A 113,714-nucleotide genomic window follows, 5' to 3' on the forward strand; every position below is an offset into this window, starting at 1 on the left:
CCCGGCTAGTTTTTTGTGTTTTTAGTAGAGACGAGGTTTCACCGTGTTAGCCAGGATGGTCTCGATCTCCTGACCTCGTGATCCGCCCGTCTCGGCCTCCCAAAGTGCTGGGATTACAGGCTTGAGCCACCGCGCCCGGCATAACATGATTTTTCTAAGTAGGGAGCAAGAGAAACTGCCATTAAAATTAAATTTCAATTTGTTCTTTCCAATAAGCAATAGTGATTTTCTAAAAATATGTTCACATCATTAAAAAAGTACATATTAAAATCAAATTTACCTGTTAACGTCTTTTCATTAGGCCCAATCCATAAGTAGGTGGGGTCCACTATTTCTTTTTTAGAAAGCTTAAAATCCATACAGATAAGGACTGGGCTATTTTGATGTAACTTTACATATATTTTGCCTGTGATGAAATAAAATAATGTATAACTACATTATATAGCAAAATTAAATTAAGAAATATACTCCTACCATTTTGTCCTGAAGACATGAATTAGTTCTTGCTGGATTTCACTATTTTAAAAATCAATATATAACATTTAGAACGCTAGTCTGAAGTCCTTTTTGCTTCTCATAGTAAGCTTTTTAAAACTCTACACTATTAGTCATGAGTCATGACATTTTTCCATATTACAGTTTTGTTTATAAAAATATGCATTATACATTTAAAGTTCATTTTAATGTACAGATTTAGAACTCACTCAAATCATAATTTTTTGGAGGGTTGGTGGAAGCAATTCAAAGTTCAGAAAAGGCCTGGGCACGATGGCTCATGGCTGTAATCCCAGCATTTTGGAAGGCCAAGGCAGCGGATTGCTTGAGTCCAGGAGTTTGAGACCAGCCTGAGGAAAATGGCAAAACCCCATATCTACTAAAAATACAAAATTTAGCTTGGCGTGGTGATGCAGGCCTATAATCCCAGCTACCCGGGAGGCTGATGGAGGAGACTCGCTTGAACCCGGGAGGCAGAGGCTGCAGTGAGCCGAGACTGCACCACTGCTCCCGCCTGGGCAACAGAGCGAGACTCCCTCTCAAAAAAAGTTCAGAAAAAGACTTCAGCAACACTATTTTAAAGATGATCAGCCGGGAGTGGTGGCTCACGCCTGTAATCCCAGCACTTTGGGAGGATCAACTAGGTCAGGAGTTCAAGACCAGCTTGGCCAACATGGTGAAACCCCGTCTCTACTAAAAATACACAAAAATTTGCCAGGCATGGTGGTGGGCGCCTGTAATCCCAGCTACTTGGGAGGCTGAGGCAGAAGAATTGCTTGAATCCAGGAGGCGGAGGTTGCAGTGAGCCGAGATTACACCACTGCACTCCAGCCTGGGTGATGGAGAGAGACCCTGTCTTAAAAATACACACACACACACACACACACACACACACACACACACACACACACATATATATGCTGGGTGCTGTGGCTCATGCCTGTAATCCCAGCATTTCGGGAGGCTGAGGCGTGTGGATCACCTGAGGTCAGAAGTTCAATACCAGCCTGACCAACATGGTGAAACCCCATCTCTAACTGCAGATTTTCTCCATTAGGAACAATAATTAAGCCTATCTGGGGCATATAGGAAGATGTGCGATTACTCCTTGTTTCTGGTTGGGTGGACAGAACGATGGTATGCTTGGAATCACTGCAACCCGGAAAGACATTAATTTTAAAGCCTACTGAATGCCAGCCAGGCTCTGAGCACATAAAGACAACGTCCTACAATTTGGTTGGGGTTCAGGGAGAGAACCCAAACATACAAGGAGTCTAAACATGACACGTGCTATCAACTGGCTCAATTTATCTAAAATTAGCTATGTAACTAATTTTCCTCGGGAAAGTTTCACTGCAGAGATAAAGGACATTTGAGCTGAGCCCTGAGGGATGCGTGTGAGTTTTCCAGTTAATAAGGAGAGGATTAAAGATATTCCAAACAGAAGGCCTTGGAAATCACTCCTCTGCGTGGCTTTCCCGCGTTGCAAAGCAGCAGAGACACCTGGAAGTGAGATGGCATCAGAGAAAGAGATCTGGAATAAATCCCAGCCCCTTGTGAGCTGCAAGGCTTTAGAGCAAGGCTACACAATAGGGGTCGCTGTAAGGATGAAAAGATGCGACCGTTGTGAACTGCCAAGCAGATGCTTGGTATAATAGATGCTCAATAAAGGCAGGTTCGTTCCCCTTCCCTCCAGGTAAGGGAAGCTCTTCCGGGAAGAGCTTCGCAGTTCCGGCCCCTCCAATGGGCCCGCGTGTGTAGAGGTCCTTATTACCTGGCTGTCCTGTCTTGCCATAAATGAAGCCCTTCGTATTGAATAACGTAGAACGCGGGCATCGGACTGCGGAGGAAAGAAACCACTGACTTTTACTTAGAAGAGGAGAGAGGTTCAGAGTCGGGCAGGGCAGGGCAGGGCAAGGCGAAGGAGGCAGGACCGGGAAGCTCGGGCAGAGGGAGAGGACTGGGCACCGGGCGGAGGGAGCCCCACCTCCTGTGAGGCACCAGAGCACCGCGGAGAGTAGGACCCACGTTCGCATCACAGTTCAGCGGCTGGCGTTGCAGGAGGCTTCGAGGGACAGACCCCTTCCTACCTCAGCCCCGGCCCAACACCTCCGCACCTCCCCACCTCCTACACAGTGCGGAGCAGAACGCTGGGGTCGCCTCCCCTACCCGTCCGTCGCCACCGCGGGAGCGGACGCGCAGGAGAGCGCGTGCGTGCTTCGATTCTCGCGCGCTGGGACTGGGCGACGGCGAGGGAGGCGAGGCGAACGCCGGTTCCCCTCGCGCCCACAGGGCAGCAGGCATGCGAATCTTCGCGCCTCGCTTCCGGCGCCATTTTCTCGCGCTCCTGGCCCCTTGTTCTCTGAGTGGAGCGGAAGGGAGGAAGAGAGTAAAGGAAAAGAAGCCACAGCGTCGCGTTCCGGAGATTCCCCAGACTAGGGGCTGAAGGGATCAAGGAGAGAACACCGCGAGTCACAAGGACCGTGGTGGGGTAGGGCGGCTAGGGGATGCGATGAGGAATCCCCTAGGAAGGGGACCTGAGGAAGGCAGAGACTTGTGACAATTTCCCCCTCACGTGAAGCAGAGAGGCCCGTGTGGGGATTTCCTGCGCCTCTCTTCTCATGAACACTGAAACTGTGTGTCCAATCTCTTTCAAACTGACACGCGATTTTTACCTAATTGCATTCTTTACCCGCAAGACCAAGACCCAGAAGAGCCACTACTGAGCCAAGAAGGCGCCTCTGGGCCGTCCCACTCGAGAGGAACGTTGAATCTTCATTTTCACTTCAAGTATGAGGCGATGTGAGAGACCTCCCCCAGTGCAAAGGTATCTAGGTTGATGAAGTGACCTTGCTTTAAAAATGGGCCCAGTTGTAAGGCAAGAGCCAGATTGGCTTTTTGTGTAGGGATGAATGATTAGTCAAGATCAGGGAGCTCCAAAGGGGATCATGCCCTCGTCTTTGATGGTTCCTTCTTGGCTACTAGTTTGGTGACCCGAAAGGCCCTGTGCGTTGTCTGTTTCTTAGCAGCGGGACACCACCCTCAGTAGTGGTTTTGAGTAGGCTGGTTAGTAGAGAGAGCCCAAGGTTCAGACAGGGTGCAGAATGGTTATTTTGGGTGAGATCAAGAGTTTTCGGTTTTATTTCCTCTGAGCCGAGTCAGTACTTGGACTATCTCATATGGTCCAGGAGCAACCTGTGTCAGTAATTTCATTTTTAGTCACTGTTAATTTTACCTATATAGCATAAGCCATGAAATGTGACTCAGTGAGTCAGATCCACCCATTGTCAGTTACCATGTCTGGATTCATGGTCTGGTCTCAACTGCTCTCTTCTTAAGGTGATGATAATGAAGACAGATTTAGGCATTATCTTGATTCCCTACAAGTTCGTCATTCCAGTTTTTGTCAAAGTACATTATAAATCCACAGTGTGTTTTATTGGCTTCTCAGTTTTTGGTAAGTAATTGATCCTTGTAAATCCTATGTGATAAACTAAATCCTATGAGAGGAGACTTAACCAAATGAGTAATAGTTGTCTGTCAGAAATACGCATCCACTCTTTTTATATAAACTTTTTATTTTAGAAGAGTTTTATATTTACAGAAAAATTGCAAAAACAGTACAGGGAGTTTTTACATACTCCCTCCCGATTTTCCCTATTACTGACATCTTACATTGGTATGGTACATTTCTTACAATTAATGAACCAATATTGATACATTACTATCAACTGAAGTCCAAACTTTATTCAGATTTCCTTACTTTTTTATTCAATGTCCTCTCCACCCCGTTTCTTTTTGTTTGTTTGTTTGTTTTTGCTCCAGGATCTCATGCGGGATCCCACATTACCTATAGTCATTGTATCTCCTTAGATTCCCCTTGGCTGGGTCAGACTTCTCTTGTTTTTGAAGGTCTTGACCTGGCTTTAACTGGTGAGGTATTTTGTAGAATGCCTCTCTACTGGAATTTTGTCTTTCTCCATATTAGACTGGAACTATGGGTTCTTAGGATGAAGATTACAGAGATAAAATGACATTCTCATCACATCATATCAAGGAGACATACTATCAACATGCCTTATCACTTGATGTTAACCTTGGTCTGCTGGCTGAGGTACTGTTTGTTAGGTTTCTCCACTGTCAGCTTATTCCCCCGCTTTCATACTATACTCTTCGGAATGAAGTCACTTTGTGCACCCACACTTAAACAGTGGGGATTTATGCTACATCTCCTTGAAGATGGAGTAGCTACATAAATTATTTTACCAATCCACTTTCAATCCACTTAGGTATCACTCTCAGGAGTCTGAAGTACTCAGTATTGAACTATTTACAGAGTACTAACACATCCTACTGTCAAATATACAGAGAACATTGTAATGGAAAATCATAAAGTTTCCTTACAACTTTTTTTTTTTTTTTTTGAGATGAAGTCTCACTCTGTTGCCCAGGCTGGGGTGCAGTGGCATGATCTTGGCTCCCTTCAACCTTCGCTTGCAGGGTTCAAGCGATTCTCCTGCCTCAGCCTCCTGAGTAGCTGGGATTACAGGCGTGCGCCACCACAGTCAGCTAATTTTTGTGTTTTTAGTAGAGACAGTATTTCGCCATGTTGGCCGGGCTGGTCTCGAACTCCTGACCTCGTGATCCACCTGCCTTGGCCTCCCAAAGTGCTGGGATTATAGGTGTGAGCCACTGCGCCTGGCCCACAGCTTTTTAATAACCAAATAAGTTTTCATCCTCATACCATCCTTGTGAAATTTTACAGTTCCTCTTCTGCTACTTTTGATGTGCTATTTTTGCTTCTAGAAACTAACAAACAACAAATTTCCCCTTTCAGTACTAAAATTAGACCTAGTGTTTAGAGTATTTCTCCAAAATTGATATCCTGCAGAACTCCCAACTCATGCAGTTATAGAGATGCTACTGTGGTGCTTAAAGCCAGTGTAGTTTTTCACCTGCTTGAATATATTTATATATACAGACATCACATAGACTGCCTATACCAACGACGTACTCTTGTTTAAAACTACAATTCATAAAATTACAGCATGTATACTTTAACTTGTAAGTGTGGGTTTCTTCTGATATGGTCAGCTGATGCACAAACCCTCAACCTTAAGTTTCAAATATATTTGTATACACTCATATAATTTTCTAATAGCGGAGACGGTGGCCTTTTGAGACTCATTCGTATATTGTCCAACACTCTGGGCATCTTTAGAAGGGCTCACCTGAACAATGTCACTTAAACCTCAATGTGAAGAAAAGTTCTGCTTTGAAAAACAGTTTTGTGGTCACTTCCCCTTTCCTCTCTCTGCAGTCAAATGTGTGCTTTACCTCTGGACAGTAGGGAGGATGTTGGGAGAAGATGTTGACTGATACGTATCTGTATACTAACGTCTTTAAGTTAATTTTACTATCTTACTGCCCCCACCTTCAACCCTTAGCTCTACTTTCTTTGATTAATTTTCTGGTACATCCTGTACGTATTTTTGTAAGGTGTCTATTTGGAAGAAGGCAGGCTGGGAGAAAATCAACACACTCTATAAAACACTCACTCTATTTATATAGAGTGGGTAGTATTGTGTGAGTGGTGGCAAATAAACCAAGCAGTTCCCAGAGGGAAAATGAAAGTGAGATAATTGCTTCCAAAAATTAAAAAGTTGAATTGATAAAAGTGCCAAAATCCAACTGTCTTTCTGAAAACTTGGATCAAAAACTTTTACCATGTGAAATGAAAAAGTGAGGAAGGAAAAAAAAATAGTTTGAAAGAAGGGAGTTCTCATTGATACTTTCCACGGCTGTTATCACTGAATCTAGACAAAAAGTTCCAGATCTCCCTCAATTTAAGATAAACGTCTTTGAACTTGAGCTTGCCAAGAAAGCAAGGCTGACCCCCCACCCTCCGTGTGATATTACTTTTCTCATCCATTATCCTTCTAAAACAGACATTTTGAGACAATTTAGTGATGCGCCATTTCCATCCTGTCGGGGTTCCTTGGGTTTGACATTCAAAAGGGGGCTGGAGGTGCGGAACCCGCCGCACTCCACGGCCAGCGTCCTTTAAAGCCGCCGCCAGCCAGCGCCGCTGTAACCCCGCGCACCGGCAGGTCGCCGGCTCCTGCCCCTTTCAGTCTGCGCCGACGCGGCGGCCGGATCCCGGGGACTCCCCGTGCCGGGAATCTCCCGCCAGCTGCGCGCTGAGTCCAGGCGACGGCAGGAGCACGTGGAGAGGCCGGGTAGCCACAGCGGCAGTTCCAGCCGGGCCCGGCAGCGACATGGAAGGTGAGCCTCCAGCGCGCTTCTTTTCTCCGGGGTCTTTGAGAAGCTTGGCCTGTGCAAGCAGCAGAAAGAGTTTCTTATGAATCTCGGTTTTGCTTCTATTTATTTCTTTTGTCAAAAGTAAATATGAGGTATTTCAAAGGACAAAGCGCGTCGGTTCTCTTACGTCTCTCACTTGTCCTTCCCCCGCCCTTTGGAAAGTGATAACTTCTTTGCAATTTTATTTCTAAAGGGTTGTCAGACATGGGGGGTCTACCCTACATCTGCAGAGGAAGAGCACTTAAGGGTTGTCCCTGAAACGGCTGCAAATCTGGGGGTGGAATAACCAACACTTTTGGATATTTTTTCCTTCGTGGCCTCAGTGTTCATTGGAATTAGGCTAATCTAAGTAACTTGTTTTCTTACAAGGGTAAATGGTGTCATATGGGAAAGGTACATTTTAAAGCGGTTGGCACTTGCAGTTCCCTTGGGATTCGATCTTCTAATGAGTCTTCTTTACCCAACGCAAAAATCAGGTTTACTTTAGGAGTTTCATGTTAATTAATTTTGAAAGTCGTAACGCTATCCTCGCTTCTCAAACATTTTTCATTCTATACTTCCTTGGGATACCTAAAATTTCACACTGCTACTGTAAACTCTTCAGTGGTCTTTTCAACAAGTGTTTCTAAAACCTTGAAAATGGCAAATGCATCTCAACTGGGGGGATGCTGGGATTATGAAATTCAGAATTTCATTCTATTAAAAATGAGATATTGACACCTAACTAAAATGTTACTTTGATAAATATGAAGATTGTGAATATATTCTTCATAATAATGGGAAGATCTCTAACAATGAACTGATCTTTGGCAGCTTTATTTCTAGAGTATATTAAGTTATTAAAATATCAAAAACTTTATGCTTTTAATTTTTTAAATTAGGGGTTGAAAACTTTAAAAATTTTGCATTTTTAACATTTAAATAATGGTCTATTGAAGTGTAATTTTTAACAAAGGTTTTATTGGCTAATAACAAGGAAAAAAAGTCGGGCTATTGTATACTATGGGAAAAATAATTTTTAAAAAGCTCTTATGCTTTAATTATTACAAATGATTAATTTGTTTTTATGAAATTATAAATCAGTACTCTGACACTATTTTTCCTAGCCTTAACCATACCACATATCAAGGATAATGTACAGAATCATGTAAATCTATAGAAACTGGAGTATTTCTCTATAAATGTTAATACTTCCAAATTCATTTATTTAATGTGAAATAAAGAAACTAATCTTATTATATAGAATAAATAAAGAAACATATCTTAGGTTATTGGTGTACTAACACAGATATTTAATAAGCCTGGATGAAGACTCGCTTAAGAAGAAAAGAATGAAAACTTGTGTAGAATTTAATTTAGAATGTGTAGACTATAAATGGAAAGAGAATATAGATCAATAATTTTTAAAAGTTGTGTTTACATGATTAGATTAAATTTATAGGTCCATGGAGATAGTGTAGATTATGCTTAATGCAAAAACTTTAACATTTAAATTTTAAAAAGAGGTTAATTATGTGAATTTGGCTATATTAATGTCAGGTCCTTGAGGATAGAGTGTTTGATGTGGTAAAATACCTAGTTCATTATGGCTACCCAAAATTGACTAATCTGGCCCATGTTTTTGATATTTAAAATATTTTTATATCATCTTGTGGTTTTGATTTAAGTCTAGAATAGAGATTTGGTCTGTAGTGTATACCTCTCTTGGCAATGTAAGAAAGTAGAATACTTCATGGAATACTTTTATTTTCTGCCCAATTTGGGGGTCACATTGATTCATAACAGTTTATTTTACAATGCAATACTGAATATAATTCATTCAACATATAAAGTCATTTAGCAAATTCATTTATCTTTTAATTAATGTATTGAGACTTTCTGTGTATGAAGATGTCAGATGAATAAACTTTTGAAATAGAAATCTTGTAGAAATGAAGATTTAACGCATATACTAAATCAGAAGCTCTAGCTTTTTAATTTTCTCACAATCTGTGACCTTAAATATTTTCTACCCAAAGACTCTTTATGAATCACTAAATTTTATTATTTGTACTATAACATCTCTTCTGTCTGTTATGGTCAGGAAATGAGGTGGTTCACAAACATGAATTTCACAGGTAATGGCAGACTTCTTATTTAATGTAAAACATTTTTATTTTTAACAATATTGAGTAAAAATTTTGCTAAGTATATTTATTACACAGCCCCCTGCTTTATAAGCAAGGTACACAAGAGATAAGTTTATCTCCGCAACTCTGAGTTACTGTTCTGACCATCAGATCATGTATTATTCCATAATATATTCTCACAGGGGTTTTGAGTGATGTAAAGCTGAATGCCCCTACACCAAATATACCCAGGATATTGTACAATTTTTGTCTCCTTCTTGATGTTAGCTTATATTTCTTACCACATAGATTGTTTGGTAGTAGTTTTTTGTTTCAGGTCCCTTTCCATGTTCTGGATGGCTGAGATTAACGGACATAAAGCTTGTAGTTGATGGAATCTGTTTGTCCTCAGTTGTGAGCCTATGGAGGATGAAATACAAAGGTTTTAAGAAACAAAAGCCAGAGAAAGGCCATGGCATCCTGGTAGAACATATTTTTTCAAAATTCCTGTTTGTGCTTCCTATAATCCAGTATGCTATTTCACACTTCCATGTCTTTACTATTATGTTCACCCATTCTCTACTTGGTTATGCCTGCTCATCTTTCAAGACTCTGTTCAGGCATCATCACCATGAAGGCTCTACGATGTCCTTCTTCTGATGACCTCCTCCTAGTGCCTTCTGGTGATCACCCCTACCCACTCTCTCATGTTCCTTCACCTTGGCCAAGGGCCTCTCCTTTCTGTGTATACTTCTACCACATTGTGTTGAAATTATTTATTGATTTGGGTGTTTATTGCGCCTCTGGTCTTTAAGCTTCTGGAGAGCAGAGAATGTGTCTTGTTTTTGTACACTGAGTGCCAAGGACAATTTCCGGTTCATAGAAGGCCCTCAGAATTTGTTGCATTCAATTAAAATAGTGCTGAAAAAGTACTTTTTATTATGTTTATTGTGATGCATTTTATTTAAATAAATTTTTAAAGTAGGAGATTGGGGCTAGTAATTATTTGATAAAACTCTAATTTTAACACTTAAGCTGTATAATTGAAAAAGAAAGCTTGGAAAACAAAAATGTTTTTGGATATTTTTTGCTATACTGTCACTTAAAGCCAATTTTAACAAAATTAGATTTGGGGGTACATGTGCAGATTTCTTACATAAGTATGTTATGTGATGCTGAGGTTTGGGCTTCTATTGATCCTGTCACCCAAATAACAGCCATGATATCCTATTTCATGATATCCTTTTCAACCCTTGCCCTCCTCCCACCCTTCCCCCTTTTAGGGTTCCCAGTGTCTAATTTGGGGGTCACATTAACTCATAACAGTCCATGTGTACCCAGTATTTAGCCCCCACTCGTAAGTGAGGATGTGCGGTATTTGGTTTTCTGTTTCTGTGTTAATTCACTAATAATAATGGCCTCCAGCTGCATCCATGTTGTTGCAAAGGATATGATTTCATTCTTTTTTGTGTAAAGTCAAATTTTAACTGTTAAATTTACATAAGCAGATTTCAGGATCACAATTAGTCTATTAAAATATCCATTGAATATGAGCAGAAATTTGTTTTCTCAGTCAGTAAGATATAGATGATGCCATAAAATTAGCATACATTTTCAAATGATACTTTTAAAATATATTGTTATAAACTTTTCATTCATATAAATGTATATACTTACACTTTTTTAGGACTAAAAGATTGTTGGTAGATCTTTTATCAGACATCCAGTTTTTTGTTTTTTGTTTTTTGTTTTTTTTTCAGAGACAGGCCTCGCTCTGTTGCCCAGGCTACTACAAACTCCTAGGCTCAGATGATCCTCCTGCCTCAGCCTTCTGAGTAGCTAGGACTACAGGCATGCACCACCATAACCTGCTGATTTATTGTACAAACCACTATGACCTGCTAATTTAGTATCTTTTATTTTTTGTAGAAATGGGGGTCTCGTTATGTTGCTCAGGTTGGTCTTGAACTCCTAGCCACAAGTGATCCTTCTGCCTCAACCTTCCCAAGTGCTGGGATTACAGGAGTGAGCCACTGCACCTGGCCTAGATAGATGTCCGACGATAACTGGCTCATATGTCAAGCTATAGTTCCGGAACATGTATGAGAAGAACTGAGTGATTAACGCAGAAACTTGCCTGTAGTAGGTGCTCAATAAATGTTTTTTGTCCTAAGGATTCATTAATTAATTTGAAAAGAGACCCTACACATCACAAGGCCATAGAATGTACTCTGCTATTTAGCCTTTATTAAATTTAGCTCCATATTAACTGGTACATTTATGATAATTAGAAATCATAAGGATGAGGCCAGGAGTGGTGGCTCACGCCTGTAATCCTAGCACTTTGGGAGGCTGAGGCGGGTAGATTGCTTGAGCCTGGGACTTCAAGACCATCCTGGGAAATGTGATAAAAGCCTGACTCTACAAAAACTACAAAAATTAGCCAGGAGTGGTAGCACATGCCTATAGTAACAGCTACTTGGGAGGCTGAGGTAGGAAGATGGCTTGAGCCTGGGAGGTTGAGGCTACCGTGAGCCATGAGCGTGCCCCTGCACTCCAGCCTGGGCAACAGAGCAAGACCCTGTTTCAAAAAAAAAAAAAAATCATAAGGATGACACCAAGGCCTTTTGGATCACTAAAAAAAGATTCAATAATGAAACAATACTTAAAATTTATTTATAATATATGTAGATTGAAAAGTAATCTGTGGCCGGGCGCGGTGGCTCAAGCCTGTAATCCCAGCACTTTGGGAGGCCGAGACGGGCGGATCACGAGGTCAGGAGATCGAGACCATCCTGGCTAACATGGTGAAACGCCGTCTCTACTAAAAATACAAAAAACTAGCCGGGCGAGGTGGCGGGTGCCTGTAGTCCCAGCTACTCGGGAGGCTGAGGCAGGAGAATGGCGTGAACCTGGGAGGCGGAGCTTGCAGTGAGCTGAGATCCCGCCACTGCACTCCAGCCTGGGCGACAGAGCGAGACTCCGTCTCAAAAAAAAAAAAAAAAAAAAAACAAAAGAAAAGTAATCTGTGTATAACTTTATTAATTAATATTACTATATAACTCATCAAAATACTTTTATCCCTAGTGATTCTGAATGGGATTATTTTTTCAGCCTAATTGAAATCTGGTTTTTGCATCCAAAATTAAAGGTGTTTTTTTTTTTTTTTTTTTTTTTTTTTTTTTTTTTTTTTTTGTTAAAAAGTTATTTTAAAAATGTAAGGAATGGGCACAGTGGCTCACACCTGTAATCCCAGAACTTTGGGAGGCAAAGGTGGGAGGATTTCTTGAGGCCAGGAATTTGAGACCAGCCTGGGCAACATGGTGAGGCCCTATTTCATAAAAAATAATAATAAAATAAAAATAAATTGGCCTTGTGTGGTGGTGTGCACCTGTAGTCCCAGCTACTTGGGAGGCTGAGGTGGGAGGATGGCTTGACCTGGGAGTTTGAGGCTTCAGTTAGCTGTAATGACGCCACTGCACTCCAGCATGGGCAACAGAGTGAGAACGTGTCTCAACAACAACAAAAAATTTAAGTCCAAAGTGGTATAGAGTAAATGAAAATAATATGGAATTACCATATTATATTAGATACCAATACCATATGACAATATTCTGTTAGATATTTGTCCAATCCAGGAGATAGTTAATAGCTAGGTACTTGATGTTTGCAGGCACCTGTAGTCCAGTTACTCGGGTGGCTGAGACAGGATAATTGGTTGAACCCAGGAGGCGGAGATTTTGGTGAGCCAAGATCGCGCCACTGCACTCCAGCCTGGGCGACAGAGCGAGACTCCATCTCAAAAACAAACAAACAAACAAAAAAAACAAAAAAAGCAAACAAACAAACAAACTAGGTGCTTGATAATGGATATGAAACAAAGTACATTACTCTTTGCTTATTGTCAGTACTTAAAATCAGCTTACTGCGTGATTTTTTGTAACAGTGGAATTGGCAATATGTCACAAATTGTACTTAGTAGTATTCTTACAGATGAAATTTTCGGCACATTAGGTTATTGTGGGTTTACAAAGGAAAGTTTTCTTTCTTTCTTTTTTCTTTAAATAGAGACAAGGTCTTGCTGTGTTACCCAGGCTGGTCTTGAACTCCTGAGCACAAAAGATTCTCCTGCCTTGGCCTCCCAAAGTGCTAGGATTACAGGTGTGAGCCACCAATGCCCAGCCAATGAAGGAAACTTTTAAAATAAGAAATGGAAAACATTTCAATACTGTCACTCGTGAAACAGTACAAAGCTATTATTTTTCTACTCTGAATTATCTAAGGATTATTCAACTAGGTTTCTTGTTTATTTTGTTGATTAATACACCTATAGCCCCTTCTAGACTATTAATTTCCAAAGTTTAGGGGTCTCTCTTTTTTTTTTTAAATTTTTGAGATGGGATCTCTCTACATTGTAAGCTGGTCTCAAACTCCTGGGCTCAAGCAATCCTCCCACCTCATCCTCTTGAGTAGCTGGGACTAGAGGCATGTGCCACCATGCATAACTAGGGATCTTTTCATAACTGATGGTAACTAGTACCCAACCCAGTCCCCAGCACATAGTAGGCCTGTAGTCATATTTGTTTAATAAATTAATGAATGAGTTGCCTGTGTGTTTGGTCACTTGACTCTTTACTTGCCCAGCTTTTACAGTAAAAGGGAGGAAGGAAAATAGAGACATTCAAACTGGTAAATTTTGCTGGCTAATTTTTAAAGGTACTGTTAAAGGTTTAGTAGAAGAGATTGAAGTATTGGCTAAATCCAATGTGCGAATATTGCCATTTTTCTAATCCACACCCCCCACAAAATACAATGCCTTCTAACTTTTGGCTTTATTTAATAATTTTGGTACATTTTTTATTTCAGTGAAGCACTGCAGTTTCCACAAAAACCATTTCTTCACAATAGATGTTTTGATTCTTAAAATTGTTGAACATAACTTCACTTAATTTGAATACTCTATCACAGCAACATCAGTTCATTTAAGAAGTACTGTCTATTAGAGAGACTATTAATTTGCCAGAATGTTTGGCACATCAGAACAATTTCCTGTTTCCTAGAGGAGTCTGTGGATATGAGAAAAAGATCACTCTCACAAACCTATAACATTTTTATGGATATAGAATTACATCATAACTGATGGAAAATATTGTCCAGTATGAAAACTGGAAGTAACTAATTTTATTTATTTAACAACTAATCATTTTTGCTGTCATCTACCTCTATTTCTTAGTTAAGAAATCCCTTAACCTAGACTGCTAAGAATCACTAATAGTTTATTTATATGCTTGCATACTGTGTAGGCAGTTCCACACATGTCCTTCACGGGCCAACTTGATTTAAATTTCATTTGAATTTCACATAAAATTCCAGACTTTAAAGTATTGAAGATGATCAGTGTATAAATTTATCCTCTGACCTCAGAATGAGACTTTTTTTTTCCAAATATTAAAATTTTATAAATGTGATGAGTAAAATCATGGTGCTGCTGGTCTTTTTTCTCCTGTGCATATTTTCACATGTAAAATTATTATTATTATTATTATTATTTTGAGACAGAGTCTGGCTCTTGTTGCCCAGGCTGGATGCAGTGGTATGATCTCGGCTCACTGCAACCTCCGCCTCCCAGGTTCAAGCAATTCTCCTGCCTCAGTCTCCCGAGTAGCTGGGATTACAGGTGCCCGCTACCATGCCCGGCTAATTTTTGTACTTTTAGTAGAGACAGTATGTCACCTTGATGGCCAGGCTGGTCTTGAACTCCTGATCTCAGATGATCCGCCCTTCTTGGCATCCCAAAGTGTTGGGATTACAGGCGTGAGCCACCGTGCTGTAAGTTATTTAAGTAAGAATATTATTAAGAGTTTGTGACCAGCCTGGCCAACGTGGTGAAACCACAGTGAAATCTACTAAAAATACAAAAATTAGCTGGGCGTGGTGGCACGTGCCTGTAATCCCAGCTACTCGGGAGGCTGAGTCAGGAGAATTGCTTGAACCCATGAGGCCTAGGTTGCAGTGAGTGGAGATTGCACCACTGCACTCCAGCCTGGGTGACAGAGCCAGACTCCGTCTCAAAAAATAAATAAATAAGTAAATAAATAAATAAGAATATTACTAACTGTCTTATTCCCTGTACTTCATTAAGTGCTTGTAAAGGCTAAGGCTCAGGTGCTTGGGGCATGTTTCTGTCACAGTATAGTAATCAACTACTCACTAACAAGGACATGTGACATGTAACCTTACAAGCATTTAAAAGATTTATAATATACATGTTATATTGTACATATACAATATATATTGTATATTAGAATACATGTTACATCATCATTGTATACTATAAATCTTAAATGCTTATAATAAGGTTAGGGCAATTCTTGTTTGATTTTTATGTTCAGAATTAAATAAAATGAATGTTAAATATTTTTGCGATTCAACTTTGAAGCAAAGCTTACTTACATCCTTTCTCAAGTTTCTGGGAATAGTTTAATTAAAAACTGTTCTGAAATAATAAGGTGAAGCACTCCTGCCTCAGCCTCCTGAGTAGCTAGGATTACAAGCGTGTGCCAATACTGCCAGACTAATTTTTCAGATTTGAATTAGTAGGGCTAGGAGACCAGAATGCACAAGCAAGTACATAGATTCTAAGTGTGCAATAGCACACTTCTCAATAGCTTCTCAATAGCACAATTCTCAATAAAAGGAATTTGGAGATTCTCAAAGGACTCTACAGATATCCATTACAAACATCAATGACCTGGCATGGACTTAGTTGCCCCAGACCTAAACAACTAGAACATGTTTACACATAATCCAATTTGGGGAGGGAGATCCAATCTATATAATAGGACAGATAATGATTGAACAAGTCGATATTAGGAATTCATGTAGTGCTTATAGATTTTATAACTACTGTAACTCTACACGGTGATACTTGATGATTATATGATGACCTTGAGGTGTTTCACCATTAGTCTCACATTTCAACAAGAATTAGGATTAGACACAAAAACAAGACAAAAACTTGTTTTTTTGCAACAGAACACGGTTTATACCAAAATCTTATGTGGGATCAGATGCAAGTGTAATGTTCCAAATGAGAGACTGGAGAAGGAGCAGGAGACCACTGTTAAGCCCATCTTCCTCTTGCCATAGATCAGCACCTGTGGCAGCCCTCTGCAACCCTGGATTCCATAAAACACATTTTGAAAATGACTGATTTAGACCGTCACATGTTTTTCCTACTAGTAACCCTGTATCTATACTTGCCTCTTTTAATCTGTTTTGAGGATTGCTGCCAGAATGATCTTCCAAAATATAAAGTTATCCTCCTACTCAAACACCATTTAAAATATTTTTTAGTTGGACATTTAAGATACTTCACAACGTAGCTTCAGTACCTTTCCAGCGGTATCTTCTGTCCTCTAATGTGACTCTGGACTGCTTAGTATTCCCTGTTCAGGCATTGCTTTCCCTCACTCCCAATTTTTCTAATGCTGTTCTTCCAACTCAACAAGTCCAAAAATGAACTAATTTTCTCTCCATTACAAACCAACTTCTTCTGACTTCCCAGCACTGTGAATAGCACCACAATCATGCCAACTGAAATCCTCACTTATCCATTATGGTCTATTCCAAATGCCGTCTCCTTTAGGAAGCCATCCCTCATTCTAAGAGGAATCCTCCCTTTTCTGAAACATAGTGACATTTTGTACTATCTAATGACTTCAAGGCTCTAACTCTGTTTTATGTTCAAACATGACGCATTTTTGCATGGTTTTAGTACACTGTAATTTGTCTAGGATTGCAATTACCATGTACATTGAGGGAGGATTTTTTTGTTTAGTTTAGAGCTTAGCCTCTTTTACCTTTTTATTATTGTTTTTTATTTAATCCATGGTTTTATTTCCTTGTTTTTAAAATTTTATTTCCTTGTTTTTTTTTTTTTGAAATTGATGCAGCATGCATCCTTCTGCATTTAGCTATGGCATTCATGGTGATTCTATAAATATGTCTATCTGCCTTATTCTGTCTTCTGGAATAATTGTGCTGGTGCATTTGCATTTTGAATATAGAGTATTATTTACTCTCACTTATTTCACCTTTATATTACAATTGGGACTTTGTTTTTTTGGTTTTTGTTTTTTTTGTTTGAGACGGAGTCTTGCTGTGTCACCCAGGCTGGAATGCTATGAGGTGATCTAGGCTCGCTGCAACCTCCGCCTCTCGGGTTCAAGCGATTCTCCTGCCTCAGCCTTTTGAGTAGCTGGGGTTACAGGCATGCGCCACCACGCCCAGCTAATTTTGTATTTTTAGTAGAGACAGGGTTTCACCATATTGGCCAGGCTGGTCTCGAACTCCAGACCTCGTGATCCACCTGCCTCGGCCTCCCCAAAATTCTGGGATTACAGGCGTGAGCCACCATGCTCGGCCTACTTTTTTTTTTAGACGGAGTTTCGCTCTTGTTGCCCAGGATGGAGGGGAATGGCGCGATCTCAGCTCACTGCAACCTTCACCTCCCAGGTTCAAGCAGTTCTTCTGCCCCAGCCTCCCGAGTAGCTGGGATTACAGGCATGTGCCACCACACCCCGCTAATTTGTATTTTTAGTAGAGACAGGGTTTCTCCATGTTGGTCAGGCTAGCCTCGAACTCCTGACCTCAGGTGATCCACCTGCCTTGGCTTCCCAAAGTGCTGGAATTACAGGTGTGAGCCACCGCTCCTGGCCTGTTATTTTTTTTAAATAAAAAAAATTTTGACCAGCATTGCTTACAGTTTAAACAGTATCAGCAAAACCTATCATCACTCTGATAGCATACATTGCATCAGTGGTGGGTCGTCTTCACATATGTACTTAACATATGTTTTTTATTGTTTAAAAGATTTTAAAAGATAGTTGAAGAATGACAGTTTTATAACATTTAATTTTGAGGAATCTTGTAATACAACATTTATTATACAATATAATTCAAAAGTCAGAAATCTTCATTCTTCATTCTAAAACTATTTATTGAATACCTGTTTTGTGCCACATATGCAAAATACTGGCAATACAGTGGTGAACAAGGCAGGCAAAGCTTTGGCCCTTACAGACCAAAGAACAAGTAATAACAATTGAAATAATTAAATTTATGCTAAGTGCTATGAAGGAAATAAAAAGAATGCTAATATGGAGAGTAATGGTAGGAGGCAGGCTCAGGAACCTCTCCTCTAAAGAAGAGGTCTGGCTAGTGATAGGAATTTGGCTTTGGCTGTCTTCTTCAGCAAATAGATGATTTTTTTTTTTTTTTTTTTTTGTGAGATGGGATCTCACTCTTGTCACCCAGGCTGGAGTGCAGTGGCACAATCTTGGCTCACTGCAACCTCCGCCTCCGGGGTTCAAGCAATTCTCCTACCTCAGCCTCCTGAGTAGCTAGGATTACAGGTGCACACCACCACGCCTGGCTAGTTTTTGTATTTTTAGTAGAGAACAGGGTTTCACCTTGATGGTCAGGTTGGTCTCGAACTCCTGACCTCTTGATCCGCCCGCCCCGGCCTCCCAAAGTGCTGGGGATTATGGGCATGAGTCACCGCGCCCAGTCAATGATATTTAAAACCAAGGGAATGAATGGGATCACCTAAACAGAGAATATATTGAGAGAAGTGCTCTTAGGATAGTGCCTGGAGACATACCTCATTTGGTCAGGTAGAGGAGAAGCCAGCAAAAGAGAAAGAGCAGCCAGTGAGACAGGAAGAAAACCATCAGAGTGTGGTGTAACGGAATTCAAGAAAGGAGAGTATTTCATGAAGGAGTGGGTGGTCAGCTATGTTGAATGTGGCTGAGAAATCAAGCAAGATAAGGACAAAGAGTGTGGTTGGTTTTGGCAACATAACACTTGCTAGTGACCTTGACAAAAGTGGTTTCTGTGGAGTGGTGGGGATGGAAACCAAATCGAAGTGGTTAAAGCGGGAATGGGAATAGAGGAAGTAGAGACGTTGATTACAAACCATTTTTTCCAGAAGTTTAGCTATGAGGGTGAAGAAGAGAAATCAGTGGGATATTGCTGGAGGGAAATGTGGATTAAGAGAGGTTTTTTGTTTGTTTTTGTTTTTCAAAGATAAGTGACATTTACACTATCTGTAGCTTAAGTTTATTGAAATAAAAATACCGATATTGAAACATTTGAAATCCCAATTTGCAGGGAAGTTTGGGGAATTAGTGATCACTGAAAACATCTTCATATTTAGTTTATGCATGACATGTAAATCAATTTGATTTTTAAGCTATATATGGAACCCATTCAGTGAGTGGTTGGTGTAGATGCAACTTATAAAAATTCTGTAGCAGAATCATGAGAAACTCTTGAAATTCAAAGTTTTTTTCAAAAGCAAGAAGATATTGTTATAATTGCATTTCTTAGCTTTAGGATTTAGGTATTTGGAGATGTGTCGGTGTTCAATGGATTTTCTTTAAATCAAGGAATAACATACAATTAAAGTGCACATATCTTTTATATGTAGTTTGATTATTTTTCATCTATATACAACCTTGCAGATCAACATATGGAACATTTGCATCATCTCAGAAGGTTTCCTTGTGTCCATTTATTGTTAATTTCTCCCTTTGCCCGAAATTAATCACTATTCAGACTTCTATCCTCATAGGTAGTTTTCCTGTTGTTGAATTTCATATAAATTAATTATACAGTATATGCTTTTCTGGAGTCTAGCTTCTTTTCCTCAATAGATTTTTGAGATCCATCCAAGTCATTATATTTATTAGTAGTTCACTGTCTTTTATTATTGAGTAGTATGGATATATCACAATTTATACCTTCTGCTATTGATGGACAATTGATTGTTTCCAGTGTTTGGCTGTATTACAAACATTCTTTTGCATGTCTTTTGGTGGACATATATATATTCATGTCTCTTGAGTATATACCTAGGTGGCCAGGCACTGTGGCTCACGCCTGTAATTCCCCCACTTTGGGAGACCGAGGTGGGCAGATCACTTGAGCCCAGGAATTCAACACCACCCTGAGCAACATGGTGAAATCCTGTCTCTACAAGAAAAAGTACAAAAATTAGCCAGGCCTAGTGGTGTGCGCCTGTAGTCCCAATACTGGGAGGTCAAGGCTGCAATGAGCCATGATCACACTACTCCAGCCTGAGTGACAGAGCAAGACTCTCTCTATATATAAATATATATATATAAAAAACATATATATATATAATATATATAAAATACACACACACACACACACACACACCAGGACTACCATTTCTGGGTTCTAATGTAGGTGTATGTTTAGCTTTGATACATATTGCCAAAGAGTTTCCAAAGTGGTTGGATCAGTTTACCCTCCCACTAGCAATGTCTGAGAGTTACACTTGTTCCACATCTTTTTGTTAACACTTGCTATTATCAGTCTTTTTAATTTTTGCCATTCTTATGGGTGTGTAGGGAGTGGTATTTCATTGTGGTTTTAATTTGCATTTTCCTGATGAGTAATTACATTGAATGTCTTTTCTTACATTTATCGGCCATTTGGATCCTCTTTCCTGAAGTGTCTAAGGTCTTCTGGTCATTTAGGTTTTTTTTTTTTTCTTTTTTTTTTCTCTTGAGACAGAGTCTCCCTCTGTCGCCCAGGCTGGAGTTCAGTGGCGCAATCTTGATTTACGGCAGCCTTCACCTCCCAGCGATTTTCCTGCCTCAGCCTCCTGAGTAGCTGGGATTACAGGTGCCCACCACCATGCCTGGCTAATTTTTGTATTTTTAGTAGAGATGGGGTTTCACCATATTGGCCAGGCTGGTCTCAAACTCCTGACCTCAGGTGATCCGCCTGCCTTGGCCTCCCAAAGTGCTGGGGTTACAGGCATGAGCCACTGCACCCAGCCAGGAATGTGTACTTTGTCAGCTGTGTAATATAAAGACTTTCTCCCAGTCTTTAACTTGTTTATTTTTCTTAATCTATTTGATGAACAGAATTCATAATTTTAATGAAGACTAGTTGATCAGTTTCTTTTTTGTGACTAAGTGCTGCTTATATCTTGCTAAAGAATTCTTTGTGGGGCACATTGGCTCCCGCCTGTAATCCTAGCACTTTGGGAGGGTGAGGTGGGAGGATCATTCAAGGCCAAGAGTTTAAGACCAGCCTGGGCAACATAACGAGACCCCATCTCTCCAAACATTTTTTAAAACATTAGCTGAGGATGGTGATGCACACCTGTAGTCCCAGCTACTCAGGAAGCTGAGGTGGGCAGATTGCTTAAGCCCAGGAGTTCGGGGCTGCAGTGAGCTATGTCATGTCCCTGCATTCCAGCCTGTGCAACAGAGTGAGACCCTGTCTCTGAGAAAAAAAGAAAAATCTTTATCTACTCCAGGGTCATGAAAATATTCTGTTTTCCTCTAGAAGTTTGATTGTTTCGACTTTCATATTTGGCTCTGTTACCCACTTCAAATTAATGATTTTATTTTTGGCTCCAGCTATTTTACAGTTATAAAACTAGGCTTCATTTCAATATGTTGGATTCAATCATTTTACCAGAAACATCTTTTTAAAGTAGTAATGACTGGCCGGGTGCGGTGGCTCACGCCTGTAATCCCAGCACTTTGGGAGGCCGAGGCGGGCGGATCACGAGGTCAGGAGATGGAGACCATCCTGGCTAACACGGTGAAACCCCATCTCTACTAAAAATACAAAAAATTAGCCGGGCGTGGTGGCGGGCGCCTGTAGTCCCAGCTACTCGGGAGGCTGAGGCAGGAGAATGGCGTGAACCCAGGAGGCAGAGCTTGCAGTGAGCCAAGATCGCGCCACTGCACTCCAGTCTGGGCCACACAGCGAGACTCTGTCTCAAAAATAAATAAATAAATAAAGTAGCAATGACATGAAATGCCCATTTTTCCTTTTCTCTCTGCATGTTCATTTGGTAGCATGTGATATACAAGGTAAAATTGGAATATACGTTTTTGTCTACAACTTCAGGGTAACTGACCTTTTCAGGAAAATAACACTAGACACTGACTTTGTTGTTTTAACTACAGTTGTCAGCAATTCCCCTGCGCCCCACGGTCTACGATTTCCTTATTAAACACATAATCTAGTAGAAAAAATGGAATGCATTATTTTTTTAAAGGGGGAGGGTAGGAAGAACTGAAATAGTAACATGGTTATATTTGATCTGGTGTTTTTAAACAAGCAGTCTTGATGTTTCTTAACATTTACCTTAGCTCAAGGAAATAGGGAAGGAAGTATTTCATGACTGGAGGAATTACTCTCACTTTAACGCATGTCTTTGTTTTTGTTATCTTCCTTTCCCCCCAGTCAGCAATAGTGCACAGTCAGTTGAGGTGTTTGAAATTAACTGGATCCAAAATCTCTTCTAGTTCTGGCCTTCTAAAATCTATAATCTGTATAGGAAGGCATTTAAAACACGATTTAAATTCTCTGAAGCAACAGTAAAACTCGAGACAAATCCTGCTTCTCTTCTTAATGTGTCACTGATTTTGTGCCCTTGGGCAATTACTGGCCTTTATGTTTTTTGGCATTATTTGTTTCTTGGATTTTGTCTGTAAAATGGGGAAAATAATAAATGCCATTGCCCCTATTTATCTTCCAGAAATGTTACGAGAAAAAAAGAAATCTCATTGCACTATTAAGCTGAGTGCTTGATGCCACGTTTTTGGAGAGCCACAGGCAAACAAAAACGGGTTCAGAAGACAGCTCTCACCATGGTCAAGAAACTGAGTGGTAGCATCTGAGCTATCCTGTTATACTTATCCTGTATGTTATAGTTATCCTGTATGTTCCCAGAAAGCTGAACTAGGACCTGAAATAGACATTTTGGAAATTTGAGTTCAGCTACATTTAAGAAAGAATACTTTTAACTACTAGAGTTTTTCTGAAATGGAAAGGAATAACTTCTGTATTATTCTAAGGATTCAAGCAGAGGCTGTATAACCCAAGTAGGGGGATATTAGGGGACATTCAAACATCAGATGGCAGAGGAAGGAGAGGTAAGCTAGTTACGATAATAATTTCAATTCTAATATGCTAATTTCATCAGTGATAGGGATCATTTTTCATCCTACAGAACTGTTCTTGTACTGATGGAATTTGAGGAATGATTATATATGACGGTGATAGGGAAAACTGGTAAAGGATTTTGCAGAAATGACAACTAACACTTCTCTGCCACATTTATGGACCCAGGTGTTAATGTTGCAATTGTGAAAACTTTCTAGTAATCAGTGCCTCAATTTCTAAAACTTTTACTTAAAAAGTAAAAGTGAACATTTTAGATAAGATAAACTTTTTCTTTTTTAAAAAGAGGTATGGGTATAAAGGACTCCACTTACTATTATAAAGAAGGAATGGAATATCAACATTCAGAGACAGCTTTCTGGCAGCTGTCAGGCACCAGAGGTGGCTGGCAGCTGGCAAACTCAATACAGGCTTCTTTCTGAGATTTGACATTTTGCTTTCCTTTAGTGCTTATACTTCCTACTGGGAAAACAGACCATGGAGTAGAAATATGATCTCTGAAATTAAGAGGAAAATTTTGTTAGCTAATATTCTTAATTGAATGGTAATTATTTAATAGTACAGTATTAGAAATAAAGGCAAGTTTATAACCATTAGAATCAAAAACATGATTGCACATTTTGTTGCAAAGGTAATTATTTGGTTTTGTTCATAGATAATTTATATTTGAACTAATAGGTAACGCATTCATATGTGAACTTCCATGAAATCTCAGTTAACTAGACTCCTGCCATTTCCAAGTTTAAGTTTTATTTATAATCTGCCCCTTTTCATTTTATAGCACATGAAATGTTAGAAACTCTGGAAAAAAAAAAAAGAACCTTGGTATCTTAAAAAAACTAACTGGTGAAAAGATTTATATAGTATCATTGTCAATGAAAAGAGAATCTAAAAGACTAAAAACAAATTTGAAATTGTCATCCCTCAGTAAGCATGTGATGAAGTCTCATTTTCTATACTGGCAGAAAACAATTCGAGATTGCTAGAATGGCTATGAAGAGCTATGAATGGGAGAGTGCTGTGGAACACTGCAAAAGAAATAAGCTTTGGCCGGGCGCGGTGGCTCACGCCTGTAATCCCAGCACTTTGGGAGGCCGAGGTGGGCGGATCACAAGGTCAGGAGATCGAGACCATGGTGAAACCCCGTCTCTACTAAAAAATAGAAAAAAATTAGCCGGGCGCAGTGGCGGGCGCCTGTAGTCCCAGCTACTCGGGAGACTTAGGTAGGAGAATGGCGTGAACCCGGGAGGCGGAGCTTGCAGTGAGCCGAGATTGCGCCACTGCACTCCAGCCTGGGCGACAGAGTGAGACTCCGTCTCAAAAAAAAAAAAAAAATAAGCTTTAACTTTTACAGTCTAATATTAATATGTCAGTATCTCAGTAATAGAATAGTTGTGTCCGTTAGAAGATGTGTTATTTAAGAGATAAGGTGTTAATGGAAAACACTTATGTTTTAATTAAACCTTAAAACATATCAGGAGATTGGTTATTTAGTTGTGGAAAGAGCAAAAAGACAAATGAAATAGGTATTAACTAGAGTTTTCTGCTAGATTACAACTCTGGCTTTTAAGTGAGATAAGAAAATGGTTTTATCTAATGATACCAAAAAATCCTGATGAAAACATGATGCTAAGTGTATATTTGTATACATACATGTATGTTCATTTTAAAATATTTTATCTGGATATTTGGCATCCTGAGGTGGATATTTTTACCCTCTGAAAAGTCACATTAATTTTTCAATCACTGACATTTGTAAAGTGCTTTGTATGAAAGGTGCTGTCTAAATGTTTTATTTCTTTGATTACTGCATCAATGAAAACCACAACTTTCTCTTCAAATTCCAATTGCAGGGTTTTGAAAGTAACCATAGAAGTATTAGTAATAGACCTAGAACAGGGCTCCATACACTGTTTCTGTAAAGGACCAGATAGCAAATGTTTTAGGCTTTGCGGGTCATATGGTCTCTGTCACAACTACTTAGTTGGACTGGTGGAGTACAAAAGCAGCCACAGACAATATACAAATGAATGGGTTTAGCTGTGTTCCAATAAAACCTTTTTTTTTTTTTTTTTTGGAGACAGAGTCTCGGCCTGTTGCCCAAGGCTGGAATGCAATGTGGCAATCTCGGCTCATTGAAACTTCTGCCTGTCAGGTTCAAGCGATTCTCCTGCCTCCCCTTCCTGAGTAGTTGGGATTATAGGCACCTGCCACCAAGCCTGGCTAATTTTTTTTTGTATTTTTAGTAAAGACGGGGTTTCACCATGTTGGCCAGGCTGGTCTCAAACTCCTGACCTCAAGTGATCACCTGCCTTGGCCTCCCAAAGTGCTGGGATTACAGGTGTGAGCCACTGCACCTGGCCTCCGATAAAACTTTATTGATGAACACTGCAATTTGAACTTTATAAAATGTTCAAGTGTATTCTTCTGATTTTTAAAAACCACTTAAAAATGTAAAAACCATTCTTAGCTCACAGGCAGTACACTAACTGGCAGTGAGCCATAGTTTGCAAAACCTTGATCTAGTGTGTTCGTAGGGATCAACAATAGAGATATAAAACTTCACTTGTTCATTCAACAAATATTTATTCAGTGTCCATCATGACCTGACACTAGTGTGGGGGCTGAAGATACAGCAATACAAAACAGACAACATCCCTGTTCTCATGGAGCTTACATTCTTGTGGGGAAAGACAGATTTTAAAAAATGAGTGATGATGATCTGGGAGGCCGAGGCGGGTGGATCACCTGAGGTCAGGAGTTCGAGACCAGCCTGACCAACATGGAGAAACCCCGTCTCTACTAAAAATACAAAATTAGCTGAGCGTGGTGGCACATGCCTGTAATCCCAGCTACTCAGGAGGCTGAGGCAGGAGAATCTCTTGAACTGGGGAGGTGGAGGTTGCGGTGAGCTGAGATCATGCCATTGCACTGTAGCCTGGACAACAAGAGAAAAAAAAAAAAAAAAAACAAAAAAAACCACTCCGTCTCAAAAAAAAAAGAATGATGGTGATTAGGAAGAAATTTTATAAAGAAAAATAAAGCAAGGTAAGAGGAAAGAAAATGATAATGGAGGATGACATTTTACGTAGGGTAATAGGTAAACCTTGTTTGAAAAGGTGACTTAAGCAGATACCTGAACGAAAAGAGAAATTGAGCCAAGTGGCTTCTAGGAGGAAAGCATTATAGTCAGGGGGAAGGGTAAATGTGAAGGCCTTGCGGCAGGAGCATGCTTTCCCTGTTCAAATAACAGGAGAAATGTAGACAATTGATGAGATTTATATTTCAACAAAATTAACCCACTCCAAGATTCTTCCATCATTTGCACCAGCTATGTATAAACATCAGTACAGGAAACTATATTTCTATCAAAAGCAACATAGGGACTCTTCCTACTTAACTTTGTAGAGCATTCTTTTGGAAAATATTTCAAAGCTATGTTGACTGCCTACACATTAAAAAGACCACAGTAGACCCCATCAAATGGAAACTTTTTGTGGGTTTGTTAGGGGGGACTGAAGTGTAAAGAAGTTACAAAATGATTGATTAAAAACTAAGATGTTTTTGCTGCATTTAGAAATATTTAACAAGTTTCTGGTCTTCAACTGGGAGTTCCTTCACCATCTGTCCACTCCTGTCTTTGAATGGGCTTCCTGCCCCTATAAATAGCTTGAAGTTTAGGAAGGGAAATGTACTTCAATCTATCTTGTTGTTGTGTTTTAATTTAGTAGTTAAGAAGAACATTCATGTGGCCCGATCATAGACCGTTTTCGTATCTCTTTTAAGTTATGAATGCTAAGGTAGTTAGAATCTCATTTTTTCTCTTAGAAACTACACTCAGTTACTTCTGGTGTTATTTACAGTACACAAAGGACACTTTAAAAACATTGAGAGCTATTTAAATGTCAGAGGGTTTAAAATGTTCAGGGGACCAAGACCTTTTGCCTTTAGTTCACCAAATCAAAAGCCATCTTTCTGTGTAGTGACTAAAAGATGTTCCCACACGAAGGTTGCTCATGCAAAAGCTTTGAGCTAGTTTTCAGTCTTTCTTTTTTTCCCCTCCGTTAAGAATCCTTTCAGCATGCAGTTGAAAGTTTCATAGTTAGCGTTTTTAAAAAACACTATCAAACTTACAGAAAAGTTGCAATACAGCACAAAAAAGCTTTTTTTCCCTGCAAGTTTTGAAAGTAATGTTGCTGACACGGTGTTCTATCCCTCCCCTATGATTTAGTGTATGTGCCCTGCCCTCACAATAAAATAATCAAAACCAGGAAATCAACACTGATACATTACTACCATTCAATCTTCAGACCCCATTCAGGTTTCTCCAATTGCTTCTATGATGTTCTTTACCACAAGAGATTTCGGTTCAGAATCACACATTGCTTGTCGTGTCATGTCTCTTTCCTCTCCTTCAGTCTGGAACAGTTCCTCAATCTTTCATGACCTTGAAACTTTTGAGGATTATAAGCCAGCTGCTTTGTAAACTATCCCTGCAAATTTGAGTTTGGTTGTTTCTTTATGATTTGATTCGTGTTTTGCATATTTGGCAGGAATATCACAGAAGTGATGCTGTGTTCTACTCACTATCCCAAGGCACATAATTTTTGTTTGTCCCATTACTGATGATGATCACATGTAACTTTGCTCAGTTACAGTGATATCAAACAGGCTTTTCCGTTATATAGGTGCTCTTTTCTTTCAACCTTGTAATTAATAAGTATTTTTGGAGAGAAGCACTTTGAAACTATATAAATATCCCATTTGTCATCAGACTTTTAATTTTTTCATTTATTAATATCAGAATGTACTCATGAATTTCTGGTTTTTTTAATGGGTTATAATCTAATACTATTATTATCTTTATGCTCCCTTGTCCCAGATTTGGCCAATGGAAACCCCTTCAAGATGACTGCTCTGTCCTTTTAAGATATCCTCTTCATTCTGTGAGCACTTCCTTGCTTTCTGGCACAGCAAAATGTTCCGGACTCATGTTTTCAATTCTCATGTCTTAGCCACCCCAGTAGCTGGTACTACAGGTATGCGCCACCATACCTGGCTAATCTTTGTATTTCTAGTAGAGATGGGGTTTCGCCACGTTGGCCAGTCTTTTCTCAAACACTTGAGGCTGAGGCGGGCCTCAAATGATCCACCTGCCTCAGCCTCCCAAAATGCTGGGATTATAGGAGTGAGCCACTATGCCCAGCTTGGAGTAAACCATTTCTTCAGGGAGCCTCATTCCTTTAAATGAAGAATAATATTTAGAAGTTAATATCTTGAAGCTATTGTAGTTTCACTGTTCCTAGATGCTCTCAGTGAACAGGGAAAGGGACTGTATTTATGTATACCCATGTACACACATTTACATCTATATTTTATATCTTTTTTTTTTTTTTTTTTGCTTTGTTGTCATCCAGGCTGGAGTGCAGTGGCACCATCATAGCTCACTGAAGCCTTGAACTTGTGAGTTCAAGTGATTCTCCTGCTTCAGCCTCCTGAGTAGCTAGGACTACAGGTGCACTTCACCACACCCTTCTAACTTTAATATTTTTTTGTAGAGACAGGGTCTCACTATGTTGCCTAGGCTAGTCTTAAACTCCTGGTGTCAAGCAATCCTCCTGCCTTGGCCTCCCAAAGTGCTGGGATTACAGGCATGAGCCACCTCGCCTGGCCTATCTTTTTATATATAGTAGAAGCCATGAGTTCATGCCGGTACATCCACTTCCAATACAGTACCACAGGCTTCCATATTTGTAACTCCCTTCTCTGACAGAAAAACCTGACTCTCATTATCCTTATTATGTTGACTTATTTGACTAGTCCTCCATTATGTAATACAACCAGAACTATTGTTCTTGTATAAGACCTTTCATTTCAAAAAATACGAAAAAAAAAAAAAAAAGAAAGAAAGAAAATTAAAACAAAAAGGGCTGGGCATGGTGGCTCGTGTGTATAATCCCAGCCCTTTGGGAAGCTAAGGCAAGAGGATCCCTTGAGGCCAGGAGTTCAAGACAAGCCTGGGCAACATAGTGAGACTCTGTCACTACAAAAAACTTTAAGAGCCAGATGTGGTGGCACACACCTGTAGTCCTAGGTACTCAGTAGACTCAGGCAGGAGGACTGCTTGAGCCCAGGAGTTTAAGGTTACAGTGAGCTGTGATCATGCCACTGCTCTCAAACCTGGGCAACAGAGCAAAATCCTATCTCTTAAAAAAAAAAAGTAAAACAAGCAAAGAAAAATTCCTACATGCTTCAGAGGAACACATAGAATTCAGAATTTATGTAATATATCATTCACAATGTCCAGCATACAATCCAAAATTATGTGGTCATATGAAGAAGCAGGAAAATGTGACCCATACTCAAGAGAAAAGGAAATCAATGGTAACTGACCTCAAAATGGCATACATAATGGAACTGGCAGATAAGAATTTTTATAAACCATAATAATTACACTTCTATAATTGAAGTTATAGAAGGAAAAGGGTGGGAGAATGGAACAGAAAAAATATTTGAAAGCATTTAGAGAAAAATGAAAAGGATGTAAAGGAAAATATGCTTTTAATTAACAAATAGAAAACCTCAGCAGATGAATTAAAATGAACTAAATGGAAATTCTAGAACTAAAAGTTACAATATCTGAAAAAGAAAACTCATTAGATAGGCTTAACAGCAAATTAAGATGACAGAAGAAAGAGTAAATGAACTTGAAAATATGAAAATAGAAATTATTCATTCTGAATATCAGAGGAAAAATGGCGTTTTTGGGAGATAAAGCAACAATGTCTCAGGGAACTGTGGGAAAATGTGAAAAGATCTAACACATATAATTGAAGTTATAGAAGGAAAAGTGGGGGGAAAGGAACAGAAAAAATATTTGAAGAAATAATGGCTGAAAATTTCTTAAGTTTGGTGAAAAACATAACTTTACAGATTTAAGAAGTTCCATGAACCCAAGTGGGATATATGCAAATAAAATTACAGCTAGGAATATTATGGTCAAACTGCTGAAAGCCAAAAGTAAAGAAAAAAATCTTGAAAGCACTTAGAGAAAAGGAACACATTACCTATAGGAAAGCAACAACGCAAGATATCACTGATTTCTCATCAGAAACAATAGAAGACAGAAGACAGTGGAATGCCATCTTCAAAGAGCTGGAAGCAAAAAAAAAACTGGGCCAGGTGTGGTGGTTCATGCCTCTAATACCATTTTGGGAGGCTGAGGTGAGAGGATGGCTTGAGGCCAGGAGTTCAAGATCAGCCTTGTCATCAAAGCAAGTACCTGTCTCTAGAAAAAAAAAAAAAAAATTAAGAAAAAAACCCTGTAAACCCAGAATTCTATATCTAGTAAAAATATCCTGTAAGATTGAAGATAAAGTAAAGACATTTTCAAATAAATGAAAACTAGGAAAAGTCCCTCAGATAATTGCACTACTAAAAATGCTAAAGTTCTTTAGACTGTAGGGATATGATACCAGATCAGAACTCAAATGTTTATGAAAAAATGAAAAGGACCAGGCCAGGCACAGTGGCTCACACCTGTAATCCTAACACTTTGGGAGGCCAGGGTAGGAGGACCACTTCAGCCCAGGAGTTTGAGACCAACTTGGGCAACATAGTGAGACCCCATCCCTACAAAAAAAAATTTTTTTTTAATTAGCCAGGCATGGTGGTGCTTCTATAGTCCCAGCTACTTGGGAGGCTGAGGTAGGAGGATTGCTTGAGCCCAGGAGGTTGAGGCTGCGGTGAACCATGATTGTGCCACTGCACTCCAGCCTGGGCAACACAGTGAGATCCTATCTCAAAAAAAGAAAAAAGGCACCAGAAATGTTAAATATATGGGTAAATAGAAAGTACTATTTTTTCATCTTAATCTTTAAAATACAATATGACTATTCAAAGCAAGAATTAGCATTATATTGTAAGGTTTAAAGTATATGCAGATGTGATACATATGACAACTATAGTATAAAGCTTGGAGGGTAGGAAATGGGCCTAAATAGTTGCAAGCTTTCTACATTTTATGTGAAATGTATGATTTTAACTCTAAGAAGACTGGAAAATTAAAGATGTATTTTATAGTCCCTAGAACAGGGAGAAATAGACAAATCAACAGTCATATTTGGAGATTTTAATATTCCTTTTTCAGTAACTAAACAACTAGTCAAAAATTAGTAGATCCATAGATCTGAATGACATTGTCAACTACCTTGATTTAATTAACATTTATTAAACAGTACACTTGAGAACTGCAGAATACCTAGAAGCAGCTTCTCCACTCCTTATTGAATCTCCCCCTGGTTCTGCTCACCTGCCTTCCCTCCTGCCTCCACCATGTCCATCAGGGTGACCCAGAAGTTCTACAGGGTGTCCACCTCTGGCCCCAGGACCTTCAGCAGCCACTCCTATGTGAGTAGGCCCAGTGTCTGCATCAGTTCCTCAAGCTTGTGAGCTTCTCCCAAGTAGGCAGTAGCATCAGTGTCCAGGGTGTCCTGGGTGCCAACGTGGGTCTGGGTGGAGGCTATGGCCGAGATGGTGGTTGTAGGAGGCATCACAGCCATCATGGTCAACCAGAGCCTGCTGAGCCCCCTTAAGCTGGAGTTGGACCCCAACATCCAGGCTGTGTGCACTCAGGAGAAGGAGCAGATCAAGACCCTCAACAAGTTTGCCTCCTTCATCGCGGTTCCTGAAGCAGCAGAACAAGATGCTGGGGACCAGATAGAGCCTCCTGCAGCAGCAGAAGATGACTTGGAGCAGCAAGGACAACATGTCCAAGAGCTACATCAACAACCTTTCGTGGCAGCCAGACACTCTGGGCCAGGAGAAGCTGAAGCTGGAGGCAGATCTTGGCAACATGCAGGGACTGGTAGAGGATTTCAAGAACAAGTACGAGGATGAGTTCAGTAAGCGTACAGAGATGGAGAATAAAATTGTCCTTATCAAGAAGGATGTGGATGAGGCATACATGAACAGGGTAGAGCTGGAGTCTCACCTGGATGGCAAGCTGGTAAGATCAGCTTCCTCAGGCAGCTGTATGAAGAGGAGATCCGGGAGCTGCAGTCCCAGATCTCGGACACATCTGTGGGACTGTCCATGGACAACACCCACTCCCTGGACACGGATGGCATCATTGCTGAGGTCGAGGCCCGGTATGAGGAGATCACCAACCGCAGCTGGGCCCAGGCTGACAGCATGCACCAGATCAAATATGAGGAGCTGCAGACCCTGGCTGGGAAGCACCAGGATGACCTGCGTTGTACAAAGACAGAGATCTCCAAGATAAACTGGAACATCAGCTGGCTCCAATCTGAGACTGAGGGCCTCAAAGGCCACAGGGCTTCGCTGGAGGCCGCCATTGTGGATGTGTGGGGAGCGGTCCGTTAAGGATGCCAATGTCAAGGGATCCAAGCTGGAGGCTGCCCTACAGCGGGCCAAACAGGACGTGGCGCGTCAACTGCGCAAGTACCAGGACATTGACCCTGGACATTGAGATCACCGCCTACAGGAAGCTGCTGGAGGGTGAGAAGAGCCAGCTGAAGTCTGGGATGCAGAGCATGAGTATCCATATGAAGACCACCAGGGTGGTCTGAGCTCAGCCTACAGGGGCCTTACAAGCCCTGGCCTCAGCTACAGCTTGGGATCCAGCTTTGGCTATGGCAGGGGCTCCAGCTCCTTCAGCTGCGCCCACTTCTCCAGGGCCGTGGTTGTGAAGAAGATCGAGATCGCGATGGGAAGCTGGTGTCCCAGTCCTCTGAAGTCCTGCCCAAGTGAACGGCCACAGCAGCCCCACCCAGCCTACCCCCTCCTGTGGCTGCCCCAGAGCCTGTGGAGGAGGCCGCTGTGCAGGGGAATATAGGGAACAGGAGACCCACCTGAGGCTCAGTCCTAACCCTCAGCGCATGGGGAGTTTACTGCCTGGCAAGTAACTCCCTTGCCCATGACTCCAGTTACAAAACAATTAATCACTTTTTCTTCCTCCTAAATAAAGCCTGAGCTAGATCTGCAAAACAAAACAAAACAAACAAAACCAACAAAAAACAACACACATACATCTCAACTACACATGGCACATTCACCGAGGACACAAGTCTTAATCCTTTTAAAGGGATTACAGTCATACAAACTGTGTTCTCTGACTGACTGAAGTGCAATGGAATTTGACTTCAATAACAAGTTAGCTAAAGAATTCCCGAATTCCCCCAAATATCTGGAAATTGAACACTTATAAATCACCAGTGGATCAAAGAAGTCACAAGGGAAATTATAACTGAATTATAATTAAAATAAAACATCAGCATTTATGAGATGCAGCTAAAGCAATGCTTGCAGGAAAACTTATAGCTTTAAATGTTTATAATTAGAAAAGAAGAAAGGAATAAAGTCAGTCACTAAAATTTCACCTTAAGAGGGCAGAAACAGAGCAAGTTAAGCCCAAAGTAGAAGGAAGAAGCACTTTTGAACAAGTTCTAGTTTCACTGTGTTGAAACTAGATGTATGCCTCCTACCCTATAACCCAGTAATTCCACACCTAGGTATGGATTCAAGAGACATGAAAGCGCATGACCACAGAAATACTTGTGCAAGGATGATCATACTGCAGTCTAATCATGAGAAAAACAAACACATCCCAGTTGAGGGACATTCTACAAAATACCTGACCAGTACTTAAAACTGTCAAGATCATCAAAACAAGGAAAGCCTGAGAAACTGTCCCAACCAAGAGGAGCCTAAGGAGACAAGATGACTAAATGTAATATGGGATCCTGGAAGGGATCTTGCAACAGAAAAAGGACATTAGATGAAAACTAAGGAAATCTGAATACTTAGATAGTAATAATGTATGAATATATGTTCATTAATTATAACAGATGTACCATACTAATATAAGATGTTAATAATAGGGGAAATTGGGTGTGGGGTATATGGGAACTCTCTGTGCTATCTTTGCAATTTTTCCATAAATTTAAAACTACTCTAAAATTTAAAAGTTTTTTATTTTAAAAAAGAATATCATAGTAGTTTGACTTATAAATAGCCCAAACTGGAAACAGTCTAGGTGTCCATCAACAGGAGAATGGATAAACAAACTGGGATATTCATATGGAATACTACTCAGTAATAAAAAAGAATGAACTACTGATAAACACCACAGAATGGATGTATCTCAAAACATTATGTTGAGTGAAAGAAGAGCCTCAGGCAAAATAATGTATACCATATGTCTGTGTGATTCTGTTTTTATGAAGTTCTAAAATAGGCTAAACTAATCTATGGTGGAAAAAGTCAAAACAGTAGTTGTCTCTGGAGTATGTGGGTGGGAATTGACTAGTAAGAGATGTGAGGGAGCTTTTCTGGGATGATGGTAATGTTCTGTATCTTGATGCATGAGGAAAACGCATGAGGATGCATGAGGATATGCATGAGGATATGCATTTTTAAAAACTTATAGAATGTTACACCTAAGATCTGTGCTTATCACTGTATGTAAAATTTACCTTTTAAAATCTTGTAAACAGATATTGAATTTTAGTTAATAATAATCATGCTGAAATGTTAGGACTGAGGTAGACTGATATCTGCAAGTTATTTTGAAATGCATCAAAAAAGCTGGATCGATGAATGGATTGAGTGGTGAATGGGTGGAAAGATATGTGACATTGCTGCAAATGACATGATTTTATTCTTTTTAATGACTGATTATTATTTCATTTTATATATATTTACCACTTCTTTTTTTTTTTTTTTTTTTTTTTTTGAGAGGGAGTCTGAGTCTGGCTCTGTGGCCCAGGCTGGGGTGCAGTGGCCGGATCTCAGCTCACTGCAAGCTCCGCCTCCCGGGTTTACGCCATTCTCCTGCCTCAGCCTCCCGAGTAGCTGGGACTACAGGCGCCTGCCACCTCGCCTGGCTAGTTTTTTTGTATTTTTTAGTAGAGACGGGGTTTCACCATGTTAGCCAGGCTGGTCTCGATCTCCTGACCTCGTGATCCGCCCGTCTCGACCTCCCAAAGTGCTGGGATTACAGGCTTGAGCCACCGCGCCCGGCCTATTTACCACTTCTAACTGTTTTTTTTCTATGTGTTCAACAGTGTTCATAATAAAATATTGGGGGAAGAATAAAGAATATATGAAATTATTTCTAATGAGACCCACTTTTTGCGTATTGTTCTTGGTGTAAGTAGATCTCTGGCAGAAGGTTTTTAGAGTAACGTTGCTGCATCAATATTTTTTTTTCATTCTCCTTGAAAGGCTTTTAGGCAGAGTATAGAGAAAGAGCAGTCTTGCTTTGAAAGAGGGATTCTGCTGCTAAGTTTTCTGAAATGGTATCCCTTATTAAATTTGAAATGCTCAAACCTGTAGAAATGTGCCCTAAGTAGCTAATATTTATAACCTCTTTCTTTTCAGATATACAAACAAATGTGGAACTCAAAAGCACTCAGGAGCAGTCTGTGCCCACAGGTAACATCAGGTCTTTTCTCTCTGGAAATATGCCTTTACTAAAAATACCAAAGTAAGAAGATCGTGCTTATTCTGGTTGCAGTAAAAATGCTATGGAAATGTGTGTGTGTGTGTGTTTTTAATATGGTTGTCTCTTGCTGATGAAAAAATAACTCATCCGTTTAGATCATGTAAGTTCTTTAGCATCTTAAGGCCAAACATACGCTACCTAATGTTGATCACTGTTCGTTTGTTTGTTTTTAATTTTTCAGCTGATTGCTCTGAAGACAGTTTTTGTTGAATAACATAGTAGCTTGTATTTGAACGACTTGCGATTTTTACTCTAGAAGAGTGGTCTGCAAACTTTTTTGTAAAGGGCCAGATAGTAAATATTTAGACTTTTCAGGCCATATATGGTCTCTGTCACATATTATTTTTTGTATGTCTTACAACTCTTAAAAAATGGAACAACCATTCCTACCTCCTGGGCTCACTACTGATCCCTGCTCTAGAATAAATTGTAAACATTTATAATAATTTATTTCCTGAAAATAACTTCTGCGTTCCCTCATTGAACTCACTGTGTGAATCAAAGCTTACATTATATTACAAAATTTAATTTGTCACTGAAATGCCTTTTTGTGTTACTGTAAGTTGTAATCACATTTTTTTTTTTTTTTTGAGATGGAATTTCACTCTTGTTGCCTAGGCTGGAGTGCAATGGCGTGATCGTGGCTCACCACAACCTCCGCCTTCCGGGTTCAAGCGATTCCTGCCTCAACCTCCCAAGTAGCTGAGATTACAGGCATGCGCCACCATGCCTGGCTACTTTTGTATTTTTAGTAGAGACTGGGTTTCACTGTGTTGGTCAGGCTGGTCTCGAACTCCCAACCTCAGGTGATCCACCCGCCTTGGCCTCCCAAAGTGCTGGGATTATAGGCATGAGCCATTGTGCCCGGCCAATCACATCTTTTAATTGAACCTAAACCTCATATTAATTGTTTAGGTGTCCACTATATTTTAGTCATTTCAGGCTCGAGAAAAGTAAACCATTGTTTAGAATGGTGTCTTAGAGTTCACAGAGTATACATTATAATATGCAGAAATTAGAAACTTTAGATATTCATAAATCAAACACTGAGTCCATGGTGATCACATTTTCAGGGGCTCTTAGTGATGGGTTTTGTGAAACGTGTTTCTCTTTCGCTCCCGCCTGTTTGGTCATGGCTCTGCAGAAAGGAGTATCACTGCAGAGCTTCTAGTTACCTCCTTATTTCAACCCAGCCTCAGTGCCACGGGAGTCAGTGTCTTTGACTACTTTTTGTATTAATGGGAACTCAGCAAATATTTTGTTGAAGATTGGGAAGGAGTTAGATAAAAAGAGGGTAACTTTTTAGTTCATTTCTTCTGCTATCCTCTTTGTTAAGCTACTATGCTTGTATGTGAAACTAATTCCAGTTACATCGTTCCTTTTTCTTCTAGTATTATCAATATTTATTATACATTTCTGTTAAACTTATTTTGTAACAAATTTGCTATTTATTTAAGCATGCTTTTATTATGTCTGCTCCCTTTCACTTATGAACTTTCATAACACTTTGTATTTCCTTTATTTAATCCCTTGTCTGAGCCTACCGTGCATTAGAGTTATGGACTTCTCTTATCTGTATCTCAAAGTATGAGCTCCTTGAAGACATAATGACTTATTCATATCTGTAGCCTTGTCAACATTTAGTAAATGTTCAAACAAATAAAGAAACTTGGGGTCCAATATGTTTTCCACAGAATCACATTTATAATGTGAACAGAAGGGAAAAACAGAATTTGGCATACAGAAAGCTTACAGATCTTCCTCCTAGGAAAGCATCTTTCCCAAATTAGGTTATACCAGTGTTTGCAGGCTTAGTATTTCTGGTCACTGCTTTGTCATAAATAGCAGTGGCATCCTACTGAATATCGTGAGATATATGAGTGGAGAGAGAATTTTTCTCCAGAAGGAACCTGAGTGCCCTTTAACTCAGATGAAAGAAATATTCAAGAAAGTTGTGTGTATTCAGAGGGTACATGAACCCTGGGCATATTTCCTTTTCTTTTCTTTTTTTTCTTTTTTTTTTTTTTTTTTGAGACGAAGTCTTACTCTGTCATCCAGGCTGGAGTGCAGTGGCGCTATCTTGGCTCTCTGCAACCTCCACCTCCCAAGTTCAAGTGATTCTCCTGCCTCAGCCTCCCGAGTAGCTGGGATTACAGGCACACACCTCCATGCCCAACTAATTTTTGTATTTTTAGTAGAGATGGGGTTTCACCATGTTGGCCAGGCTGGTCTCGAACTCCTGACCTCAGGTGATCTGCCCACCTCGGCCTCCCAAAGTGCTGGGATTACAGGTGTGAGCCACTGTGAACCCTGGGCATATTTCTAAACCTCAAGAGTTTTCATGTATATATCCCTTTTGGGTATGTGTGAGGGGGTACTGTCACTAAAGGATTGTGTGAAGCTGAAAGTTAATTGGAGGTCTACTTAATACATATTTATAAAAATCCTTTAACATTGAACCACATACTTAAAACTCCTTTTATCTTTTAGAAAGTCCAGCGGTTTTGAATGACTACAGTTTAACCAAATCTCATGAAATGGAAAATGTGGACAGTGGAGAAGGCCCAGCCAATGAAGATGAAGACATAGGAGGTGAGCCGTAGTGTGCAGACTAAACACTGATGGCTGTAGATATTGCTAAGGCTTAGTGTGGAGAGGAAATCAGCTCTCCAGGGAAAACTTGCATTTGTGGGTTTGGTTAGGAGTGATTCTGTTTTGCTAATTTCACAAATATTTGCATTTCATAGTTGTACGTTATCAGCAAATTTTGAGAATTTAAGGTGCTTATCCAGAGTTCCAATTATATTAACTTTACTTAAAATATCATGTTTATTTTAATATTTTCCATTATAAAAGTAATACATGTTTATTGTAGAAAGTTTGGGGTGTTTTCTGACACCAACAAACCAATTTTCCAGTTCTCCAGCAATGACTTGGTGTCCAACAATTCAATTCAATTTTTTTTTTTTTTTTTTTTTGAGACGGAGTCTCGCTTTGTCGCCCAGGCTGGAGTGCAGTGGCGCAATCTCGGCTCACTGCAAGCTCCGCCTCCTGGGTTCACGCCATTCTCCTGCCTCAGCCTCCCGAGTAGCTGGGACTACAGGCGCCCGCCACTGCGCCCGGCTAATTTTTTTTTCTATTTTTAGTAGAGACGGGGTTTCACCATGGTCTCGATCTCCTGACCTTGTGATCTGCCCGCCTCGGCCTCCCAAAGTGCTGGGATTACAGGCGTGAGCCACCGCGCCCGGCCTCAATTTTTTTTTTTCTTTTTTGAGATGGAGTCTCACTGTCACCCAGGCCAGACTGCGGTGGCACAATCTCTGCTCACTGCAACCTCCGCCTCCCACGTTTTAGTGAGTCTCCTGCCTCAGCCTCCCAAATAGCTGAGATTACAGGCGCCCACCACCACGCCCAGCTAATTTTTGAATTTTTTTAATAGAGACAGGGTTTTACCATGTTGGCCAGGCTGGCCAGGAGCTCCTGACCTCTAGTGATCACCAAACTTAGCCTTCCAAAGTACTGGGATTATAGGCATGAACCACCATGCCCAGCCCAATTCAGTTCAATTCTGATTCTAATTCCTGATGTTTGCGTAGACCCCACAGGTTACAGGCTCAGTTCCACAATACTGCACAGTACTCTCTCCACTTCAGACACCAGTCTCAAGTACCAGGTTCCCAGATTACCTGCACTTCTGTCTGGCTTAGCTACAAAATCGGGGACTCCCCTCCACATGTTTAATAATTTGCTAGGATGACTCACAGGACTTGTTACATAACTCATTTATTCATTCCTTTACTCTCAGCTACTCTTCCTCCTTCTTACTGTCTATGCCCAAACTTTCCCACCTTTGGGAGGAACATTAGGTTTAGCCACTGCACTGGTCTAGATCATAGGCAGCAATACTAGTCTAGCAAGTACCTCTCCCTCAGTCAACTCCCATACATACAGGGTAGGGTTACAAAGGTACAGAACTAGTGGGCTATTTCTACCACTGGCCAATATATCTGCATTCAATATTAACCCCAATTTTGCCAGATGGGGTAAAGGCACAGCCTGCCTCATCAGGCCCTTAGGAATTCTGACATAAAGGTTTAAAGCTATGGTTACAGTTTCTTGCTTTGGGAATCATCTCTGTTTCTGGCACTTGTAGGTTGCAGTGCTGGTCTTGCAACCACTGCCTCTGATAGGAAAGAGAAAGCTGATGTGATGACGTAGGGAAGGAAAAAAAGAATAGTCATCACACCAATATCCTCCTCTTTGGCAAGAATTGTATAGTCATATCAGCATCCTCCCCCACCTCCTCTTCCCAATCCACCAGAAAAACAGAGGAATCTACCTAGTGGGAACATTCCCTTAGCTCATGTGAGAGTGACCTCACACTTGCGCAAATGCATAAACCAACCCTTCATGCCTATGCCTCACCCTATTTTAGACAGTGTTTCAATTGGTCCAATTCTCTATCAAACTATTACTCTGAGGAGGATAGCTCTTTGCCCATTGTTTGACATTATGGGCTGTAAGTAGAGTGCTGCTAAGTATGAAGAAATGTGGCCCAGCCGTTCAAATTGGTGCAATATCTGTTCCGGTTCTTTGATGGTACTGACCATTTGTGTCTACCACCAGATAAGCAAAGCCCCATCCAGAGTCAGTGTTTATCCCTGTCAAAACCAATCTGTAGGATGGGTGCAGTGGCTCACACCTGTAATCCCAGCACTTTGAGAGACTGAAGCAGGAGGATCTCTTGAGCTCAGGAATTCGGCCCACCCTGGGCAACGTGGTGAAGCCCCATCTCTATTTAAAAAAAAAATTATAATAATAATACAAATAAATTAGCCAGGGGTGGTGGTGTGTACCTGTAGTCCCAGCTACTTGGGAGACTAAGGCTGGAGGATCACTTGAGCCTGGGAGGTTGAGGCTGCAGTGATCTGTGATCCCGCCACTGCACTCCAGCCTGGGCAATAGAATGAGATCCTGTCTCAAAAGAACAACAACAGGCAGGCCATAGTGACACACCTGTAATCCCAGCACTTTGGGAGGCTGAGGCGAGTGGATCGTTTGAGGTTGGGAGTTCGAAACCAGTCTGACCAACTGGTGAAACCCCGTCTCTGCTAAAAATACAAAAATTAGCCAGGTGTGGTGGTACTCACCTGTAATCCCAGCTACTGGGGAGGCTGAGGCAGGAGAATTGCTTGAACCTGGGAGGTGGAAGTTGCAGTGAGCTGAGATTGCACCAGTGTGCTCCAGCTTGGGCGACACAGTGAGACTCCATTTCAGAAAAAGAACAAAAACAAAAATGATTTGTAGCCTTTGGGACTACCAGCATTGGCTCTTCGATGTAATCCACTTGCCAACTATGTGTGGGGTCTTTCCTCTGGGGAATCTTCCCCATAGTCATCTATAGTAACTGTCTCTCTTATTGGCAGACAGAATAGTTTGTTGCTATTTTGTGCCTCAGGGGGTCCTAGAGAAATATGTCCAGATTCAACCCATCTTCTGCAGTGGCTGTAGCACCCTGCAACCTGTCTACTCATTTCATGGACCCACATGCTTACCTCAAACAAGCACACTATGATACTTACTAATTGGTTCTGATCAGCTTCCAAATCTGGAAGGGGGGTCTTTTGCTGAGCATTGATATGTCCTACTTTAATGCACCCCTCAAATTCCTATAGTGATTTCCATAGGGCTTTGTCCCATATGAGAGTCCCTTTAATATGCCAAGTTTCCGTTGCACTCTTGCCTTACGACATGGACAGGCTGTTGGCCATTGCCCATGAATCAGAAACTGAAACATATGGGCATGTATCACTGCTCAGTTCTTCCATCACTTCTAGGAAAACAACAGATTATTCAGCTCACCGAGCTGATTTGTTTTTACCTTCTTTAATTACAGTTGTGGTGTTCCAAACAGGATGTTGTCCATTTACCTTAAAACTACCATCTACAGCCAGGCATGGTGGCTCATGCCTGTAATCCTAACACTTTGGGAGGCCAAGGCAGGAGGATTGCTTGAGTTCAGGAGTTCAAGACCAGCCTGGGCAATATAGTGAGACCTCGTCTCTACAAAACACTTAAAAATTAGCTAGGCATGGTGGCACATGCCTGTGGTCCCAGCTACTTGGGGTACTGGGGTGGGAGGATCTTTTGAGCCTGGGAGGTTGAGGCTGCAGTGAGCCCTGATCATGTCACTGCACTCTAGGCTAGATGATAGAATAAGACCCTGTCTCAAAAAGCAAACAAAAAAACCTCCATCCACAAATCAAGCGTCTCTCTGTTGGTCAAAGACTACTTTATAGGGCACTGTTTAAGTGATGATAGAATCCAGTAGCTCCTTATATAGTTCCAAAGTCAGTTATAGAAGAAAAGAGGATCCCTACTCCCGAGTATATCATCTTTTTCATTCCCCAGGTAGCATGATTCTCTATAAACTATTTCTATGTTACTATAGAACTCTTCTGGGCACTGCCCTCCCCATTAGAACACTTCTCTGACATCACCCAAGACTTCATTCATATTTTAGGTTTTAAAATTATTTTTTGTCCTTTAATCATAAGGACAATTTCAATTAATATCCAAGAGCAGGCTAATAATTGCCCCTCAAATGGAAATTCTCTGGTCCAAAATCCAATTGTTGTCATCGCTGGGAAGCACTCACAAGTTTTTGCCATAAGTCATTATCCAACTCTCACACACCAAACCTAAATTTCCCCTACCCCAAGTCATCCCAGGGCCAGATACTAGTCAACTAGAGACCATCCCTATGCCCTAAAGCCCACCAGAATTATTCAGACTAGCCAATCCTAAACTGTTTACCCAGCCCTGCCTTGCCTTTTCCACAGAAACCCCAATTAAGGCTCTGACCTAAGCTTTTTCCTCATTCCTCTTTTCTGTCTCCTGACCAACACTGGTGCTTTCTCCTGTGACCTTGTATAGCACATAATAACCATCTCTCTGGGACCTGTAAATGTGACAAACTTCTTTCCAGGCCTTGTTCTTATTTTCTTTGTGTCCACACTGACTTTACCGTATCATATCTGACATGTACATTCTTAGACATCACTTAACCGAGGCATTTACCATGACCTGGTGTATTAATCTGTTCTCATGCTGCTATGAAGAAATACCCAAGACTGGGCAATTTATAAAGAAAAGAGGTTTAATTGACTCACAGTTCCACATAGATGGGGAGGCCTCAGAAAACTTACAACCATAGCAGAAGGCATCTCTTCACAGGGCAGCAGGAGAGAATGAGTGCCAGCAGGGGAAATGCCAGACACTTATAAAACCATCAGATCTTGGTCGGGCACAGTGGCTCATGCCTGTAATCCTAGCACTTTGGGAGGCTGAGGCGGGAGGATCACAAAATCAGGAGATTGAGACCATCCTGACTAACATGGTGAAATCCCATCTCTACTAAAAATACAAAAAATTAGCTGGGGGTGGTGGCAGGTGCCTGTAGTCCCAGCTACTTGGGAGGCTGAGGCAGGAGAATGGCTTGAACCCTGGAGGTGGAGCTTTCAGTGAGCCGAGATCACGCCACTGCACTCCAACCTGGGCGACAGAGCAAGACTCCGTCTCAAAAGGAAAAACAAAACAAAACAAAACAAAACCATCAGATCTTGTGAGAACTCACTATCGTGAGACCAACATGGTGGAAACCACCTCCATAATTCAATTACCCCATGATTCAATCCCACCGGGTCCCTCTCACAGCATATAGAGATAATGGGGGTTACAATTCAAGATGAGATTTGGGTAGGGACATAGTTAAACCATATCATTCTGCCCTAGCTCCCACCCAAATTGCATTTCCTCACATTTCAAAACACAATCATGCCTTCCCAACAGTCCTCCAAGTCTTAACTCACTTCAACATTAACGCAAACATTAACCCAAAAGTCCAAGCCTGAGACAAGGCAAACCCCTTCTGCTTATAAGTCTGTAAAATCAAAAGCAAGGTAGTTACTTCCCAGATACAATGGGGGTACAGGCACTGGGTAAATATACTGGTTCCAAATGGGAGATATTAGCCAAAGCAAAGGGGATATGGACCCCATGTAAGTCCGAAATCCAATAGGGCAGTCATTAAACCTTGAAGTTCCAAAATGATCCCCTTTGACTCTATGTCTCATATCCACATCATGCTGATGCAAGAGGTGGGCTCCCATGGCCTTAGGCAGCTCCGCCCCTGTGGCTTTGCAGGGTATAGCCCCCTTCCCAGCTGCTTTCACAGGCTGACGTCAAGTGTCTGTGGCTTTTCCAGGTGCACGACACAAGCCATCAATGGATCTACCATTCTGGGGTCTGGAGTACGGTGGCCCTCTTCTCACAGCTCCACTAGAGAGTGCCCCAGTGGAGACTCTGTGTGGGGGCTCTGACCCCACATTTCCCTTTTGCATGAAGTTCTGCACGAGGGCTCCACCCCTGTAGCAAACTTCTGCCTGGACATCCAGATGTTTTCATACATCCTCTGAAATCTAGGCAGAGGTTCCCAAACCTCAATTCTTGAATTCTATGAACCCATAGGCTCAACATCACATGGAAGATGCCAAGGCTTGGGGCTTGTATTCTCTGAAGCAACAGCCTGAGCTGTACCTTTGCCCCTTTTAGCCACAGCTGGAGCAGCTGGGACACAGGACACCATGTCCTGAGCCTGCACAGAACAGGGGGACCCTGGACCCAGCCCAGGAAACCATTTTTTCCTCCTAGACCTCTGGGCCTGTGATGGGAGGGGCTGCTGTGAAGGTCTCTGATATGCCCTGGAGACATTTTCCCCATTGTCTTTGTAATTAACATTAGGCACCTCGTTACTTATGCAAATTTCTGCAGCTGGTTTGAATTTCTCCTCAAAATGGGTTTTTCTTTTCTATCACATTTTCAGGCTGCAAATTTTCCAAACTTTTATGCTCTGCTTCCTCTTGAACGCTTTGCTGCTTAGAAATTTCTTCCACCAGATACCTTAAATCATCTCTCTCAAGTTCAAAGTTCCACAGATCTCTAGGGCAGGGGCAAAATACTGCCAGTCTCTTTACTGAAGCATAGCAAACGTTACCTTTGCTCCAGTTCCCAAGAAGTTCCTCATCTCCATCTGAGACCACCTCAGCCTGGACTTCATTGTCCATATCACTGTCAGCATTTTGGTCAAAACCATTCAATAAGTCTCTAGGAAGTTCCAAGCTTTCCCACATCTTCCTGTCTTCTGAGCCCTCCAAGTCTCTAGGAAGTTCCAAACTTTCCCACATTTTTCTGTCTTCTTCTGAGCCCTCCAAGCTGTTCCAGCCTCTGTCTTTTACCCAGATCCAAAGTTGCTTCCACATTTTTTGGTACCTTTGTAGCAGTACCCTACTCTCTGTGGTACCAATTTACTGTATTAGTCCACTCTCACACTGCTATGAAGACATACCCAAGACTGGGTAATTTATAAAGAAAAGATGTTTAATTGACTCACAGTTCTGCATGGCTGGGGAGGCCTCAGAAAACTTACAATCATGGCAGAAGCTACCTCTTCACAGGATGGCAGAAGAGAGAGTGAGTGCCAGCAGGGGAAATATCGGATGCTTATAAAACCATCAGATCTTGTGAGAACTCACTCACTATCACGAGAACAGCATGGGGGAAACCACTCCCATGATTCAGTTACCTCCCACTGGTTCCCTCCCATGACATGGGATTATGGGGCTTACAATTCAAGATGAGATTTGGGTGGGGACACAGCCAAGCCATATCACCTGGGTAATGGGCATATTTAGTGTGTGAATCCTGATTATCACAAAGCCAGTTCCACATGGCTTGCATATGAAGCATATCAGCTGCTTCATCTGGGGTGTTCCAGTTGGCATTGAAAGGGGAAGTCAGATAGTTCCCCTTCTCAAGGTAAATAGACCTTATAATGGCTCTTATCTGGTCCACCAGGTCAGTTGTTCCCTTAGGAATGACCTGCTGTGTGTCTGGATCATGTGTAGCCATCTGTGATTGTTCCATAGTGAGCTGTGGATCCTGTATCAACCCAAACATGCTCTTCCGCTCTGAAGCATTTAAATGCCAATATACTGCCCCTAAATTATTTATTCTTGCAATTCATTTTAGTCAAAATTCTTTAGGAAGCTGATAGTACTGACCTACAAAATAAAGAAACTCTTTTACACTATACCCCCTGGTTTCAGTAGTTTCTTGGTTTTTCCCTCCCCTACCTGGACTCTCTGTTTGGTGACCAGAGATCTTAGAGATATTTTCTGCTTTTCTTACATATTTTTTCCCATTAGAGGCAGCTTTGAGTCTAGCATCCAAAGTTCAGGCCCACCGGAATCTGAGCGTGGTTCAACATCTTTTTAACTTTCATTTCACCAACCCAACACTCTTTTTAACTTTCATTTTAGCTGTTACAGATAACAATAACCATTGGATTGTGTATTTCACTTTTTTCTTATTAGTTTGCATTTCCTTAAGTATTCAGTGAACCAACTCCCCAGGAGTTGGGTTCGTCTTTAAATTTCACTGGTAACTTTTACCTTTAGTAACTGATCACAGCCCAGTTGCTGCTCCATAGGTGACTATATGGCCACTCAGGAATCAAAATTTCCTTGTTCCCTACCCTTTTATTTTTATCCTTCCAAACCACATGTTTCTGTGAGCCAGAAACATCTAGCAAATCCTACTCCTGACACCAATTCTGGGGTGTTTTCCATCCACAACCAAGTCTCTAGGCAATTCATTTGTTGGGTGTCCAACAATTCAATTCAATTCTGATACTAACTCTGAGAATTAGTACAGACCACACAGGTTAAGGGCTCAGTCCCACAGCCCCTACTTCAGACACCAGTCTCAAATACCAGGCCCTCAGGTGACCCACACTTCTTCCAACTTGGGCAAATTTGAGTGTTCCCACACATCCTTCCTCAGGTTTGATAATTTTCTGGAATGACCCACAGAGCTCAAAAAATGTCTTTACTTATCATTACCAGTTTATTATAAAAGATACAACTCAGGAACAGCCAAATGGTAGGGAGGCACAGAGCAAGGAAGGGGTGACATGAAGCTTCCACACTTTCTCTGGGCATGCCGTACCCCCAGCTCCTCTCTGTATTCACCAACCTGGAAGCTGTCTGAATCTTGTTCAAGGACATTTATAGGACTCAATCTCCAGCCCCCTTTCCTCCTTCTTCTTCCCTGAGGTCACTGGGTGGGGCTGAAAGGTCCAGCTCTCTAATTACCAGGTCCTTCTGGTGAATAGCTCTATCCTGAGGCTGTCTAGTGGCCCGTGCCTCAGCTACCTCATTAGCATAATCTAAGGTGCTATTGAAAGGGGCTCTTTATGAATACATAAGACACTCCTGTCCCTGCTACTTGGAAGCTGAGGCAGGAGGATCTAGTGAGAAAAACAAAGCAAAACAAAGCAAAAAACACAAAAAAACACTTCTATCACTTAGGAAATTCCAAGGGCTTTAAAAGTTCTGTGCCTGATCCTGGGAGCAGGAACAAAGACCAAATATGTTTTTGTATTATACCACAGTTTGGAAAGTTCATTGAAATAGAAAGAGAAAAGAAAACCCCACCTCTATCCTACCACCCAAAGATAGTCTCTAATAGCATTACAGAGTACTTACTTCCAGGCTTTTTTGTGAGTTTTGAGCATTATATTTATATTAATATTGCTCACATTTTATGGTAACATTTATGTTGATAAATCTAATCACTTTTACTTTATGAATGTTACTCCGTTACTCAGATCTCATCTTAAATGTCATTTCTTCAGAAAAGCTTTTCCTGACAATTCAGTCACTATTTTAACACGGTCCTATTTTAATTCATCACACGACACTGAACACAGATAACTTTGGAGTTTTGTTTAGTGTCTACTCTCCTTCCAGCCTTCATTAACCTGGATCTTGGGCTATTTTTTTTCCTTGCTAGATATTTGCAGCACCTAGAACAGTACCTGGACCTACTGTGGTAGGTGTGCAATAAATTTTGTTGAGTAAGTAACTAAATGAAAGCCCTAGGTCAGTTATATGTGTGTGTATATGAGTTTCTTAAAGGAAGAAAAGAAAATAGGCCGGGTGCAGTGGCTTGGCTCATGCTTGTAATCCTAATACTTTGGGAGGCCAAGGTGGGTGGATTACTTGAGGTCAGGAGTTCGAGACCAGCCTGGGCAATATGGCAAAACCCCATCTCTACAAAAAAAAAATTTTTTTAATTAGTCATGTGTGTGCCTGTAGTCCCAGCTACTTAGGAGGTTGAAGTGGGAGGATCACTTGAGCCCAGGAGGCAGAGGTTGCAGTGAGCCAAGATCACGCTGTGCACTCCAGCCTGGACAGTAGAGTGAGACCCCTTCTCAAGAAAATAAAATCATTGCTCAGAGTCTTCTTCTTTTGCCTTGAATGTCTTAAGAGATCAAGAAATGGAGTTGTCTAAAACTTCTGAGATTCAAATCACAGCTTCAACTAACATTCCAGCTGTGCCGAACTATACATTAATTTGTACCAGTTTTTAACCACAGAGACAGAAAAATGCTGCCTGGCACAGGATGTGGTCATTTGTGCTGAGGAAAGGCATATGATGTATCAGCTTCATGCAACTTCTTGAAGGTGACATCCATGGAGTCTCACTCAGAATGAGGCAAATGATAGCTGTGCTTGTGGCTTGTTTTTTTTCTGAGTTATGGTTTCTGAGTTCTGGTAGGTAATACCATTAAGTCTGTAGTTGAAATAGTGATCCCTATGCCACTGTTGGTTTGGGAATTTATAATTTATGTTACAAATTTACTTTGGGTTCAGGAGTAGCCTATGAGTTTTATATTTTCAGGTAGTTTGGGATAAAAAAAACAGATTAAATACTGAAACATAAACAAGAAACCAATAATTTCCATTCAATAATAGGAATTTTAAACAAGTATTGTAAAAACCCAAGTGGTGAAGCACCTTGTTAGGAACCCATACAATAGTATCACCTTACCTCCAACTACATGTCAATGGGTTAATAGGATGTCTGTGTAGATAAATTATTTTTCTCAGTTGCTCAGGGTCTAGGAGTATCATGCAGTTCTTGATAGAGAATAGAAGATATGATCAATCCCTCTAAATAATTTGGGCAAGAGAAAAGAAACAGTTATTTACTTTAAGCTTCATTCAGAAAGAAATGAATAAGCTAATTTTGTTATTGTTGTTGTTTTAGTTGTTGCTTTGTTGCCCAGGCTGGAGTGCAGTAGTACGATCTCAGCTCACTGCAACCTCTGCCTCCTAATTTCAAGTGACCTCTCGTGCCTCAGCCTCCTGAGTAGCTGGGACTACAGGCATGTGCCATCATGCCTGGCTAATTTTTATATTTTTAGGAGAGACGGGGTTTTACCATCTCTACCGGATGGCCAGACCGGTCTCGAACTCGTGACCTCAAGTGATCCGCCCACCTTGGCCTCCCAAAGTTCTAGGATTACACCACTCCTGCCTGAATAGGTTAATTATAATGTTGAAAGATCATTACATTATTTTGTGATTAATCTGCAAACAGATTATAGTAGTCCCCCTTCTCTGCGGTTTCACTTTCTGCAGTTTCAGTTCCATGGTCAACCATGATCCCAAAATAGGTGAGTTCAGTACAATAAAATATTTTGAGAGACAGTCAACAATCACATACCTTTTATTATAGTATAGTGTTACCATTGTTCTATTTTATTATTATTACTAATCTCTTACTGTGCCAGGTTTATAAATTAAAACTTTATTATAGGTGTGTATGTATAGGAAAAAACACAGTATTCAGTCATATACCACATAACGTTTTGGTCAATGATGGACTGCAAAAACAGTGGTGGTCTCATAAGTTAAGACCTATTTTTACTGTATCTTTTCTATGTTTAGATATATGAATACTTACCATTGTGTTACAGTTGCCTACAGTATTCAGTACAGTAACATGCTGTACAGTCTAAGAGCAGTAGGCTGTACCATATACCTGAGGTTTGTAGTAGGCCATACTGTTTAGGTTTCTATAAATATAGTGTGCTCTATAATGTTTGCATAATGATGAAATCACCTAATGATCCATTTCTTAGAATGCATCCCATCGTTAAGGAGCATGTGAATGTATATAGAGTTTGGTACTATCTGCAATTTCAGACATCCACTGGGGGTCTTGGAAAGTATCCTCTGTGAATAAGGGGGGACTACTCTACTGTACTATTAACACTGGCACTTAATCTGGGTCATATATGTTTGGAAAAGGTGGTTACCAGGACCCTGCTTTTATAAAATATATAATATGATCAGTATGTATAAATTATACATACTAAATTATAAAAGTAATAGAATGTAAAAACAGCATTGCCCAATAGAAGTTATACCTATTGCATAATAAGGTACCACTGCCATATGCAGCACAGGAAAACATTAAGACTAGAGTTAGGCCCGGTGCTGTGACACAAGCCTGTAGTCCCAGCTACTCAGGAGGCTGAGGCAAGAGGAGCACTTGATCCCAGGAGGTTGAGGCTGGAGTGCGTCATGATCGCACCTATGAATAGCCACTGCACTCCAGCCTGGGCAATATAGCAAGACTCCATCTATAAAAAAAGAAAAGACTAGAATTAGAATTATACTTTTAAAGGTAATTAGGGGAACTTAGCTATAATGTAATAACTATTTAAAAACGTGCTTTAGAGAATTCTGTTATGTTTAAGTTTAATGGAAGCATTTATTTTTTTAATGTCATTTGAAAGATTTTAGGAACCAAAGACTTGTCTGGAGTGTTTAAAATTCAGAATAATTGCAGTCATGTTTAATTTATATGTTAAAAAATGAAATATCATGTGCATCTTTATAAGTTTCCAGCTCTTAGAAAATTGTTTTATAGAAAATTTCACACCCTGACAGAAACACTCACTTTATTTTTTCTCTTGTGGAAAGACAGACTAATTTCTAGGGGAAAAGTTTTTACCCAACTAGAGTTGTTTGGAAAACAAAACAAAAATACTTGGAAAAAACTTTTAAAAAATGTTAACAGTGGCCGGGCACGGTGGCGCACGCCTGTAATCCCAGCACTTTGGGAGGCCCAGGCAGGCAGATCGCCTGAGGTCAGGAGTTCAAGACCAGCCTGGCCAACATGGTGAAACCCCATCTCTACTAAAAACACAAAAATTAGCTGGGCATGGTGGCGCATGTCTGTAATCCTAACTACTCGGGAGGCTGAGGCGGGAGAATCTTCTGAGCCTGGGAGGCCAAGGTTCCAGCAATGAGCTGAGATCCAAAGTGCTGGGATTACAGGCGTGAACCACCGCGCCCGGCCTATATTTACATCTTTCTAAGCATACTTACCTATGAAGTGGTATAATCCAACCAGACTGGAAAGCACAAGAAATGAAGAAATTCAGAGTTCTTTTTCTAACTGGCTCATTCACTCTTATGAACAATTATAATTTCTCTTCCTCTTAGTGACCAACCGTAACTATCTTCAGACTAATCTTGAGCCATAGGAAATAACCCAGAGATCCCCAAGTCTTTATTTTTGTTTAGCATCCAATGAGTGCTGGGATATCACAGGTACTTTACTAAATACAAAAGATTTGGGACCTTCTACTTGGATCTAAAATGTCAGCGAGATACTGTGATGTCAAAAGCAAGAGTTAAAACAATTTTCTAACGTATCATGAGAAAGAATATTCTTGTTGTTTATATCTTGGCCTGTGATCACAAGCAACTAACAATAAAATAAAAACCTCTGAGTATCAAGGCTAGAGGGAAGGTGTGTTTCATGCAAGTGTACTGAGGGATATTAACTAGGTAGAGAGAAAACTCGAGATGGTGGAATGTCATCCCAGCAAGGCAACTGTCATGCACAAACAATTTCAGATAGAATGTAATTAGGTGCTTCAATTAGTGGAAAAGACACGGCCTTAAGGCCTGAATGACTGAAATAGAACTCTTGCGGCTTTTTGTTTCAGTCCTTCCTCTGAGATTGGATTCCTGTCTTTGCCATTTCCCACTTAGAAAATGGAAGTAGCCGGGCGCGGTGGCTCACGCCTGTAATCCCAGCACTTTGGGAGGCCGAGGCGGGCGGATCACTAGGTCAGGAGATCGAGACCATCCTGGCAAACACGGTGAAACCCCGTCTCTACTAAAAATACAAAAAAATTAGCCGGGCGTGGTGGTGGGCGCCTGTAGTCCCAGCTACTCGGGAGGCTGAGGCAGAATGGCGTGAACCCAGTGGGGCGGAGCTTGCAGTGAGCGGACATCATGCCACTGCACTCCAGCCTGGGCGACAAAGTAAGACTCTGTCTCAAAAAAAAAAAGAAAATGAAAGGAAAGATTCTGTCATGAGCATGTATGTTATGAGGGTATGATGCATTTGCCGATAGTATTTTTTCCTCTTTGAATAGTTGAGGAATAAAAGTTGGGCTACTGAGCCCCTGTATTTAACACTCCACTGTCCCCCCAGTTTTCAGCAGCTCCCGTCAGCCACTATCTCTATTTACACAAGCCATTTGTTCTGGAGCTGCTGTAGGGGTAAAAAGTACACAATATACCTCGATACCCATCAACTCTGGCTGTTTCCCTGCCTGAGCTGCACATGGACCCCTTGTCTTAGTTTTCCAGGGCTCCCATAATAAATTACCACAAACTGGGTGACAAAACACCAGTTTGTCACAAAACAACAGAAATTTTTTATCTCACTGTTCTTGAGGGAAGAAGTTCAAAATTAAGGTGTCAGCAGGACCATGGGAAGGGCCTAGGGAAGAATTCTTTTTTGCCTCTTTCTGGCTTCTGGTGGCTTCCAACAATGCCTGATGTTCCCTGGTCATGGCAGCATAACTAATCTCTGCCTCCGTTGTCAGGTGGGCTTCTCTGTGAGCATCTTGTTTCTCTCCTCCTTTAGGTAGACTAGTCATTGGATTTAGGGCCTACCCTAATCCAGTGTGACCTCATCTTAACTAATTACATCTACTTTGACAATATTTCCAAATAAAGTCACATTCTGAGGTTCCAGGAGGACATGAATTTAGGAGGGACACTATTCAACACAGTACACCCTTCATCTCCTGGCTCTACAACTAAATATCAAATAGACCAGATACCCATCATGAAATCGATTTCTTTTTTAATTAATTGTACAGTGGTGGTCAATCGGTGTATGTATTTAATTACTTCTGTCCTGTACGAGCTATGGGTCTTGCCTGATTCCATGTGAAAAGTTGAATTTGATCATTTTTGAAAGGCCTTACATTTTCTCTATTGTGACATCTTGTGCAGTGTAGATGCTTAGATCAAAGATAAGAACTTTAATTAGAAAGTTTGCTGAAAAAAATAATTCTTCTCCCCCTTAGGAGACATAGCTCCCATCTTCAGTAGCTTTCCATGGCATAGTCTCAGTCCCTTTTGAGGTGTACAACTCTTTGGTACTTGTAAGAAGTACAAACTACTTCGATGCTTCTGAAAGGTGAAAAAAAAAAAAAAACTAAGCCACATGTGTGGTTTATGGATGTTAATTACCGCCACATTTAGATGTGTGAAGAAAGGTGGCTGGAGCGAGCTGGGAGAGACCGCATCAGCCTCGCTTAGGCACTTGCTGAGGCTCCCGCGGTACTGCTCAGCACACGCAAATATATGCTTCAAAAGGAAGTGCCATTTTTTATCAAAATATTACATCTCTCAAGCCCAGATCAAGACCTGTCACTCATGGGATGCAGGGGTTATCTTACAAAATCAGCAGTGCTCTGCTGCAGAAGTTCACTCACAGGGGATTTCTGTAAGTGCTTACCATGGGCCGAGCTTTACAGCTTGTACTGTGTCAAACGGGTAAGTTCTGTTGGTGATAAAACCAAGACATCTCTCCCTGAATCTTTTTTTTTTTTTTAATCACGCTGTCACCCAGGCTGGAGTGCAGTGGCATGATCTCAGCTCACTGCACCCCCAACCTCCCAGGCTCAAGTGATCTTCTCACCCCAGCCTCCAGAGTAGCTGTGACTACAGCTGCATGCCACCATGCATGGCTAATTTTTTTTTTCTGTAGATACAGGGTCTCGCTATGTTGCCCAGGCTGGTCTCAAACTTTTGGATTCAATCCATCCTCCTGCCTTGGTTTCCCAAAGTGCTGGGATTACAGGCATGAGCCACTGTGCCTGGCCCTTGAAACTTTTTAACAGAAAACATCTCTGGATTTTATATATATATATATAAAACTAAGCTGCGTATCACAGCAAACTAAAAGGAATGTGTAGGAAGACATTTGACATCTGCAAAAGAGCCATAGACAATTGCAGTGGTTCACAGAAAAATGGGGCTGCCCACTGTCCTTAGTGGATCCTCTGGAGAGTTTTCTCCCTTCTTTTTGCTTTTTTTTTTTTTTTTTTTTTTTTTTGAGACGGGGTCTCACTCTGTCACCCAGGCTGGAGTGCAGTGGTGCGAACTCGGCTCACTGCGAGCTCCACTCCCCGGGCTCACGCCATTCTCCCACCTCAGCCTCCAGAGTAGCTGGGACTACAGGCGCCCTCCACCACGCCCGGCTAATTCTGTTTTTGTAATTTTAGTAGACACGGGGTTTCACCGTGTTAGCCAAGATGGTCTTGATCTCCTGACCTCGTGTTTCACCCTCCTTAGCCTCCCAAAGTGCTGGGATTACAGGCGTGAAGCCACTGCACCCGGCCTCTTTTTGCATTCTTTGTCCATCAAGCAGTAGTGTTGGTGCTTCCTTCCAGCTGGGTTAAGAGAACGCATGAAACACCCTTATGTGCCTGCTGACTTTCGTAGCAGATTTTCTTGCCAAGTGAGTTCTGCTTCTCAAATAAACTTTGGCACCAGGCACGGTGACCCAAGCCATTGTGTACCTTGGTGCCGTTTGATAGCTACAGGAAGGTACCCTGCTGAGGGATAAATGAGGAGTCCCAGTGGTGTGCCAAAATCAGCTCATAGCTGCTTGTTAAATTTTCAGGAATTTTGTATGCTGGCTGACTCCATGTCGGTAGCTTGAAATTGGCCATGGTGGAGTATTTATACCCCTGAAATCAGCAAATGCCACAAATAAGCCCTTCCCCCGTCCTGAGCTGGCTGTTAAGCAATTACCAGCACACCACTGGACTGAAGACAACAAAATCCTGTCCTGGCTCATGAGAACTATCAATTTTTTTGTAATTTGTCAGCCCAAAGGGATTTTGGGTTTTGGGTGTTCTGTTTTGTTATTGTGTTGTAGTTTGCATGAAAGAGAATAGTGTTAGAGACAGAAGAGTACATGAGCTCTCCCCACTTCATGTTCACAAAAATAACTATATTAAAAATTCAGCTCTGAGAGCACACTGTGGGAGGTGGGATAGTATAAAAAGGTCTCCTGGAGGAAATAAACTTGAGTTGATGTAAATATTTGCCAGTGCATTAGCTTGTTAGATTTAAATTTTCAGGAATAAAGGAGAAAAGGCAGGGAGAGAAAGAAAAAGAGGGAGAGAGGGAGGAAGGGAAAGAAAGAGAAAGAGAGAAAGAGAAAAGGAGGGAGAGAAAGAAAAAGAGGGAGAGAGGGAGGAAGGGAAAGAAAGAGAAAGAGAGAGAGAGACCTGGAAATTGATTCTTTTAAAATTATCTACTCCCATTCAATCCTTGGAAAGTCTTCACAGCATTTGAAGAACACTGCTAAAGTAAAAGACCCCAATGCCAAAATGTACTCACATGCTGTTCTTCACTTTAGTTAATGAACCAATAATTTTATTTAGTGAGCACTTGTGAACACTGCAGAGGATAAATGGATGAATGGATGGTTGGATGGAAAGGCAGAAAGAAAAATGGATAAACACTAAGCATTTACTATATTCCCAGAACTTTGGCATAAAAGAATACAACTATAAAAGACTGTCCTTGCCATGTCTTTGGGACACAATCAAGTACAATAACACCCTGCCACAATACAATATGTACAATTGGATGTAACAGGATTGCTGATTGCCTCCAGTTGTCTACCCTTGCCCACTTCTTAGACAAGAGCAAGCCAAAGTTCTTACCGTAATGGATAGGAAGTAACTGCCTCATGATCATTTGGGTCTTTTAAGGTTTAATGTATGGTCAACTGTGTACAGTTTAAGCTTCACTGTCATTGCTTTGTGCTTTTTGTAACAGTATATTAAAAAAAAAAACCCACCTACTATATTTCATTTTCTTGCAATAATGTGACCCCCATATTTTACAAGATAAAATTTCAGGATCCCATCTACTATGTTGTGGAGGGAGCTCATGTACTCTTCTGTCTCTTTCTCTTTCTCTCTCTCTCTCTCTCTTTCTCTCCCTTTCTTCCTTTCTTCCTCTCTTCCTCTCTTTCTTTCTCTCTTTCTCTCTCTCTCTCTCTTTCTCTCTTTCTTTCTTTCTTTCCTTTCTTTCTTTCTGGGTCTTGCTCTGTTGTCCAGGCTGGAGTGCAGTGGTGTCATCATGGTTCACTGTAGCCTTGACCTCTTGGGCTCAAGCAATACTTCCACCTCAGCCTCCTGAGTAACTAGGACTACAGGCATGCACCATCATGCCTTGCTAATTTTTTAACTTTTTGTAGAGTGTCTCACTGTGTTTCCCAGGCTGGTCTTGAACTCCTGGGCTCAAGTGATCTTCTCGCCTTGGTCTCCCAAATTGCTGAGATTACAGGCATGAGCCGCCATGCCTGAGCTTCCTTCTTCACTTTATAAAAGAAAAGAACATTTCTCACCCACCTCTAAGGTGTAAGTACTTCCAAGATGCCAAAGAATCAATTAGATAATTTCTTCTATCAAATTTTCATAAATTATTTCCTCTCTATCCTTCTCATTAGGAGATACATTCCCAATAAATTTTACTTTTTGTATTTGGTAATTATTGATCAAAAATCATAATATACCTATATTGTTTTACTCAATTGTGTGTTAATAATTGTAATGCTAATTCAATCCAGAAGAAAACACATTTTGACACATAACACTTCATGTTCACAAAAATAACTATATTTTATTGGGTTTTTTTTTTTTTGGTGCAGATACATATAATGGGATGAACAATAGATGACTCAAGCATACAAGAGTACTACATTAGGATAAAATTCCATGGGGGGAGTGAAATGGAAATAGAAGTTCAAAGAGAAATTTCCTGATTTTCTTGAAAAGCTTATTTATATATTTTTAAATTTATGATGGAGTAAATTAAATCACAAATATGTATATATTCCTAAGTAGATACATTTGAAAGGGTGTAGTAACAGCTTAAACTATCATTATTTATAATATACAAACTGTATTCTTTTGTTTAAAAATAGTTAAACTCATGATGAAAAGTTGTAGATATCAACTTAGTGTGTACTTAACGTCCACTATGTATAAGAGAGATATATAATTTTTCAAAATTCTTTTGAGGGTGCTTGAGCAAAAAATTTGAAAAATGCCAACCACTATTATATGAAGTCTACAAAATACAGCACAGAGGTGTCTTTTTTTTTTTTTTTTTTTTGAGACGGAGTCTCGCTCTGTCGCCCAGGCTGGAGTGCTGTGGCGCAATCTCGGCTCACTGCAAGCTCCGCCTCCCGGGTTCACGCCGTTCTCCTGCCTCAGCCTCCCGAGTAGCTGGGACTACAGGCGCCCGCCACTGCGCCCGGCTAATTTTTTCTATTTTTAGTAGAGACGGGGTTTCACCATGGTCTCGATCTCCTGACCTTGTGATCCGCCCGCCTCGGCCTCCCAAAGTGCTGGGATTACAGGCGTGAGCCACCGCGCCCGGCGCACAGAGGTGTCTTTAAGCCTGAGCCTGTTTAAAGGCCTACAGCAGAGATTTTCAACCTGAGATCTCAGGGTTTGAGAAATCAATCAATAGTATGTGAAATTTTGTGTTTATGGGCATGTGTACCTTTTTCTGGGCAAAGAGTACAGTTCTCAAAGATGCTCACAACCTAGAAAAGATTAAAAAGATCTGACCAAAGCATGTAAAGTCCTAAGACACTTGACTTTGCTGTTTTCATAATAGTTTCATATGCACTGGCATGTGGAATTGCTTCCAAAATAAACAATTTTGGTTCAGTTGTTTGTATATAAAATAATACTAATTATGAAAAATAATGAAATAGATTAAATCCTGCTTCCTTCATCATCATCCTGAAATCTATCCTATGTCAATCTGTTAATTTTATTCTTTGCTTATTCAGAGGCCTTTTCTTTTTCTTAATTTTGATGGAGAAAATTACAGGTGCTTCATCCATAGAAAAATGCTAAATGGAAATGTGGAAAACAGTTTTTAAAAGAATAGACATCATCTGCCCTGACAGTTCTGTTCTGTGGTTTCTTCCAGGATCTAATCAGCAGTCTAGCAATAGGTTGACATAGTATTCAGGCTTAGAATTAGGAAAACTACATTTGGAAGTGACTAATAACACAGTACTTTCAAAGCTTTGGATTTTAAAGTGTCACACACACACCAGCAGGTGAATGAAGATGTCAGAGCCAGGCCTAAAGGAGGACCCTGGTAATCCAGCCCTTGGTGTATAACCTTCAAACACCAATAAACAAGATTATCTGGATTTAACATGTGACCTTTCTCATTTTGACTGGTAGGTCCAGATGTTTTCTATTTAGCTGCCTGGTTGAAATCTGCTTTAACTGACTGCATTTGGATCTAGATTTGAGGTTGCAGGAATGACAGTCTTGAAAACTACATTCTGCACTGGGTGATGCTGTCTAAACAGTAACATATGGAGACTTATGGTTTAATAATTAAAAATAATTTGTGACCTTACCCTTAATAGATTTGCTAATTATGTCAACTGAATAAGTAAAAATGGGATCACGATAGATATTTCACTATATTCATCAGTCTGGTGGCATTAAAGACATTGACAAGATGTGTTAGAACCAGCCTTTTCTGCACCTGCGTCTACAGAAGCAGAAATCTCAGCCAGGGCCTTTGTTATCCTTTCTTAGTCCTCAAGTAATTTCATAGCAGCCCTTGAGAAAATAGGAAAGGCTCTTTGTTAACTTCTGTTAAGTCAGCCTAGGCTGTGGTCATACCTCCCATCCACCAACATTTGAACAAACACTGCTTAATGGTCCATTATTATTCTCTTCAGTACTTGGAGCCCAGAATGCTCTCTGGCATTTTTATATGACCTATTTTTACTTACAATCAGCTTGATTTTCTGGTTCTAGTCCTTCAGGTTGTACTAGTTCTCTCTCTCTCTGAGACTGTATAGAAAAGATAATTCTTTATTTTCTTATTTTGTCTCATGAGAGAACTCACATTCCTGAATGAACCCTCAGTGAACTTCCCCAAGTGCATTTATACCACTGCTGCTTTGCAGTCCAAAGATAGTGCTGATTAACTGATCAATAACCATAGCCTAGTAAAACACACTAAATTGTTAACAATAGAAAGTCAGACAGTATGGTCCATAAAAGCACAAAATATGACAAAGAAGTAATATATCCTCATGTATCTGGATCCTTATGGATTTTAGCCCGATTTAGAAAGAGCAAAAATCAGTAGTTAGGTATTTGTCTTAAACTGATAATAAAATAACTAAGTGTGGGAAATGTCCAATCAGGCCAACTCTTTTATACTTGATTTTTTAACCCTCCTTTCCTACTGTCAAGTAGCAGGTGCCCTTGTGTTTTTCAACAAGCTAATTCTTGTTAATTTTGTTGAAAGGGAATGAAATCAGTTGCACAGGCACAAAAGGAGTTAAAAATAGTTAAATAGTTTAAAAAATAGTCTTCTGAGCATTTGTCATATGGAAGTAATCATAGCTCAGAAACTACACTTATCACGATGCTTCTTGTAATCGTTGGTGAATGGGTAGCTAAAGATTCCCATTTTGAGACAGAGTCAGTATCAGAGTCAGTATCAGAGCCAGTATCAGAGCTATCAATTTGATTTTGTTTTGTTTATCTGTATAGACTTATTTTTAAAATAGCTTTAATGTGGTTATAATGTACATACTTTAAGTGTTCAATTCAATGACTTTTCCAGTAAATTTACAGAGCTGTACAGCTACCACCATGTTTTAGAACATTTCCATCACCCTAAAAAACCCTTTATACTTGTTTGTAGTTGATCTCCATTCCTGCCTGCAGCCTCAGGCAGCCACTAATATTATTTCTGTCTCTAAAGATTTACTGTTTCTGGGTATTTCATATAAATGGAATAATACAATATGTAATATTTTGTTTCTGGCTTCTTTTACTTAACACAATGTTTTTGAAGTTCATCTGTGTTGCTGCATGTATCAGTAGTTTGTTTATTTCTTTTTTCTTAAAATTTTTGATATGGGATCTCACTACGTTGCCTAGGCTGGTCTCCAACTCCTGAGCTCAAGTGATCCTCCCACCTCAGCCTCCTGAGTAGCTGGAAACATAGAGAGGCCCCATCTCTACAAAAAAAAAAAAAAAAAAAAAAAGAGTTTTAGTCCCAGCTACTCAGGAGGCTGAGGTGGGAGGATTGCTTGAGCCCAGGAGGTCAAAGCTGCCTAGTGAGCCATGATCATGCCACTGCACTCCAGCCTGGGCAACAGTGAGACTCTGTCAAGAAAAGAAAAAAAAAGAATACCATTGTATTCATGTAGTACATTTTGATTATCAATTCACTGTTTGATGGACACTCAACTGTTTGCATTTTTTACCTTCTGTGAACATTTATGTACAAGTCTTTATGTGGACATAGGTTTTCACTGCTTTTGAGCAGATACCTAGAATTGTTGGCTTGTATGGTAAATTTAAGTTTAATTTTATAAGAAACTTGCCCCTATATTAGTTACTGATTGCTGTGTGACAAATGACCCCAAACCATAGCAACTTAAAACATATTATCTCAGGAATACAGGCACAGCATATCCAGGTTCTCTGCTTCAGTCTCTCCCAAGGCTGCTAACAAGATATTGACCTGAACTGTGGTCTCATCTGAAGACTTGACTAGGGAAAGATCAGCTTCCAAGCTCACTCATGTGGTTGTTGTCAGGATTCAGTTCCTGAAGGCTGTTAGACTGAAGGCCTCATTTCTTCACTGGAGGTTGGCCAGACGCTACCTTCAGTTCCTTGCTCTCCAGCTTACTTCATCTGAGAAGCTTGCAAGAAGCACCAGAGAGAGAAAGAGAGAGAACGATGGAAGTCACAGTCTTTTATAACCTAAACCCAAAAGGGACACCTTCCATCACTTTTCCATGTTTTTTTCATTAGAAGCAGTCACCTAGGTCCAAACCACACTGGAGGGGAATATTACACAAGGGTGTGAATGCTAGGAGCTGTTTTAGAAGGCTGCCCACCATACTGCGAAACTGTTTTCCAAATGACTGTATCATTTTACACTCCCACCAGCAACAGATGAGGGTTCCATTTTCTTCACATCCTTGCCAACGCTCTTTATCATGTCTTTCTTATAGTAGCCATTCTGGCAGGTGTGAAGTGGCATCTCATCATAGGTTTAGTTCACAGTTCTCTAATGACTGATGATGGTGAGCATCTTTTCATTGGTCTGTCGTCCATTCATATAATTTCCTTGGTGAAATGTTAATTCACATCTTTTGTGCATTTAAAAAATTGTATTTATTACCTTAGAAAAGCTAAAGACTACTGTTGTGCATTTTAAAATTGGATTGTCTTATTATTGAGTTGTAGGATATTTTCATTTATGAATCATGTTTTCAGTGTTATATCTAAGAAATCTTTGCCTGTCTCAAGGTCATGAACATGTTATGTGCCAGCTACTATGCTACGCCTGTATATACATTATTTTGCTTGATTTCATTCCTGTAATAGCCCTATTAGATATAGATATTATCATTACTGCAACACAAATGAGAGAATTCACAGAAGTCAGATTACTTGCTGCGGTCACACAGCTAGTTAGTACAACTTGAACCTGGGTTCTGTCTTAAACCAAAGCCCATGCTCTTTTATCAGAAACTTAAAAAAAAAAAAAAAAAAAAGGCCAGGCGCAGTGGCTCATGCCCGTAATCCCAGCACTTTGGGAGGCTGAGGTGGGTGGATTGCCTGAGCACAGGAGTTTGAGACCAGCCTGGCCAACATGGTGAAACCCTGTCTCTACTAAAAAAAAATACAAAAAAGTTAGCTGGGTATGGTGGCGTGCGCCTGTAATCCCAGCTACTCAGGAGGCTGAGGCAGGGGAATTGCTTGAAGCAGGGAGGTGGAGGTTGCAGTGAGCCAAGATTGAGGCACTGCACTCCAGCCTGGGTAACAAAGCGAGACTCCATCTCAAAAAAAAAAAAAAGGCATTCAACTCTATGTTCAGTGGAAAAAGTAAGTTACATACTATATTGTTCCTTCCCTGTAATTACCAATACCCATCCAATATTACTTGAATATTGTTAGTAGAAACCTCTCTGTGATCATTAGAAGTTGCTGTTTGAAATAGAAAGGACATAGATTCCAGTTTGTTGGCCAGATTCCATTCTAGTTTTGTTCTGCCAGACAATATTCCCTCTGCAGTTTCCGGCAGAGCTAGGATGCATCTTTGCTTGCAGCCTTGAAGTGTGTTACTGGGCAGCTGTTAAGCAGTTGTTACCCTTCACCCCCAGGGATAAACATGTTCCAGTGACAAGATAGCTTATTCCCTTGTGTGCTTTTAATGTTGCACATTCACCCAAGAGAAGTCAGTGCTGAGTTTCTTCTATTATTTCTCAGTGCTCTAATTCCATTATTTGAGAACCAGGGAAGAAGGAAGGGAAGAACCAGAGAAGGGTAAAAGTCTAAATAATATGTTACAGATGGGAAATGTTAATTTTTTTAATGTTTTGTATTTTAATGTAATGCTAAAAAGCACAAGAATCTTCTAATTCTTAATCCTTATACTCATTTCCTTCTCCTCCAAGAATCCTTTATACCCTTTGGGTCTGATTGTTATATCTTAAGTTAGAAATACAATTTATTGTTTCCCTCTATCCTGGGCCAATATGCTAGCTTTAGGCAAAATTGCAATCTGTACAATTTTTAAAAACACTGTCAACCCTAATTTTGTACTTGAATGAAACAATAGTATAGTTGTTCACGCTTTCCTTTCTTCCTCCTTATATTCTTTCCTTCCTTACTTCCTTGTTTGTTTGGTAAGTAGTCACTGAGCTCTGTATCAGGCACGTGCTAAATGTTGATAGAAGCAGCATAATATACAGACATTGACATCAAACAGTCACTATGGAGAGAGGACAATGGGGAATATAGGAAGAGCAGATTTGGAAAGAGAGAAGAAATGGGAGAGATAATGAGCTTGTTTGCAACTTGTTGAGTGTGAGATAAGTGTTGTATATGTCAGGAAGTATATGTCTGCGGCTTTCCAGGTCTACAGGAAATACAAATTTGAGAGTCAACAGCAATGAAAACTTGGATCAGAAGACAGAGTATGTAAAGTGAAAAGGCAAAAGTTTCAAGAAATAGGCCCCAGGAAATCATTCACATCTAGGAGACAGAGAAAGAGGAATAAACAGGATATAAATAAATAAGTGAGGTAGGAGTGGAACCAGCAAAGAATAAGCTAAGGAAAGAGGTTTAAAAAGCAGGGACTGGCCAGTGGCAACCTATTGCAAAATGGTGGAGTAGGCTGGGCAGAAGCCGGACCACAGTGGGCAAAGAAGTCAACTAGAGGACTGGCTAGCACTGTGGGGCATCGGCCTTATTCTGATGCATCAAGAGAAACTGCATACTGCATGACAGCATCAGAACCTTGTAGACAAGTTAGGGGTATGCTGTGATTTACTACTTCTTCTCTGCCTGGCCTGGTTATTATCACTAAATTGGTTCAGGCTGCCCAAGGAGTTCATGCATTCATTCATTCAATTTCCTTTTTTTTTTTTTTTTTTTTTTTTTTTTGAGACGGAATCTCATCACCCAGGCTGGAGTGCAGTGGAGCTATCTCGGCTCGTTGCAACCTCTGCCTCTCGGGTTCAAGCAATTTTCCTGCCTTAGCCTCCTGAGTAGCTGGGACTACAGGTGCATGCCACCATGCCCAGCTATTGTTTGGATATTTTTAATAGAGACGGGGATTCACCATGTCAGCCAGGCTGGTATCGAACTCCTGGCCTCAAGTGATCTACCCGCCTTGGCCTCCCAAAGTGCTGGAGTGCTGGGATTACAGGCATGAGCCACCGCACCTGGCCCATTCATTCAATTTCTAAAGTAACTAGGCCCTTGTTAGGTTCTGGGGACATGAATATTATTTAAACCTGGTCCCCACCTTGAAAATACTCCTAGTCTATATGGGAAATAGATACACTAATTGTGATATAACACAAAACATGCTGTATACACCAAGAACTACTTATGCTCTGGACATAGAAGACTTTTTCATTCCTTCCTTTACCTGTGACCCTGAGTTTGGTATTGTAACAGTCTTTTTAGCCAATTTAATTGTATTTGGATGACAGTTTTTGAATTTTACTAAGAATTGTATTTTAATATGCTTTAAACTTTTTCATTCCTGTTTTAAAAAAAGATAGAGTGAATATTCTATGCAAGGGAATTTTGAATGAAAAAGGAAGCTTTTTTTTCTTTTGGATTTATAAATAAAGTTTCTACCAGGTGCCTGCTTTCGTCTATGCTTGTTAGGCACCATCTAAAACTTCAACCTCTTTAAATGTATTTTCATCCATTATTTTTTGATGGGTAGCAGTTATTTCTCAAAAATATAAATACAAAAGAGTTTAATATGTAGATGAAAATAATCAATAGAAACAATATACTTGTAGACTCTTTGTAGTTTAGAAAGACATTTCATACATCATGGCCTTCAGTCCTCACAATTCTAAAGAATTATACCTGGCCCCATGACATTTGAAGAGCTTAGCCCAGCTGAGCAGCTGGAACCTTACCTACTGCTGATGTGTAGTGTATTTCTGTTGTAAAAGTAGTAAATCTCCTCTCGTTCTAATGGGGAAGCAAAGGATTGCAATGAAATTATTAAACAAAATTATTTTTATTATTATGCCCATGAATGAGCTATTTGATAGTCAGATAAGGCAAAGATTAATGTTATTAGTAAAACTGAGGGTGGTTCCTTTGCAAATGAAGCTTTTTATATGCTAATGCTCTTGCATTTGAAGTTATGTGATTTACTGATGGCCAGTTTAGATTCTTTTTTTTTTTTTTTTTTTTTTTTTTTGAGACTGGTCTTACTCTGTTGCCCAGGCTGGCTGGATTTCCCCAGGCTCAGATGATCCTCCCTTCTCAGCCTCTTGAGTAGCTGCAACTACAGGCATGCTGTATTCCCAGCTATTCCCAGGTATTCTACCATACCTGGCTATTTTCTGATGACTTTAATTTTTTCTTTTCTTTTTTTTTTGAGATGATCTCGCTCTGTCTCCCAGGCTAGAGTACAGTGGCATGAACACAGCTCACTGCACACTTGACCTTCTGAGTTCAAGAGAATCTCCTGCCTTAGCCTCCTATGTAGCTGGGACAACAGGCACACACTACCACACCAGGCTAAGTTTTTGATTTTTTGTAGAGACAGAGTCTTACTTTGTTGCCTAGGCTGGTCTCAAACTACTGGGCTCAAGCGATCCTCCCACCTCTGCCTCCTGAAGTGCTGGAGTTACAGATGTGAGCTACTGCACCTGGCCAAGACTGTATTTCAATGAGAACTTAAACCTATAGAATTTTATCCAAACCTGTACTGAGATATCAGTATTTCATCTCTTGTTAGCCTGATTCACCTTTTCCAGTTTTTTCCTAATTTAAGAATAGGCATTTTCAAGAATAACAGACGTTCATTATTTTAAATTTTAAGAGGAAAAAAGAAAACATAAATTGTATGAATGTCAAAAGTTTAGTTTGCATTGAAGCTTTATAATTTTACTGGTTAGCAAATATTAAAACTTTCCTTACTCTTTAGTTCTAAAAATATCATCGGTTTCTCTGTCTCATTACTTTACATACAAAAATGTAAATTAGAAAACGAAGATGACCCGTCGTTTCAGTGTTCTTCTTCCTAATACAAAGAGGTCACTGTGGGAGAGAAGTATAGACATTAATTTTATAAGGAAAACTGTTCTAGTTCATCTGTTTGCGCTAGATTGGGTGACAGTAACAAACTTTGTAGACTGAATACCTACAATACATGTATTTCCCATTTTGCTCTTTAGTGCTTCAAGCTTCTAAATCCTATTAACAGCTGTCAAAACCTGGTAAACTATTTAGATGCTTTCACAATTTGTTTAATTGGATAGTTAGAAAATGGCATGCTAGAAAAGCCCACCCCCCCATTCTTTTAGCCTGGCTGAACATCTGTAGCATTAGGGCCTCATTATCTCTGAATTGGCATAGCAAATCAGTGGCATCATTAAAATGCCACATTAAGATGATTAAGCTTCTTTGTTATCCAGTTGACTTTTGCATGTGCTGAAGATTTCATGGTTATGACCCCCGATCCTTGTAAAACACTTAAATAGCATCACCCTTTTGTGCCTTCCCTAACAGCCTCTACCACATTTTGTCCCTTCTCACAATATCTCTGGCAAACCTGAGGATATTACTTCCAACTTTGTCCTTCTTAGAGTTGGATTCTGAGATCTTATAGTTTAAGGTGGAAATTCAGAATCTCTTTTTTGCACTGGGAAATTCCTAGTACCAACATGCTCTCCAAGATACCCAAGTTGCCTGTTCTGTTTGCCATCTTTGACAGGTTCTTCTCTCCAACTGAGCATTTTATGTGTCTGTAAAAACAAACTGAGACACAGTTGGCTGAGACTGCTATTGCCCCTGAAGGATTCAGATGTTGGATCCTTTCCAGGACCTATTGTTTTTGCAGTGTCTCAGGTGAAACCAAAAATGTCTACTCTGGAGTACAAGCCTTTCATGTGATAACCATCACCCCAGGAAATGAAACCATGTGCATCAGCTCCAGTGAGCCAAACCTTTGTTCTCTTCAGCCTACAAAATTCTCTCTGGGGTGTGTGTGTGTTCGTGTGTGTCATCTTCCTAAGAGGCCTCCAAAACATAGACAAAGATGGGAACAATTGTGCCCTAGAGTAGCTCCTTTAGAAGGAAGTTTAGTTTAATCTAATCCTATGGGTTAGATTCAATTTAGACATCTTTTCCCCACCTCTGGGAATGTATAGCAATTGCCTTTATCAGCAATTTGTGCTTTGGTATATTCTTTTCTCCACAAGTTCAGTTATTTAAAAATGTATTCAGGAAGCCTTTAACTTTTTTATTATAAAATAGATCATATATACAAAAAGGCAAGTATAATTACATGTGTAGATTAAAGACTAATAAGAAACCATCCATACACCCACCACCTGACTTAAGAAATAAACTTCCACCAGTGTCTATGAGGCTTCTTCATAGTTTTCTAAGTGTCAACTTACGATGTATGTCTAAGAAACCTGATATATATTATAAGAAGATTAGAATTTACAAAACCAAAACATGAGATTATTCATACTGTAAAAGGTTTATTCACTTTACAAAAGAGTTCAGGATACTATCAGGCAGTTCCCCAAATATATTCAAGTATTTGTTGCCAGGTCTTTAAGATTTTCTGCCTTTATTAAATGAATGGGTGTTGCCAGTCACTGACAACTGAAGTCAGGGAAAAATCAACATTTCTGAGTGTAGAATGTTAATCAGCGGGACAGTGTTATTGGTTTTACATGAAACATTTTATGAACACATCAACTACATAAAAGCAGATCTGTAGCAGTGTAATTATATCATACTGAATATAAAGCAGAATAAGATGGGTGTATGAGAACAAAGAAACATAGTTTTTTTTCTAGTTAAGGGTATCAAGGAAGACTGCATGAAAGAAGTGTCATTTAAACTGCATGTGGAAGTTTGAATACACTGTTGAAATGGTAGAAGGATATTTTAGGTGTGGGAAAGGCTGGAGAAGAGGCTTGGAGAACTGTGATTAGTCAGGGTGCTGCTGTGCTTCTCAGACTTTAATGTGCATAAGAATCTTTGAGGATCTTGTTAAAATGCAAATTCTGGTCCAGTAGGTCTAGGTTGAGGCCTGAGCACCTATATGTCTAACAAGCTCCCAGGGGGTTGCAGAACCACTTGTCCAAGGACCTCACTTTGAATAGTAAAGTTCTAATACAGAGAGAAAGGTGATTCAAGAAGACTGAAAAATGAGATGATTAAGTAGTCCTGGGGTAAGTTCTGGACAGGTGCTTGAATGCCTCATTAAGGAGTTTGAACTGTATTCTATAAGCAAATTAAATCATTGAAAGTTTTAAACAAGAGTTTCATTCTACAGCATGATTATTCTGGCAATAGGATGCAGTATAACAGAGGTCACATGTACCATGGGCCAGTTAGGAGGCTAATGCAATGATATATTCGTATACCAGAAATTTATTGGGTGTCTACTTTATGTAGGGCACTGTGTCTAACTCCAAGCAGTGGCTGTCAAACTGCATTGTACATAAGGTTTATGTGGAGAGCGTGTTTTTAAACGCACATTTCCCGTCTCCACCCCCAGATTAGTAGATCTATGGTAGGAGCCCAAAAATTTCTATTTTAAAACCACATAACCTCTGGTCTTACAGACACAGGTTAAGCAGTGTCATAGGGAATACTGAGTTACACACACACACAATCTGTATAGCTTCTGCCCTCAGCTAGCTTACATATTTATGGAGGAGACTAGGGGAGGTGAGTTTATAAGTAACTCAGGAAGAAGAAGCAGGCTATTTTCCAGCTGGGGGGATCAGGGAAGGCTTAGTAGCTGGGAGATAGCATATTAGTTTGACCTTAAAAGATGTGTAGGACAGTGGCCAGGCGCCGTGGCTTACACCTCTAATCCCAGCACTTCGGGAGGCTGAGGCGGGAGGATCACGAGGTCAGGAGATCGAGACCATCCTGGCTAACATGGTGGAACCCCATCTCTACTAAAAATACAAAAAATTAGCTGGGCATGGTGGCGGGCGCCTGTAGTCCCAGCTACTTGGGAGGCTGAGTCAGGAGAATAGCATGAACCCGGGAGGCAGAGGTTGCAATGAGCTGAGATCGCGCCACTGTACTGCAGCCCAGGCGACAGAGCAAGACTCCATCTCAAAAAAAAAAAAAAAAAAAAAAAAGATATGTAGGACTTGGACCTGTGGCCATGTTGGGGAAAGATCTTTTAGGCAGTGGAAATGAATTTGGACAAAACCAAGACCACTTAGAAGTTCTTTAGTTAAAGATCTAAGTAGTCGAAATTAATATGCCAAAGATAGGTTGAGGCCAGATCCCAAAAGTCCTTTTAAATTCTTTGTTTCTGAGTTTGGAATTTATTTTGTTGGCAGTGGAAAATATTGAAGAATTGTGACAGGGCTATAATATGACCAGAGCTAGAATTTAGGAAGAACAATCTTGTAGCAATGAACAAGATGAGCTGGAAAGGAGAAAGAAGGGAGGCAAGGAGAACAGTGCGGGTGCTATAGCAGTAAGTAGATCATGGGAAAGTCATAGGGTCTGAGAATTAGGTAATGGGAATGCAAAATACTAGAGTGGAGAAACAGATTAGAGATTGGACAGACAGACAGAACCACTGAATGATTGAATGTGGGGCCCAATCAGGAGAAAGGAAAGATGACCATAAGGATTCTAGCCTGAGTAACTGGAAAGATACCTAGGAAGCCTTCAGAAACAGAGGACTAAAGAAAGGGAGAGACATTACACCTAGAGTTATATATATAGGAATTAATCATATAAGATGTTAGTTGAAGCCTTAAGAATGAATGAAATTGCCATGCAAGAGGGGTATAGAGGGAAGAAAAAAGAAGGTTAAGGACAGTATTTAGGATGCAGAGGGAAGAAAAGGGTCAAGAAGGAAGCAATCAGAAAGGCAAGGAAAGAAGGTACAGTTTCACTGAAGAAATAGGAGTGCAGGGGCCGGGCACAGTGGTTCACACCTGTAATTCCAACACTATGGGAGGCCAAGACAGGTGGATCACCTGAAGTCAGGAGTTCGAGACCAGCCTGGCCAACATGGTGAAACCCTCTCTACTAAAAATACAAAAATTAGCCAGGTGTGGTGGCACCTGCCTGTAATCCCAGCTACTCAGGAGGCTGAGGCAGGAGAATTGCTTGGACCTAGGAGGCAGAGGTTGCAGTGAGCCAAGATCACACCACTGTACTCCAGCCTGGGCAACAGAGTGAGACTCCGTCTCAAAAAAAAAAAAAAAAAAAAAAAAAAAAAAAAAAAAGGAGAGAAAAGAAAAGAAAAGAAATAGGAATGCAGAAGAACAAGGAATGGTAAGAGGTCAGTAGTGTTGAGGACTACAAAGAAGTTGGGGAGAGTGGCATACAAAAAGGCATTGAATCTAGGAATCAGAAGATTATGGTTGGTGATATTCAACGGAGCAGATTCAGTGAATTGTGGAGGCAGAAGCCATATTATGGAGAATTCTGAGGCCTTTTTGAGGCTGTAGAGGCAGTAAGCATAGCTTACCTGTGTCTTTTTTTTTTTTTTTTTTTTTGAGACCGAGTCTTGCTCTGTCGCCCAGGCTGGAGTGCAGCAGTGCGATCTCGGCTCACTGCAACCTCCGTCTCCCAGGTTCAAGCGATTCTCCTGCCTCAGCCTCCCAAGTAGCTGGGACTATAGGCATGCACCACCATGCCCAGCTAATTTTTTGTATTTTCAGTAGAGATGGAGTTTCACCGTGTTTGCCAGGATAGTCTCCACCTCCCGACCTCGTGATCTGCCCACCTGGGCCTCCCAGAGTGCTGGGATTACAGGTGTGAGCCACCACGCCTAGCCCACCTGTGTCTTAAATCTGTCTAGAAAGGATTGTTGAGGCCAGGTGCGGTGGCTCACGCCTGTAATCCCAGCACTTTGGGAGGCCAAGGTGGGTGGATCACGAGGTTAGGAGTTCGAGACCAGCCTGGTCAAGATGGTGAAATCTCGTCTCTACTAAAAAAAAAAAAAAAATAGCCAGGCATGGTGGTGGGCACCTGTAATCCCAGCTACTCAGGAGCCTGAGGCAGGAGAATCGCTTGAACCCGGGAGGCAGAGCTTGCAGTGAGCCGAGATCGTACCACTGCACTCCAGCCTGGGTGACAGAGTGAGACTCTGTCTCAAAAAAAAAAAGAAAGGAATGTTGAGAGAGGATGAATTTAGGTATGATGTGATGAAAGGTGAAACCAAATTGCAAAAGGAAAGGAAAAGAGGAGTTGGCACCTAGAGAGCCTGAAGACATGCAGTTGATAGATCTTGGAGATCGATTTGATGTGGAGATTGAAAGAGAAAAGGTTCCACAGTTTCACGACTTGGAGACTGGAAGAAGGGTGATGCCATTTGTCAACAAAAATAAGTCATAAATTAGAAGCAAGTTTGGGTTCAATGATGACAAGTTTGACTTTAGACACATTCATTAGTATTTTCTAATAGAATTTTCTAAGTAGAACACCCCTTTTCTCTGCTCCAATAAGTCTTTCGGAATGGGATGAATCCCTTCATTAGAGCAGGCTTGTGCCTTTCCTGGTTTTGGTGGACTGTATTTGGAGGCTAAGTACTGAGCCTAATATCTCTCAGGAATCTCATTCATACCTTAGATTCTAATTTATTTTATTTTATCTTTTTTAGCTGGCATCTCTCTCTGTCGCCCAGGCTGGAGTGCAGTGGTGCAGTATTGGGTCACTGCAACCTCCACCTCCCAGGTTGAAGCGATTCTCCTGCCTCAGCCTCCCCAGTAGCTAGGAGCCACCATGCCCAGCTAATTTTTTGTTTTAGTGGAGATGGGGTTTCGCCCTGTTGACCAGGCTGGTCTCAAACTCCTGAACTCAGGTGATCCACCTGCCTTGGCTTCCCAAAGTGCTAGGATTACAGGCGTGAGCCACCACACCACCTGGCCAACAATTTATTATGACTTACCTTGAGAAGGTAACAGAGTTGAATATTAGAATAAATTAGAATCTGGTTGGGCGCGGTGGCTCAGGCCTGTAATCCCAGCACTTCGGGAGGCTGAGGCGGGTGGATCAGTTGAGGTCAGGAGTTCGAGACCAGCCTGGCCAACATGGTGAAACCCGGTCTCCACTAAAAATGAAAAAATCAGCTGGGCATGGTGGCACGCGCCTGTAATCCCAGCTACTTGGGTGGCTGAGGCAGGAGAATCACTTGAACCTGGGAAGCAGAGGTTGCAGTGAGCCGATCGTGCCACTGCACTCCAGCCTGGGCAATGGAGCAAGACTATGTCTCAAAAAATAAAATAGAATAAAATAAAAATAAATTGCTAATCTCCAGTAACCAAGCAGAGAGGTCATTGAAGTCATTCATCTAAAACTGGTAAGACTCCAAAGGCAAACCAGCAACTATGTAAGCCCAGAGGACTTCTCTAATACCCTGTCCCTGTGTCCTTATGTCCCTGGGTCTCAAATACTGTCTTCCTTGCTCTACAGCTGGCTCCTAAAGGACTAAAGCTAAGATCTGCCCTTGAGCCAGGATGGTGTAGTATTGAGTTCCAGGTCAGACCAACTAAAGCCAAAATCCTGAGGGAAAGGAGCAGCTCTCTTATGTCCTCTGTTTTCAGAAAGACCCAACACATTGATCTTACTACATTTTAAAGTTCAGTGACCATGGAGTGTGGCCTGAGTCTGGTCATGTTCACATTTTCTAACCAAAATGGAAAGAATCCTTTTCTGCTGGCCTTTTCTCTCTGCTGTTTTTGGTTTTCAGCAGCTGAAATTTTCCGTTGAGGTTCTTTTAAACGCCTACATGCAAACTGAAGCGCACTCAAGCTTTGGTGGGATATTACCCACAGCTGGAGTGATGGAGGAAGGGAGGCGGGTACAAGCCTCAGGTGCATCCTTCTCTTAAAAAAAATTTTAAAAAAACACTTAGGTAAACAAATTCCATTTGAAAGCAGGGAAGACCTATCCAGAGAAAGAAGGAAGTGAACCTCTTTCCAAGTAGGAAACAGATATCATTTCTTATATAACCCAGATCCATAGGGTGGCCAAATTTGAAACATGTTGGACTTATCGTACAGTCCTACATCTTTGCTAGTCAAAGAGTGAAACGTTGTGAACCATGAACTGTGGTAGGAAGCAGTGGAACGGTGTGGCAGCCCTGGCTCCTCTGATGGTGGTTAGGCCCTGTCTTGCTCTATTAAGCAAACACAGTTAATATAGATGAAAGGTAACCTTGATAGAAGTGAAAATTGAAACTTGGGTTCAAGGTAGCAAGCCAGGCACAGCTGCAGTTGTACTTCCTCCTATGTGGCAAGAGGAGCAACACTTACTGATGTTTTTTGGAAGGGATGTAGTTTTTTAAAATATCTTTTTTTCAGAGTGTTTTGGGTTTTAACGTTTACACCACTGATGGGAGGGTGTGGAATGTAGTTGGTAAGAATCCACTTAGGCCTTATATGTCTAGTGCGTGAGGTCAAATCCAAGTAATTCATAGTTCAAGGTTAGGTTTTGCGTTCTAATCACACCTCTGCCAGTAACTGGACATGTAACCTGCGACGAATGACTGAAAACGTCTCTGCTCCCAGATTTCCTCATCTGAGAAACGAGAGGGTTGGATTAGATGACCTTTAAATTCCCTTCCAGTCCTCCACTCCATTGATTTGTGATTCCTCATGGGGAGGTACAACTTTCGATTTCTAGGGACCAATGTTTGAAAAAGTAAGCACTTATGTAGCATATTTTATGTATGACAACTCCCTTACACATGTTTATTATTCTTACATTAGGCAAATTTTTAGGTTTTACTAGTGTCAATGCAAGTACATAAATTTGCTTCTTTATTATGTTCTTCATATTTTTCCCACGTTCTTCATATGTTCTTAGACTCTTCATGAAGAGTATGATAGCTGTTCTTTTAAATTTCATTTATTTACATTGCAGCTCTTAAGATAGTACTTGGTCAGCCAACTCACTTGAGCCAGTCCCTCCTCTCCTATCCAGTCCTATTACACAATCCTTGAGTCCTTGAGTTTAGTCCTCCCTAACTTGGGACCTAAGGGTCCTTCCCCTTATTTAGATTGAGCCCCATTTACCTGTGTCAATGAAAGTAACTCCTTAGGTTATATGAAAGAATAACTTTTCCTTTTGTCTTTCTCAACACTATTTCATTAGTACTGACAGCTTCCTCTACAGTCAATGTTGTGCCTTTATCAGCTCCAAGAGAGACAGAGATAAGATGTGTTTTAGCAATTCATATACATGGAAGGGGAAGAGGCAGAGCATGGCTTAAAATTAGAAAAACTACGTTAACTATTCAACTCTTAATCTGAATGGCTTACATTGCATGCATTTGAAGGAGTCAAACAATATTTTCTCCTTGAAACCTAAGAGTACATCACCTTGCCTTTTTAACTGCAGCCACCAAAAACAGTACTAGATCTGAGAACCCTTCCTCTCCCTTAGTACTGGAGAAGAGTTGCTCAATGTTTGTTTCATGGCCACTTTGAGCAAACTTAGCTAAAATCTATTATCTGTAATTTTCTGGATAGCCTAAAACACTATCGTCTGTTTTTATGTGTAAGTATGTGTGTTTTCTTCTGACTGTGGTTCTGAATTTAAATAACGTGCGGTCATGCTAATGGTGCCTTCTTGTTTTGTAGATGTACAGTGTTTTGTTAGCTTCATTTGGTATTTAATTGTCAGTTGTGGGTCTCTGCTGTTTGAGCTGCTTTGATAGCTTCAAGTACAGTCATTGTTCATTTCTTGCATTTTCTTCCCTGCAGATGATTCAATGAAAGTGAAAGATGAATACAGTGAAAGAGATGAGAATGTTTTAAAGCCAGAGCCCATGGGAAATGCAGAAGAGCCTGAAATCCCTTACAGCTATTCAAGAGAATATAATGAATATGAAAACATTAAGTTGGAGAGACATGTTGTCTCATTTGATAGTAGCAGGCCAACCAGTGGAAAGATGAACTGTGATGTGTGTGGATTATCCTGCATCAGCTTCAATGTCTTAATGGTTCATAAGCGAAGCCATACTGGTAAATAGTCTGCTTTTTTCATTCTTCTGAAAACTATCCTAATGCAGCCATGTGAGAAATGAAGTGGTGGAATTTGGAACTTTCGGTTACTTTCATTGATTTTTGCTATAATGCTGATGTGTCTCTCTCTCTGCATTGCCATTTACTCAGTGCTTTTTATTCCTGCCTCACCATGCATCTGGCAAACATATTGCAAATGCTATGAATAAAAAAAGACTGTAGAGAGCACAGTGTTCTAGGTCAGCCAAATACTTTTTCTTCAGTTTCTCAGTAGGAGTTGAATTGTGTGATTTGCTTCTTAGCCATCTTTCATATATTTTTGCATAACATTTTTAATAAGAGCAAGTCTTCTTATTGTATTGGGTTCAAATTTGGTAAATGAAAGGACATAGTTTTTATTTCCAGTTTAAAATAATGTATCTTCAGACAATAAACAGGCAGTCTGTAGAAATGCATACAAATGCAACCACTGCACTTGAGCCAGTCGATTCCATTCCGCATCTCATATGAAGACTTTAAAAAGGAGAATTTCTAGCCCTCAGCACCTTGTAAGGACTTTAGTTTCTGGCTCTTTTTTCAAAAGAGATTAAATTTAAAAGGAATACTAAAAAATTAGCCAGGCATGATAGCAAACAGTTGTAGTCCCAGCTATTCTAAAGGCTGAGGTAACAGGCTCACTTGAACCCAGGAGGTCAAGGCTTCAGTGAGCCATGATGGGACCATTGCACTCCAGCCTGAGCAACAGAGCAAGAAGACCTTGTCTCAAAAAAAAAAAAAAAAAAAAAAAGAAAAAAGGAATACCAAGTAATATAAAAACTTAGATCTAGAAAGCACTTCTAGAGCTACTCTTGTTTCTTTGCTCTGATTCAATATGATACCTAAAATAGCCTTGCTAGTGGGTGCTTTTTCTCTTCTAAAGAGGAGATTTCATAAGTAAGTCTTAGGCTTGCCTTGAAATGCAGCTCCAAACTGATCCCAATGTGAACAGTAACTGTCTAAAAGATGAGCTTTTCCCCTAGGCATCTAATCTGTGCATATGTTTCTCCACTTGCCTGTGATCAGAAATCTCCTTTTTTGTCCTTTTTAAAGGTGAACGCCCATTCCAGTGTAATCAGTGTGGGGCATCTTTTACTCAGAAAGGTAACCTCCTCCGCCACATTAAACTGCACACAGGGGAAAAACCTTTTAAGTGTCACCTCTGCAACTATGCATGCCAAAGAAGAGATGCGCTCACAGGGCATCTTAGGACACATTCTGGTAAGTGAGAGAAATGAGCACTCCATGTCTAGGAACTGCATTCCTCAGAGCCCAATGTGGAAACTAGAAAGAGTTAAGTAGGAAGATTTCAATCTGTCGTTCTTGTTCTGAAGGGTTACAACAGCAGAGACCTCTAGGGCTAATTACACTGCCATTAAGGCATTAATTGCTCTCCGTCTGCCTCAGTGGAGATTATCATCTCCTCGCCATCCTCGCACCCCTGGAGAACAACACAGTCAGATAGGAAGAGCCCACCCTATAAAAAATGTCTTCTTAATTTTTGTGAGAAAATTATAGCCATGAGTATTTTCTTCTGGTAAACTTTATTAGATTGTTTTCCTAACACACATACTCTTTCCATTCAAAAGACGAGACAAGCAAATGATGTACAGTTTGTAAATTACGAAAAACTGTAATTTGGATATAAATCATTGTTTGGTGGCTACTTTTTGGCCATTCGGGATAAATTTCTTAAATCCAACTTTCCTCTTGATCAGCCCACTTTTTAAATCAACATGAGGTCTCACTATGTTTCTCAGGCTGGTCTCAAACTTCTGAGCTTGGGCATTCCTCCCACTTTGACCTCCCAAAGTGCTGGGATTACAGGCATGAGCCATGCCCAGCCAGCCTACTTATTTTAAATCTCTAAAAGATGAACAACAGTAAGGATTTGGAAAAAGCTATGTGCTGTCTTGATGTTTTTACTCCTTATTTTGACCAAGATAATACTTTTTTTTTTTTTTCAAGATTTAGAATTTCCTTCCTAGAAAAATAAGACTGAGTTTATTTTCAAATTTGGGACCTCATGTTCTTGATGTTATCTGGCAAATTTTAATTGGAAGAAAAGGTTTGTTTTCATGTCAGTTCATATCTACTGCTTTGATTAAAACCTAGCCCCAAACTCAAAACTTGTTATAATTCAGCCACTAGGATTAAAGAAGTCAGCCCCAACAAAACCCACCATGAGAGATCGTAACTGGCAAATGAAGGGTTTCTCTCTTTTACAACTCATTTTTCAAAGTAATGAATTAAGGATGAGTTTGGTTCGAAAAAATTAGAATAGTTCTCTACTGTTGCCTTTTTCAAGTAAGAAACAATAGTAGGCTTTTTAAAGACAGATTCCAGAGAACCCAATTTATGCAGAAACGTAACATTTTTAGCCCTAGCAAACCTGCATTTGTTTTAATTTAGGATTCCATAAGGATCTTTTAGTGCTTTAAATCCCAAAGCTCTGTTTTAAACAGAGCAAGAGGAGTTAGAAAATAAAAATTTTAGCCCCTAAAACTGACAAATGCATTGAGTATATTTTATCAGCAATCAGAAAGACCAGCCTTGCACAGATAGTTGAAGTTATTACTTACACATTTCAAGCAATAAAGCATTTGGGGAGTTGGCAGAATAAAGGTTGCATGAATTGTATGGATGAAAGTTTTCCTTCATCTTAGACATTTAGACAAAGTCATTTTCACAATTCATTTTTATTTCTTTTTCTTTTTTTTTTTTTTTTTTGAGACATAGTCTTGCTCTGTTGCCCAGGCTGGAGTGCAGTGGTGTGATCTTGGCTCACTGCAACCTCTGCCTCTCAGGTTCAAGCAATTCTCCTGCCTCAGCCTCCCTAGTAGCTGGGATTATATATGCCTACCACGATGCCCAGCTAATTTTGTTTGTTTGAGACAGAGTCTCACTCTGTCGCCCAGGCTAGAGTGCAGTGGCACGATCTCAGCTCACTGCAACCTCCGCCTCCCAGGTTCAAGTGATTCTTCTGCCTCAGCCTCCTGAGTGGCTGGGACTACAGGCGCGTGCCATCACGCCCGGCTAAGTTTTGTATTTTTAGTAGAGATGGGGATTCACCACATTGGCCAGGTTGGTCTCGAACTCCTGACCTCGTGATCCGCCTGCCTTGGCCTCCAAAGGTGCTGGGATTACAGGCATGAGCCACTGTGCCTGGCTAATTTTTGTATTTGTAGAAGAGATGGGGTTTTGCCATGTTGGGCAGGCTGGTCTCGAACCCCTGACCTCAGGTGATCCACCCACTTTGATCTCCCAAAGTGCTAGGATTACAGGTGTGAGCCACTGCACCTGGCCTATTTTTATTTCTATTATTCAAAGATATCCTGGCTGGGTGCAATGGCTCACACCTGTAATCCTCTCACTTTGGGAGGCCAGAGTGGCCTTTGGGAGGCCAAGGCTTCACCTGAGCCTGTGAAGTTGGGTCTGTAGCGAGCTGTGATTGAGCCACTGCACCCCAGCCTGGGTGATGGAGTGAGACCCTGTCTCAAAAACAAAAAACCAAAAAAATCCTTAATTAGCTCAGTTTTTATTGTTTTAGCCTAGACTTTGCTATAGCTACGTGGCAAGGATGAACTAAATTTATCCAAATATGTCAATGTTATGCAAAGGCCATCGGTTTCTCTAACTCCCACAAACTACAGCAATCTCTACTTACAGCCAGATGGATGTCCAAACTAAGGAATCCTGTCCTGTTTCATTGCTTATACCACATTAACCTCCTTGAAGAATAAAAGGGCCCTATTTTTTTTTTCTTCCAAAGAAAACAAGATTTGACCTGGAGCCAAAACACTATGCTAAATGGTAATCACTAAATCCAAATTCTTCCATTTGTGATAGGAGGCGACCCTTTCAAAGAATACTCTGACATAATGATTAATCATAGACCATAACCTTATTTAAGCTTACCAAATTTAAAATATAGATTCAAAAGTATCCAAATACTCTGGCTTCACTCAGCAGTCTCATTTCTAGTGAACAGTTGTCACAGAGCCCCAATACCTGACCTGTATGGAACCCCTGAGGGTCACTGCGTGTGCCTTATGTTCTCCTTCTAGTGGAGAAACCCTACAAATGTGAGTTTTGTGGAAGGAGTTACAAGCAGAGAAGTTCCCTTGAGGAGCACAAGGAGCGCTGCCGTACATTTCTTCAGAGCACTGACCCGGGAGACACTGGTGAGTTCACACAACACACATTTAGCGAGCATCTGCTGTCCTAGGTGGTGAGATACAATAGTAAGTAAAAAGACTCATGGAATTTATATTTTACTGGGGGCAGACAGATTACAAAGAAAGTAAATGAGCAAACTGTAAATTGAGAGATTAGAGGCTGGTAAGTGCTATTGAGAAAAATGAAGCAGTTACTGAGGAGCGAGGGTGAGAATCAGGGTAGGCTTTGATGAGGTGACATTTTAACAGGCTTCTTAACAGGGTGAGCAAGCCCTGCAGACAACTAGGGAACAGCAAGAGCAAAGGCCCTGGGGCACAAATTTGAAGAAGTGTACATAGTCCTGTGTGTGCAAGTAATGGGACCTGAAGCCAGAGAGGAAATGGGAAACCAGATCTTATCAGGCCTTGCAGGCTATTGTAAAGGCTTTGGCTTTTACTCTGAGTGAAATTGAAAATCTTTAGAGGGTTTTGTACAAAGAGGTGACATCATTGGCCTTCTCATTTGAAAGAATCACTCTACTTGCTTTTGAGAAGAGATTGTATTTGGGGCAAGGTTGAAAATTGGGGGATCCAGTTAGGAGGCCATTGCAATAATTCAAGCAAGAAAAAATTATGTGTTGTTAGTGGTAGAGGTGGTGAGAAATATTCTAATTCTCTGTATATTTAAAGGTAGAATCAACAAGATTTCCTAACAGATTGATAAAGAATGGAGTTGTCAAAAAATGGCAAAAATTGAGGGTAGAGGAGATTGGGGAGTGGCTAGAGAAGAGTCAATTAAAACTACAAGGATTTTCTTTGCACAGGGCCCAATTTATATCCTTGTCTACTCATATGATTTATTGTGATGCTTCTATTTGGCTTTGGGGATTGCTTGTTTTATTCAGTGATTTGAATTAGATACCTACTGGCAATTGGTTCAAACACTAGATATTCTTCTATATCTCAATTGTGGTTTTATTTCCTTTTCATTATTTAGTTGAAACAGCCTGAAACTTTTTTGTGTCACATCTCTGCAGCTGTCCTTTGTCCCATTGAGTTGGCTGTCAGCCTGGTTCTGCAGCTTGGATTGTCTGACATTTTTATTTGATAACTTGAACCAATTACTTATTTAGAATAGGTACAAACCCTCATGGGATTTAGTGTTTGACAGCAATTGTTGCAGTTGAGTAGTTTGAATAGCCTAAAACAGAAATATTACAAAAATATCACAGAAATAACGTGAAACTCAGGAAAAATGGAGTAGAAATGACTACTTAAACTGCCCTCATTTTGAGTAAGAGGAAACTTTTGTTTTAGATAAAACCTATTGTATAATGTTAGGAGCTGGCCAACTGAATTCTGTTGGCTTGCAGTGCTTCTGCTTTTTATCCTAGTGGCATCTTTGGTTTTATCAAGGAGTTGGATTTCTAACTTGATAAAGGAAATCCAACTTATTTGGATAAAGCTTATCCAAATAAAAAGAAATGTTTACTCCCTTATAAAAAACAAACAGGTCAGACACAATGGCACATACCTGTAGTCCTAGCTACTAAGGAGACTGAGGCAAGAGGATTGGTTGAGGCTAGGAGCTCAAGCCCAGCCTGGGCAACAAAGCAAGACACCATCTCTAAAAATAATAATAAAATAAAAATAAAAACCTAACATTTGGGTTTTGACATCTTCTTCTCTTTGTTTTGTTTTGCTTTTATCTGAGTCTGCTTGCTAGGAAAGGTTTCGACATCTTAAGCGACATGCTTCATGGCAGGCAGGCAGTACTTGCTCAAGGACGGAATGTAGGCATCTCTACTTGCAGTTCTGTATTTCAGACAATAGGCAAAGCTCCTACTGTAAGAGATTCCCAAGCTATGAAAATCTATCATATTCCAAGTAGAATCACTAATATTTAAAGCTAGAATGAAAGAGAGCATCTGACCCTAATTCTTCATTTTAGAGATGACAAGACTGAGACTCACCCAAAATTCAGTGACCTACTTAAAATTCACCAGAACTTTAGTTGTTTTTGTGATTAGTCATATTTTTTAATTTTCAAAAATTTGAGATATAACTGACATACTATAAAATTTACCTTTTTAAAGTACACATTTCAATAATTTTAGTATATTCACAAAGTTGTGCAACCATCACCACTATCTAATTTGAGAACATTATCACCATCCGCAAAAGCAGTGCTGTGCCCATTAGCAGTCACTCCGTATTCCCCCTCCCTCTAGCTCATGGCAGTCACCAATCTACTTTCTGTCTCTATGGATTTGCCTGTTCTGGACATTTCACATAAATGGAATCATACAATATGTGGCCTTTTGTGTCGGCTTCTTTTACTTAGCATAATATTTTTGAGGCATTTATATATGCTGAGGCATTTATCAGTACTTCATTCCTTTTTTATGGCTGGATAATATTCCATTGTTTGGATTTGGCACTTTCCATTTATCCATTCATCAGCTAATGGACATTTGGGTCTTTTACACCTTTTCCACTTTTTGGCTTGATTAGCTATATTTCTTAAAGGTTATATATTATCTGGTTTGCAAAAGAAATATAGTAACACACATACTAATAGACACACACATATATGCATATATGTGTGTCCTGATTCTCCTGGAAGGAGGGGGGAAAATCAGAAAACTACACTGTATAAACAGTAAGTTCAAAATTATTGATTTTGAAGTAAGGTCACCACCTTACTTCCCATTCTCACAATCTTTTTAGGAATTCCAAATAAGGAAAAGTATCAAAAGTAATATTTTAGCTATTCTCAGTGATATTAGGTGATTCAGGAAATGCTGAAATACAGAGGTTGAGTTAATTTGCATTTCATAGGGTGGTTTGGTGGATATGTGCACCATACTTTAAGTCTCAGCAAAAAAAGATAAAGGGTTAACTAAGTCAGCAAGTTTTGATTTTTTTTTCAAACAAATATGTTGTAATGGTGGTTTCAGGTTATAAATGTATAAATTCACAGCTTAATCAAGTTGCTGCATCTCAGTTCATACATTATTCTTTTATATTTCAAATAGTTCCTATAATTTTTCCTGAGGCCAAAATTTACAGAATATTTAATCCAACATAAGCCAATTCTTTAACTATTTTGCACCCCTCCATGTATGGTTTCCATTTCTGTTTCCTTCTTAGAATTGGGAGTCCATTGTGGACATGGGGTTCCATTCTGGGCCTGAGCAGTATAGCACATCTTATGCCTCATCCCTCACTTGTAAAGAGATGATGCTTCGTTGCTGTTGTGCCTGCAGCACTCATTCTTCAAGTGCTTATTGTAAATTGAAGTGCAGCCTGGTGTGAGAGCCAAGCCTGTGGACAAACCTGCCCTCAAGGGGAAGCAGGACTTTCTGGAAGCAAGCAGATGAATAAAAAGGGCTTGGAGTGAAGACCTGCCTGCAAAAAAATGCAGGTATTGGGCAACAGGACTTCTGGCCTTGCTAATCATTTCTTTTATCCAGATAGCACTTGAGTTCTCTATGTGCCAGGCTCCGTATCAAAGCTGTTTGTAAAGATGAGTTAAGGTTAAGCCCCTACACTTTAAGGATTTTCAATCCTGGCTGGGCACTGTGGCTCACTCCTGTAATCCTAACACTTTGAGAGGCCGAGGTGGGCGGATCACAAGGTCAAGAGATGGAGACCAGCCTGGCCAATGTGGTGAAACCCTGTCTCTACTAAAAATACAAAAATTAGCTGGGTGTGGTGGTACTCGCCTGTAGTCCTAGCTACTCAGGAGGCTGAGGCAGGAGAATCGCTTGAATTCGGGGGGTGGAGGTTGCAGTGAGCTGAGATCGTGCCACTGTACTCCAGCCTGGCAACAGAGCAAGACTCCGTCTCAAAAAAAAAAAAAAAAAATTAAAATTTAAAAAAAAAGTCACAAGTGATATTTAGTCCAAGTTTCTACACCAGGCATCACAAGTGACACCATCAAAATATTCCAATTCTGTCTTAATGGAGTATATATGAAAAGAAGGAAAAATACAGAAGACCATGGACTGCATTTTCTCATTAGCTTGATTATTATTTCAGAAAGAGACTAACAGCTGGTATAGAGATTCATTTAGCCTCATTTCACACAAATTATGAACACTTGGAGCAGGAAATATTTTTGTGTAACAATGAGTTCTAGCAATAGTAATATTTTTAAGTAATTGAATAATCACATCTATTTATGAATCTAGGACTCCAAACCTTTCATCTTCGATAGCTCTTCAAGCTCATACAAGCATGAGGGCTTCAGAATAACCTTATATTTTTACCAACTTAGCAGACCAAAGAAAATGTTTAAAAATTTTTAAGTTTGCTTCCCAACACTTTGGGAGGCCGAGGTGGGTGGATCACGAGGTCAAGAGATCGAGACCATCCTGGCTAACACGGTGAAACCCTATCTCTACTCAACATATAAAAAAAATTAGCCAGGCGTGGTGGCGGGCGCCTGTAGTCTCAGCTACTCGGGAGGCTGAGGCAGGAGAATGGCGTGAACCCAGGAGGCAGAGTTTGCAGTGAGCCGAGATTGCGCCACTGCACTCCAGCCTGGGCCACAGAGCGAGACTCCGTTTCAAAAAAAAAAAAAAAAAAAAATTAAGTTTGCTTTCCCAACCTATTCTTTTTTTTCTTTTTTCTTTTTTTTTTTTGAGAGAGAGTCTCGCTTTGTCACCGAGGCTGGAGTGCAGTGGCATGATCTCGGCTCACTGCAACCTCCGCCTTCTGGGTTCAAGCAATTCTTCTACCTCAGCCTACCCAACAGCCGGGATTACAGGCACCCGCCACCACATCCAGCTAATTTTTGTGTTTTTAGTAGAGACGGGGGTTTCACCATGTTGGCTAGGCTAGTCTCGAACTCCTGACCTCAGGTGATCTGCCACCTTGGCCTCCCAAATTGTTGGGATTACAGGTGTAAGCCACCGCACTTGGCCAAATCTATTCTTTTTAAAAATCAATACTGGCTGGGCACGGTGGCTCACACCTGTAATCCCAGCACTTTGGGATGCTGAGGCGGGCGGATCCCGAGGTCAGGAGTTCGAGACCAGCCTGGCTAAAATAGTGAAACCCCGTCTGTACAAAAATTAGCCGAGCATGGTGGCATGTGCCTGTAGTCCCAGCTACTTGGGAGGCTGAGGCAGGAGAATTGCTTGAACCCGGGAGGCAGAGGTTGTGGTGGGCCAAGATCATGCCACTGCACTCCAGCCTAGGCAACAGAGCGAGACTCCGTCTCAAAAAATAAAAAATAAAAAATACTATCTCACAGGTAGTATTCATTTTACTTGTTCAAAAAGGCAACAGTTTTATGAAACTTTTTTGTTAGAACCTGCCTCTGTCTTTGATACCAATCTCTTGTTAGACAATTCCTATTGCGTAATAACACCACTTTGTTTCACTCTCCATTAGCTACTGACTGACCACACCACAGAAGAGACAGGAAGCAATACCTCTTGTTTAAGCTCCACTTAACGCTTCAAGGTCTAATGAAGGATTTTGAACAAAAACAAAAGCACAGCACAATTACACAGTTAAACCTCCAATGACTTTCAGATAGAAATTGTATCATGGAAACGGTTAACTAAAACCAAATATTAAGACTTATACAGGGAATAAAGGTAGTAACTTATTCTGTAATTGTGACTTTGTACTACATTTTATTATTTTTTCAGCACGTCTTTAAAGTAACTTTTCTAATGAAAATTAGTATATCTACTATTTAGTAGGCAAGCGATGTGAAGGGAATTTGATCCACAATGACAGTCTTACTCATTCTGTTCTCACTCGTGAACCAAATGTGCAAATTGTTCCTTGCCACCATTCCATATTCCCCACACCCACCCCTTGCAGCATTAAACCGCCAAACACCACCCAGGAACGGATTTCCTATTTCGTCATTTAAACCCATTATCTTGTTCCCTTACTATCTTGCCAAACTGGTTTCCCTCCACTTACATTTCTGAGACATGATGTAGCAAGATAACAAGTCTAGACTGTTTGTATAAATAGACAGTTGGGTCCTAAAGTTGGAGAAAAGGACCAAAAGCTAATAATCCTCTTTTGTTTTATTTTCAGTGCACTGCCTAAACCACTCAGTAATCCCAAAGAGCTTGTCCAGTTACAAAGCATTTCTTTGTATATGTGTGGTGTGTGTGTGTGTGTTGTTGTTATTGTTGTTGTTGTTTAGAGACAGGGCTCACTCTGTTCCTCAGACTGGAGTGCAGTGGCAAGATCATAGCTCCCTGGGCTCAAGCAATCCCCCCGCCTCGGCCTCCCAAAGTGCTGGATTACAGGCGCAAGCCATGGCACCTGGCTCTCTGTGTTTCAAAGGGCGCTCATTTTATAGTATCGTACATCAGTTCTTCAACGAGTGTGAGGCAAATGACTAACAGTTTAGGAAAGAAAATGAGAATGCCATCTTCAATTGAAAACTAGCCTTTGCCTAACTTATCAACTAGAAAACAAGGTTAATTCAGTGAAGATCAACGGAATCACTAGAGTGTGTTCACATGTACAATGAAGGTGGAGCTCTTGTAGTTAATATGTCGAGTGAATGACCCAGAAATGGGTGTAGGTGAACAGGAGTCCTCTAGATTTGTTTCAGAGGATTTCTTTCAATCTCATCGGAGTTGTAGAAATGGGAAAGTCTCCACCCATGCCTCAAATATGCCCATCCATGAACACTGCAGAATTTTGTTTTTAAATGTCAGGCAGTTGGTCACTGATTTACAGAGTAATGTTTATCTGGAAATGACTCTCAAGACCAGTTTGGTGGGTAACGAGGAATAAAAGGTGATGTTATCTCAAAAGTCTGCCATTTAGTGACCTGCCCTAATTACAGTTATTTAGGTCAATGTGTCCACACTTCAGCATCCTCCCAAATAGAGGATGTTGATTACGTGTCCTCAGAAGGCTGTTTGTTGTAATTGACATTGTCTTCGGTAAAATGTAGACAGCAACTGTTGGGAAACAAATGGGAAAACTAGATGGGTAGCACCATGCTTGGGGTAATTCCCGGGTAATGATTTGGCAGTGAGAGGAGGGACCACAAGACAGTAATAAGAACAATGGTAAAATGGGCATAAAAGGTAAACATTCCCAGAATACTGTTTTTCATTCTTTTTTCACTATAAATCTTTTTGTTGATAACTACAGGGTTGAGGGGAGGCTTACTTAGATTAACCTTCTCAAAATTGCTGGAACCAGGATGAATGTTCCTAGTCAAAGCGCAAACTTAGCTACCTCTCCCCTGATTCTAAGAAAAAAGTCTCCTTCTAACAGCCCCAGAAACTTACTGCAAATTCCAAGCTTTGTCTTTCATCTCTCTACTCTTGGGGCTCTGGGTAGTGCCACATCTGGTGGTGGTTTTGTGTGAAAGGAAATAATATATATAAATAATTTCCTGTTTGGTCATTTAAACCTATCCCTGTGCTGGACAGAATTTGACCCACTTCACTCAATAGCAGTGTCTTGTGGCTGAAGTGCCCGTTATTTACAACTGCTGGTCAGCCGGAGTCAATTGAGTACTTTCGCACTAGCCCGAAAGCCACTCAGGCCCCCTATTCTGACCCTTACTGTTTTCATTTACACAAACAGTTGTTAATAGCTTCACTGAAGGCTATGATTTATTTCTTTAGAGCCTAGAATTATTTTTGACAAGAAACTCACTGTCTAGTAAATATTGTCATTATTATCACACTATTATCGTCCTCTTCTCTTTCTCATTTTTTGAAGCTGGATTTCTTTTTCTTTTTAAGAGATGGGATCTCACTGTGTTGCCCAAGCTGAACTTGAACTCCTAGGCTTAAGCCATGCTCTCACCTCAGCTTCCTGAGTAGCTGGGACTATGGGCTAGTGCCATCACACCTGGCAGAGGCAGATTTTATTTTATTCCGGAAAAAAAAAAAAAAATGCTGAGCTTTGGCTGGGTGCAGTGGCTCACACCTGTAATCCCAACACTTTGGGAGGCTGAAGTGGGAGGACTGCCCGAGGCCAAGAGTTGGAGACCAGCCTGAGCAATATATTGAGACTAATAATTTTTTTTTTTTAATTAGCCAGGCATGGTGGCTTTAGACTGTAGTTGCAGCTGCTTTGGAAGCTGAGGTAGAAGGATTACTTGAGCCCAGGAGGTTTACCCTGCAGTGAGCTGTGATCTTGCCACTGCACTCCACCCTGGGTAACAGAGTTGAGACCCTGTTTCAAAAACAAGTAAATAAATTAACTAATGAAAACTGAGCTTTATAATGTATTGTATAATGACTAACATATAGTTTTTTAATGCCACTAATAAAACTAGAAATATTTAATACTTTGGGGCTTGTTTTCTTTTTAGACAGAGTCTCACTCTGTCACTCAGGCTGGAGTGCAGTGGCACTATTAGGTTGGTGCAAAAGTAATTGCGGTCTTTGCAGTTACCTTTAATGGTTCACTGTAACCTCAAACCCCTGGGCTCAAGGAACCCTCCCACCTCAGTCTCCCAAGTAGCTAGGACTACAGGTGCATGCCAACATGCCTGGGTAATTTTTTAAAATTACTTTTTGTAGAAACAGGATCTTGCTATATTGCCCAGGCTGGTCTCAACTCCTGGCCTCAAGCAATCCTTCTGCCTCAGTCTCCCAAAGCACTGGGATTACAGGGGTGAGCCACTGTGCCAGCCACTACTTGCTTTTTACTCTAATCCCTTAAACTAATTTCAATTTATTCTTCCTTAGACATAATAAAAATGTATGGATAATTCATTTTAGTTTGGATCTCCTGAGGTGTTTTTGAGAAAACAGAGACAAATGTTTACAGCATCACAATATGTTTGCCCAGGGCAGGTGTTGGCAAACTGTGGCACTCTAGGCAAAGGCAGCCAGTGACCTGTTTGTGTACAGGGGTTTTTATGTTTTTAAAAGGCTGTGGAACAGAAAAACAAAACAAAAACAAAGAATATAACATAGAGACTATATGTGTCTGACAAATTTTTGAAATTTACTGTCTGGCCCTTTATAGAAAAAGTTTGCTGATCCCTGGCTCAGGCTAGCATCATGTGTTAAAATGTCAAGCCTTGTATTTAGAGCAGCTGGTATCTCTTTGAACTTTATTTTATTTATTTATTTATTTTTTGGAGATAGAGTTTTGCTCTTGTTGCCCAGGCTGGAGTGCAATGGTGCAATCTCAGCTCACTGCAACCTCCGCCTCCTGGATTCAAGCAATTCTCCTGCCTCAGCCTCCTGAGAACTGGGATTACAGGCATTCGTCGCCATACCCGGCTAATTATTTGTATTTTTAGTAGAGATGGGGTTTCTCCATGTTGGTCAGGCTGGTCACGAACTCCCGACCTCAGGTGATCTGCCTGCCTCGGCCTCCCAACGTGCTGGGATTACAGGTGTGAGCCACCGCGCCCGGCCCTCTTTGAACTTTAGACATAAATTTGGGCACTGCCTGCTGAATTGAGGTAAATTATATTGATTACAGTTTACTATTTTAGTCTATTAGATATTGCCACTATTTATATACTCTTCTAGTAGTTCTCACTTCTGGCTGCATTTTAAAATCACCTGGGGAGCTTTAAAATATTCTTGCCTAGGCCCCTGTACCAGAAATCCCGATGTAATTGATCTGAAGGGGGGCCTGGGCATAGGTATTTCTTACATGCTATTCAGGTGATTCTAATGTGCAGCCAGGTCTGAGAACCACAGGCCTACACCACTCACAGGTCTATTTGTGGATGGGCAATTAGCCCATATTCATAGGCAGGATTTTTTGTGTTTCGTTCGTTTGTTTCCTTGTTTTTTGAGACGGAGTTTCGCCCTTGTTGCCCAGGCTGGAGTGCAATGGTGCCATCTCGGCCCACTGCAACCTCCGCCTCCCAGATTCAAGCCATTCTCCTGCCTCAGCCTCCCGAGTAGCTGGGATTACAGGCATGCACCACCATGCCAGGCTAATTTTGTATTTTTAGTAGAGACAGGGTTTCTCCAGGTTGGTGAGGCTGGTCTCGAACTCCGACCTCAGGTGATCCACCCACCTCCGCCTCCCAAAGTGCTGGGATTACAGGCATGAGCCACCGCGCCCGGCCCATAGGCAGTTTTTATTCACATTTGTATTAGAAATTCAATAGAGATGCGTTATACAAATTGTTCTTTAATTTCAAGGCAGAAGTGTTGCTTAGGGAAATTTTAACTGAGACTATTTTCAAATGGGAAGAGCATATGAAACAGATAATACAGAGCACAGAGAAACAGAATATGAAAGATAGGAACTGAGAGGAGTGTGCTGAAAAAAAAAAAAGAAAAAGAAAAAGAAAGAAACCACTCAGAATTTCAATACACAAATCACTGAGTAGATATCTTGCTATCTGTGTGAGTGTATCTGTTTTCAAAAGTGCTGTTAACATAAACAGAGCAGTAAATCTGGGGCACCATGCTTTTTTTTTTCAAAGTTGTTAAGAAGAATTATATCAGTCTGCAGGTGTCACACGCAGTTACTCAGAATCAGAAAGAAGGCTGATCGGGGGTTAGAAGATCTCCATCTATCTATCTTTTTGCAACCAACCACGTCCAGGCTGTTTATTTAATACTTCCTCTTGCTAATGAAGGTACTGGTTGGGGATGGGTCGAGCTTTCCCATCTCGGCATAAGACTGCAAGATTTGAATGTGCCCTGGTGTCGGCTTCACTGACCACAGCAGGTACCCCAGGCAAGAATCTGAGCAGTTATAACAGGTAACAACAATAGAGTGTGCATCCAACTTCGGACACTTCTCCTTCCAGTTTATTTCCTTTTCCCCCCATGTACCAATGTGTTCTTTTCTCTCTTCTTTTTATATTTTTCCAAACCAGCAAGTGCGGAGGCAAGACACATCAAAGCAGAGATGGGAAGTGAAAGAGCTCTCGTACTGGACAGATTAGCAAGCAATGTGGCAAAACGAAAAAGCTCAATGCCTCAGAAATTCATTGGTAAGAATACAAACCTTTTTCCTGCTGCTGTTAGCAGATAGTTCGAATGAAATAACATAGGATGCTTGCTACACAAGTCCCTTCCTAACTTAACCTCTGTTAAAATAATTAGTTTTTCACTGCGTACTTTTATTCTTCGTGGTTCATTTTGATAGCTCTAGAAAATGGAATAAAAGATATTAGCTAAAGCATCATCATGACAGAAGACCGGAGTATTTGATATATAATTTCCTAAATGGACGTGATGTTTAAAATCCTGTTCCTTCCTCTTTACTCTGAATGACATATGTTGCATGAGAGAGTTTATGTAATTTATACCAGTAAGATGTTCAAGATAGCATTTTTGTAATCTTTTGTAATTATATTTTACAAGTTGGTTCGTTAGCATGCTCAAACTTTTTTCATGCTCTAAAACATATTGCCATATTTTCTTGAATTTGATTGAGAATTGGCTTTCAGGGAAAGTGGTTGGGCAAACATAGATTTATATAACAAGGTTTGATTTAATCATTTGTCTTACTGGAGTTAATTTTTATGCCATTGGTTTTCACATTGTCAAAAAATACAGCACGATGAGATGGCTACGAAATAATTATGTTCATGAAGTGTTAGGACCTCCAAATGGCAGAGATATTTTGCTGAACTCTCCCAGATGTTTACATAAATGTGACCATGATATTTAAAATAGATCTGTATTTGTGAAGTAGACGACTGAAATTGAATATATCCGTTTTGCTATAAATTGAAAGTTGGTGATATTGAACAAAAATAGTTATCACATGAAAATAGACCTCCCTCAACATCAGTAATATTTTAGAAACCTGTCTCAGTCTCTTTTTCCAAAGCTGCTTGTAGCTGTTGATTTTTTATTTCAGTCCTTTTGTATTTATTCTTCTCAATAGCTCTTACAGATAATAAGTTGCCTGCCTAATCTGACTAAATTTGATTCTGGTATAGATAATGTTTTTACAAGCAAACATTCTATGTGAATTATACAGGTATATTGAAAGAACACATATATTCCAAAATTACCTAATTTGGTATTTCTGCCTATTTATTTTATTTTGACTAGCTGAAAAGGTTTTTGTGTACTTTTAGTCACTTTAAGAATAAATTGTGTCAGAGTAAAGTCAGTGTATTTCAGTTGAGGGAGATCCCCTCCTCCTTGCTGTCCTCCTTCCCCTTAGTGAAACATGTCAGGGGAGCATGTAGTGACTTCCATTTAGAGTTTAGGCACAGTAAACAAATGGTGAGTTTAAGACATTATCTAAAACATTGCCCATGTATCTTTTGGGCTTTACTTATGTGAAGAGGTTCTGACTGGAGTACAAAAAAAGCTTGCCTCATTATTCTGAGTGTATTTTAATTTGGAGAAAGTTGTGGGTTTTGTTTGTTTGTTTTGAGATGGGGTCTCACTCTTCGGCCTAGGCTGGTGTACAGTGGTGCAATCATAGCCTCGAACCCCTGGGCTCAAGAAATCCTCCCACCCCAGCCTCCCAAGTAGCTGGAACTATGGGCACGCACCACCAGGCTCAGCTAATTTTTAAACTTTTTGTGGAGATGGAGTCTCTTTATGTTACCCAGGCTGGTCTGGAGTAAGTTTTGACTCTAGAAATGACTGAAGCCGACATGAGGAGGGACATCACAGGGAGAGCTGGGCAAGAAAAAAATGTAAAGCGACTTAATTTCTTTTTTGTTGTTGTTGTTGTTGTTGTTGTGACAGTTTCACTCTTGTCGCCCAGGCTAGAGTACAATGGCACAATCTTGGCTCACGGCCACCTCTGCCTCCTGAGTTCAAGTGATTTTCCTGCCTCAGCCTCCCAAGTAGCTGGGATTACAGGCATGCACCACCACGCCCAGCTAATTTTGTATTTTTAGTAGAGACGGGGTTTCTCCATGTTGTTCAGGCTGGTCTTGAACTCCAGACCTCAGGTGATCCGCCCACCTCCGCCTCCCAAAGTGCTGGGATTACAGGCATGAGTCACCGCTCCTGGCCACGACTTAATTTCAATCCAGTTGTGGTCAATGCATTTTGGTCTAAGAGAACTAAGTTTGAGAGACAGTCCCTAATATTTACAGTTGCCCCAAACCTATAGTTTAACTAAAGCCCTACTTAACATAATCCAAGTTGCTTTGGTATTTCATGGGTTCAAAAATACAGCATGCTTCCTATGTGCAAATTCATGCCATTTTTCCTGCTGCCTCGGGGATCTGTTTCGTTTGTTTGCTACTATTGCAACCCAGAGGATTTTCACTTCACCACTTCCAGACTTGTGAGAGATGCTGATCTTGTAGGTGCTGATTTCTCTCATCTTCTGAACCATCGCATTCTCTCTGTGCTGGAGTCAGAAACCTAGGAGAGTTAGCTCTCGATTGAGCTGAAGTAGCAACTTCGGGGCTTCAGGGCCCAGAATAACCGGGGGAATTTTTTTTTTTTTTGGTAAGTTGTGGTGTAGTGCAATAAGAAGAGTACTGGATTAGAAGCTAAAAGACCCAGGTTCTGATCCTAGCTCTGTCATTTCTTAACTATGTGTTTAGACAAATCACGTAACCTTTCTGGGGCTCTCTTTACTCATCTGTGAAATGAGGAGACTGAATAGGTGATGAAATGACCAGGAAGGTTCCTCCCATGTACAAGTCTGTGAGATTAATTAGAAAAGAAATAAAAGGCAGCAACTATTGATACCACTGTGTGTTTAGAAAGCCCATGTGTGTAACTTCAGATAACCTTTTTCTCAAGGCGATACAGATATGGTGTATATGCTATACACCATATCCTAGGTTTTTAGGGTCTTTTTTTGTTTTTTTTTTAGGAAGATGGTATAAATCTGAGAATCTAAAACACAGTTGCATTAGCCCGACATTCATCTGTTTTACTTAGGGCAGTACTACTTGTTCATTCACTCTTTCGTCCATTCATTCATCATACAGAAGGTTAAGAGTTCCTGTCGTATATATGGTATTCTTGTTCTTGGGCACTGTTCTAATCTTCTTGCATTAACTTGTATCCTAAACTTTTGTTTGAAAGGTTTTTTAAAAATAAAAATAAAAGAAACCCCTTAAATTATTTAACTGAATAAACCTTTGTGATAGAAAATAGTAATGTCAGCGGAGGGAAAAATGAACATTATCTGTGACACTGTGCGGTGTATTAGATGAAGTGATGTAAAACGTGGGGCTACTGTTTTCTGTCCATCTCCCCTTGCCTCGCCTCACCTCTCCTCTCCTGTCCTCTTCCCTCTCCTTCCCTCCCCTCCTCTTCCCTACTCTCCTCCTCTCCTCCTCTTCTCTCCTTTCTCCTATATTTCCTCTCCAAGGCACTGTTTTTTGAAGATTCAGCTGCCAGAGTAATGGCAATGGGTAAGGTGTGAGGGAAGAATGAGTCATTCCCTTTAATCCTTGCTGACAGTTGCACAGCACTCAGACCAGCCTTGACTTCCCTGACCTCTTGAACTGTGAGGGTAAAGGTGAAATTAGACCATCAGGTCAGCCCGCTTCTATCTCAGGCAGGCTGGAGATAATTACCAGTAGAGAACACTTTGCATCCATTAGAGATGAACTGGGGAAGAGGGACAGATTGGATCAAGTCTAAATGTATTTTGAGACACAAACATGCTCTCAAGTCGGAGAAAAATAATTTTTTTTCTAATTCTCCAAGAAATTTTGTATGGCTTTGTTTCAAATGGGAAAAAAAGTAGACACACGTCCATCAGGAATCACCATCTTTACACTGTCAGAATAATTATGTTTAAGTTGTTGTTTTCAAAGGACAAGAAGACATTCCTTTGCACATACTGTCCTTTAGGGGATTTCCTTTTCTCTGAATCTTGTTCTCCTGTTATAAACTTGTTTGACTACACTTCAAACTAGGCCATCCTCAAATACTTGGCTCAAAATGGATTTCTCTCTTGGATGGAGAAGAAAAATGACTACATTTCTGCATATTTCTCCTGATTTTTATTCTTTCCCAAAAAAACAGATGTTATTCAGACCAAAGTGGTTACCATAGCATCTCCTTATTTTAAAAGTTTTATGTATTACTTTATTAAAGGAAGTTTTCATATCGAAAAGAACATGAAAAAAAGATCTCACTCACCTGTGGTAAACATGTTAATGAGGTTTTGACACTTCAACAAACCATCGGATCTCCCTGTGAAGTAACTAATGAGAAATTGCCTGCTTTGGTTAACAGCAACAGGAAGCAGTTTTAATACCTGTTTCTAAGAGAAAAAAAGTATTTTTCCAACCCCTTCCCAAAGGCCTGATGTCCGTAATCCTGTAAGCATTACAATGTCATAGTATTTTAGGGATATTAGGAACCACCAGTGAGGCTCTTCCATGGAAGGAAGGAGGATCAGAGAGGTGGAGTGACACAGCTGCAGGTGACAGAGTAGCACCAGACCTCGGCCTATAAGGCACTGCAGTCCAGGCCCTTCCTTCCCCAGGAGGTGACCAAGAGCAGTGCATGTCATGTGGGGGGCTTTGGACAGCGAGGAGTCTGGTCATTGAAAGTTGGTGGGAGAGGCCAGGTGCAGTGGCTTACACCTGTAATTCCCCACTTTGGGAGGCCAAAGCAGGTGGATCACTTGAGGTCAGGAGTTCAAGACCAGCCTGGCCAATATGGTGAAACCCTGTCTCTACTAAAAATACATAAATTAGCCAGGTGTGGTGGTAGGTGCCTATAATCCCAGCTGTTTGGGAGGCTGAGGCACAAGAATCGCTTGAACTCAGGAGGCAGAAGTTGCAGTAAGCTAAGATCGCATCAGCCTGGGCAACAGAGCAAGACTCTGTTTCAAAAACAAAAAAGAAAATTGATAGAAAAAACCCTTGAAGAAAGGCCATTGTTCTCCCTCAAGGGTGATCGTCTTTAGAAAAGAACAGTCTTCCCTGGTGACTCCATGAGAACAGATGACATCCACACAGCACTTCCCAGTGTCTCACAGAGGACAAAGACTTCTGCAGCGACCAAATGTGGTCTCCAGCTCAGCTTTCCCCAGCGCCACCCCCACAGCTCTCTCTGTTCTTTCCTCCTTCCTGTTTCTTCTTGTTCTCTGGCTCCCCTCTGTTTTCCACCTCCTGCAAGAAGTGTTAGTTTCACTTAGGTTGAGATCAGAGCCATGATGATGATTGGATATTCCATTTTCCTGCCTTTTTTGTTCATTTGCTTTTGGATGTGTGCTGATAGTAAGAGTGAGGGAGAACACTTGTGGGAAATTATATGACGCAGCAGCAAACACATTTAAGTGACCTGAAGAACTTTAAGACTTAAAGCCTGAATCTTTCACCTTACGCCATCATGGTGACTATAAATACTGGATTTCTGTTATTTTTCTAAAGGTTCGATCATTTTGCCCACCTCTTCAAAAAACCTTTCAATGGCTGCCAATGGAATAAAATCCAAACCATTCAGTCAGGCCTTCTGAGTCCTCCACAATCCGTCTCCAACTTACCTCTTCTAATTTTATCATTTCAGTCAACCAGTCCTTTGCTTCAGCCACAGTGAACTCCTCCTCCCTCTTCTGTGTAATATCTCACTCCTGTCTGAATGCCCTCCCTCGTGTCTTCCCTTAAAATACACATTGTAGGCCAGGCACAGTGGCTCATGGCTGTAATCCCAGCACTTTAGGAGACCAAGGCGGGAGGATCACTTGAGCTCAGGAGTTTGAGACCAGCCCAAGCAACATAGTGAAACTCTGTCTCTGCAAAAAAAAAAATAAAAAATAAAAAAATTAGCCAGGCATGGTGGCATGGGCCTGTGGTCCAAGCTACTTGGGGGGCTGAGGTGGGAGTATCGCTTGAGTTCAGGAGGTTGAGGCTGCAGTGAGCTGTGATCACGCCACTGCAATCCCACTCGGGCAACAGAGTGAGACCCTGTCTCAAAAAAAAAAAAAAAAAAAGCACACATTGTCCACATTCCCATACCCTTGTGTTCTCTCTCTGCTCCATCCTCCCTCTGCACTCCAGGAAAGTTTACTAGTCTGCTTCTTCTTATAGATATGACTGTCTCCACCACTGTCACTACCACCTCTGATTTCAAGGAGACTTTAAAGAATAGATGAATCTTTGCCCCATATTAAGTGTGGCATAATTGAGAAGTAGTTCAGTTTTCTCTTTCCACTCTCTTGGCTACTCTATGTTTTGTTCTAGCATGTAGCATTAAGGATACTGATTTGTCATGAAATGGTGTAAATGCTGCATCTCCTCTGTTGGATCGCAATTTTGTTGTATTCCTCAAATCACCCAACATGGTGCTAAGCAAATAATGAGAATAGAGTGCTCACACATGCCTGGCACTGTTAAACACCTTATAGACATCATAACAACTCTGCACAGCACATACTTCTTGAATGCATGTGCTGGTTCATGTGGAAAAAAGCAGTTGCTGCCACTAAGCCCCCTTTCTCTCTGCTAGGGGAACCGTTGCAGCAGAAAACTTAAAGTCACTGCTGGTGGTGGGGCTGTGCAGCCACGGGCAAGGTAGCAGCCATGAAACAGCAGTTAACACTCAAACATATACTGCGATATGTGGGCTCTTGGATTACATCCTGGTTCTCTGTTCACCAACTAAGCAATCTTGGAAAGTGAATCGACCTGTTTGTGCTTATGTTCTTCATCTAAGAGATGATAATTCGTACCTTAAAAGGTATCATACAAAAATTAGCCAGGCACATGCCTGTAGTCGCAGCTACTTGGGAGGCTGAGGCAGGAGAATCACTTGAACCCGGGAGACAGAGGTTGCAGTGAGTCGAGATTGCACCATTGCACTCCAGCCTGGGTGACAGAGCAAGACCCTGTCTCAAAAAAAAAAAAAAAAGGTATCAACCCCAACAGGCTGGTAAAATGAGACAGTATGCAAAGTATCTAGGATGGCAAGGTGGATACAGGCAAGGGCTCAATAAATAGTACTTATCATTATTGGGATTATTGTATATAAGGCATAGTGCAAGGTACTGTGAAATATAAAGACCGGAAGTAAACATATTAGGGTGGTGGGTCTTCCCCCTCAACCCTGCAGACAGCGTTCTGAATCCACTTGCTCAGTTAAGGGCCCCTTTAGCTCTAGCCTGTGATTCTGTACTTCCAAGTTGGCACTTAGAAGCCAACAACCATATGTCCTCACCACATTGCATCAGTTCGGGTCAGGTGGTTTCTTAGTTTAGAGTTAATAAAGCCAAGATATGAGAGATTGACACCTTTAAAAGGAACCACAGGTAGGGAATGGCCCACCCAGGCAACCTTAGTTTCTAAACTTAGGACTTGCTGTTGCCATGTGTATTTTTGTTGGAAGAAGACCTCTAATTCAGCCTGAAGCTGGTGTCATGAATCATTCAAAGGCGTGGTGTGATTTTGACTAGAAGCTGGACCAGATGCTCTGTGCAGGTTTGGAAGCAGTTACACTTTTGTGGTTTGACTAACCTTTTTTATGAGTGTGTTACTAAAGAAACGTGAGCTGTTGGCTTTTCAATTACTGTAGTTTACCCTTTCTGAGTTTCATACACATTGAGTCATCGTGTCTACAGGTGACTGATAATCATCTGCACTGCTCAAGTTACCGTAACTCGGAGACGAGGGGATCTGATGATTGCAAGTTGCACGCACGTGAACATCTGAGGCTGCCCCGTCTCCTTAACAATGAACAATGGTCTGTGTTAACTACAGAATTTAGTCACGTATTTCCACTCATCCAGGGGTTTATTTTCCTCTTAATGTTTTGCCTTTTACAATTTTAGCACTCAGCTGTTTTCTGACATATGCTGCAGGTGGTATAGATTACGAAATTGCAGGCCTTGTTAAATAAAGCAAACCCTTGGGAGAAAGGATAAAATCAGAGTTTGCGATGGGCCTACCCCACCCAGAAACCTTCTGGAGCCTGTTAGGTGAAAAGAGAAGAAGTTTCTCAAGGACCCCTGGTATTTAGGGAGTTGAATAGAGACGGCCACACTGGAAAATAACCTTGAAAAGGCCAAGAAACCGAAGTTCATCATTTCTGTGTCACATTCTAGGGAAGGAATGTCTGTGACCTTAGCTGGCTTTCATGTTCTCAGTCTTCCAGATGGCCTTGACCAAAGATATATCCAATCTGGAAACTGAAAATAAAAACCATTGATTGCTTTGGCCAAGGTCTACTCTGCTGTTGCTTCTCATTGAGTTTCCAAGACAGGGTGTTTTTCTTTGCATAATTTTTTTTGCTCTCAGGTATTTATCTGGAAACTATCAGGTTGGCCTTAAGGTCAGCTGCTTTCGGGGATCCAAAGACAAATTCATCTCATGGGAATAGATCTTTTAGGTGGTTCTTTTGGCTCCAATTTCTCACTGTTCTGGTCCGTCTTACACATTGCTGTTACGTTAACCACAGCCTGCCTTTCTCAAGGGCAGGTAGCCTTGGCTTTTTGTTCAGATTCACACCCTGCAGTGGGCCATTCGGAATGCCCAGCATTCGGTCTTACCATGCGTTATCTTTTTTCAGTGTTTCCCCATTTTCAGTGTTTCCCCAAATGTAGGATGCAAATTGCCAGCAGGCGCACGAGGCGCTTAAAACCTGGGTCCACACAGCAGGACAATTATTTTCTTTCCAGTTGTCTTTCAGTCTCACAGTATACTAAGGAGAAAAATTTAGACTTAATTTGATGCCAGTTGTCTTTAACACTAATCTCACACTTGGTAATCTCTGTTTCTAACAAAGGGGGAAGGGATCTTAGTCTCCAAGTACTCACAGTAGTATCCGATCAAAATTTAATGAAATGCTGTCTTTCATTGTCTTCATTTTTCATAGTTATCTTCTACTTGTGGAAAGTGATTCTGGTTTTCCGTTTATGTTAGTGATATAAAGTTTCCTTAAAAACCACATTTATTTTAGAAAAAAAAAAAAAAGAAAATGTGAGCCAAATCAAACAAAGAAAAAAACCCAGGCATTTACCAAGTGTTTTCCATGTGGCAGACCCTGTTCTAAGTGCTTTCCAGTGACCCTGTGAGGTACATACGATTATCTTCACTTTACATGAGGACACAGAACACAGACAGGTTAAGTGATTTGCCCAGGGTCACACAACTGGTGACCAATGGAGCCAGCATCAAACCCAGCCCGTCTGACAGCAGAGTTTGTTCTCTCAAACACCACACTGCCCTGGTGTGTGGATATTGCAGAATGTGAAGGAAAAGCGAAGCCTGAGAAATACTGTACTTCATACTTCTTGATCGCGTTTCAGCCAGACTCGCTTACTGCACGTCCCGTGTAGTCCCACCTCTCTGCCTTCATTCTCGCACTCCCCCTCAACTAGGACGTCCTCTCCCCCTTCTCTGAAAATCTAAATTCTTCCAGTTCATCAAGACCCTTCTCAAAATATAGATTTTCCAAGAATGTTTTCCCTTCCCCAAGTACTTCTGAAGTTTCTGCATTCCCTTAATGCCTAAATACAATTTATACCAAATTGTCTTGCCTGTGCCTGTATGTTACCTTATTATTCTTTTCACAGAACACATGTTACTTCCCTGCCTAAATGCCTCAAATGTGAACATTTAGAATAAAAAGACCTCCATAGAGCAAAGCAGTCCTTTTACAACTTTTTGTTTTTTTTTTTTTTGAGACAAGATCTCACCCTGCCACCCAGGCTGGAGAGCAGTGGCATGATCTCGGCTCATTGCAACCTCCACCTCCCAGGCTCAGATGATCCTCCCACCTCAGCCTCCTGAGTAACTGGGACTACAGGTGCTTGGCTAATTTTTGTACTTTTTTGTAGAGATGGGGTTTCTCCATGTTGCCCGGGCTGGTCTCGAACTCCTGGGCTCAAGTCATCCTCCCTCCCTGGCCTCCCAAAGTACTAGGATTACAGGCCTGAGCCACCGCACCCGGCCAACTTTTAACTTATATTTTTTCTCCAGTCCCATATGTATAGGTCTTATCTTTTATCCACTAGGTTAGAGATACCTCAAGAATAGGAACTGGTTCTTCCAATCCTTTTGTTTTCTCCTGTTTTTTTTTTTTTTTTTTTTTTTTTATTCTTCTTCTTCGTCTTTATTTTCATTGCTGAATCCTTTACCATATGGCAGTGACACATTTTGGAATCTCAGCATGCCTAGGAAACATTACAGAAGGATATGGTTTAGCAAATCTCTCCAGAATCCAAGCTAACAGAATGGAGAGGCTCAACAGTGACCTCAGCCTCACCTCCAGCCCTCGGCTCCCCTTCCTTGCTTTCTGTCCCTTCTCCCCACCACTCACCACTGAGCACATCTGCCCTCACTGCAGCCCCCATCCCTGCCTTCCCTGTGACCAGAGAGCCTCTGTTTTCTAACACACAACACCCACACGCCCCAAAGGTGGCTAAACTCTGTTTTCAAAACTTCTCAGCAGTTTGACATGAGAAATAGGAGAGGGTGACCACAAGTATATTTTTTCAGTTAAGTGTGAGATAGACCCTAATGATCACATGTGTATCAGAGATATACTTGCCAAGCAAAGGAAGAGAAACACACTTTAGGAAAGGGACAAAGACCATGATCTCTTCTCAAGAAAACTTTTCTCAAACTTTCTACATTTGAAGCTCTTTCACTTCAGTCTCAGTCAGCCAGGACTGGTGAGTTTGGGGAGTAGCCAGCTGGAGTCTGGGGAGCTATTTTCTCTATCTCTGTAGCTATTTAAAAAGCTGCCGAGGTGAGGGACCGAGTGTCCCCACTCTTTGCAGCACTTCCGTCCCCCTGGCTACCTAATATTCCTGGCAGAAAATAACAAGCAAAAGCAAAATAAGAGTTGGGAGTTGACTGTGTCTTAAGAGATCGTGAACTATAGCAGAAGCCCCAGGCTCCCATGGGCTGGTAGCTCCCTTGTCCCTCTAGCCCCATCCTAGCGTCCTGCTTCTTTCCCTCCTTTCTTGAGGGCTCCCCTCTGACATGCACAGTGGGCATACCTTACCATGTGGCCTTAACTGAACCACATCTCTGCCCCTCCCTTCTGCCTGCTGGCTTTATTTTAACCATCCAAACACGTTGCTGCCAACCAGTGTCCCCTGAGATAGCACAATGGGAAACCATTCTGCCAGACTTGGTCCTCTTGAGCAGCAGGCAGCTTAACTTTTCTCCCTTTCTGAGGTCTCTAGAAAATATTTACAAACTCTCTGCCTTGACAGTGTTCTCTTTGTAACCCTTTCTGTCACTTGTTCCAGGTGAGAAGCGCCACTGCTTTGATGTCAACTATAATTCGAGTTACATGTATGAGAAAGAGAGTGAGCTCATACAGACCCGCATGATGGACCAAGCCATCAATAATGCCATCAGCTATCTCGGCGCTGAAGCCCTGCGCCCCTTGGTCCAGACACCACCCGCTCCCACCTCGGAGATGGTTCCAGTTATCAGCAGCATGTATCCCATAGCCCTCACCCGGGCTGAGATGCCAAACGGTGCCCCTCAGGAGCTGGAAAAGAAAAGCATCCACCTTCCAGAGAAGAGCGTGCCTTCTGAGAGAGGCCTTTCTCCCAACAATAGTGGCCACGATTCAACGGACACTGACAGCAACCATGAAGAACGCCAGAATCACATATATCAGCAAAATCACATGGTCCTGCCTCGGGCCCGCAATGGGATGCCACTTCTGAAGGAGGTTCCCCGCTCTTACGAACTCCTCAAGCCCCCGCCCGTCTGCCCAAGAGACTCCATCAAAGTGATCAACAAGGAAGGGGAGGTGATGGATGTGTATCGGTGTGACCACTGCCGCGTCCTCTTCCTGGACTATGTGATGTTCACAATTCACATGGGCTGCCACGGCTTCCGTGACCCTTTCGAGTGTAATATGTGTGGATATCGAAGCCATGATCGGTATGAGTTCTCGTCTCACATAGCCAGAGGAGAACACAGAGCCCTGCTGAAGTGATTATCTGGTCTCAGGGATTGCCCCTAAGTATTCAGCATCGTTTCTAAAAACCAATGACCTCGCCTAACAGATTGCTCTCAAAACATACTCGGTTCCAAACTTGTTTTCATACCATCTTTAGCTGTGTTCACACGGGTAGCCAGAGAAACACTCTCTTCCTTCAGAAATTATTCGCAGATCTAGCATATTATTACTTTTGTGAAACCTTTGTTTTCCCATCAAGGACTTGAATTTTATGGAATTTAAAAGCCAAAAAGGTATTTGGTAATCATTATCTTCTACAGCAATGGAATGAGTGGTCCTGGAGATGTGCTACATGAGACATTCTTTCTGAGATATATCAACCATATGTGGAAAAGCCTTTCGGTCATACGTGCAAATCCACAAAGAGGAAGAGCTGACCAGCTGACCTTGCTGGGAAGCTTCACCCTTCTGCACTTCACAGGCTGAAGGGTTAAGATCTAATCTCCCTAATCTAAATGACAGTCTAAGAGTAAGTAAAAGAACAGCCATAAAATAAGTATCTGTTAGGAGTAACTGAAGACCCCATTCTCCAAGCATCAAATCCATTTCCTATCACAACATTGTTTTAAAATGTCATCTGATGGCACTTCTGCTTCTATCCTTTACCCTCCCATATCCAGTGAAAAGCTGAGCTGCTTTGGGCTAAACCAATTGTTTATAGGAGAAAATCTATGCCAGAAGAACTGATGGTTTTAAATATAAACCATCACCGAAACTCCAGAAATTTGTCCACTGTGGATGATGACATCGCTTTCCTTTGGTCAAGGTTGGCAGAGCAAGGTTATAAAGGGGAAAATGGTTTGGCAGCACCAACAGAAAACAAACAACCAAAAAACAGCTACCTAAAACTTCTTCAAAGAGTTCATGGAGAATTGGTGATGCAGACCCAAAACAAATTTGCCAATGATTTTTTTCCACACACACACACACAAAATCCAAAAAGTATGGCTTAGCCTTCCCCTCCTCACAGGAGAGGAATTGGAGATAGATGCCATGTGTGTTTAGATTGGAGCTGAGCTCCGAGATGGGGTGAGGAGGTATACCTCTATTGGCGTCACCAATTCTCCATGAACTCCATGATCATCTCCTTGATCAGACAGGCTTCGGCCCTTTTTTCCCCATTTATAATGGAATTGCTGTATTCCATGAAAATTCCTCAAAGTCTGATCACGGTTCTGCGGATGTATAAGTCATCCTTGTCACTCATAATGTGTACATACTATCAGGAGGAGTGCTGTTATCATTGTAAAATTAGCATTGGAATAGGAGGTCACAAAATCTGTTTGCTAATTAGCTATGTGACTTTGAGTAAATCATTTAACTTTTTTTTTTTGAGACAGGATCTCACTCTGTTACCCAGGCTGGAGTGCAGTGGTGCAATCATGGCTCACTGCAGCCTCAGCCTCCCCAGGCTCAGGTGATCCTCCCACCTCAGCCTCCTGAGTACTGGGAAAACAGGTGCACACCACCATGTCTGGCTAAATGTTGTTCTTTTTGTAGAGACAGGATCTCACTATGTTGCCCATGCTGGTCTTGAACTCTTGGGCTCAAGCAATCAGCCCACCTCAGCCTCCTAAAGTGCTGGGATTACAGGTGTGAACCACCACACCAGTCCTCATTTAACTCTTAAAACTCAGTTTCTGGCTGGGCTCGGTGGCTCACACCTGTAATCCCAACACTTTGGGAGACCAAGGCAGGCGCATCATTTGAGGTCAGGAGTTAGAGAGCAGCCTGGCCCACATGGTGAAACCCTGCCTCTACTAAAAATACAAAAATTAGCTGGGCAGTAATGGCACATGCCTGTAATCCCAGCTACTCGGGAGGCTGACGCAGGAGAATCGCTTGAGCCTGGGAGGCGGAGGTTGTGGTGAGCAGAGATCGCACAACTGCACTCCAGCCTGGGCGACACAGTGAGACCATGTCTCAAACAAAACAAAACGAAACAAACAGAGACAAAAAAACCTCAGTTTCTTCATCCATAAAATAGGAATTGGACTTAAACATTCTCTTAGGTCCCTTCTAGCTTTAATTCTTGTGTGATTATGCAGTAACCACAAGTTATTTTTTAAACCTCCTAATGTATGGATATTAAGCAGAGGAGTATTTATATGAATACACGTTTCACATTCCTTTGGTATGAAAATGGTGTGTTAAGTTTTTCCTTTAACCACTGAGTTGTGAATGTGAAGAAGGTGGTGGAGAGGAACAAAAAACAGAAAGGTATTTTGATCTTGCCCCAAAGCGTACACACAAATTGGCACATGCAGCTGTTTGCCAAAGCCTTTTTTTTTTTTTTTTTTTTTCTTTTTAAGAAATTATGTTAGGGAAAATAAATTCTGCTTCCAGGGACAACTTCATGGAGCCTATTTACAAATTAAGAGTCAGCTTTGTGAACATTTCTACCAGAGCCAAGAATCCCAAATTCCTGGTAGATTAGCGTTTTATTTCTAAAGGGCTTATGCATTCGGCTCCAACTCAACTCATCTATGTGCTGCCAGTAATTAAAATGTTCCACCTCAGACTGCACAAATGGCTTATCCTTCTTTGTGGCATGGCGTCTGTCTCAGGAAAAAAGGTTTTATGAAATTCCATGGCAACAGTCCCAACATGTTTGAGACTTCAGCTAAAGGAATGGATGTATTTTGGTGTGTAGTCTTCAGTATATCACCGTATTTCCGTAATACTAGACTCCAAGCTATGCCAGATTGCTTATCCCCTTTGTGAAAGAGAAGTTGCTCATTATGTTCTTGAAATATCACACATCATGTTGGTTCTTCAAGGGACAAGAGAAAGAGAATTTGGAAGCAGGGATTAGTAGAAGAGAAAACAAGGGAAAGGAAGCTTTTCCACTAGATTACTGTTCAAGTCTTTGCAGAGGAGACCAACTTTTTTTGTTTTGTTTTGAGACAGAGTCTCGCTCTTGTCCAGGCTGGAGTGCAGTGACACCATCTCAGCTCACTGCAACCTCTGCCTCCCAGGTTCAAGCAATTCTCCTGCCTCAGCAGCCCAAGTAGCTAGGATTACAGGTGCCCACCACCACGTCCGGCTAATTTTTGTATTTTTAGTAGAGACGGAGTTTCACCATGTTGGCCAGGCCAGTCTCGAACTCCTGACCTCAGGTGATCTGCTCGCCTTGGCCTCCCAAAGTGCTGGGATTACAGGCGTGAGCCATCGTGCCCAGCCTGAGACCACCTTTTGCATCTCAAGATTGTGAAACCAAGGCCCATTCCACCAGCCTGGGGACTCTTTTTATAGATATGATCCTCCTTTTTCCTGTGACTAATTAATTTGCTGCATGATTTCTGTTCTTCTGAGGTTAGTTTTCTGAGTAAGGTGACCACTCACAAAGGCATTTTCTTTGTGGCATTCTGAGCCTAGATTGGGGCCCATCAATTCCAGAAAAAAATGTATGTGTGGAAACTCTGCATCCTTAAGCCTTGAAGTTGAACCAGATATGCAGTGGTTATCATCACACAGATAAACGCTTCCTTCTGTACATACCCCTTATGCTGTACTAATTAACCAACCCCTTGCCGGGGCTGGGGGAGTGAGGGTGAAGGAGAATCTTAGCAGAAGGGCAGAGTCAGGACTTGCATCTGCCCCTGCTGGGCACTGAAGCCCTGGACCAGCTTCAGGCAGTACCTGTACTTTCTCATGCAGACTCCCGCTGAACACAAGCCTTGTAGGCCCCTCTCCTTCATTTCCCACCAGCCTCTTATCAGGCAGGCCTCCCACCATACACCCAGGAGGCCACGGTCTGAGGAACAACCAAACCCATGCAAAGGGCCAGGCGTGGTGGCTCACGCCTGTTAATCCCAGCACTTTGGGAGGCTGAGGCAGGCAGATCACCTGAGGTTGAGAGTTTGAGACCAGCCTGACCAACATGGAGAAACCCCATCTCTACTAAAAATACAAAATTAGCCAGGTGTGGTGGCGCATGCCTGTAATCCTAGCTACTCGGGAGGTTGAGGCAGGAGAATCGCTTGAACCCGGGAGGTGGAGGCTGCAGTGAGTCAAGATGGCACCACTGCACTCCAGCCTGGGCAACAAGAGTGAAACTCTGTCTAAAACAAAAACAAACAAACAAGCAAAAACCCATGCAAACTTTCCTTGCAGCCAAGGTGACAGAACTGGGCTGACGACGGTGGAAAAGAAACAGAACCAGTGCTCCAAGAGTTTTTAAATCTATTTTTATATTTTGTGTATATATATATTCTTAGAGGACCAGGGTCTCACTATGTTGCCTAGGCCAGACTCAAACTCCTGTGCTCAAGCAATCCTCCTGCCTCAGCCTCCCAAGTAGCTGGGATTACAGGCATGCACAAACAGTGCCCAGCTCTCCAAATGTTTTCTGTCACTACCTGAAGTGTTGCATTGGTACTTCCTACGGAGAGACAACTAAATAGAAATGTCTCTCCCGTGAGTCCCCACCATGACCACCAGAAAAAAAAAAAAAAAAAGAAAATGAACTCATCAGTCTTTAGTTTCCTCAAGTTATTCTCCCAAAAAGACATTCGCCCTGGCACAGATAAGCCAGCTAATCTTTTTTTTTTTTTTTGAGACAGAGTCTCGCTCTGTCATCCAGGCTGGAGTGCAGTGGCACGATCTTGGCTCACTGCAAGCTCCGCCTCCCGGGTTTACGCCATTCTCCTGCCTCAGCCTCCCGAGTAGCTGGGACTACAGGCACCCGCCACCACACCCAGCTAATTTTTTTGTATATTTAGTAGAGACGGGGTTTCACCGTGTTAGCCAGATGGTCTCGATTTCCTGACCTTGTGATCCACCCGTCTCGGCCTCCCACAGTGCTGGGATTACAGGCGGGAGCCCCCGCGCCCGGCCTAGCCAGCTAATCTTATGCTTTGTGACCCATTCTGAGCTGTTCCTGACACAGCTTCTGACTTTGTCAGTGACCAGATTTCTCACCTTTTAAATGCAGTGCTTAACATTTTGTTAGGCCCATACTCAAAATGGTCCAGATATAAAATGGCTTCAGATTTTGACCTCCTAGGCTCAAACAATCCTCCCACCTCAGCCTCCCAAGTAGCTGGGACTATAGGCACACCACCATGCACAGCTAATTTTTTTTTTTTTTTTTTTTTTTTTTTTGCAGAGATGGCTTTCGCCATACTGCCCAGGCTAGTCTCAAAATCCTGGGCTCAAGCAATCTGCCCACCTCAGCCTCCCAAAGTACTGGGATTACAGGCAAGAGCCACTGCACCCAGCCACAACCTCATTTCTTTGGCAAACAGAAATGTTTAAAAACACAAAACCTTGCTCAATTGAAACACTGTGTTACTATCAAATCTCATATCGACATAAAGTTTTTCTTTTTGGCTTTGTTTCGTGGGAAACAGATAGAACATAAAGTTTTTCCAGGTAGCATCTGTATCACTAGTATTCTCCTATTTCCTGCCCCACCCCCACCTCCCCAACCCTTACTGAATGTGAGGTTTAGAATGTTTTAAGGAGGGCCGGGTGCGGTGGCTCACGCCTGTAATCCCAGCACTTTGGGAGGCCAAAGCAGGCGGATCACCTGAGTTTGGGAGTTCGAGACCAGCCTGACCAACATGGAGAAACCCCGTCTCTACTAAAAATACAAAATTAGCCGGGCGTGGTGGTGCATGCCCGTAATCCCAGCTACTTAGGAAGCTGAGGCAGGAGAATCACTTGAACCCGGGAGGCAGAGGTTGTGGTGAGCCGAGATTGCGCCATTGCACTCCAGCCTGGGTGACAGAGCGAGATTCCATCTCGGAAAAAAAATACAAAAATTAGCTGGGTGTGGTGGTGCACACCTGTAATCCCAGCTACTCGGGAGGCTGAGGCAGGAGAATTGCTTGAACCTGGGAGGCACAGGTTGCAGTGAGACGAGATTGCACCATTGCACTCCAGCCTGGGCAACAGAGTGAGACTCCGTCTCAAAAAAAAAAAAAAAAAAAAAAAAGCAGTACTGTTACATATAATCCCAAGTGATAAGACCACAATGGAAATGTTTCTTTTAAGCCCTCACTTTAAAGTGTACCCCACTGAGAGGAGGTATGTTGGACTCTAGCAGAGATTTGGAAACTCTGGGACACTCAAGATTTGTGAAAGAGCTTGGCTATCTGAGGACTCAAAGACTCAGCTTTGGGACTTGTGAGCTCAAGAAAAGAAAAAGGAGCAGTGAAACTTTGTCCTAAAAATACCAGGAACAGAAGAAAAAAAATCGATATATAGTGATACCTCATCTTTTAGAGAATTGGAAGCTATTTTTGTGTTCACACAGAAAGTATGTTCAAAAAACCTCTATATCCAGAGTTCAGACAAGGAGAATGATTTGAGATATAAGTGCCAATAAAGGAGGACAATTTTGATCTGAAACCAGCAGCGGGACCTGGGCCACCTCAGGAAAAGGACTGTTCTCCAAGGCAGCACAACTGAGTGGTTCTGAGAATGAGCCCAGGGTTCAGGACTCCTGACCCTTTAGGACCATGGACACAGAAGAGCCTGAAGGAGGGTTGTGGGCTTTAAACTTCTGAGGCTTGTAAAGTAACACAAGACTGTGCCTCTCCCTCGCTCCAGCTGTAGATAGTCTTTGCCCCACCATGGTCATGAAGATACACAGGTTTTTGCACTTTGAATAAATTGGACACAAGTTTCCTCTTTTTTTTTTTTCCTTTTGAGACAAAGTCTCGCTCTGTTTCCCCAGGCTGAGTGCAGTGGTGCAATCATGGCTCACTTGCAGCCTCAACCTCCTGGGCTCAAGCAACAAGCAGAGCGATCCTCCCATCTCAGCCTCCCAACTAGCTGAGACTACAGGCATGGGCCACCACACCCAGCTAATTTTTGGACTTTTTGTAGAGACAGAGTCTCACCATGTTGCCCAGGCTGGTCCTGAACTCCTGGGCTCAAGTAATCTGCCCACCTCAGCCTCCCAAAGTGTTGGGGTTACAGGCATGAGGCACCGCGGCCGGCTTGAATTTCTTCTTAATACTGTATCACAATAGTGGGCTGTCTTATGTGTGGATATCGAATGAGCTATTTGAAATAGGAATGTTAATGGGTGTATTAAATTTTTGTAAGGATATAACAATATCTACCTTCCAAGGATGTTGTGAGGTTTTCCATAGTTTTGTATACGAGCTAATGTTACCATTGGGGGTGGTGTGGATTATGGTGGATGGTTGTAAATTTTCAGTGGAAAATGTACTGTGTCATAAATTTAAAGACATGAAAAATATCCCAAGACCACACTAGATCATAATAGTAATTCCTTTATAAATGAATTATGGAGGTAACTGATCTCTAACACAGTTTCCTTCATGTTGTTTTAATCCACAAGGGCAGAGGATCTACTGACCCTTGGAACCAACCTGAGCTAACCACGTGCTGTAGACACTTCATGGTGTCACACCCAGGGAAGTCAAAGCGCTTTGCTCCCTCATTGTCTATGAGTCCTCAACCATTAGTACCCCACCCCCTGCCACTTCATGAGTTTCTTCAAATGCTTCATCTCTCCACGGACCCCACTCCAGAAAGCCTGGAGACGAGACCCAAGATGCCACCCAGCTTCCCCAAGCCTTTGCCACACATCTGTGAGTCTATCTCACGCTCTGTAAGTGCCGCTTTGCTTCTTCCTCCCTTGAAAAGACTGAGAACACACATTTTAACATGTTAGGAAAATGGCGCAGCCTTAAAAATGACTGATCCCACCGCCAGTGACTCATGTACACTCCAGGCTAGCAGACAAGGCCCTTTTTGGTGGGCCTGCTTCTGTGGGTTCACAGAAACCAAATTACTGTGGGTTGCAAAGAATTAGCAGGTCATTTACAAAGCAGACATCCCTTCACCCAGACTGTGGTTTTGCATGCTCAGGTTCTCAGTCTATGAGCTTTGGTGCAGGATCATTTTGGCTTCTGGAAAAAACATAGCTTATTTTAAATTTCTGGTTGCCAAAGCCACCACACATGTGGTCTGTGGATGACCATTGTCTGCAGAATGACGAGGAAGGAACAGAATGTGGTTTGGGGCTCAGGGTGGCCTTCCCACTGGGAGGGAAGGCGGGAGGGAACCCTTGCCCTGCGTTTTGACACAGCCTGTGCTCACAGCCTCTCCTCTCATCTGCATTTCTCAGAAATGCCCTCCCTGCCCAGTGGTGACTTTCCCTCATCACTCCTATGGAGTTCTACCCAGAGCCCAGCCATGTGTGGCACTGTGAAGTCTACTCCTCTGTAAAGACGGTTTAAAGAAAGTCAGCTTCTGAAATGTAGCAATGCTAACCCTTGCCAGAATCCTGTAAGAAGTAGCCCTGCTGATAGTTTTCTAGGTTTATCATGTTTGATTTTTACACTGAAAAATAAAAAAATCCTGGTATGTTGGAAATTAGTCCTTGTGCACCCTTATCATTTGTAGCTGCTGGTGTGAGGATGTAGAAGGGTTTCAGCCCACCCCAAGGAATACTTTCTTAATTTCGCCCCTCTATTTCTTAAAGTCCAGTTATCAAGAAAAATGAATTATCACTGAAATCAAGGTTCTCACCTGACGCCTTGCTGAGCCTACCACTGTGATCCTGCTGCTGGCCCCTGTACCCACATGATAGGGTTCCTGGTTCCACTGGTCCTTAGTTCACTAAGGAAACTGGAGGAGGTTGGGGACCTGGACTTAGCACGATCAGCACATTCGGCACAGTGCACCCCTATTCCAAGTCACTGCTCTGCCTTCCTCCCTCAACAGAGGTTCTTCTTAAAATACAGTCAAGTTCTGACTTTTTCATGTGTCGGGGCTCATCGACATCCACATTGGGAAACTGGAGTTGCAGTCCTTAAACTCCACCATATTTAACTAGTTTTTAGATACTTGGAGACCCAAACCGAAGGTGTTAGGGGGAAAAGTCCTAAGAGAATGGCATAGGGATGGGGCTGCTTTCTGCCCATCGTGATTGTGTTCTCTCTTAGAAAACATTAGAGAAGGTAGAGAGAGAGAGTCTGGCCTTTGCTCAGCCTCATCTAAAGCACCCTCCATTTTCCCTCTTCTGTGGAAGAGGCATGAGAAAGATGGTCTGAAGTTTTAAGACTAGCAAATGTGGGACCAGGCTGGCACCAGCGTCCTCTGGCTCCAAGTTCAGCACCATCTCCCTCCCATCAGTACCCCAAAATGTCCGAACTGGTTGAGGGTCTCCTACTGGTTTCCCAGTCTTGCTTAAGCTGAGGAGGAGAAAGGAATGGCATGGCACCCTGCCTTTGCATTTTAGCACTGAATACATTCAGTGCTAAAAACGGCCCCTCAGTAGCTGGTTTTCAGCCCTGGAGAGAAGATTATATGGCCTTCTCCATCCCCAATCCCTTCCCAAAGCAGAAGCAGCTCGGGCAGAAGAGAGGGAGACAGGGAGACCCTGACCCCCTTTGCCAGCAAAAAGTGACTGGAGACCCAAGCCGGCGTTGGGGTTGAATGGACTCCCGGGCTGAGAAGACTTTTCCTTCCTGATTCTTGGTAGGTAATTCGATGCCCTAGAGGGTGGTGGACCTGGCAGTGGAGGCCACCCCACACCTGCAACCTCCTCCCCCTCCTCCATCACTCAAAACCCAGGACCATTCACTTAGGCTGCTGTGCCCAAACCTCCAACTGCAGGCAACTGCCACCCGAGGGCACGCAGGGGGAAAGGACCTAGCTCCTTGCCCTCATCTCCTGTCCCTCAGAATCCAGGGTCTGAGGAAGAGTGGAGGTGACAGCTCCAGGAAGACCAGAAACACTGGCCCAAGGGATGGTGGAGGGGTGCATTCGGCCCAGGCCACAGTTTGGGCTGTGGAGCATTCCCGGATCAGACGGTTGTTTGCATAAAAGCCAAAAGCCACTGCACCTGGGGTGGGGAGGCCCTCTGGGGAGGTGCTCCCTGGCTTGGGGGAGAGGGGGGAAGGAAGGTGTCATGGAAAGTCCCTGAAGGACACGGGGTGTTGAATTTGCTGTGGTTTTGTTTTTAACTCTGTCTTGACCTGTGAAGTAGGCAGCTGCCTCCCTTCCCCCTAAATAACAGACCTTCCCCCAGAATAACACACACATACCCAAGGAAAGGGCTGCAGTGGAAAGGCCTGCGGGTGATGGCAGCTGCCCCCCTTCCCCAGGAGTGAGGGGGCAGGAAGCCCCAGAACAGCTTTTCCCATCACCTCGCCTCTCCACCCCAGTCCCTGGCCCCCTGGCCCAGAAGAGCTGCCTAGGCAAATAAACCACAGCACTGAGGGTGGTGGTGGATGGGAACTAGGGGGGCGATGCCACCTCCTCCCCCAGGCTTGTCCTTCCACCGCCCAATCCCCATCCCACCCCCACTGGAATTGCATTCTCAGTGTCTCCCTGAGAATGTCTCACTCACAGACCTCAGCTGCCCCGGTAGACTCCTGGGGAGCTGTGTGTCTCTTTGCGTGTGAGTGTCTGTCTCCATCTGCGCCTGTCTCTCTCTCTGCATGTCTGTCTGTGTTTGTGTCTGTCTGCCTGTGTGTCTGTGTGTGCGTGCACATGTCTCGTGTGTGTGTGTGTGTTTGTGTGTGTTGGGGAAAAGCAGGCAGAGTCAGTGAATCCAACAAAGCTCTGAAGTCCCAAGCAAAAGACAGTCGCAGACTCCCGCGAGTATTTGGAGTCCTGGTTCCAATCCCAGCCCTCTCCCTCTCAGCAGGAGCCCAGACACTTGACTTTCCCTTCTGGGCGTTGATTTTCCCCAGAGTCAGGGATCTCTGAAGGGCCTTCTAGCTGGTACTCCTAAGACTGGCCTCAACCTCACTGCACCAGCCGGGCTCTAGGTCTTCCCTCTCCCTCCTCTCCTCACTGGGCGCTGGAGCTAGAGTAACAGTGGTCCGGCCCGTGACTCTCTCTCGAGGCCATTTTCCTAACTGCTCTATCAAATTCCAATCCTGGGCCCCAGGGGTAGGGGACAGGGTCCCCTCACCTGTGGAATTGTAGGAGGCTCGGAATATGCGCGCTGAGGCTGGGTCTGAACCCTTGGTCCCTGCCCTTTCTCAGGTTCTCCTCTTAATTCTGCGTGGACCCAGACCCCAGATTCCTGGCTGGGGTGCCTGGGAGAGGAAAGCGAGGCTGGCGGAGAGGGGGGCAGGGGTGCGGCGCGCGGTGGGAGTGAGGGGGGTGTGAGGGGAGGGGCAGCTGCACTTCTGAGAAACAGCTCGGCGTCTCAGCAGCCCGCAGCCTAACCCCCTGCCTGCGGCTTCACAGCTCCCTCCTACCGCCGCCCACGCCGCTCGGGGCCTCTCCGGGGGTCGGCAGCCCCGGCGGAGGCGGTGGCTGCTGGGGAAGAGCGGCAGCTCGGGGGATAGCAAAGTGGAACCCATGGGGGGTGGGAGTGGACATGGAAGAAAATGTGGGTCGCGTGACACTCCGGGAGTAAAAGGCCTCCCCTCATCGGGGTTCCAAGCGCCGGATCTCGGCATGCCCGCGTGTCCCCCCGCCGCCCCCACGCTGTCCCATCACAGCCTGAGGGGGATCCAGAAGTGAAACTGCCCGGGTCACAGCCCAGCGCCGCTACTGCACCCCGCCCCGCCCTTCCGGGCACTGCCGTGGCGCAGGATCTCCCTGCGCTCGGGCGCCTGCGGGGAGGAAATGGGGGAGGGGCAGGGGAAGTGCCCCGCGGGCATCTGCAGCGCGCGGCTGCTCTCCTCGGGGGTGCCCGCGCGTAACCGGGGTGGGAACCTGGAGAGACCCAAGCCCGGGAGGCCAAGCTGCGGCGCCCGCACTTCCCGCGACGGCCGCTGGGTGTCACTGCAGCCGCGCGGCTGACCCGGCTCGGCGCCTGCGGGAGTGGGAGACGCTGGGACGCCGGGACTAGGCCGCTGCGCCGCACGCCAGTCTCGCCTGCCCGCGCCTGGAGGCCCCGCGACGCTGGGATGCGGCGCCCACACCTCCCTCCACCCGCCTGGCCAAGGGAGCACCCCCCGCACCGCCCACCGACTCGCAGCGAGGCCCGGACTAAGCAGAGTTCCGCAGCGACCGGCTAGTTGCTGCGGCGCCACGCAAGCCACGAGACCGATGGCGCGTTCCCCTGCGACCTCGCGGGGCCCAGTTCAAAGAGCCGCGACCCCGACGCGCGCCCCCTGGCGAAGCCAGCGGCCTTGCCTCCGCAGAGACGCAAGGGGCCGCCAAGACCGCGGGTGGCTTGGTGAGGCCTGGCGCCCGTCGGCCCCGGCACGCGGGTGCGACCCGGGTGGTGGCGGAAGGGCGGGCAGCGGGGCAGATCGCCTCCGGCACAGGCCCAGACCGGGTGAGAGACTGGTCCCCCATGCATCCTCTCCTACCCCAGCCTGCCCTGACAATCCAGCCTTACCCAGCCACCCACTGGCCCCAACACTAAGCTCCTTCAGTAGACGTGTGGGGCAGGGTGCCTTAGCCTGGGAGGAAGGAACCCAAAGATGGG

At 41.9% G+C, this 113,714-nt stretch overlaps 2 protein-coding genes across 3 annotated transcripts in view; one reads left to right on the forward strand and one right to left on the reverse strand.

Annotated features, from left to right (window-relative positions):
- ZPBP2 (zona pellucida binding protein 2) overlaps positions 1–359 on the reverse strand; it is a 6,382-nt gene extending 6,023 nt beyond the window's left edge. Inside the window, exon 1 of the mRNA XM_008012831.3 lies at positions 281–359. Within this exon, the coding sequence (XP_008011022.3) occupies positions 281–359 (79 nt within the window). The remainder of the gene's footprint in view (positions 1–280) is intronic.
- Positions 360–6,004: 5,645 nt separating this feature from the next.
- On the forward strand, positions 6,005–109,690 carry IKZF3 (IKAROS family zinc finger 3). 2 transcript variants are annotated; one of them, XM_008012834.3, is made up of 8 exons: positions 6,005–6,780; positions 35,346–35,399; positions 37,960–38,061; positions 74,056–74,316; positions 75,406–75,573; positions 78,420–78,536; positions 89,326–89,442; positions 100,602–109,690. In XM_008012834.3, the coding sequence occupies exons 1-8, from the start codon at positions 6,774–6,776 to the stop codon at positions 101,303–101,305; spliced, it is 1,530 nt and encodes a 509-aa protein (XP_008011025.1). In that variant the 5' UTR covers positions 6,005–6,773; the 3' UTR covers positions 101,306–109,690. The 2 variants fall into 2 exon arrangements, with proteins under 2 accessions (XP_008011025.1, XP_008011026.1); XM_008012835.3 differs by lacking the exons at positions 6,005–6,780; positions 35,346–35,399; positions 37,960–38,061; ... (1 more) ...; positions 75,406–75,573; positions 78,420–78,536 and adding an exon at positions 88,182–89,208.
- The last annotated feature ends 4,024 nt before the right edge of the window (positions 109,691–113,714 follow it).

Source organism: Chlorocebus sabaeus, chromosome 16 (assembly GCF_047675955.1).
Source record: "Chlorocebus sabaeus isolate Y175 chromosome 16, mChlSab1.0.hap1, whole genome shotgun sequence".
NCBI lineage: Eukaryota > Metazoa > Chordata > Mammalia > Primates > Cercopithecidae > Chlorocebus > Chlorocebus sabaeus.

Coding starts and splice junctions, on each gene's coding strand:
- IKZF3 (XM_008012834.3), top strand. Junction 74,317..75,405: donor TCATAAGCGAAGCCATACTG/GTAAATAGTCTG, acceptor TCCTTTTTAAAG/GTGAACGCCCATTCCAGTGT. Junction 89,443..100,601: donor AATGCCTCAGAAATTCATTG/GTAAGAATACAA, acceptor CACTTGTTCCAG/GTGAGAAGCGCCACTGCTTT.